At 37.8% G+C, this 123,121-nt stretch overlaps 4 protein-coding genes and 1 long non-coding RNA gene across 5 annotated transcripts; 4 read left to right on the top strand and 1 right to left on the bottom strand.

The window, feature by feature from the left end:
- Nucleotides 1-25,205: 25,205 nt before the first annotated feature.
- LOC149241150 (putative mitochondrial adenine nucleotide transporter BTL1) lies at nucleotides 25,206-26,680 on the bottom strand. The gene is made up of 3 exons (XM_089367449.1): nucleotides 26,352-26,680; nucleotides 25,929-26,166; nucleotides 25,206-25,776 (listed from the first exon to the last, which is right to left on the bottom strand). Exons 1-3 carry the CDS (start codon nucleotides 26,676-26,678, stop codon nucleotides 25,526-25,528), a joined length of 816 nt encoding a protein of 271 aa, XP_089223575.1. The 5' UTR covers nucleotides 26,679-26,680; the 3' UTR covers nucleotides 25,206-25,525.
- Nucleotides 26,681-31,992: 5,312 nt separating this feature from the next.
- On the top strand, nucleotides 31,993-35,220 carry LOC149241151 (small ribosomal subunit protein eS6-like). Its single transcript, XM_089367450.1, has 6 exons — nucleotides 31,993-32,068; nucleotides 33,472-33,877; nucleotides 33,998-34,104; nucleotides 34,213-34,331; nucleotides 34,428-34,583; nucleotides 34,744-35,220. The coding sequence occupies exons 3-6, from the start codon at nucleotides 34,025-34,027 to the stop codon at nucleotides 34,980-34,982; spliced, it is 594 nt and encodes a 197-aa protein (XP_089223576.1). The 5' UTR covers nucleotides 31,993-32,068; nucleotides 33,472-33,877; nucleotides 33,998-34,024; the 3' UTR covers nucleotides 34,983-35,220.
- Nucleotides 35,221-35,265: 45 nt separating this feature from the next.
- LOC149241152 (small ribosomal subunit protein eS6-like) lies at nucleotides 35,266-112,139 on the top strand. The gene is made up of 8 exons (XM_089370452.1): nucleotides 35,266-35,278; nucleotides 36,939-37,006; nucleotides 37,097-37,294; nucleotides 37,419-37,502; nucleotides 37,623-37,709; nucleotides 37,806-37,956; nucleotides 107,845-108,000; nucleotides 111,794-112,139. The coding sequence occupies exons 1-8, from the start codon at nucleotides 35,266-35,268 to the stop codon at nucleotides 112,030-112,032; spliced, it is 996 nt and encodes a 331-aa protein (XP_089226578.1). The 3' UTR covers nucleotides 112,033-112,139.
- LOC149241153 (uncharacterized) lies at nucleotides 58,650-60,132 on the top strand. Its single transcript, XM_089367451.1, has one exon. The coding sequence runs from the start codon at nucleotides 59,002-59,004 to the stop codon at nucleotides 59,935-59,937; it is 936 nt and encodes a 311-aa protein (XP_089223577.1). The 5' UTR covers nucleotides 58,650-59,001; the 3' UTR covers nucleotides 59,938-60,132.
- Nucleotides 110,478-110,886, top strand: LOC149241154 (uncharacterized). The gene is made up of 2 exons (XR_016246551.1): nucleotides 110,478-110,585; nucleotides 110,688-110,886. It is a non-coding gene; the product is annotated as an uncharacterized LOC149241154 (long non-coding RNA).
- Nucleotides 112,140-123,121: the final 10,982 nt, after the last annotated feature.

Genomic DNA, 123,121 nt, shown 5'->3' on the forward strand with positions numbered 1-123,121 from the left:
TTTTTTCAGATTAGTTGAGCTGTGTATTTATAACAATCAAGTGGTGGTGGATGGATTTGATCCCGCGCCAAAGGATCATCATCATGAGGACCAGGCAGTTGAGATTTAATTCAAGGCAGCAACAGCAGTTCCTGAGTCGTTTCAGAGGTCTCTACTGCTTTGCTATCTAGTCTTCTCTGCATTGCTTCTGCTGGCTTGTGCCATCGCTGGTGTATCATCCTACGTTGGTCAGTTTTTTCACCAATTCACTTGTCTTTACATAACAAGATAAGCAATCGATCCAGAGTATGCTTTGAATGTCCAATAGACTGTATTTTGCAGGCATGGCACTTGCATTTCTCCTTTGCCCATTTGCATATATTGTCCCTCTGTGACCTATTCATAATAACAGAATATCATATTTTTCTTTACGGCCACTGAAAACCATGGAGACCGTGCAAGATTTATGAGGCTAAGAATTCTCAAAACAAAATTGCATTTATAGTGACCTTGATGTACTTTATCTCAAAAAGAATGTCTCAACCTGCAATATGTCTCAACAACCTGCCATGTCTCAACCTGCAATATGTCTGAAATTGATCAACCTGGGAGCCGCATAGATCGTTATGTCTCTCAATTAAGTTTTGTTCTGTCATGTAAAGCAGCTGGTTTAGTTAATTTACAAGCCCGTCTTGCAATGTTTTAGCAGCGTCTGAAGGAGCAGGAGATATTCAACACAAAGAGTATGCAACAATTTTAATGTTGAAGCAGGTGATGTAGTCAGGGGGTAAATGAGTACACTTGTTTATAGTCATACATGAGTTCAAACTTCAAACTGTTATAAGAAAAGTTTCTGATTTTGCTTTTACAGGCCCACTTCTGTGAATGTTAAAGAGGTAGCAGGTTCTTGCCGGCAATTAACAGCTTCAGCAAGCCAGCCACCCACTTTTCACCTTAGGTTTGACTGATTCTTCCTACCTAAGGTCTTGTGCGTGTTGATATATAAAAAGAAACAAATATTTATATAGTCCACCCCCTGGTTTTTCATATTGTGCCTTCTTTCAAGGATACATCCCCAGAGTTACACAGAGTTTTTTTTTTTTTCACTGGTTTAACGAAGATGTTGTGTCCCGATCGCAATCATAATCGCCATGATTCACCCCTTTTAATTGACGTTCAGCCTTTTGAACCATCAGAATAACTATCGTAAGCCTTTCGGCCTAAAACACCCCGCGCAAGCCAAATATTTCATTACACAGAGTATATGAGAAAAAACAGTCAAAAGGCTAAGGGGCAGACTTCAAGCAATATTACACCCGCATCTAAACTGTATCGAGTCTGTAGCTTAAATCGCAAACGGCGATTCGCAACTCCCGGTGGTCCTTTATATGTCAGGCCCATGACACCGTTGATGGCAGACGACCGATCCACCATTGGACGCGATATTTATATTAAGCCATTTGTGATGTCGCATCGGGTCCGCAACGTTCATCGCAATCGGTGCTTGGGTGTGGCAAGGCTTCATAACATATGCGATTGTGACGGATGCTATAATAGATTAACTTATATTGCAATGTGCAGCGGGTCCGCGTGGATATGCATCGTAGTCGGGAGTTGCCCTTGGCGGAGGTCCGATGCAATATCGCTATCGGCGATCGCAATGGACCGCTTGACATATTGTAGCGCCCGCTTTCGAAGTGCCGATGCGATTATCGCTATCGGTGATCGCAAGTCGCACAGGGTCAAGGCTTGACGTTAACGTAGACCCTTCATAGTGATGCGATGTGCCGGACCCAATACAACTCAACACTCCCATGTATAGAGTTTCAAGTCCGCAATCGGCCTCCGATAGTGTATTTTCCCTAGAGCCAAGTCTTCCGCCTCCGTTAGTGTTTAGCCTATGTATATGGGCTTTCTGTCTGCCGATAGTGTTAAAGCATGCATACATGGGTTTTACGGGCCCGATAGCTCCCGATAATATACATGTACCCATTGCTCCTCTGATGGCTCTGTCCGCTTCCTTATAGCTCTGCTTGTTCCTCTGTTGCTCCAATGGCTATCTGTGTCCTCTGTTGGCTCTGTTTGCTCCTATACTTTGGCATATATGGTCCCCGAACGCTGTTTAAATGCATGCATATATATATATATATATATATATATATATATATATATCTGAGTTCTGCTCCTATTGGCTCCGTCTGCTCCTCGAATATTGCCATATTGACATCAATGACAATCTGTGTCCAACAATCTCCCCCTTTTTTATTGATGGTAATATTCTTCTCCTCTCCCCCTTTGACACCAATGTCAAAGGAATGCATACGGACTCCCCCTGTCAAACTGCTCCCCCTGTCCTGCTACATCTTTATGAATGAACTTGAGTGATGATAAAGAGATAACCCCCATCTTTTGACGCAGACGTTCGAATGCTTCTCGAGGAAGAGGTTTTGTGAAAATATCAGCTATCTGCTCCTTAGTACTAATATATTCTAGGACGATGTTTTGTTCAGCTACTTGCTCACGGAGGAAATGATACTTGATTGGTATGTGTTTGGTTCTTGAGTGCATCACTATATTTTCGCTGAGACTGATAGCACTTGTGTTGTCACAATAGATGGTAATTGGTTGATTTGTACATATGTCGACATCTTTTAGAGCTTCCTTCATCCATAGTATCTGAGTACAACAGTGCGCTGCAGCAATATACTCGGCTTCGGCTGTGGATAATGATATGGATGATTGTTTTTTGTTGAGCCAGGACACTAAACAGTTTCCTAGGAAGAACGCATTTCCACTAGTACTTTTCCGATCATCTATACTTCCAGCCCAATCAACATCAGTGTATGCAGTTACAATCAGTGTTGAGCTCTTTGGGTACCAAAGATCGAAATCAGAAGTTCCTTTTAGATATCTGAGAATTCTTTTTACAGTTAATAAATGGGATTGTTTGGGAGCAGATTGAAATCTTCCCACTATTCCTACTGCCTGCATTATTTCTGGTCTTGTAGCTGTTAAGTATAGAAGGGCTCCAATCATTGACCTGTAATGAATTGCATCTACTAGAGGGGAGTCATCATCTTTGCTCAATTTTCAATTTGTGGTCATAGGTGTGCCCATGGGTGCATAGTCCTCCATTCCATATATTTTGAGCATGTCTTTCAGATATTTGGTTTGAGATATACACAATCCTGCTCTGGTTTGAGATACTTGAAGTCCAAGGAAGTGAGACAGCTCTCCTATCATTGACATCTCAAACTCTTTTGACATGTTTTGAGACAATTCATGGCTCATTTCATCATTATTACTAGCAAAAATCAGATCATCAACATAAACAAGAGTAACTAGTAACTTACCTTCATCTGTCTTTATGTATAGATTACTTCCAGCCACTCCTTTTTTGAAGCCTTGTTGTTGTAGATAGTGATCCAGTCTTGCATACCAAGCTCTAGGAGCTTGTTTCAACCCATATAAAGCTTTTTTCAACTTACAGACTAAGTTCTTTCCTTCTGTTAGATCAAACCCTTCTGGCTGCTCCATGTAGACTTCTTCTTTGAGTTCCCCATTTAGAAATGCTGATTTCACATCCATTTGATAGATTTTGAATCCTTTTGAGCAAGCAAAAGACAAGAACATCCTGATAGCTTCCATACGAGCTATTGGTGCAAATGTCTCTTCAAAGTCAATTCCTTCAATTTGTGAATAGCCTTTGCAGACAAGCCTTGCCTTGTTTCTGATAACCTGTCCTTCCTCATTCATTATATTTTTGAACACCCATTTGGTTCCTATTATGTTTTTGTCCTTTGGACGAGGTACCAGCTCCCATGTCTTGTTCTTCTCAATTTGGGACATTTCTTCTTCCATGGCTTTTACCCAATGAGGATCCTTGCTTCTGCAAATGTTTCTGGTTCTGTCATAGATAGAAGAGAAATAACATTTCTCTTTGGTGTAATGGTCACCCTTCTTCGGGTTTGCATCCCTTCATCTCTATTGCCAATAATTTGCTCTTCTGGATGATATTTCTAGATAAACTTCATCTTTGAAGGGGTATGAGGTGGTTCTTTTTCCTCTTCTTCTTCCTCATCTATTTCTTCTTCTTCAGGTTCTTCTTCTTTAGGTCCTTCTTCTTCAATGAGAAGATCATCTTCATATTCTTCAATTTCTTTTTCTGGAAGTCCTTCATCAACCTTTACATCATTGCTTTCCACTATTTTCTTCAGTTGAAAATTGTAGCACTTGTAAGCCTTCCTCCGTGTAGAGTATCCAAGAAATATCCCTCCATCAACCCGAGAATCAAACTTTCCTGGTGAGCCATCATTGATTTTTATGAAGCACTTGCTTCCAAAGATCTTGAAGTACTTTACTGAAGCTGGTCTTCCTTTCCATAACTCATAAGGTGTTTTTTCACAGTTTGGTCTCAATTGAGTTCGATTTAATGTATAGACAGCGGTCCCTACTGCTTCTCTCTAGAATTTCGATTGCAAGTCTGTTGCTAGTAACATTGTTCTTGCCATTTCTTGGATTGTTTGGTTTCTTCTTTCAACTACCTCAGTTTGTTGAGGTGTCCTGGCAGCAGAGAATTCCCTTTTAATTCCATGAATATTACAGAACTTACTAAACTCGTTTGATGTGAATTCTCCCCTTCTGTCTGTTCTGAGGCACTTAATTTTTGAATCTTTTTCATTTTCGACAAGGGCTTTTAGATTCTTAAAACATTCAAAAGTTTCATATTTATACTTTATAAAATATATCCACATCATTCTAGTATAGTCATCAACAAATAACACCAAGTACCTTTCTCCTTGGAGTGCCTGATTTATAGTTGGTCCACATAGATCAGCATGGATGATCTCCAAGTGCTTTGATGTAGAGAGCTCCTTTGTCTTGTGATTGGTTCTGGTTTGCTTTCCATGTTGACATGGACCACATACTCCTTGATTTGAATTGAACAGCCTTGGGGTGTCTCGTACAGCTCTAATCTTGCTGATATTGACCAGATTTTCGAAGCTTGTATGTCCAAGTCGCTTGTGCCATAGCCAACTTTCATCTATCTGACTTAGGTAGCATTTATTTTCCTGAATCTTGTTCAGAATGTAAATGGTGTCTGGTGTTCTAACCCCTTTCGCCACAAGTTCCTCTGAGGAAGAGTTCCTTATTTCACAGTCTTTGGTGCTGAAGACAACCTTATGTCCTTGATCACAGATTTGGCTGACACTCAGGAGATTGTGTTTGAGCCCATCTACTAGCAGAGCATCTTGAGCTTTTCCTTTTCCGTTGATCAGAGTAACAGTTCCTTTTCCCAGAATTCTGGCAGATCCACTTCCAAAAGGCACATTTCCTTCCTTTTTGCTCAATGAGACAAACTTCCTTTTGTCTCCTGTCATGTGTCTGGAACACCCGCTATCCACAAACCAATGATTTCCATTATTTTGAGCATATAGAGCCAGGCCGCATTTGTCCATGTTGGAATTCTTACTACTCGTCTTTCTTCCTTTGAGTGGGCAGTTTTGTTCATAGTGTCCATTATTGTAGCAGAATGAGAAAATCAGATCGAATTTGGTCAAGGGATCAAATGAATTGAAGGTTTTGATTTGTCCCTGCCTTTTGGGGGCATATGAATTGATTATTCGGTCCTTTAGCTTAGGCGTTTCACTTCTACGGGCCATGCAATGTCTAGCTTGATGACCAAAGTTTTTACAATGAAAACAGTGTCCAAGAAAGATGGTTTTGTACCTGTTGAAGTAGCCACGGTTTGAGTCGATTTTCTTCCTAGGAATTACTCCTGCCTCATTCTCTGGATTTGAGATGGGCCCTTGGTGGAGTACAGGTTTGTATTTGCTGTAGTATCCATGATTCGACTCCACATTCGCCTTTGGAGTAATTCTCTCTTTATTCTTCGGATTTGGGATGGGCTTTTGATAACATACTTTTTCTTCTTTTGGATTGCAGGAAAGTGAATCGACATAGCTTTTCGCACTATTCTTAGTGCTTGAGGATTCTCCTTTGAAACCTATTCCAGACTTGTCATGTTGGGGATTTTGACTTTTTAGAATAGTCTCAAGTATTTGAGAGCTTTTACAACCCTTTTTAATTTGCTCCAACTCCTTCCTCAGAGACACTATTTCGGCCTCACGTTCTTCACAAGTCTCTTCTTTTTCTTTTAGCTTTGCTTCCAGGAGATCTTCTCTCCTTCTTCTTTCCTCGTTTTCCACCTTGAGAGAGATGATTTTATTCCGTAGTTTTTAATTTTCTTCAATGGCACTAATTAACGGTTCATCTACATTTCCTTCCAGCCCTGAGTCATCATCATTTGTGAATGCCATGAATAATGTTTCTTGGCTTTCATCATGGTCACTTTCCTCATCTGATTTCTTTTTGATGACCATAAACTCATCCTCATCAGACTCATCTTTCTTAGAGAAGAAGTTCTTCTTATTGAACCCTTTCTTTTTGTGTGCCATTCTTTTAGAATTTCCTTCATCATCATTATCATGTTTATGAGGACATTTTGCTGCATAATGACCTATTTTTCCACACTTAAAACAGATAAGATGGTACTTGCCTTTAAGCTTAGATCCTTTTTTCATCTTTCGTACAAATTGAGCCAATTCGGATTCCACATCGGACTCATCACTACAGTCATTCCTTTCTTTCCCCTTCTTTAACTTTGAAGCCTTGAATGCTGCATCTTTGGAGCTTGGGCCACCTTTCCTCATCTCATAGGCAGTGAGGATTCCATGGAGTTCATCCATCTTGAGGGTATCTAGATCCTTTGCTTCTTCTGTGGCGCTTATTTTGGAGTCAAATCTGTTTGGAAGAGATCTTAATACTTTTTGAACAATGGTACTTTCTTCAATTTTTTCGTCCAATCCTTTAAGCGAGTTGACCACTTCAGCTACTCGGAGGAGGGATGCTGCAATATCTTCTTTATCTTCCATCCTCAGGCTTTCAAATTGTCTTCTATGAGTTTGAAGCTTTGCCTTCTTGACTTTTGAGTCTCCATCGTATAAGCCAACTAGCTTGTCCCACATTTCTTTGGCAGAGTCACATTTCATGACTTTTGTGAACTCAGAATCAGTGATTCCACTAGTGATGGAGTTTAAGGCCTTTGCATTTGCAATGTAGGCTTTTCTCTCGTCTTGATCCGTTGGAAGAGTGGTAGGCATATGATACTCATTTTGAATAAAATGCCAGACTTCAGGTCTAAGGGACATTAAGCAGTAGGTCATTCTCTTTTTTCAGAAACCAAAGTTAGTGCCATCGAACAAAGGAGGTCTTCTTGATGCTTCGTGATTTCTCATCATGGCTGCGGATCCTTCTTCAAGCTGTTAGGCTAGTATGAAGAAGCCTGCTCTGATACCAATTGTTGGAAATACTGAGAGGAAGGGGGGGGGGGTGAATCAGTATTTCTTTTTAATTGTTCTAGTTTATATATATAACACATAAATCGACAGCTGGAATTAATGCTTTTATTAACACAAAACAGGTCAATGAAGTAAATACAATATAAGTATATATCTGGTTGTGATTAGTTGCCAACTCCAACTTGGACTTCAGTGAGGCTCCAACCTCCAGAGCACCAACTCTGTTTTGCAATGGTTCTGCACTTAGGAGCACCAACCCCTAAGGATGTCAGTCTTGTTCAATTTTGAGTCTCCAACCTCTTGGGCTCCAACCCAAACCTAGTATAAACAGGTATGTTGTTGATCTCTGTTCTGCTGAGGTTCTCCTTCACTCCTACTCTCCTGCCTCTGCTGCTTCTGCTGCCTCTCACTTTGGTTATTTTCCACCACACCTACCACAGTTCTTTGTTTTTCCTGTTTTATTCATTCCCCATGCCTCTGTCCATTCATTTCCGCTTACATCGCCTCTTAGGCTTCCTCCTCGTCGCTGTGGTTTCCTCTGCACTATGTGAGTTCACTGAATCTTTGGGGACACGTAGATTCATTTGACAGGTCCAAACAATCCATGGAGAACACATCTTCCCGGTTTACCGTAACAGTGCTCCTTTTGGCAATGATTGCAGGCATACACAAAGTGTTGGTTTTTTTTTTTCTAAATCTTCTGGGTTTAACAGAGATGTTGTGTCTCGATTGCAATCATAATCGCCATGATTCACCCCTTTTAACTGACGTTCAGCCTTCTAAACCATCGGAACAACGATCGTAAGCCTTTCGGCCTAAAACACCCTGCGAAAGCCAAATATTTCATTACACAGAGTATATGAGAAAAACTTGTCAAAAGACTAAGGAGCGGACTTCAAGCAATATTACACCCGCATCTAAACTGTATCGGGTCCGCAGCTTAAATCGCAATCGGCGATTTGCGACTCCTGGTGGTCCTTTATATGTCAGGCCCATGACACCGCCGATGGCCGACGACCGATCCACCACTGGACGTGATATTATATTAAGCCAAGTTGTGATGTCGCATCGGGTCCGCAGCGTTCATCGCAATCGGCGCTTGGGTGTGGCAAGGCTTCATAACATATGCGATTGTCATGGATGCTATAATAGATTAACTTATATTGCAATGTGTGGCGGGTCCGCGTGGATATGCATCGCAGTCGGGAGTTGCCCTTAGCAGAGGTCCGATGCAATATCGCTATCGACGATCGCAATGGACCGCTTGACATATTGTAGTGCCCGCTTCCGAAATGCCGATGCGATTATCGCTATCGGCGATCGCAAGTCGCACAGGGTCAAGGCTCGACGTTAATGTAGACCCCTCATAGTGATGCGATGTGTCGGACTCGATACAACTCAACACTCCCATGTATAGAGTTTCAAGTGCGCAATCCGCCTCCGATAGTGTATTTGTCCTAGAGCCAAGTCTTCCACCTCCGTTAGTGTTTAGCCTATGTATATGGGCTTTCTATTCGCCGATAATGTTAAAGCATGCATACATGGGTTTTACGGGCCCGATAGCTCCCGATAATATACATGCACCCATTGCTCCTCTGATGGCTCTTTCCGCTTCCTTATAGCTCTACTTGTTCCTCTGTTGCTCCGATGGATGTCTGCGTCCTCTGTTGGCTCTGTTTGCTCCTGTTGTTTGGCATATATGGTCCCCGAACGCTATTTAAATGCATGCTATATATATATATATATATATATATATATATATATATATATATATATATATATATATATATATCTGAGTTCTGCTCCTCTTGGCTCCGTCTGCTCCTCGAATATTGCCATATTGACATCAATGACAATCTGTGTCCAACAGGTTATTTTTCAAAATTTATTTCTTTATCATAGTATTTTTTATGATTAATTTTTTTTATATATTTTATGAATTTTGTTATAGTTTTTTTTTCATGTAGAAAGAACTCGTAATTTTTATTTATTTAAAGTAAATTTAAATTACTTTCCAAATACACATTATCTATATGTTCTTGATAGTATAGATGTTTCTTTCATGTTGCTATCTATGTTTCCCATTAAAGGGATGGCACATTCACACAAAATATTAAGTTCTATCAAAAAGGGAGGGGAGAGTCTCTCACACATAAACAAGTTATAACCTGAGCTGCTGGAAAGTAAAAAGTGAAGTAAACAAATATTGTTATGTGAAGTTAAGTAAGGTAAACAATTATTGTTATGTGAAGTTAAGTAAGGTAAAATAAGTATTGTTATGTGAAATTTTATTGTCATTAGTTTAGTGGGTTTTAAAAATTTAAGTTATTTCTCAATTTGTGGCATATTTTTTATTTTCTCTTTATTGTTCCAATTTTATTTGATTTTCCAATAAAACAAGAACTTTATTATGTTTAAAAATTGATGAGTTAATTATATTTTTTATAAAAAATATTATATTTGTTCTTAAATTCATATGTTATAAAAAATTGTTGATTACTCAATAATTATTATATTAGTTCATAAATTCATATCTTATAAAAATTTGTTGATTATTTAATAATTATTATATAAAATAAAAAAATTAACAAATAAGTAATTTTAAATATATAAAAAATAAATAAAAAAATATTTATTTATTTATTAAATTAAAGTTAAAAAATTCTTATTCTTTTAATTTGATATGTGTTATTTTACATATAATTATTAAAATATATTTACATGCATTAACAAAATAAAATTATTTTCTCTATTTTCCAAAAAATAAAAATGAAAGAGCACGTTATATTAAAAGATAAAGGCATTGAGTTCATAAATTGGCCAGATTGGATGTTTTATATATAATTTTAATGCTAGTTGTTTTTATATATGGTTGGGTAGAAGAGGTCTTTCTTCTTGTCCATTCATGTTTTTATAGATTGTTTTAATTTTAATGTTATATAAAATATTTGTAATTTAATGGTGTAATTTTCGAATTATTTTTAGGGTTATTTTGGATGGTTAAAGTGAGGTGATTTTTGTGTTTATTTAAATCAATTTTTGCAAGTAACATGTATGTTTCTTTTAGGGTGACTTACTTTAATAAGTAGTTGTTTTATATAAATGAAGCAAAGTTTGATTTTTAAACCATTTTGATAGAATAAATATTCCTTAGTGATAAAATATTAGAAAAAAAATGATTTTGGGAGAATGAATTCATGTTATGTTGATCAAAACATTTCAAACCAAAAAATAAGATCTTTGAGTTTTTGCATTTCTTTCAAAATCAATAGCTAGTAAAATCATGGAACAATATAATTGATATTCCAAGTAATAGGAAATCTTAATTCTTCAATAAATCCAAAATGAAAGGGTCTTCGGATGCATTCTCTAATGTTATTTGATTACTCTCACTTAAATTTATGCTTTATATGTTGATTTGGATGTGAACAAGAATTAATCAAGCATCTTCTCACGATATAATAATATATGAGTCACCTCATTAAAAGGTTTACAATATCAATGTATTTCTATGAGTTGGGAGAATTTTAATTTTATCTTCTTGGGTCAAAGCATGGAGTTGGGTTACACTTTTTGGCGAAATGAGGGTGCATTTTACTGAAAACGGTGCTCGATCGAGCTATTGAGGAGCTTAAAAATTGCTTGGTCGAGTGTTTAAACAAACTCTCAATTGAGTCATTTTCTAATCCGATTTAACAGCTCGATCGAGTGTTATTTCTAATTTAAATACCCTAGTCATGACCTGCGCAAGTCATTTTTCCCAGACCTCAAGAGGAAAAGGAATTCGATGGAAGATGTCTAAGCTCGACCAAGATGGACGAACTCAATCCAGCTACCCATCAACCCCGTCAATGGCCCAAAGGCTCAAGCCATATGATTCACCATTAATACCATTAATACCATTAATAAAAGCTGGTAAGGGCGATGTCTAGTCAACTTTTTAATGGCTCGATCGAGCCTTTGAGCTCGATCACGTCATTGGTTAACTACATATGTTGTTTGTTCGAGGGTTACATTAACGCTTGATCAAAAATTTTGAATTTTGAATTTAAGTGCTCAATCGAGCTCTTGAAGTCCTAAAAATTACAGTTTCAACACCTCTTCTTGATATTTCTTTGCAACCCCATTTTGTACCCTATCGGATTTAGGGCAAAAATTGTCCTTAAGTGGAAAAGTTGATCACATTGGATTCGTGAAAGGGTCCTCTATCCAATGGCATATAAATTTGACACTTTCGAATTCATATCATATTTTTCATCTAATTTATTTTAAACATAACACTTGAATTTTTTTTGGACAATTTCAAATGGGCTAAATAAAAAATCAATAACATAAAATATACACACAGTTTTTTTTTTCAATACCACTATTTTTGTTTACGAGTTCTTTTCAAAAGGGTACTCTTGGTTTTTCAATTTATTTAAAGAGTTGAAAAAAATCTTACGTGAACGCATGTGTCTCCAAAATGCAATTGAAATATTACTTCGCCAGCTTAAAAAAATAATAAAAAATATAATTTTGCATATAAAAATAAATTTTTGTTATGAAAAACTTAGTTCTCTTTGTGTAGATCATATATATCTATATCTATATCTATATCTATATATATATATATATATATATATATATATATATATATATCTATATCTATATATATATATATATATATATATATATATATATATATATTAAAAATTACACTTTTGAGACTAATTTATGCTACGTGAACACATGCAGACCTCTTAAGTTTTGTGAAAATTTGCAAAGACATATATTGCATTTAATATAAATTTGAGAGATTATATGACGCTAATTTTTTTTGCAAAAAATATCATTAGGACAACAACATAATTCTCCACATATTGTTTTTTTACTCCAAATAAAAATTCATATTTCTTATATGAATTTTGAGGGGTGAAATTCAATAAAAGAGGAAAAACTTGAAATTTCATCGCCACATTTGGGCCAAAAGTGTAACTCACCTTCATGCTTTCACCCTCTTATGTTCTTGTCAAGGAAAAACTTATGGAGAAACCCAACAAGAAAATTTCCACATTTGGAGATAACATCTCTAATAAAGCTATCATCATAGATGAACAAATTTAACTTGGAGGATTCAAATTGAGCACTTCCTAGCACAAAAAACAAGCCAAATGCCCAAAAAAAATAATAACAACCAATTAAACTAGTCCATTGGGTTTTTTTTCCAATGAAAATGTCACAAGGTCCCCCTCCTCATAATATTTGAATGGAGAGTGACTTAAATCACATACCATAATAATGGTTGGAAACATTGACATTTTATTCAGATTTGAACCTATGAGCTATGGCTTCCTTATTAATATCACACCTTGTGTTGATGGTTGAACTGATTGGGCTAACCATTAGTGTTATTTTATCGACTTATACTATCAACAAAATTCTATGGTGACCTCATTAGTTGTTATTACACTCTAGAATATTGTGTGTCTATTTGTGTCTTTCTAGGTGTCTTCTAGGGTAAAGAAGAAGGAATTTTATAGTCCTTGGTGAGATATGTTTCTTTCTCCTTTCTTACAAGGTACGCCATTTGTAACACATTGAACTTATTTCTAGTTCATGACACTCTATATACTTCTTTGTTAGTTATCAAAAAAATTGACCATAAAAAAAGCCAATGATCGCCATAAAGTTGCATCGTGTCAGTAAACAACTATAAAGGTGATTTTGTAGTGATAGAATGATCACCATAAAGTTGCATCATATAAGTAAACTACATTGAAAATGGTGATATTGTGGTAATAGAAAGATTAATAAAAAAGGAAAAATATTAATTAGAAAAAGGAAATAAAAAGAGTGAAGAAAATAAGAAATATTTAGTAGAAATTTTTTGGGAAATTTTTCATTTAATTCAATTCAATTTGAAGTATAGCTCCAATGACAAGTGTGTTTTTATAAAGGAATTTGAGTGTGATGAGGGTTTAAAAAAAATTGAGGGTTCTATTCCTCTTTCATAGGGTTTTTATTTTCTATTTCATCAATTTTTTGCAGGATTTTTTGGCCAGCTTACAATATGAGAAGTTTCAAGGTTTTGATGAAGAGTGTCATGGAGGGTGGGTTGGTAACCTCTCCTTTATGAATGCAGTAATAGGTAAATCAAATCAGGTTGCAGACAGACTGGATAGACCTAGGGGAAGTTGTAAAATGGAAGAAATTCCTATTTTGGGGGTGCAATGGCAAGTCAAATTGCGTGGTAAATGCTTACCTAAAGCAACCCAAAACCCTAAATTTGTAATTCCTCCAAAGTGTTTGGAAGAACAAGGAAGAATAATGAAAAATCATGCTTTTATTTCTAAGTTTGTTGGAGGTTGGCATACTAAAAGAGAGTTAGAGTGATGGATACAACATAAATGGAAACCTAAAGGCGAGATTGATTTGAGATTATGATGAAAGGGTTTTTACTATAATTTTCTTCATCCTAGAAGACAAGAATAGGGTTTTTAAAGGTGACCCTTATTTTTTCAATTATGTGGGTTTATATATGTGGCATTGGAAAGAATGCTTCAATCTGAATAGATAGGAGTTTTTTGCGGCATGCGTTTGGGTGAGACTCTACTTGTTGCCAGTGGATGTTTGGATCCCAAAAGTTTTGGAGGGTATTGGGAATGCATTAGGTAAATTCATCAAAGTATCAGAGGTCACAAAGTGAGATATAAAAATGTATTATGCACCTCTCTATGTATATATGAATATTTATCAACCCTTGTCAGAGTCAATAAATCTTAAATATCAAGGGGAAATTTAGACACAAACTCTAGATTATGAACATGTCCCATTTCATTGTCGACATCATCATGAGCATGATCATTCATTTAGATATTTCTCGTTACAGACGAAAGAATAGGAGGTTTCTGGGTTGGTGCCAAATGAGGGTTTTACTAAAGTTGTCTCTCGAAGACAGACTAACAGAGGTAAGATTACTCAACCAATGAAGAATTATGAGGAAAAGAATACTTTTTTTCACTTTAGAAGAGATGGAAGAATAAATGAAGCTACTAGATAATTTATTAATTCTAGAGAGGCCTATGGTTCTTTTAGTAGAGAAAAAAATGCAAAAATGGAAAATGCCAGAACGGAAGTCGAAGAGACAGTGCAAAGTTCTTTTTTATCTTCCAGGGATCTGGTGTAGCTGCTACAACACCCTCCAAAATTTTGGCTTACACTCAAATTTCAGAGCCTTCCTTCGTCTTTTCATTTGTTGTTGTAAACACTAGAGATCATTTCATGAGCTTTCTCGAAGTTTTTTGGTCCCTTTTACATGTTGGATTAAATGTCGTCTTTTTGCGTGATTGGTTGTCATACAATGTTTGCAAGCCTTTTATAACAGTTTCGAAGGTCGTTATTTGTGTATTTTAGTTATCCGAACCATGTAAATATATGTCACATCCATACACAAAGTATTGTGCAGTGTCGCACAAGTGTCACCACATTGTCTTAAAGCCTATCTTAAGTGTCGCACTTGTCGTATCTTGTTATCAGGCAGTCACACATACATAAATTATTTGTTTTTGAGTTCCAATGATATATTCTGTCGTTTCTTCAAAGTATGCTAAGTTTGTGATCACATTTAAGCTTCATCACAAGTCCATCTCCCATCCCGCACTTAGGCATTTTCGAAAACTCTTCCCAACCAGGAAACTTAGCTTCACCGAGTCCCAACTAAACTGCGCACTGCGTAGTCTTAGCCTCTAGGCTGTGAACCTGCTGCTTGGAACTATAGGGTGCACAGTCCTTGTCCTTCAGGGTTTCTTCTCTACGCAATTCCCGAGTCCAACTCTTGATCTTGACCTCTAGAATTGTGCAGTTATGTCTCCCAATCAGCCTTTAACTGCACACTTCACATCTTCAACCCTCAAGCCTTTTCCTTATCTTATGGAGTTGCATAATGCATAAAATCCCAAACTCCCTTGGCCTCCAAAACTGTGCAGATGCTTCCATTAGTGCCCTTTCCCTCAATCAGATACCACTGCCTCCAGAAACTTCACATTTCTGTCTTTCAAGCCTCCTTGAGCTGCACATTCCACAGTGTCAAAGCCCAAGCTCTCCCCCTATCTATTGGAACTACATAATGCGCAGTTACTGGGCCCTTTTCCCCAATCTGTGACTTGTCCCGGGCTTAGTTCATGGATAAGAATGAATCATCCTAGAATAGGGGGTTTTCGGATTGATGTCGTCTCGTCATGAGTGAATTGCAGGAATAGGTACGCTATCAAGTCATGGCGAGATGATGAAGAAGGAGAAGAAGGAGGTAAGCATGCCTAAAGACTCTCTTGCAATTGCAATCACAAGTGGATCAATCAAGAAGAAGCAAAGGGACACTAGTTTGAAACTACCATCCAAGACTAAAGATCATTAAAGACTCTGCATCATCAAGCCATGTAGAGGTGAAGAGAAACCATATCCAAGAAGACATTGAACACTCAGCAACAATAGTGACTTGACATTACCACATCACCAAGTAGTCCATGTCAGTAATGTCATGTCATATCATGTCATGAGTGGTCATATGTCACATCACTATTGCAGACCATGTATATTATATTCAAATGTATTGTGAAGTGGAAGTCCAAAGGACACACATGAATATGAAGAGTCATGTAAGTTGAAAAGTCATAGGAAGTCGAACATTCATGAGGGTAGTCAAATATTCGTAAGGGGTAAGCATCACCCCTTGGTTATAGATACCCCATCATTGTATGAGCAAAGGACTTTTCACCTTGGCTCCTCCCGCAAGGCATCAGAGAGATGAACTAGTTCTTTGAGGAGAAAGGAGTGGCTCCAGTGTCCCACTACTAAGGTTAGTGATGTACATTGTAAACATGTGTCTTGGAACTTTTTCTTAATAACAAAAGCCTTTTCAGGCTAACACATTCTTCATGCATAGACCATGGATGTTTGTCAGACTATTCTATGGATGTTTGTATTTCATGTTTGCTTTCACATGTACTAAGATAGTTGAACTATTTCAGTTATTTTAGTGCTTATCTTATTGAGAATGTGTTGTAATGGTTGCTATTGTTGTCCCATCCTTGTGGACTATTACTTGGGATACTAGACATATTTATCCTTGTTTGTTGGTTGTGATGACCATCACATCTATTGTGGACTATTCTACTGGCTGTTAGACAGACCCTTTGGTTCATGTGTTTCTCTTCCTAGGTGGTGCTATTACCTCTCACTTAGAGGCTTGCTTTTCTAACCGCTTTGTAGTAGAATAATCTTGAAACAGTTGAAACTGCACACTCACTGGGCGCACCTCCCTTGATTTTCAAAGACACCATTGCATCACTCTCTTGTGCTAATAGCTAGAACCAAGGCAAATATTTAAGGATTTGGAAACCGGGCCTTTATACCGGATGGGAATCCTACACCAAATGGTGTGAGGTCTGATTGGGACTTCATATCAGGGAGATCCCATGAATGTTGGCGGGTCTAGCACCGTCAACAATTTTGTCGCTAGAAGGAGGGCAACAAGTATTTTATGTCCGATAAACCCACCGACCCCATCATTCCATCTTCTGGTCAAGACAAAAACGTTCATTCCACCTCCCCTACTCATGCTTCTGAAGTTGGTGACTCTTCTTAGTCTCGACCTAAACATGAAATTCCATACATTCAAATTCGGGCCATCTGCCCCATCACACATCAATTTGCAAAATCTTTTGGATTAATTATGGGAGTAATCAGTCTTCCATATTCTCCAAAGAAGAACATGACCACCTTGACAAGGATCATAGTCGTGTCTGTTGAAGATGCGGTTCTTTCCACTCTTGAGGAATTAGTAGACTCTGTGGACAAGGAAGAATAGCCTCTACTCTTTCACAGTGGTAACGAAGGCAACATTCTACTTCCAGGTGCAAATTTTAGCGGGATGGGCAGAGAGGAAGAAGAAGAGGAAGAGAAGCCATCAGAATCTGATAAAGAGGAGGAGGACAATGAAGAAGAAGACATGGTAGGCCAAAATATGGATTGGATGACTCAGGGCCCACTCGCACTTTCAGATGTCCTGCATAAGATGCCAAGGCATTAAGAGAAGATTTTAACAAAATATGACTCTGATAAGATGGTAAAGGCTGAAGACCATATGGACAACTCTTACCTACATTGCAAACACTTGAGGTTCGTTATGATGATGTTGCATGTAGAATTTTTCCATGTACCTTTGATGGTAGAGCATTTGTATGGTATCACATCCTTCCTCTAAATTCCATCCAGAATTGGAGGGGGTTCAAGAAGATCTTCCCTGAAAAATTTGCTGATGACAAGACCCCGCCATCTTATTGAAGGAGCTTCGTAATCTCAATATGGAGCAAAAGGAAAAAGTGAAAGATTTAAACCAGAGGTTCAATCACATATTGAAAAAATTTATGGAAAATACAAAACCTCATGATTCCATCACCATAGATTACTACACTTCTTCCTTGCCAACAAGTATTGCACACTTTGTGAAGTGAACCATGAAACAGACATTGATAGAAAATCACGAAGAGGAAATCGCTATCAAGAAGGACGTGCGTGCTATTGGAGTCATCTCAGATGATGAACCAACAAAAGACTCCAAAGAAATGGGTAAGAGGTCTCAGGCCTCTGTGAGTAGGGCTAAAGAGAAAGAACCAAATGATCTTGAAAGCCTGACTTGTCTCATCAAGTCCTTGTCCACTGAAATGGCTAAACTCAAATAGAGGACAAGCAAGACCACTGTGAGAAGCAAGACTCCCAAGTTTAACCAGTTAAGAAGGAATGCACCTTCCAGTAGTGGCACAAACCAACCGACAAAGTCTGGCCAGAGTTCCAATGCTATCTTGAATATTAAGAAGATGGGAACAGATCAATATTGCATGTTTCATCAAGAGCATCATTCAGAAAATACATGCCCACAATGGAACAAGGTCATGAGAATGATGGTTGCGCAACTTGTTGATTCAATCATGGATGAAGAGCATACTGAGCTTGATGAAGAAAAGGAAGAAGCTACTACAGCTGATGAGGCTCCAAGTGTTGGGCATGCAGTGAACATGTTTAATTGTATCCTCACAGCCCAAAAGAGTACTGTCGATAAGCAACCTCCATGTGGCGGTTCAGCCCTAAAGAAGAACAACCAATAAAACCTAAGAAGCTAAGGGCCGACCACCAAAATTGAGTTGTAGAAGCAGAAATTCAAAGAAAATATGTTAAGAAAAATCAACCCACCGACTAACTCAACACAAAACTCTCTAAGAAAGTCCAAGAAAGTAGTCTCAACGAAAATTGTTTCTGACAGCAGTAAGGACAGAACCATCACTTCAGAAACCGCAAGACAAGTTCCATCCGAAACAACTTGGTCAGTATTCTCGCTATGGATTATAACATCGTTGATGATATGAAGAAGGTTTGTGTGAACATTGCGATGTTCGAACTAACAAAGATCACAAGCCAACGAGACATCCTTCTACGGGCACTTGGGAGAACCTCTACAAGTAATGCTACATCTTCGGACAAGGGATATTGTAAGTCTCCTAATACTCTTTCATATGTACTCAATGCACTTATGATGGATGTGAACACACTCTACCTGCCATTCTTGTTAACTTTTGAAATATTCAATTTCAATGTACACAATTTCTTAGTTGATTATAGTGCATCGATGAACATCATGCCATTATCTGTTGCCAAGAAAATTAATGATAAATGGGAAAGGATAGATGCACAGATTATTAAGCTAGAAATGACTCATGCCCAAGCAATTGGTGAACTTAGAGATGTCGTCATCCTCTTATCATCTGACGAATGAGTCCACTAATGTATCAACATAGTGATTGTGGACATTCCGGAAGCATACAGAGCGTTGTTGAGTAGAAACTAGTCTAGCAAGATACAAGGGTACTTTTCCATAGACTGGTCAAACTTATGGCTTCCGTATAGGGGCAGAAACAATCAGATCCAGGTAGAATCAAAGAGATCTATGAAACACACACTCACTCCTTTGAAAGGGCATAATGAACCAATGGCTTTCGCAGAATTAATTTTCGGAAATTACTTTCTTGAAACTCAACTAGGGTGTTATCTTGCACAACCATCACCAGTTCCACCAGATACACAGTTGTATCTCCTTCCTTGTCCAACTGGTGCTAACGAACTCTATACAATTAGTAGTAGTAGTAGTAGTAGTAATGCAATTCACATTCCTTGTACATATGATGTTTGGACTATGTATTTTGATGGTTCCAAAATGCAGGAGGGCTCTATAGTTGGTTAGATTTTAATAGACCCGCTGCAGAGAAATCATTTGATCTCTAGCCGCTTGGAATTTGAGTGCACGAATAACATTGCAGAGTATGAAGCACTCATCTTAGGCTTGCAAAAATCCATTGACCTCAATGTTTCCATCCTGAAAGTGGTAGGTGACTCATAAATTGTGGTGCAACAAGTACGTAACACCATACATTGTGTGTCAACTCATCTTAAAAGTTATCAACAAGAGGTATGGCATCTTATCTCACATCTCCAAGATTTTAGTATTATTTTTGTTCCAAGAATGCGTAATGCAGCTGCGGATGCATTAAAAAATGTTGCTTCTAGCATGTCACCATTGAGGGATGATTTTTCTATCGAAATTATTTATAAGCCTTCCATCCCAGATAATATCACTAATTTATGCGTTTTTATGATGACCAACAAATAATGTAATTTATGGCGAACGCTAACGTCTTCAAAGATGCAGTGATCGATGAGGATGAGCACGAAAAGGCCCTGCAGGATGCAACCAATGCAAGTAAAGGAAACCTCATCCCCAAGGGTGTGGTATCATTGGAAAAGTTGTATTATTTGCAGAACCGCTCCCGGAGACCCATCAATGCCAAGACCCACAATTCCTCTCTGTCGCATGAACATATCAACTTGGGAACTAATAACTATCTAAAATATGTTAATCTTGGTACTTGTTGCACACCATAAGAGCAACAATCCTTCATCCGATTATTTAAGTAGTATCATGATGTCTTCATGTGGATATACGATGAACTCAAGATATATGACACACAAATCATCTAGCATGTAATACCAATCAAGGAAGGGGCCAAGCCATTCCAACAGAAGTTCAGGAAAGTATATCCAATGCTTGAACCTCTCAAATAGAAAGAGTTGAGAAAATTGCTGGATGTTCGGATCATAGATAGAGTATGACGCTTGACGAGGGTTTCAAACTTGGTTCATGTGAGGAAGAAGTCTAGGGAGATCCACCTGTGTGTAGATTTATGGAATCTCAATTGTGCCTAGGACAATGAAAACTACCTCGTTCCATCAACATTGGTGTAACATTACAACATGCTATGGACATCACCTTCCACGAGCTTATTGGATAGAGCTTAGTGGTCTATCTTGATGATATAATAGTACTTTCCAAACAGAGGTCAGACCACCTACACCACTTGAAGAATATTTTTGAGCGATGTCTCAAGTATGGGATATCCTTGAATCCTAAGAAAAGTATCTTTGTAGTGTCTAAGGGTTTCAGTGTAATATCTTGGGACACATCATTGCTACAAGTGGGATAAAGGTAGACCCGAACAGGGTCAGGACAATGACTCAGATTCCCTTCCAATTGAAAAAGAAATCCATGTGTTGAAAATAGCAACAAGAAATGTTAAAAATAACATCTAGAAATTCCAATTTAATTTGTCCTTGAATTAAATTGTGAATTAAAATAGAATTATATTCTCATAGAAACTTGTAGATAATTAATTAAGTTTAATTAACTTAGGAATTTCTAGTTGGAAGTCTTTTGGAAGTCATGTAAGTGTTCTCCCTAAATTTTAGGGGTCCAATATGAGTTTAAATTGAGTTGTAATTAGATAGCTCAGTTTCCTGAGTTATGGTCAATTAAATTAGTTCTAACTATTTGTGGAACTAATATAGGACTAATAGTTAGCCGGTGCACTGGTGCATCCACAAGTATTACTCTAGTTACACGAAGATTCTCTCATCGAAAACTCATGCTGTCAGTTCTGAGGAAGACCCAGTTGAGACTAGAGTGCAGTCACAGTGTATTATCAGCTATATGATTTACTGAGTTGTAAATATCATGCATCTTCAACCTCAAGGGGCCCTCAAGAGTCTTCCATTAACATATTAAATCCATGTAAAAAATAAATTTAAAAATAATATTACAACAATAGAGCGGATCTTGTTAGACGTGTTTTGTAACAAGATCGACGGTCCCCAGTGTTTGTAACTCAGAAGTTGTAACGCAGGGTGTAAAATTTGCAGTCCATCCACAGACAATACATACACATAATAATAAACAGAACCCATTGAAGTGCTATTTATAGCACCAGAAAACCAAGTCAATTTCAATTATAATATACTATTTTTGTATTAAAATAATCATATTCAGTTTGTCCGTGACCGACCTCAAGGGGCCCTCAAGAGTCTTCCATTAATATATGAAATCCATGTAAAAAATAAATTTAAAAATAATATTATAACAATAGAGCGGATCTTGTTACACGTGTTTTGTAACAAGATCGACGGTCCCTAGTGTTTGTAACTCAGAAGTTGTAACGCAGGGGGTAAAATTTGCAGTTCATCCACAGACAATACATACACATAATAATAAACAGAACCAATTGAAGTGCTATTCATTACTCTATTGAAGAAGTGTATCTTCGTTTGTAGTATAAATAGTAGCCCTACCTGGACACGTATTGTAAAATCTCCCCTACGGAATAAGTGCACCCGGCGAGCTTCTGAAGCTTCCAATCCGATCGAATAATAGATTTGATGATCAACAGGTCCGATACCATGTAGAAATTTTGAATAATATGACACTTATTCACAGAGATTATCCTGATTATACACTATTGCGGAATACATGCATAATACATAACCTCCTCTATGTTGATCATCAATTTAGCAGTATTAAAAACAATGAAACATCAATCACATGCACACATTAACACAATATGTAACCCGGGGAAAGCTTACAGCTGAAAACCCCCAACTATCTGTATATAATAATGATTGAGAACATGTAACAATACATAGTACAATACTCCTCACAAGTACTCAGTACTGTCTCCACCTGTTACACACAAACTAGCTCAGATCTGATGCCTCAAATCTCCTCCACTATTTGCCTGCCTCCATTGCGCAATCATGCATGAGAATAATGATGAATGGATGAACCAAACTCGTTTTTACCTTGGCTGATCCAAAATCATGTGAGCACAAGCTACAATTGCCTTGGTATTGGCCCACACTGCGCAGTCCTCATTGGCATAACTCAATCCATGCATGTGCAAAATCTCATGCACAACTGATAGTCACAACTCACCCTTTCACTTACCTATAATACCTGTCTCTGTTGAACTATCCATGCACTGAGTTAACTGATGTATTCTTTAGTTTCTTTATGAGTTAATAATTAGTTAATTAATTAATAACTAATTCACACAACTCATCACTAGTGTATTCTTTAGTTAGACTGAATACCACTAGTTTAACTGAACACAACTCCATCAACTCCTCAATCAACTCCACAGAATTCACATGAATGAGTTCTAACTGAAGTCCTCCATGCAATAGCTCAACTAACACATAATAAAAGTGTATTTCCTTCTGTCAGTTGCATGTGCCACATCCGTAGCTCGAACTGAAGTGCTCCAAGAGAATAAGATAATGTTAAAGTCCAAATATTACTAAGGGCTAATAATATTTGACTGTTTCTATTTTTAGCTTGGCAGTCTAAAAATAGACTCTGATCACACCGCTGTGAACCAAAAATAGAAGTCCATCTATTTTTCCCAACATGACCAATCATCCATAAACAACATCCTGCAACTCATAGACCATGATCCATATGTCTAAAAATAGACTTTGTGCCAAAAATACCCTGCGGGTTCACTTAGTGAAGGCGACTTCTTTTCACTAAGCTCCATCATCTTGTTGCATTTTCAACAAGAAGAGATAGATGAATGCCTTATAAGTAAGCCTCTTCGAGGGGGAAACCTCCTTTACATTACACAAATGAACAATTCTTAAATGATACAAATGACATGACCTTCTTTTTATATATAGGAGTCTAAGGGGTCATAATATAATTAGAGCCGACATAACAATAATAATGTAAGGGCACAATAATAACAATAGTGGGCTTCTATGGGGAATGATAATAACAATATGGGGACTACATGGGTACAACAATATAATAAGTGGGTTTTACTAATAACAATAAGGGGTTACACTAGTAGTATAGGGGCCTAACATACCCCAATTATTTTTTATCGCAAGCTTGAAGGGGATAGCATGTGCTTGCACTATAAGTTCATCCTTCAGACGAATCTGACCTAGTAAGTTTAATGAGCCCTAGGAAGGAGAAGCTCGCATTCGTCATGGTGACGAATTCAATGTCGTTCAATAGTTTAACGAGTCCGACAAAGGTGTAACTCAGTATCTTTTTCATGTTTAGAGAGTTTGAAAAATACATGTAAAGAATACTCCACATGGTCCCTTTTCGTACATTTTTGTCTCAAAAGTCTCAAAAGGTAGAAAACAATACTTGAGAGAACTACTTGATCATTTTACTCAAGGAGTACCTTTTTCGTAAATAGTGCCCCCAAACTCAAAAAGGGGGTAAATGTATACTGGGCACATAATGTTTCACATCCGTTAACGAGTTCGAAACGACAAGGGATCAGCCATCTTTTCACTTTTAAAGGGTCGAAAAAGAGATAAAAGCGAAACCCCCATTTTATTCTCTTCAATGAGTCAAAAAGAGAAAAATACTCAGCGATATTTTCATATGAGTTTAACGAGTCGAAAAAAGAGCTGAAATATGACTCATCGCCATCGTTGAACGTCTGTCACCTATCGCTGCACAAGCAAGGCAAAGTGTATTATCGATTCCTTGAGGAAAAATAGGTGAAAAATATTTACAAAACTTGATATTTTCATGAAAAAATGAATAAATAGGGGAAACATGAATATAGTTTTACCATTTTACCTTTTTACCTTTGCAGTGAAGACTTTTACCCACTTTTACCCTCGTTTTTCCAGAGCAGATTGCGGGAGATCCGGAAGGCCAATTGATGAGTCATCAGTTCCAGGTAAAATCTGAAGCCCTGAGCTCCATTTTCATGCTATTCATTAATGCTTTTAACCATTATTTTGGATTTTTAGGGAGGTTTTTGAGAATGTTTTTCGTCCTCAGTCAGTGTGATTTCCGGGCACGGGATCGTGCTAGTCGAGGGTTATTTGCACGTCCATCTATGCCGACCGGTGCGATTGTTTCTAAAACCGACGCGCTGATGTCATGGATAGGGAAATTTTTTTTTCTCAAGAACTGACTGTTGAAATCCATCCCCCTTTTTGCCCACCTGTCATCCTTGGACATCGTACGATCCTTGGACACCGTACGATTAGATGTTAGACAATTACAAAGACTTGAACCGTCGATCCTTGTGATGCTCTTTGTTTCCCTCGCTGCGAAGGAAAGAATCGTTCAGGTAAGGGTGGGTGCGGGGTTAACACCGTTTCGCCTCCATTAATCCTGACATATTTACAGTCGAAAATGGTCCATTTCAGGTTTAACGAGCAAGCCCAGGATGGCTACTCAAGATGTCGAGATGAAGGACTCAACAGCCGCGGTCTCCAATTCTTCTGTGCCATCGCCTCCTCTGGTTCTCACGCGTAAGTTCTATGAGATTTTGCCATTGCAGGTAGTGCCTGTTTTGCCCGTGTTTGTGTTGAAATTGAGGCATATTTGTGGGTGTTGCAGGTCTGAAGATTACTGGGCTTCTAGTGCCCCCGGCACACGAGAGTTAGCACACCAGCCGCTGACACAATATGCACATGTTCATTGTTAACACCACTAAAATCCATCCAGCCACCGCAGATTCTTTCAATGGATATTCATGGCCAATGCAAGATAAGAACTCTGGCATACATCCCTTAGCATAGTTTGATCAGAATCTCCCTTTCAGCAAAACTTGAATTTCCTCTTCCCAGGTGTATCCCTAATGAAAAGGTCTAACAAAAAAGCATGATCTTAAAAACTATGAAATCAGAACCTAGCACATTTCTCATCGAGCTTCAATGGGTCTTGGATCAAAACTATGCTGCACGTCACCATAGGGTCGAACCAAAAAAAAGGTACTGATATATTCTGCAATCTATATGTGACTCCCTTCGATTAGGAGAACATCTTTCCATGCTTCATAAAACATCCAAGAAAGGCCAGATGCCGGCACAACTTTGAGGCAACTTGCACTCCAACCCCTGTAAAGTCCTTTCAATCCTTCCTCCTCAATGATTGTTTTAATAATGTTAATCATGTTTGTTGGCTGCTTGCCTTTTAGCATGCCAACCATGAGTCTTTTGCGAGCTACTTCCAGTGGAAAGCTTAATGCACTGGATGTAAGCCCTGCCCATATAGAAACAAGAAGTCAGGACTAAGTGGTTTACAATAAATTAATGAACTTCATAATAATAACTGAGGAAATCTTATGTGGATTAATAATTAACTACTTTGTTTTATTCCGTTTAAAGTAGGCATAAGCTAGAAAGCGAACCCACCTCCAAAGGCTCCAATAAGAAGTGCTTCTACCCGGTCCAAAGACTTCTTGTTGCATGATCTGCAATATGCTCTCTTTGTTGACTCATATACAAAATAATAAGATGTACTGTAGGGAACCATACCAATTATAGTGGGTACAAGGCCTGCATATAAAGCTCCTGGACCTTCTTCCTGTGATATTTTCCTTAGAGCGTGCCTGATGCTATGATACACTCCAGGATGCACAGTGAAACGGTCCTGATTTGCAAGATAAGAAAGAAATTACCTTTACTGAGTTGACTCACAGATTGCCAAAGAAATTCCTGCTTGAGTATGCAATATATCTAGAAATGTGACTTGGATCCTTAGTAGAATATCTATTTCAAGCACCTTTCTAGAAAGTTGTATAAAAACATTACTAGTTACAGAAGCAAAAAAACTACCTTCAAGACCTCCAAAGGATAGCAAGACAATGTGCCAGCGACACCTGCAACAACACCATTTATAGCAACTGGGGAAATCCAGGATACTGGCAAATCTAGAGTCCGCCCAACAATTTGAACTCGGGGACATCCATTCTTCTCCCAGTGGTCTTGGACAGATGTTAAAAATCGTTTTGTAGATTCAAATGTGCAAAGCTCAATTGCTTGGGTAGGAACTATCCGAAGTAGATTAATGCCATTGCCAGCCCACAGCCCTTTCCAGCCTTGTTCTTTCATCACCTCTTTAAAACTCCCAACAATGTTCTTTGAACCAACACCTACAATCATCCTTGTCCTGGAGGAGACATTTGCAAAATACATTGGATTACTTTTCCATCAAGCATAATGGCTTAAGCCAGCAGCATAAAAAACATAACTAAAACCAAGTTCATATGATACTGAAATTTCCAGTTCATACTTCAGAGACAAGACAATAGATTTCTCTAGCTCATCTATCTCTTCTTCAGATAATGAAACATGCATACCTCTGAATTATTCAGTAAGAAACAACCAAATGGTTTAGAAAGGTAATTCAGAGATAAGTAATTGAACACATAAGACAAAATTTGAAAGACCTAATTGGCTGTATTTATAAAAACAAAAAAAGCTATTGCACATCCATGTTGTATTCCATAAGAAAGGTGGTACTTATATAACCCTTAGAATTCTTCGAGGGGACAGCTAAGCTTTCAGTCCTGCAAATGATGAATACACTAAAAAAATCCTCACTTAGTATCGTCCCTGGACCCAGTCCTCCTCTATCCATTAAAGAACCCCAACACTTGAGAATTTAATTATTCTCATTTTCTTTGTCTAATGTTAAGGTCAGATTGGGCTTTATCAGGCCAGTGAAAGTAGGGTCACAATCAGGGTTTTCAGGGTTTTATTCTCTTTAAGTGACATGTTAGGGTTTTATTCTCTTAAGTAACATGTTTGCAACTTTGCCCCTTGTGGGCCAATGCACCTCCACAAAGAGGGCATTCAAATAACAGAAGCCATCATGTGTTCCACCTTTTGATAGGTGGTAGATACTCAGCAGATTAAAGTCTGAAAGAAGAATTATAAAGTCATTCTCTTACATTTGAGTGTAGTACCCTTTTGAAACATAACACTCCTGAAAAATCAATATAAAAGCATTTCTCTAGACAGAATGCATCAAGAATTCAGAGGACATAAGCATCTAGTTCTTCAGCATGATTGATTATTTTCTTGTGAATGGGTTGAATGTTCGCAGACATAATCATTTAACTGAAAGAGGAGGAAATATTTATGTGGAGGTGTTAAAAATCGTTTTGTAGATTCAAATGTGCAAAGCTCAATTGCTTGGGTAGGAACTATCCGAAGTAGATTAATGCCATTGCCAGCCCACAGCCCTTTCCAGCCTTGTTCTTTCATCACCTCTTTAAAACTCCCAACAATGTTATTTGAACCAACACCTGCAATCATCCTTGTCCTGGAGGAGACATTTGCAAAATACATTGGATTCCTTTTCCATCAAGCATAATGGCTTAAGCCAGCAGCATAAAAAACATAACTGAAACCAAGTTCATATGATACTGAAATTTCCAGTTCATACTTCAGAGACAGGACAATAACTTTCTCTAGCTCATCTATCTCTTCTTCAGATAATGAAACATGCATACCTCTGAATTATTCGGTAAGAAACAACCAGATGGTTTAGAAAGGTAATTCAGAGATAAGTAATTGAACACATAAGACAAATTTTGAAAGACCTAATTGGCTGTATTTATAAAAAGAAAAAAAGCTATTGCACATCCATGTTGTATTCCATGAGAAAGGTGGTACTTATATAACCCTTATAATTCTTCGAGGGGACAGCTGAGCTTTCAGTCCTGCAAATGATGAATACACTAAAAAAATCCTCACTTAGTATTGTCCCTGGACCCAGTCCTCCTCTATCCATTAAAGAACCCCAACACTTGAGAATTTAATTATTCTCATTTTCTTTGTCTAATGTTAAGGTCAGATTGGGCTTTATCGCCAGTGAAAGTAGGGTCACAATCAGGGTTTTCAGGGTTTTAACTCTTTATGTGACATGTTAGGGTTTTATTCTCTTAAGTAACATGTTTGCAACTTTGCCCCTTGTGGGCCAATGCACCTCCACAAAGAGGGCATTCAAATAACAGAAGCCATCATGTGTTCCACCTTTTGATAGGTGGTAGATACTCAGCAGATTAAAGTCTGAAAGAAGAATTGTAAAGTCATTCTCTTACATTTGAGTGTAGTACCCTTTTGAAGCATAACACTCCCGAAAAATCAATATAAAAGCATTTCTCTAGACAGAGTGCATCAAGAATTCGGAGGACATAAGCATCTAGTTCTTCAGCATGATTGATTATTTTCTTGTGAATGGGTTGAATGTTCGCAGACATAATCATTTAACTGAAAGAGGAGGAAATATTTATGTGGAGATGTTAAAAATCGTTTTGTAGATTCAAATGTGCAAAGCTCAATTGCTTGCGTAGGAACTATCCGAAGTAGATTAATGCCATTGCCAGCCCACAGCCCTTTCCAGCCTTGTTCTTTCATCACCTCTTTAAAACTCCCAACAATGTTCTTTGAACCAACACCTACAATCATCCTTGTCCTGGAGGAGACATTTGCAAAATACATTGGATTCCTTTTCCATCAAGCATAATGGCTTAAGCCAGCAGCATAAAAAACATAACTGAAACCAAGTTCATATGATACTGAAATTTCCAGTTCATACTTCAGAGACAGGACAATAGCTTTCTCTAGCTCATCTATCTCTTCTTCAGATAATGAAACATGCATACCTCTGAATTATTCGGTAAGAAACAACCAGATGGTTTAGAAAGGTAATTCAGAGATAAGTAATTGAACACATAAGACAAATTTTGAAAGACCTAATTGGCTGTATTTATAAAAAGAAAAAAAGCTATTGCACATCCATGTTGTATTCCATAAGAAAGGTGGTACTTAAAAAACCCTTAGAATTCTTCGAGGGAACAGCTGAGCTTTCAGTCCTGCAAATGATGAATACACTAAAAAAATCCTCACTTAGTATTGTCCCTGGACCCAGTCCTCCTCTATCCATTAAAGAACCCCAACACTTGAGAATTTAATTATTCTCATTTTCTTTGTCTAATGTTAAGGTTAGATTGGGCTTTATCAGGCCAGTGAAAGTAGGGTCACAATCAGGGTTTTCAGGGTTTTATTCTCTTTAAGTGACATGCTAGGGTTTTATTCTCTTAAGTAACATGTTTACAACTTTGCCCCTTGTGGGCCAATGCACCTCCACAAAGAGGGCATTCAAATAACATAAGCCATCATGTGTTCCACCTTTTGATAGGTGGTAGATACTCAACAGATTAAAGTCTGAAAGAAGAATTGTAAAGTCATTCTCTTACATTTGAGTGTAGTACCCTTTTGAAGCATAACACTCCTGAAAAATCAATATAAAATAATTTCTCTAGATAGAATGCATCAAGAATTCGGAGGACATAAGCATCTAGTTCTTCAGCATGATTGATTATTTTCTTGTGAATGGGTTGAATGTTCGCATACATAATCATTTAACTGAAAGAGGAGGAAATATTTATGTGGAGCCAAATCTCATCACAGGGATATGTCACTATAGTAAGGATAAAGTATCCTATTAAACACCCACTTAGACCAATTTGGCCTGTTGGACATGTGTTAAACCCCTTTGTTGATGGATGGAAACCAATTCCAGGTAGTAAAACACCATCCCTCACACATAGACACAGAAAAACTTTATACCTCCTGGGATTTATAATCTGGGATGTTTACATGGCAGCATCCTGTCCCAACCACTAAGCCAACTAGTCAAACAAAAGATTCAGAGACAAACTCCAGTAATATAGCAAGTGTCAGTGGGATTGAATATCAAGGTTGAGAATCTGTAGAAAAGCCCACAAAAGAATAGGCTGAATAGATTGGCAATCGATCCTACACAGGCATATTCAAAACACACTGAACAACCCTAATCAACTGAACAAAGGCACTAAAGCAGGATACTGCGCTCTCGAATAATATATATGTTCCAGAACTGACTCGAGTAGCAAAAACTGATTGCTTTCACTAGTCAGCCAACTTAACCATTCTGCATCCTGGGGAGACGCAAAGCCTATGGGATTTCATACCAATCGGAATGAATAAGAGACAAAAGGCTTTATAAATTTCAGGAAGCCCAAGACCTAAAAAACAGTAAGAACATGAAGAAAAAAAATGTCTGGAACCGAACCCTCCTCCCATTGCCCATTACTAAGCAGTAACTTCCAGTAGGATCTTGGACTTTATAGAGTAAGCACCATGCTGTCTGCATAATGCAACTTGAAATTTCCAATAAAAAGATTAAAAACATTTCATCTTGTCTCTGAATAAAATGAAGAATGAATGAAGAAAAGTTACTGGATAGTTTCCAAAGGACCCACTGCAGTTTTAGCCATGGCCCCGGACAAAGCTCCACTGGTAAACTCTCTAAATGATCTGCCTTTAAATAATGTCTGCATGCATATCAAGATTAATAGGTGAGAGAAATTGGGATTCCCATATCAATATAAAGAGATAGTGCAGTCGGAGGGTCAGCATTTTCTTCAAGTAAAATTTACTGCGGTGGGTTTAGTATGAAATTCTCTCTACTCGGTTCAGTAAATAATACTTAAATCATTGGGATTGAAATTTGAAATTGAGGATCTCCAATGTTCTACTCTGGATTCTGTACCAAGGGTAGAAAATCATACTTACTTGGAATGCTTTGCGCAGATCAGGAGCCTGAAAATTTTCTTTGCTGGGTAGTTTGTCTAACTTTGCCTCCATACTTTTCATAATTAAGGGATCCATGGTGCTCAGAGCCAACAGCTCTATGACTTGAAGTTATGGGATTTTCACACCCCACCTCAAGTATGGACTGTTAATCTCAGAAACCCAAATGCCATAGAGGAGACCCACAATACCCATTGCCCGCCTGCATGGTGCCAATAATCCTTTTTAGGTTTCAGAACAAATCCATGAAAATAGTTTGTTGGATCAATTTTGATTATGGAGAACGATGCTATATAGTGGTTAGCCCACCTGTACATAATACTTTCGGTAATTACGCCGTAAGGCGTTTCCCTCTGAAATCCATCCCCCTTTTGCCTACCTGTCATCCTTGGACACCGTACGATTAGATGTTAGACGATTACAAAGACTTGAACCGTCGATCCTTGTGATGCTCTGTGTTTCCCTCGCTGCGAAGGAAAGAATCGTTCACGTAAGGGTGGGTGCGGGGTTAACACCGTTTCGCCTCCATTAATCCCGACATATTTACAGTCGAAAATGGTCCATTTTAGGTTTAACGAGCAAGCCCAGGATGGCTACTCAAGATGTCGAGATGAAGGACTCAACAGCCGCGGTCTCCAATTCTTCTACGCCATCGCCTCCTTCGGTTCTCACGCGTAAGTTCTATGAGATTTTGCCATTGCAGGTAGTGCCTGTTTTGCCCGTGTTTGTGTTGAAATTGAGGCATATTTGTGGGTGTTGCAGATCTCAAGATTACTGGGCTTCTAGTGCCCCCCGACACACGAGAGTTAGCATTGATAATCTACTCTCGAAAATCAGCGACAAGGCACAGATTTTGGGCTTCATCACACCCATCGCCATCGCTGGGAGCTAAGGCTGCTTATAGCATGGTGATTACTTCATGCCTTCAATGATTCCGGGCTGTAAATGGTGATTTGGTGATTATTCTTTGGATTTGGTGTGTCTTTTGCAATTGTTGTAAATGGTGATTTGGTGATTCTGCTTTGGATTTGGTGTGTCTTTTGCAATTGTTTTTTTAAGGTTTCAGGCATGGGGATCTAGGTGGGTGTTGGTTATTTAGCGATTTTCCTTATGGGTTTCTATTATTGTGAATGTTTGGCCAGGTTTCATATTGATTGCCTCGTGATTTTCTACGTTTCTATGAACTTTTAGTGCTTATGTGTTGATTTTCATGGGTTTTTGCCTTGCAGATACCTGCTATCTTGTTTTCTCAATGGTGTTTTTGGTTGATTTTCTATCTGGGTGCTTCTGTTTCATGGCTTCCATGGAATTTATGCCTAACGGTGAAATACCCACATAACATGCCTATTGGGAGCTGATCTCACGTGTCCTGTTGCCGGTTTTGTGCCTTGGATTTCTGTCTCATCTACACGCTCTGTTTTTTGTGTCTATGATCTGTGCTTCAGGGGTTTTCCAGAGCTGATCTTTATTGCTGTAAATATCTGAGCGAGAACCTATGGATCAGAGTTGTAGAAATCAAATCAGACCCATGTGTAGATAGTACTATACTGCTGCCTCAGAGAGCAGGGAAAAACCATTGCAAGAAATCCTATAGAGATTTTGATAAAATCCCAAGACCAGCTTATTTGACCCTTGAAGCAAATGACTTTTCCCCCACAGAGATTCCGAAGCGGTTCTTCTATGATATCCCGATCCAATTTTGTTCCTGGACATTTTCTTGTTTTTCTAGCATCACTTTAGGTGTTTTAGGCATAGATTTGCATCTGGGTTTCGGTCACAAGACATCAATCAGATCCATATAGGATTAGAATGTCTTCACTGGTTTGTTTTCCATGGATCTCTGGCAATGAGCTCTCTTAAGATGTTTTTTCTTTTGTGAAGAAGCTCAGGGATCAAATTGACTCCATATTTATTACGCATCCGCATTCTCACCATGGCCTAAGGTCTAGACTGGCTGCTGACAGATTTGAGATCTTATGCATGTATGGTCTTAAGCACAGTTCTAGACCAGATTAAATTGTCCAGTATTTTGCAGGCTGTTGCATGGCTATATTTTGGGTGTCTATTAGCTTGGTTCTGTTGTTTTCTCTCTTTTGATATTGGCATAATAAATTTTGCTTTGCTGGGTTTCTGAATTTGGAAAAATTATATAGGCTGTGAAACCAGTTCAGTTTATTTGAGATGGAGGTTCCCGAATGGTTTTCTGAGGCCACCAAACCCGGTAATACCTCAGCTCATGATTCTGAGACTTAACTTCTTTCCTTTCCTCCATCTTTCAAGCAGTAACCCTGTCATGATTTTTCTGCTACAGCAGCGGGGAGGTTTGCTTATTATTTTTGTCTTCACCATCAGAAATGCGGGGCTATCGCAGTCTGGAGGTGATTGGGAGCTGATCTCACGTGTCCTGTTGCAGGTTTTGTGCCTTGGCTTTCTGTTTCATCTACATGCTCTGATTTTTGTGTCTATGATCTGTGCTTCAGGGGGTTTTCCAGAGCTGATCTTTATTGCTGTAAATATCTGAGCGAGAACCTATGGATCAGAGTTGTAGAAATCATATCAGATTCATGCCTACCCATGCCAGTAAAGCAAGTGTGAGCTTATGCTTTTTTTGATGCCCCATTGGGTTGTAATAGAGCTAGTTATTTGAAGTGAACTAGACTCGTGCATTTTATGATAAGAGGCTTGCACAGGAGGTTAATGGTGATGCCCTTGGAGAGGTATGGGTTGACTTATCATTTTGTTATTATTGTGATTAATATATCTTTATCCTTCTGTAACTGTCTCATGTTTGGGAAAGTTTGTAACTAGTTGTAATATGTTGTTCCGTCACCTTCCAGGAGTTCAAGGGATATGTCTTCAAAATTATGGGAGGATGTGATAAGCAGGGTTTTCCCATGAAACAAGGAGTTCTTACTCTAGGTCATGTACGCCTGTTATTGCACAGAGGTAAAATATTAATCTTCAGAATTTTATTCTTGTATGATATGTTATCGTATAGTTTCATACCAGCAATTTAGTAGATTATTCGGATCAATATTTATTATCTTTCTCTGGGCACCCCCTGCTTTAGTGGGTATGGAAGGCGTAATGGTGAGAGGAGACAAAAGTTTGTTAGGGGATGCATTGTTAGCCCTGATATTTCTGTCTTGAACCTAGTCATTGTTAAGAAGGGTAACTACCGAATCTGTTTATTTCATTGATGTGGATATGTTGCAATTCTTGATCCCCTATATTACTTGCATGAATTTGTGGACCTTCTATTTGTAGGAGAAAATGATCTTCTGGGTCTGACGGACACTGAAAAACCAAGGATGCAGGGACCTAAAAGGGCATCCAAAATCAGAAAATTGTTCAATCTTTCCAAAGAGGATGATGTTAGGAAATATGTCAACACATACCGTCGAACTTTTCAGTCTAAATCAGGTCTACAATCGTACCTTATGTTAGCGTTAATTTCTCCTAATTTGATTTGTTTTGTACAATTTTTTTTTTGGAACATCACCTATATTGAATAAGTGCATCTTAATAGCAGTAAGTATGATGTCATCTAAGAATTCATTTTCTCTTATTTTTCTATTTTCAGGTAAGACACGAAGCAAAGCTCCAAAGATTCAGAGGCTGGTAACACCATTGACTCTGCAAAGGAAGCATGCTAGAATTGCAGAAAAGAAAAAGAGAATTGCTAAGGCCAAGAGCGAGGCTGCTGAATATCAAAAGCTCCTTGCTTCAAGGTTGAAGGACCAGCGTGATTGCAGGAGTGAGAGTTTGGCAAAAAAGAGAGCATCCCGTGTTTCAGCTGGATCAAAACCATCAGTTGCTTAGTATTATGTGCTTTTATCTATTTATGTGAGGTGAACTCCCTTGCTTTGCATGGCATTGTACTGAGTGCAATTTTAAAATCGGCAAGCAATGATTTTCTTATTGAGTATTGTTTGAGAATATATAGTCTTGGTATACTTTGATGAAGGCTCAGACTGCAAGATTTTGAATATATGTTAGAAACTGTAATTCAAAAGCATTTTTTGCAGCTTTGGACAAAAGAAAAGTACTTTTTATTTTTATTTTTAAATTCAAGTGTTTTTATTTAATGATTCTAGTTCTTGCTATGGCTGGAACAGGTAGGGTTATATATCTTGTATCTTTTCCTTGATGTTACTTTTGGATTGCAGCCCTTATGATATGTATGGTGCACACCCCCTGCCTTTATGCTCCTCAAAATACATCATGATAATTATTTTCTATAGTTTGGCATTGTGTGATGTTTTTATTATAAATTGAGTCCAGCACAAGCTATATTGGTAATTTGGCCAAGTTGATTATTTTTGGTACCCTTTGATCTGAGGTGAAACTCAGGTAGTGGTAATGTTCCCCAAAATATTTTCTTATATACCTGGTTTAACTGCAGAAAGCAAGGAGTACTTAATAACAATACATCTTGGCTTGTACTTTGAAAGCACAACTCTGAACTTAAAACACAATTTATGTTTTTTTAATGTATTTGTGAAATTTATTCGCTATTGTTGCAACACTTGCCCATATTATACTCTTCAATGGAAGGTGAGCTTTCTTGTAACCTTTTATTTGTTTTCCCACACATTATATATTTCTTCCTCCCAATTGAACTATCCATTTTCCCATAAAATCCCTATGAATAGGGGCAACAAAATGAATTTCGTACTCACCAGAAAACCATGCTACTTCCAGAGATCAATAAAAATTTCTAAAACTGAAAGAAAATGAGCTTATGTTGTTTCCTTTTTCGTTTATGAACAAAACTGATATTGGAAGAGATCCAGTTATCTTGCCTTACAAGAGTACATAAAGTAAATCAGTACATCAAAACCTTTCCCATGCCTACCCATGCCAGTAAAGCAAGTGTAAGCTTATGCTTTTTTTGATGCCCCATTGGGTTGTAATAGAGCTGGTTATTTGAAGTGAACTAGGCTCGTGCTGAAATTTATTTGCTATTGTTGTGAAAACAACAACCAGGTTACAATGTTGTTGCGGAATTTATTATTGGGTACTTATTGCCTGGAAAACCAATTGCCAATATCCTTTTCAAGACTTATGGAAGAATTAGTATAGTACATGCTCTTTCTTTTCTTGTAGACTTAAAGCTTGGGCACTACATGAAGATTCCTCCACGTTGCATGTATGTTGCTTAGGTGTGGCTCTTATAGTTTTCAGTTTTCACTTCTTCTATAGTGTTCAATCTTATAAAATAATTTATAAACCATAAGTATCATTTTTTCATGGGGTTCAGTTTTTTATTAATTATATTTGAGTCCAGGGGCTAACTTGTGGATGTACACAGCTTGTGGGCACAATAGTTGCAGGTACAATCAATCTCTGCATTACATGGTGGATGCTGACAAGTATAGAGAATATTTGTGATGTGGACTCTTTGCCTCCTGACAACCCTTGGACATGTCTAAAGGACAGAGTAGCCTTCAATGCATCAGTCACATGGGGCTAATTCAAAATTTTGATTAGGTTTTATGTAATACAAGAGGTTGCATTAGTAAGTTTTGAAGTTACAATAGTAGTGATTAAAATCAATTTGCAATTATAATATTACTGATTATAATGGCTAACAAAAAGTTGATAAAAGAAGCCCACAAAACCCCAAAGAATCCTTATTCAATCTCCATCCCAATTATGGTATTCATATACATGAAATACATTTTTACTTAGCTTTGTTATGTTGTTTTCTCTTTTTTGATATTGGCATAATAAATTTTGCTTTGCTGGGTTTCTGAATTTGGCAAAATTATATAGGTTGTGCAACCAGTTCAGTTTATTTGAGATGCAGGTTCCGGGATGGTTCTCTAAGGTCACCAAGCCCGGTAATACCTCAGCTCATGATTCTGAGACTTAACTTCTTTCCTTTCCTCCATCTTTCAAGCAGTAACCCTGTCATGATTTTCCTGTTGCAGCAACGGGGAGGTTTGATTATTATTTTTGTCTTGACCATCAGAAATGCAGGTCTATCGCAGTCTGGAGGTGATTGGGAACTGATCTCACGTGTCCTGTTGCAGGTTTTGTGCCTTGGCTTTCTGTTTCATCTACACGCTCTGATTTTTGCGTCTATGATCTGTGCTTCAGGGGGTTTTCCAGAGCTGATCTTTATTGCTGTAAATATCTGAGAGAGAACCTATGGATCAGAGTTGTAGAAATCAGATCAGACCCATGCCTACCCATGCCAGTGAAGCAAGTGTGAGCTTATGCTTTTTTTGATGCCCCATTGGGTTGTAATAGAGCTGGTTATTTGAAGTGAACAAGACTCGTGCATTTTATGATAAGAGGCTTGCACAGGAGGTTAATGGTGTTGCCCTTGGAGAGGTATGGGTTGCTTTATCATTTTGTTATTATTGTGATTAATATATCTTTATCCTTCTGTAACTGTCTCATGTTTGGGAAAGTTTGTAACTAGTTGTAATATGTTGTGCCGTCACCTTCCAGGAGTTCAAGGGATATGTATTCAAAATTATGGGAGGATGTGATGAGCAGGGTTTTCCCATGAAACAAGGAGTTCTTACTCCAGGTCGTGTACGCCTGTTATTGCACAGAGGTAAAATATTAATCTTCAGAATTTTATTCTTGTATGATATGTTATCGTATAGTTTCATACTAGCAATTTAGTAGATTATTCAAATCAATATTTATTCTCTTTCTCCGGGCACCCCCTTTTTTAGTGGGTATGGAAGGCGTAATGGTGAGAGGAGACGAAAGTCTGTTAGGGGATGCATTGTTAGCCCTGATCTTTTTGTCTGGAACCTGGTCATTGTTAAGAAGGGTAACTACTGAATCTGTTTATTTCATTGATGTGGATATGTTGCAATTCTTGATCCCCTATATTGCTTGCATGAATTTGTGGACCTTCTGTCTATAGGAGAAAATGATCTTCCAGGTCTGACGGACACTGAAAAACCAAGGATGCTGGGACCTAAAAGGGCATCCAAAATTAGAAAATTCTTCAATTTTTCCAAAGAGGATGATGTTAGGAAATATGTCAACACATACCGTCGAACTTTTCAATCTAAATCAGGTCTACAATCGTACCTTATGTTAGCGTTAATTTCTCCTAATTTGATTTGTTTTGTACAATTTTTTTCTTTTGGGAACATCACCTATATTGAATAAGTGCATCTTAATAGCAGTAAGTATGATGTCATCTAAGAATTCATTTTCTCTTATTTTTCTATTTTCAGGTAAGACACGGAGAAAAAATCCAAAGATTCAGAGGCTTGTAACACCATTGACTCTGCAAAGGAAGCGTGCTAGAATTGCAGAAAAGAAAAAAAGAATTGTTAAGGCCAAGAGCGAGGCAGCTGAATATCAAAAGCTCCTTGCTTCAAGGTTGAAGGTGCAGCATGATCGCAGGAGTGAGAGTTTGGCAAAAAAGAGAGCATCCCGTGTTTCAACTGGATCAAAACCATCAGTTGCTTAGTATTATGTGCTTTTATCTATTTATGTGAGGTGAACTCCCTTGCTTTGCATGGCGTTGTACTGAGTGCAATTTTAAAATCGGCAAGCAATGATTTTCTTATTGAGTATTGTTTGAGAATATATAGTCTTGGTATATTTTGATGAAGGCTCAGATTGCAGGATTTTGAATATATGTTAGCAACTGTAATTCAAAAGCATTTTTTGCAGCTTTGGACAAAAGCAAAGTACTTTTTATTTTTATTTTTAAATTCAAGTGTTTTTATTTAATGATTCGAGTTCTTGCTATGGCTGGAACAGGTAGGGTTATATATCTTGTATCTTTTCCTTGATGTTACTTTTGGATTGCAACCCTTATGATATGTATGGTGCACCCCCCTACCTTTATGCTCCTCAAAATACATCATGATAATTATTTTCTATACTTTGGCATTGTGTGATGTTTTTATTATAAATTGAGTCCAGCACAAGCTATATTGGTAATTTGGCCAAGTTGATTATTTTTGGTACCCTTTGATCTGAGGTGAAACTCAGGTAGTGGTAATGTTCCCCAAAATCTTTTCTTATATACCTGGTTTAACTGCAGAAAGCAACGAGTACTTAATAACCATACATCTTGGCTTGTACTTTGAAAGCACAACTCTGAACTTAAAACACAATTTATGTTTTTTTAATGTATTTGTGAAATTTATTTGCTATTGTTGCAACACTTGCCCATATTATACTCTTCAATGGAAGGTGAGCTTTCTCGTAACCTTTTATTTGTTTTCCCACACGTTATATATTTCTTCCTCCCAATTGAACTATCCATTTCCCCAGAAAATCCCTATGAATAGGGGCAACAAAATGAATTTTGTACTCACCAGAAAACCATGATTGAAGGTCTATATTCATACCATATCGTAACATACATAGAACTTAAAGTCAACTTACACTTTTGATATATTGAAGGGTCAGAGTGAGTTGAGATTGATGGTGAATATTCATATTAGGTTGTAGCTTGCAGAGTTTTTAACCATAAGTTACATTCCAGTGAATCTAACAATGAATATCAATAATGGTGATTGAATTTTTAAATGGGTGGAGTTAATAGAATTATAACAAGTGGGTTCCGCCCAATATTCCCACTATCTATTATTAGGTCATTTTAATGGTGGTAATTAATAGAATTTGTACTTACATTTACATTAATGGTTTAAAGTACATCATTTTAATTGTGGTAATTAATAGAATTTATTATTAATGGTTTAAAGTACATGTTATCACTGGGAATTTTACCGTGCTGTGTAAAGGAAAATCCCAAGGTAACATTGAATTAGTTTTTAGATTGGAAGTGGACCTTTCCAGCTTAGAGAGAGTTATCTCTCATAACTCAGTCACCCTGTGTCACCTCAATAACTCGTTATTTAATCAGTATAATGGCTAGATATTATGTACGATAAGATTTAAAATGTTGTAAGACAGTGAAATATCCATTGGGCATGGAGTTATGATAATTAGCAAGAAATCTAATGGATCCATTTAAAATGTTGTAGGACAGACTGAAATATCCATTAGGCATGGAGTCATGATAATTAACCCGAAATCTGATGGATCCTCCATTACTTGGGTATGGATATTAAGGGTTAAAATCTTGTAGGACAGAGTGAAATATCCATTGAGCATGGAGTCATGATAATTAGCAACAAATATGATAGATCCTCCATTACCTGGCTATAGATATTAAAAGCAGGATAGATGAAACTTTCTTAGATTATCGGTGTAGTTGAAAGTTGAATGGAGATGATAGTCCACTACAGTAGAGCATCCAACGAGGATGAGTTCTAAAGTAGCTTTAGATGGAAATGAAAGTATTTGATTGTAAGAAAATAAAGCATCAATGAGAAATTCTAAAATATTTGCTTTCCAAAAATGAAAGTATTTGATTGTAAGAAAATAAGACATCAATGATAAATTTCAAAATATTTACTTTCAATAAAAGATTGAAGATTACATATAAAATAAAATCACCTAGAAAGAAAAAAATTCAACATAAAGAAACAGATAGGAAAGTAGCATCTCAAGAATCTTTGGACCATAAAATCAAGAATTTTTGGTCCAATCAGATTCAATTAATCTCAAATTTACACAGTAATTTTTTCTCTCTGAAACCGAACCCTTTGTCCTTTTTTCATCTGTTTTATAGAGATATTACATATGTTTTTTCCTCTGTTTTATAGAGATATTACGTATGTTTCAGATCCAAAATCTGTGGAAAAATATTAACTACGAAATATTCAACACAAAATTGTACACTGCTTCCTTTCTATTTTTTGAGGGGCAATGTACACTCTGAGTATCCACTTGTGATATTAAAACAATGAGCTCTGAGGTCAATATAATGCTCAGACTTACTGAGAAACAAGAGCTGGAGATATTCAATAGAAAAAGATAGAGATGGGAGTTTCAATGGACAATCTGCTTCAAACAATTTCAGCTCACGGAATTAGGAATCGATTTCAATTATTATGCCTATATATAATTCATTCTCTGATGAAGGATTCGTGGTAGAAGGACCTTGAAAAAAACCTCGTTCCTCAGATTTTGGCAAAGATGATTAGATTTCAGAAATGACAAATCAAACACCTGTAACCATCACTGTTGTTAGATTTATCCCCAGCAAAATCTAACACTGAAAATTCAAATTCACCAAAGAGTATTTCAGAGGAAAATCATTGTGATAATTGAGTAATATGGAGAACAACTACAGATCCGTGCTACCAGCATTTCTCCAGGGAAAATAACCTTGCAAATTGAAACCCAACGACACCCTCTATGAAGAAACCAGAAATACCAGGAACCCTTGTCTTCTCGTCAGATCTACCAAAAGATTCATATAACCTAAGTAATTTCAATACTCTTCCACAAGAATCCTCAGCAAACATATCAGTCTTCAACAGTCCAAAGGTGAGAAATCTCTTCAGAGATGACTTTTTGCTTTGGCTCACTGTTTCCAGTAATCCATCTTTCACAATCTTAGAAATGAACTGTGTATGCAAATAGCCACGCTTACAAAGATAGAATTAGATAGAAATGAGGGTGATGAATATGCAATATAAAACCAATCAATAAGATGCTCATTGCTATCATTGTTACAGTCACGCATAAGTCAATGTCATGCAATCAGTGTTACTCTTACAGCATCAACAAATCGTCAAGGATTTGTCACACAAGGTTTCTGTCCTGTGTCAAGGTCTTTAGCTATTAGTGCTATTGGTGAAGCTTCAGACCTAGGATCACAACTTGAAGATAAGAAACTGGTAGAGCCTCCTAATCTGAAGATAAATATCACAGATACCCAAAGAAAAGCTCGGTCTTCTCAAGTAATGGTGCTTCTAAGTTTGCCACTGAGGCATGACAACACAAAATTGTACATTGCTTCCTTTCTATTTTTCTGAGGGGCAATGTACTCTGAGTAGCCACTTGTGATATTAAAACAGTGAGCTCTGAGGTCAATATAACGCTCAGACTTATTGAGAAACAAGAGCTGGATATATTCAATAGACAAAGATGGAGATGGGAGTTTCAATGGACAATCTGCTTCAAACAATTTCAACTCACGGAATTAGAAATCGATTTCAATTATTATGCCTCTATATAATTCATTCTCTGATGAAGGATTCGTGGTAGAAGGACCTTGAAAAAAACCTCGTTCCTCAGATTTTGGCAAAGATGATTTAGATTTCAGAAATGACAAATCGTTGTTAAATTTATCACCAGCAAAATCTAACATTGAAAATTCAAATTCACCAAAGAGTATTTCAGAGGAAAATCATCGTGATAATTGAGTAATATGGAGAACAACTACAGATCCGTGCTACCAGCGTTTTTCCAGGGAAAATAATCTTCCAAATTGAAACCCAACAACACCCTTTATGAAGAAACCAAAAATACCAGAAACCTTTGTCTTCTCGTCAGATCTACCAAAAGATTCATATAACCGTAAATAATTTCAATACTCTTCCACAAGAACCCTCAACAAACATATCAGAGCACATGTCATTGATGAGGGCCGAAGATTTCAAAAAGGGGTTCTGGACAGCGGCTAGCACATGTGTCCTAGGAAATTTGTAGATGTAATTAACTTGAGAAGTTTGATCCGCAGACATAATTCATATGAGAAGTTTGATCCACCTACAAAAGAAGAGAGATAGTGAAACACAACATGACATAGCCTTATAAATTGTAAACCCAACAAGCCATCGAAACCCTAGTAAAAAATAAAACAAAAACTTTTCAAAACAATCGTCAATTTTCCAGAAATCCTTCAACCGCATGGAAGAATCGTGCATTTGATATGCATTTTCACCCTCACGCACACTGTGTTTTTGTATTTTCATTAATAAAACATAATATAATTATGGGTTTGGGTTTAGAAATTGTCAAAAATAAAGAGTTCAGGTTACCAAGATGAAAAATAAGAGTCAACCTTAACAAATATCCCTGGACTCCTGAGCTGAATAAACTCCAATGACAATACCTATCTTGTGTCTTAATTAGCAAGGCCCAGAATTATGTGCAATATAAATTCTCTTACCTGAATAAGGAGGAGAAAAATAGAATTCCAAATAAGAGACTAATTATTTTAATTAACTAAATAATAATAAAAAGTAAATTAAATCACCTTTATTTTACTAGATTATTTACAATGATTTTAAAACATACTTTCAGTGTTACAACTATTAATTTTTTATGAATATATGTGATTTAGAAATAAACAAATTCAAATTAAAACTCATTTACTATGATTTTAAAGCATACTTTCAGTGTTAAGCAACCATTAAAATTTTATGAATAAATTTGACTTCACAAATAAATAAATTCAAATTATGAGTAGAATTTTTTTGGGATAAGTTATGAGATGCAGAAGATTCCCAACCATGGGTATGATACAAGAGAGACTAATTATTTTTATTAATTAAATAATAAAAAAATTAAAATTATTATGATTTTAAAGCATACTTTCAGTGTTAAGCAACCATTAAAATTTTATGAATAAATTTGACTTCACAAATAAATAAATTCAAATTATGAGTAGAATTTTTTTTGGGATAAGTTATGAGATGCAGAAGATTCCCAACCACGGGTATGATACAAGAGAGACTAATTATTTTTATTAATTAAATAATAAAAAAAATTAAAATTATGATTTAGTTCTAATAATCATCTTCATCTTATTGGAGAGAGACTAATTATTTTTATTAATTAAATAATAAAACAAATTAAAATTATGATTTAGTTCTAATAATCATCTTTATCTTATTAGATTGTTTGCTATGATTTTAAAGCATACTTTCAGTCTTATACAACCATTAATTAGTTGTTATGAATAAAAGTGACTTTAGAAATAAATAAATTCAAATTGAAACTAAATTACTATGATTTTAAAGTAAATTCAAATTAACTCACATGTACAATTTATAGTGTTCTTCCTACCTCTCCTCTCCTTTGGTTGTAGCTTTCCCATTGAGCAACTTGGTAGCTTCATAGTCATGAACAATGATTTATACGCAATAGTAATTCAATAATTAATAAAAAATAGTGTGAGGCACCCTAAATCAATTTCATTTCTGCTACATCTCTACATTTCATTTAGATTTGCCCATTCCCATGTCCTAATTGTTCCTCAATTTATGCCTTACGGCGTTTCCTTTGCAACATTTGGTGCAAATGCTAGTAATAAACAGAACCAATTGAAGTGCTATTCATTACTCTATTGAAGAAGCGTATCTTCGTTTGTAGTATAACTAGCAATTGTCCCAAAAGGTACAATGAGAGGCTGATAGGATTACTAAAAGGAGGAAACCTCTATAGATAGGCAACGAAACTATTGAACATGGTAATTGAAAAGCGGCGAATTACATTTGCAAATATTAAAACAAATCACTTACATTGGTGGTTCACATTATAACTAAAACATTAAGTAATTGTAAGATGCTTTTCATAAGATGCGAAATAATGGACAAAAAGCCAATCCGGGAAAAAAGCATCTCATCCTTCTTGACATTGCAAGAACGCTAGTAGCTTCATTAAATAGTTGAGGCAAGATACAAATAACAGAATTACCTCTCCTCCTCCATGCCTAAAAATTGCTTCCTTTGCATGTTCCAGAATTTAACTTTGTCAGATATGGATTGTCATTTAACCATTGCTTCCTCTGCTCTGTTTCTTTGGCACAAAGCAAAAATGATACATGCTACCCACGGGAAGTGAATGAGGAAAACTCTGCCTTTAACAAAGTCAAGAAAGTGAATGGAAGTAAAGATCATACAGCTTCAGCTGTTGATGGTTGTCAAGATCAGGCATGGACAATGGATAAGTTGATGGATGGTACTGGGCTTGAAGGTTCCATAAACCACTATCTGAACTGTACAAATGAAAAATCTTATGAGAAGGGTGGAATTAGGTGGTGTAGAGCTGATCAAAGGGAGCTTGCAAAATTGTGATCTGGCACGGGAGTGCACCTTTTAAAAGCAGTGACAAATTTAAAGAGATGGACATGTCTAAATCCAAAGATGCAGTTTTTTCAACTTCTGTTAGCAGGTTTAAATCTCCATATCAAGAAGAGAAGGGCTTGAACTCCTTGTTACTTTATGGCCATTCACCCTCAAGTTCAGAAGCCACCGAATCAGAAGTTGCCCATAAATCATCCTCCACTGATTACCGAGAGAGAATCATTAGGTGATTTTGGTTGCCCCATGATGTCTCATAAAATACTATTTTTCAAAGGTGTGTAAAATATACTTGATAAGCAGGGGCATTTTTGTCTTTGTAATTCTTGTTCTTTGCAAAAGCTAATATGTATATTTACAAAAAATCTCTTTCACAGAACGTGAACAAAAGTCCATGATAAATTGGCAAACTATATTGGCACATCCATTCAATGTCCACTTTTTTAAATATTCTGGGTTGCCATACAATTTTCAGTTCCTTTTGAGTCTTAGAGAGTTTATAAACATGCAATACATGGAGAACCCTGCATTAAAGATATAGTGATAACCATAACATGAAGGTGTCATTGACAAAGGCTTCTTGCTAATAAATCTGGGTATTGGTAATTTATTCTTATTTTCTTGGTGGCTCAAGCTAGTCATTATTGTTTGGCAGATACAATCGCAGGTTAACCAGCTCCGATGGAGAAACAGAATATCTGGAAGCTGATTATACCAGGAAGTCAGACTTATTGGATGCTCTTCGACATTCACAGACTCGGGCTAGAGAAGCTGAGAAAACATCATATAACAGTTTTCTGAATTAAATTTCATTAATTCATTTAGAAATTGATTATACAGATATTTCATGTCTGCAGAATATCTTCCTAAAAACATATAGAACACATAAGAAGACTCTATTAAATCTATGAGAAAAATGGATTGTCAACATGATGAGGAAGAAATGGCATTGTTTTCTAAAAACTGTATGCATATTTGTTGCACGGACAAGATTCATTTGTGATTTCAGAAATGGAATTATTTACATGCCGAACATGCAAGAGATGGTTGTAGAACTATTTCAAGCCAAATGTTTAGCCATAAAATACCAAAGTTCATATATGTATACTACAAGGAAAAGAGAATGCCCAACCAATTTACTGATTACATTCACAGTCATACAAAACTCTGTAATTCCATGATTTTCATAAATAGATCTTGACAGAACGAGAACAAAACAACAGAGTTTGGTCCAGAGCTAAAATGCTCAACTTCCGTAATAATATGAAGATCCTGAAGTCGACAGGGACAAGTCACTCTAGACATGGAGATGTGTTTGGAAAGATATAACTAAACATATATACAATGAAAGTATTTGTTGGCTTCTAAACATATGTACAATAAAAGCATTCTATTATGTAGAGATGTGTTTGAGCATGTGCAGCTAATCATATATGCATGATGGGCCATGGCATCGGCAACACCAGTGAGTGTTTATTGTGGTGCCATATTGTGCGAGTTGTTCCTGCAATTGATGGCGCATTTGCCTGTGTGCGTCCCTTTCATGAATGTGAATTGTCATCTTAAGTATTTGCCTTATTTTTTTTAACAACTTGATGGCTGGGCGCAAATGGTAAAGTGGCATTGATTGTTGTGGCAGGATCCTTGTCTGCATATCTTGAAGCGTAAGTTCTTGTCGCTGAATTTCTTCGCAACACTCGTACAACCTTCGTAGGTAGCATGTATTCATACCTGTTGTCGTCCAAAAAGGAAACATTGTAAGTGACAATGAATATGTTTGACGATTTTGTTTGAATATTCGAAATAAATTAACGATTCCAAACGTTTATAAAATCATATGAAACTAAATGTAATAGCAAGCAAGTATATGTGAAACTTTGTTATGTAGTGAGTGGTGTTTACCATGTGGGTAATTCTGGATGAAAGGTTGTACGATTGGTTAAAGTGTATTATTCTCAATAGATTTTGATGCAAGGAATGATTCCTCTTGCTGTCTACACTTAAGATATGGATTCTTGTGCATCTATGCAATGCGGTAGAATGGGAATGCTGGATTGATGTGTATGTCTGCCAGAGACCGCACTCTTGAAATTGCAGTGAATGTTAGCCCTTGCCGTTCTCTAGTGCCGATGTCCACTGTTGCTTTGTCTAATGTCATCCCTTGTGACTTGTGGATCGTTAAAGCCCATGCCATTTGAAGTGGTATCTGACGGCGTGCACCCCTTGTGATGGGAGGAATGGGTACATATGTTGGGTGTGAAATGTACCACGGTGTTCCTTTGTATTGTTGGAAGTCAACAACCACAAAGGATGGTAATGCTGGGGGCTTTGAGTCAATTGAATAAATTACTGAGATGACCTTCCCAAGTGTGCCATTGACAAGGCCTGCATGTACCCATAAGTTGCTGGTGAGAATAACTTTTTGTTCGTTGCATAAGAGCACCTTTGCAGGCAGGTACTCATCTTCTGTTGTAGTAGGATTTTTTTGCCTTTGCTGTTCCGCAGAGCAAAGTGCTACTGGGATGTTCAAATTTTTGAGCATTTTCTTATTATGCAAGACAACTGTGTTGTTTGTTGCAAATAAGTGCATGGAATCGTTGAATGTGCATTTCTCTTCATCTGTAAGAGATGAACTTGTTCTTGACATTAGGTTATGCCAATCTTCAAGTGTAGATATTCCATTCCTAAGATTTGCAAGTATTTGCCGGAAAGCAATCTGGGACGGGCTAGCTCCTTGTTGACGGAAAACGGTTGAAAGTGTTATGAATATGTCGAAGCTGTGCCAAAGTGCAGTGCCACGTGATGTAACAACGTATAAAGGAATGTCTTTTACAGGTGGTAATTGGCCTAGATCTCCGACAAGGATAATTGAGCGATTACCAAATGGTGCATTTCGATGAAGAGGGAATGCCTCTCTTAGACGATCGTCAATGCGAGAAAGCATTTTTGGACCAATGAAGCTCATCTCGTCGATGAGGATGTATTCTACATGACGGAGTTGGTCTTGCAGGTGTAGGAGCGGCTGGCCTTCGAGAGGATGCATTGCCTGGATAGGGATACGAAGGGCAGAGTGAATTGTGAGGGCATTTATGTTGAAAGCTGCAACGCCGGTTGGTGCAAGTAACAGTAAAGGGTTTTTATTGGCTGGCGAGTTTTTGGCAAATGCTTGGTACAGACATTTAATCAAATAGGATTTTCCTGTGCCAGCTGTTCCTTGTACGATTTTTTTGCATGTGGATTTTGGCGAAGCGGTTTTGAAGTGTGAAAAAACAGCGGTGAAAGCCATGCTTTGGGTAGGGGATAATGTATGATCATGGGGAAGGTTGGAAAATGGATGATGTTGGTTTTGAATGGTTGAGCGGTGGAATTCAATGAAATTGATGGCAATTTCTTGCAGGGGGGGAGGGACAGTATTTTGTTCCCAAGTGTGGTTGACATCGAAGTCGCGGTAGCCAATCATGTCGAGGTCATAAATTGCAATATTGTAACCTGGGTGTAGTTGAGAGAGAATTTTCCATTCATTCATTTGCATGGAATCAAGGGGGGTGTGTGGGGTAGATTGATCTTTAGAAGGTGGGCTTTGTGGGTTTTCGGGTTCTCGATGGACATGCCATGTTGTATATGCACCCTTTTTTTGTTCCCAATGTGCAATAATTTCTGCATCAGTTGAGCCGATATCATCAGGGAGTGTTCGGAAGGGGAAATACAAGAGTAATTCACTCCAGCAGAAGGTGGCATAAGAAGGATTAGTAGAGGAAGGAATGACATTGTAATGGGGCAAGACATGTACAATCGTTGCGGTGGATAAGTGTTTCCAGTGGTTTCTTCTTCGCTGGGCAGAGTATGACCACGAGCGAGCAGCTTCAAGGAGGGGCAGTGGTTCTAGTGAGGCTGGCCTGTCCATATATGCAACGATAAAGTTTGGTGTCGGACCAGGATTTTCAGTATCTTGCGAAACACGTTTGAAAACAGACCTGCTGACATTCAAAGAATGGAATGTATGGCTGCAAAGAGAGAGAGGTAGTTTTTGTAACATGTGGCATATTTCTTGTGCACCAATGTCTCTATCTACAATGGTTTCTGTAAGGAGTTTTCTGATGACACCATTGGTAGGTGCTTCCGGAAGGGCACTTTGTGATAGCCGCAACAGCATTTGGCGGTAGCTCTCAGATCTTGTCTCCGCTTTTGTTGCATACTTTGAAATATATTTTAACACAGCATGGCGAGAAAGGACTGGTTGGCAATCAACATTTGCTCTCCAAATAGAGAGTAGGTCGGCGTTGTGAATATTCAATCTTTCGTCATTGCGAGCAGGGACATAGGTTTTATGACCCTTACCATCAATGAAAAGTGAAGACGTGGACTTCAACTCCCACGGCACTCCATAGCGGCAGCTGGACACATTGTCTTTCTTACGAAGACAAGAAGATTCATGGCACTTTGTATGACGTTGAACGCAGTTGACGAGCTCTGTGTAGTCTTCAAACTGATTGGACGCGAATATTGTTGCTGTGTCAAAGAGACACGGGTTATGAACTGTTGACTGGTGAAGCGAAATAGGTCGTTGTTTTGCTTGACGTGGATTCCAAGCAGTTACGTAGCGGTCAAAATAGTTTTGTGCATTAGCAACTTCTAATGCATTGTCCCAATCAAGTGTGTCCATGTTTGGTGCATTTTGTAGCCAGAGGAAGCCATGAATGTGTGTGGATCCTCTATGTTGCCATTCGTATCTGAATATAACATGAAGGGTACATTTAGTTAATACATGTTTATGCAATGTATAAAATTGTTGTAGAGGGAAATGGATATTGAACAATACCTGCACCAGTAGTCGGTTGCATGGAGGCCTTTTTGAAGGATTTCTTGAAGGAAAATTGTAAATCTACAATGCATATACTGGGCTGTTAGGTGTGGGTTTTTAATTATGTTTTGGATTTTCCATTGGAAGGGGTTGACTGAATTGGAAAGAACATTGGTGGGCATGATTGTGTGCAAGTCCTGCCATTTAGTATCACCGTTGTTGGCAAGTTGTTCTCAATGTACTTTTTCACGAAAACACTGGCTGTTGCTTGGCTATGGTGGCGCATTAGAATGTTATAAAGGTAGTAGCGGAATCTTGGGTGTTGGCCAAAGCGGTTGTCAAGGTAGTGCATCAAGTGCAAAGCATATTCATGCATTTCAACTTTTGTAAGTCTGGGTTGCATGATCATTGCGATGCCTGTAGGGAATAGTGTGGGGAATGCCATGGAAAGGAGGCCGATGGTGTTGTATTCATTTAAAGCAGTTAAAGATATTGGAGGCCAATCGATAGAGCTTGTTGAATTTGAATGGGTCAAGTGCAAATAGTTATAAATGTGGTCACGCTCAGTACATGAATTTGGGAGGACTGGAACGAAAGAAGAGGGTTGGATTTCTAATGCAGGTACCATGACATCAGGATTATAAGTGGAGTCAGTAGTGGTTTGATGGGGTTCGAAAGAGGAGGTAGTTACACTGTGGAGAAGAGAAGAAATGTCTGTAGGGAGTTCTGGCAGCGTAGAAATTGCAGATGAATTCAGTTGAACATCACGGTAGTAAGTGTCATATTTTATTTTGTATTCAAGGGCTGCAAGGACACGTGATTTGCAAACATAGAATTCGTAAGCCTTTTCAGATGGATTTTTCCTTTTCACAATGAGGATGTCTAGGTCAGAGAGCATCCGGGGTAAGTATTTGGCAATAGTGGTGATGTCCTGGGGGAAGCTGATTGTATGGCCACTATATTTGTATTGACCACCACGGGAATGAGTGACTTGTAGAATGGGGTTGACACGTGCGATGAGCATTTCTTGAACTTGTGTTAGTTGGTGAAGGACGTTGGGTTGTTCTCCAGGGTCCATGTTGTTTAATGCAAAAAAACGATTGGTAGATTTAGATGATGCACAACGAAAACAAGAGAGTCTACCATGGAAGAGCTTTGTTTTCATTCTTGGGTATGCTTCCCTGCATATTGTGCAAACATGTAAGGTCGAAAGTCCATCAATCCTTTCTCGGAAGCAACGGTGTTCTTCGTTTAGGGGAGGGTTATATTGGATATGATGAATGTGTGGTGGGTTGGGTTGTATAGGTGGGAGAGCATTTGAGGTGGGAAGGGATGCAGAGTGAGTTGTAGGGTTGTTGTGGTGTTCATAAAGTAGTCGACGACGTGCATTTATTTGGTCCTTTTGTTGTGCATAAAGAATACGTCGCCTCTTGTTCTTGGCCTCAATTTGATTGTTTGGTGGCATATCTAAACAAGTACAAGTAACAGTTGTTAGTTTTCATAAACAAGTAGTGCATGTTTGGTATCTCAATTTTTTGGGTGCACATCTATTGTGAAATTAAAACATTATATTTTGAACGTAGATTTAATTTTTTTTTTTTTTCAACATCGGTGAAGGTAGGTAGATTAGGTAGAAGGGAAAACATGCAAATAGGAATGCTATGAAATCATATGTTATTTCAGCATCTATCTTTGGGAGGCGAGAAAGAAGAGTAAAAATATTCCGTTCCTTTTTTTTTCAAGTTTTTTTGTTTGAAATGTTTGTGCGAAAAAATGAATAGCTTAGCAAGCAAGGGATCAATAAATAGCATGTAGACAATGAACGAGAAACATATGTAGTGACCCTTTACAAATTTTGATATAGTATACCCTTTACAAATGTTGATATCTATATTATGGAAAATGTAAATGACAAACATACATATGTTGGAATGACTGGAAGAGAGTATATGCACTGGAAATTACAGGTTGCATCATAATAAAATGGGTGTGTAATTTACAACAAGATGAGACAATTAGGTATGTGGAAATGTTTGTTTATGTACAAACAGGCGTGGTAGATGAAGCCCTAAGAAAAAGGTCAAAGGCGGCGAACAATAGGTTGTTTTGAAGCGGACAATGATTGAATGTCAGTGAGTGCTTCCTTGCATGCAGAGGCATATTGAATTTCTTCTGAATTGATCAGTATTGGTTGCAATCGTTGAACACCGTTGAAGTAATTTGTTTTAATGGAAAGTGATAGCTGGAAGCGGTGCCCTGAAATCTGGCCACAAATTTCCTGTAGATCAGTTGGTTCGATAGAAAGTAGGAATAGGTATTTTGCCGTGACGCCCATGAGCTCGTTCCCTACATCATTGAAAACTGTGACGTTTTGTAGATTCCCTGTGTGGTCATGTAGCTCAATTTTAAGTTTGTAACGGTAGTCACATTCTGGGAAGTCACCGTTACATTTTGTACAGTGCCAAAGATTGTTAGAGTGCTCCATAACCTTCTTCATGCATTGTTTTCCATTGAAATCTAATGGACATGCTAGAAAGTAGAAGTCGTCCATATGAAGAGCATTTTAATTGTTGCTCGAACGGAAAACCAGATTGCTTTATCAGAGGGCTGCATGCCAACAATTTCATGAATCGTCTTTCGCGGTAGGGCACGTTTCGAAGCAACACCATAGTTTCTACTCAAAGATGGAGAAGAAGAGCTATAACCGGTTTCACGGAACCATGCATGTAGTTGGTGAGTTTCGTCAACTTGTGGATTTACTGTGAGAGTGCTCGTTGGTATCGTCCCTATTGTGGTGCCATTAAATTCAGACACGCGACCTCCTTTGATTGCAAGAATTGGTGGGTTGTCGAAAGAGTAGAATTCAGAAAGATGCTGTCCTATATAGTCACAGTGGTCTCCCCATAATGTTACATCAATGCTAAAACCTGACTTGTCCTTTAGTATGAGTGTTTTCCTTAATGTTTCACTTCCATCTTTTCATCGAATTGTTGATGCAGGTGACGTGGAGGTAACAACACCAATGACATCCACATTTGTATTTGGAGTTGCACTTTTTACTTCAGCAATAGTCTTGAAGTGAAAGCTTTGGTAAGGAAACGTTGGATCATCTGTGGGACATGGATTGATAGTGGAAGCAGCAAACAAGTAAATCTCCCATTTGTTCTTGAGGTGGTTGTAGTTTGGATTTTCCTCTCTCACTGTGCCATTTGAGACAATGTATAGTTGCCCAACCTGAATTAGATTGTAAAGAGATTCGGCCAATTCAGCAAATGCAGAAAGGTGGATCTCTTCCTTATCACGGTTGATAAGGTCAAATCCGAAAACTTTTCCTGAGCCTCGCACATTGTTGTACGCCTTCAATGATGTCTTTGCAGATGCCCTACCTTGGATTGACCAATATTTTCGGTAAGGGTTGAGTGCCGTGAATGGAATTGTTGTAGTTGCTGCTGTAGTTGGTGGAGTAACTACAGAGGGCAAGGTATCGTCAGCTGATGAAGAACTAAATTGGGTTGAACCCACCTGTGCATGTTGTAACGTCGATGTGTCCGTGATTAACGTTGCTGAGCGCTTGACAACTTCAAGCTCAACGACTCGGATGGAACTTATGTAAACAAGTAAGAATTGGATTAATGAAGATTCTGTTTGCCTTCTTTCCATGCAAAAAAACATATAGGCGGGAAAAAAGTAAAAGAGGGTGATTTCAAATGGTGGGCCTTACGAGGAGTTTTGGAGCACTGTGCAAGCTGCTTTTTTGAGCAGAATCAATGAGCCAATTTGGATGTCTCCAGAGACAACCTGTGGGCCATATGCGGATGGTAGCAAAGTCTTATGTTGATGTGTTCCATCAGATAGAGTAACGTGGAAGTGCAAGGATGTTGTTTTCAATGAGGTAACAAAACCGACATCGATTATTTGAAGTAGTGGTTGAATCTCGGTGCAACCATTCAACAATAGAGGAGTGGCATTCGTTGTCAAGGTTGTCTCCATAATAGAATAGGAGGTTTCTTTTTCCCGTGATAGGAGTACCTGCAATTCATCAGTTTCACAACAACACAAAATTCTAGTCAAAGGAGATGTGACATGAATGCAGAATCTAATCTAACAAGGCTAACTGTTGATGGGTAAACAATTTTAAGGGCACAACCTACACGGGGGGCGAGAATAGCCTCTCATATTAGCCACCCAAGGTAGTCCACATTAATAAAATGCTTGTTATTTGATTCAGGGACAAGCTACATATTGTTCAAATTCGGAAGCACCTCAAGTGGCTGCTTATAGTCTTACAGTACCGTCAAAACATCAATGAAATAGGAAAATTTCCCAGCCAATCCTAATACTGATCCTACACATTAAGAGATGTGGGTCAATCGAGGCATTCGCCATGTATTTCGATCACTTACTGGACTCCTTATGGCTTTTTAATAATATACGATATATTAACTATTCTGTGAACAAGACACATTTTTTTTTTTTTTGGCTTTAATATGCTATATTCGGGTGTACTCTTTGTGCTTATGCAATTCTGCACATTATAGGGAGGTTGAATAGCAACCATTGCATATAGAGAACACGCTATTCAGAGACCATGTATAGCTCCTCCCTCTTGTCAGAAACAGGACCCTGGAAACAGCGGCCAGACCATAACAACAAACAGTTTCCATCAGTCACACAACAATGGCCAGATTGCAGACTATCATGGGCAGTTTCTATTTATTTGCAGCCTGACCAACCCATCTAAATGCAACGATCTGGAAAAGAGGAGTAAATGAATTCCCATTTTCTTTTTGTACAAAGTTAAAAAGAGGCAAATGGAGTATGATGTGAAAGACGAAGGGCTTCTGATGAACTCGCCTCCTACCTATCCTTAGGTGTGGACAATGGAAATTTGCTCTAAGAATGTGTGCTCACACCATGTTTTGTCTACTAGTATTGTTAGTATGCCAGTTTCTTATGCACCACACATGCAGAATTTAGAGGTGAATGACATGTGTTGAAGAAAAATAGGGAGGAGCCTCAGCCCAATAAATACATAGATCATGAGAACGTGCCCCTACTACGGATTGTGTTCTCCTTGGAAACCAGCAGATGTTGATGTTGGAGACATGTTCACCACAGAGGAAAGTAGGGGTGAATGCTTAACAATTGTGCTGACACAACAGGTGTTAAGTGAGGATGATAAAAAAACCATAAGCAGCAAGTGCTGAACTCCCCATGCACAATGAGACAATGGGTGCATAGCAAACAGTTTGTATACCTTGAAGTGCACACCTTATGCTATGGAAAAATTGTAAGAGCATATGTTTTGTATCACAACAATTATCTTTCAACCAGGAAGGGTATTCTCCAGTCAATGAGTCTATGCTTCCACAAAGTGGTGCATGAAGGCACTATGATAGCTCCAAAATCACAGCTTAAATATGATGCCATAACAGTCTCTTCTGTAGATTAATTTTTTCTAAGAACAATATATGAAGGTTTCAGCTTCTCCGTGCAGGATGTTTTGGTAATGTTGAAGCTATTGAGTTAAGTATAGACTCGAAAGGATGGCTGAAGAACATTCTGGGGATGTTATCCTCTAGGATATCAGTTGAAGCTGTGAAAATAAAAAAGCGAAAATAAAAAATGTATCAGAAAGGATTATGAATATATATCTTACTCATGCTTGTAGGCTTACCACTCATGCATCTAATGTTTACGCAAGAAGACACCATTCAAGAACTAATGTAGTAGGCAAGAGAATTGAAATCAATGAAACTCGAAGTTCATGTGTTGATATTGAAACTACTTAAAATCGTTTCAACTTAAACCCTGCACTGTAAGGGGGAAAGTTGGAAGAAAAATCTCTTGTTTATCCATTTACAAATGCTGTCTGCCATATGTGTTTGCGTTGCGACTCCTGCAACTGCAACCATAGCCCAATGGTTTTGATTTGGAGACTTTTAGGCAATTTTCTCTCCTCATTATGCCGAATCAGAGTGGTTTCTAAATGAGCTCCTACTTATGTTGGAGACGATGGAGACAGGCCAGTCAACCATTCTAGCACCCATTTGTGTCCTGGAAAAACAGAGAAATATGCCTCTAAACAAAATAGGGAGCAGGCTGCAGGTAATGTTCAAAAACATTTAAGCAGCTAGTACAGACCTCCCAAGCCATGGTGAGAAGATATCAGTGCCTAAAAAACTTTCTTGGACAACAAACACCCTAAGCTGTTAAGCTACGGTGGATTCTTTTCTTGGACAACAAACACCCTAAGCTATTAAGCTACGGTGAATTGGTAACATGTTAGAAGTAATTTTGGAAATTGGGTTATAACACTAAAAATAATATATTTTAAATATATCAAAAGTAATATTTAATAGTTTACAAGTAAGTAATATTTCACCTTATATGGAAGAATACAATCTCCACTTTCCGATTAGAATCTATAGAAAAGAACAAACCCCGTTATGGGCAGAAAAGTAATGACTGTATTGAGTGAATAAAAGGGAATCCAATATATGTTAACTTCTCTGAAGAAGATGGAGAAACGTTGTAGAAAGTTTGGGTAAAAAACCCTGACTACCAGGGATGGCCTGTCGACAATTACAAAGAACAACATGCAAAAAAGGGCAAGAATTTTGTGGCAGGTCAATGAATCTATGCTTCCACGAAGTGGTGTGGGAAGTCATCTACCTGCTCTTTTTTACCTCCATATGATGGACTCGCACCTGTTTGTTTTACCTCCATAATTCTTGGACGAAGTTGGAAGCGGGATCAAAATATATTAGGATGTACTTGCGTCTTGTGCAGCGAAAATTTGACACACAAAACGGAACTTGAGTAAAGGTTTGTTAAATAGCTTTATAGTCAAAATTGGGGTTTAGACGGTGAATAAATAAAATTTGACACAGGAAACGAAACTTGAGTAAAGGTTTGTTAAATATGATGCCATAACAGAAAAACCTGAACAAAATAGGGAGCAGGTTGCAGGTAATGTTCAAAAACATTTAAGCAGCTAGTACAGACCTCCCAAGCCATGGTGAGAACATGTCGTTGCCAAATAAAGATGGAAGTAAAAGTTCTAGAATGGCTGCAGGCATATACACTGGCAAAAAGAACAAACCCCGTTATGGGCAGAAAAGTAATGACGGTATTGAGTGAATAAAAGGGAATCCAATATATGTTAACTGCTCTGAAGAAGATGGAGAAACGTTGTAGAAAGTTTGGGTAAAAAACCCTGACTACCAGGGATGGCCTGTCGACAATTACAAAGAACAACATGCAAAAAAGGGCAAGACTTTTGTGGCAGGTCAATGAATCTATGCTTCCACGAAGTGGTGCATGAAGTCACTATGGTAGCTCCCAAATCATAGCTTTAATATGATGCCATAACAGAAAAACCTGAACAAAATAGGGAGTAGGCTGCAGGTAATGTTCAAAAACATTTAAGCAGCTAGTACAGACCTCCCAAGCCATGGTGAGAACATGTCATTGCCTAATAAAGATGGAAGTAAAAATTCTAGAATGGCTGCAGGCATATACACTGGCAATCAAGGCAGCATGGGTATTATTTTGTTGGTCCTAGTGAGACATATCCTTTCAAGTTAGAGAAATATCGCCAACCATTTTCGACACTGGAACTAAAGACTACTCCACATCAAACAACTGACCATAACCGTTGAATGTTGAGTATAAGCAGCGACAATCAGAGAATGCAGAAGATGACAGCTATGAGAAATCATTTAGTTTCTGTACAAAGTTTCTATGCCTCTAACTTCCACTTCATTCGATTCCAGCCAAACGATAGTGGGCATCTATTAAAGAGGACTGAGAGAGCTTAAAAATTAAAGAGGACTGAGAGAGACGATGACCTGATCTGGAAGAAATGATGTCCTGCAGATGTTCTCTTCTGGTTCGATTTCCAGCTCCATTACCCGCTCGTGAACAGTGCTATACTGTGTGAGATTGATCCAAGACTGCCGGTAGTTTGATCCAAGAAGGCTCCCGGTCATGGAACCACAGAAACCGCAGAACAGTTGATCGTGCATCAGAACAGCAGTGCACAGCAAAACAGGGACCGCAACAGAATGCGCCATTACTACCCTACTCTGGAGTGCCAGGCTTTGTGTGACGGTTACCTACATTCTCGCAAGGAAAGGGCGGCTGCTGGCAGGAAAAACGGGCAGACGTGCGATCCTGGTTTGAGTTTTCTATTTGAATGTTTAGATTTATGGCCATCAACACAAATATAGGCACATTGCTTATGGCGGGCCGGCCATCAGCAGAAATATAGCTCTAACCCAGCCCTTCCGATGCTGGGTAAACTGCTGGGTAAGCATCACATCGCTGGGTGAAAAATGCAAGGGTAATTGATCAGTCTACAACCCGGATATCAAGCACAATCACCTGGCGGTGTGCCATTAGGCCACACAACTGTGGGCAGCAAGGGACATCATTTATGGTGGAGCATAAGGCCACGTGTCAGCACGGGAGACAAAGGAACGACGAAAGTCTGTTCCAAAGGAAGGCATATTGGCCTAAATAGTAGCCCTAACTGGACACGTATTGTAAAATCTCCCTCGCGGAATAAGCGCACCCAGCGAGCTTCTGAAGCTTCCGAGCCGATCGATTGAATTCCCGTTGAATCAGCAGATCCAATTTCTTGATCATCCTGTATAAAGATCCCGAATTGGTACGATATGGCCGGTGTTGAGGTAAATCAGTGAAGCTCTGCATGTTGGCATTGCCATTTTATGTTCACTATCAAATTTGTTTTCATCATTCTGATTGATTGTTCTGTATCAAGATCTATGGATCCAAACTTCTGTTGCATAGATCGAAGGCTTTAGCGAGTATGGGGTAATCCCGTGATGGATTGTTTGTTTGTGCAGGTTGCAGGTTGTTTGTTTGTTTTTATGTCGCACCTCCCCAAGAAGTAGAGAATGCTCCAGAAACAGGGGAAGGGGTAGCCCTAGTTTTGAACACGGTATTGTTCAAACCAGCCGAAGAAACCACTGAACAAACCCAGCGGAGAGCTCTGTTTCGGAGGGTTTGTATGTCATAGTCAGTCGAAGAAAGAGCTGAACCAACTCAGCGGAAAGCTTTGTTTCGGAGGGTTTGTATGTCACACGGTCAGCCCTGTACGCTGATTATTGACAATGGAAGTACAAATAACTTGGTGGCCAGAGAGATGGTGGAAAAGTTGGGGTTGAAGCGGTTGAAACACCCCACCCCTTACAGAGTTTCATGGCTGCAAGAAGGCCATCAGTTGCTGGTAGATGAGCAATGCGAAGTGGCGTTTCATACCGACGAATATAAGGATAAGGTCATTTGTGACATAATGTCGATGGATGTATGTGACATACTGCTAGGCAGGCCATGGCAGTTTGACAGGGATGTGGTATATTGCGGAAAGAAAAATTATTACAAGGTTTACAAAGATGGGATCAAGCATAAGCTTGTGGCCATCAAAGATGAAGAGACAACAGGGACAAGTGAAACAAGATCACCGTTTCTGAAACAAGTTGATAGCCCCAAAGAGAAGGTTATCGATATCAAAACCACAACCGAAAAAGCCATGGAAGAAGAAGTTCCTGTCTCCAGTCCCGCTGAGGAGGTTCCCGTGGCCGCGAAACCAGTCGATGAAATCCCCGCCACAGTCGAGAAATCTGCAGAGGAATCGACTGTAACGCTGCCTGCATCGGAGCCTGAAGCAGAATCGGGCCCGGTGGAATCCGTGCAAGTGAAAAAACCCAAGGAGGAATCTGCCCCGGCCGCCAAAGAAGCCGAGCTAGCTAAGGAAGAGACTGTCGCTCAGCCTCCCGCCAAGGCTGCGGCTGTTGAAAAAAAGGCTGAAGAATCATTGGATAAGGAAGAAGCTCCCGCCGCCATTGAAACGGCAGCAGAAGAAAAGGCTGAAGAATCATTGGTCAAGGAAGAAGCACCTGCTGAAATTCCAGAGGAAAAAACTGCAACGGTTGAAGAGAGTGCTGTTAAGCCTGCTGAAGCAGCTCCTGCTGAAGAGAAGGCCGAGGTTGAGGGTAAGGCTAAAGAATAGGTTAATGGGTGTGGAAAGGCGAATAAATATATCTATGGATCATATGAGGGTGGGTGTTTGTGTAGGAAACTTATATGATTATAGTATTATGGGCGATATTCGGTTTAGTTCATGATGTATTTAGTGGGTTCGATCTAGTTTAGTTCTTGATCCCTTCTGCTATTAATTCAGAAGGCTCAAAGATATGGTTGGTCATCGCTCATGTATTCATAGTTAAGTTTGTACAACGATTTCAACATATGGGTATTAGGAGTTGGAACTGCGAAGGATTGGAAGAATACTTTATAAAACATTTTGAAACATATTGGATTCGTTGTTATTCGTATATCAGTTGTTGCCACTATCCATAGTTTTTACAAATCCTCGTACTACTATTTTAGTTGAATTTGATGTGTTTTATAACATATTTTATCATTTTTGTAGTTTTATATTCCAGGTATCAATTTTCTTGAATTCACAGTTTACCTAGTTATGCATTTTAATGGCATGCTAATCAACTTCATTTCCTATGATCCTTCATTTCTGAAAATCAGTAAATCTTTTGGGAAATATCAATAGTAATTCATTTACATTAATTCGCTTCCTTTGCAGATTTGATGACATATGTCACAAGGGCATGCTATGGTTTTACCCTCTGCTTACTCCTTGTAAAGTTGCCTTTCATCCTTGAGAAAGGCTTCTTCAGTTAAAATTGTGCAAGGTTGTCACAAAAGTCTACAGGAGAACACATTTACACTGTTATTTTTTTTTAATTCTAAAGAGTATTTGTATTATATAATTTGGTGTCTGGCTTGCCGCAAGTACATCAGGAAATTTCATAGATATCTCTTCAAAAATTTCAATGTCCTTCTCCTAATCAAGAATATTTCATACCTTAGGTGAGGAGGGTGATTCTGTACTAGAAAACAATGAATTTGTTTGTAAAGACTTTACATAATTTCCCAGCAATTTACAAAATTTGCAATACATATGACTACTAAATTATGATAATATCCTTGATAACAGTGGACCTACTATTGTTTTCAAGTGAATTGTTCAGATCTGATCTTTTAACAAAAAATGAGGTGATGGCACTGGCTGTGTCATTGAGCGGAGAGACAGGTTGTTGAGATGGTCTTTGATGGCCTCTATTTCTCTCCTTAAGGCGTCCATCTCGTCCTCTTGACGACCTGATCTCATTTTCAAGTTGTTAACATCACCCATCTCATTTGAAATCGTTGCACATTGATCTTTAATTTCTAGATTGAGAATCAAAAGATCAACTTGGAGGGCATCCATCCTCTGGGCCAACTAGGCTATCGTGACTCTGCAACCGCATCCTTTCTTCATGTTAAGGGGTTTCAGCTGTTTGTATTTTCCTGTATTCAAATCACTGCTTCTGATGTTGTTACTATAAGAATCCACAGGCATGTTCTTATGTTTATGCACAGGGGCCAGGATGTGCAACAAGAGCACACATTATCACTGTTAGACTACCTTAACCAACAAATTTATTCTTAATTTTTATAGGTATCAGTCTAAGAAATTGTAATTTTTTTTGCGTACAATGGAGGATGTAATATCAAAGATTTTTCCTTGTATTTGATTTGAAGACTTCAATTCTTTTGGAACAAGGATGTATGTACACAAAATATTCAAACACCGAATGAACTGAAAATATCCTTGATGACAGTGGACCTACTATTGTTTTCAAGTGAATTGTTCAGATCTGATCCTTTAACAGAAAATGAGGTGATGGCACTGGCTCTGTCACTGAGCGGAGAGACAGGTTGTTGATATGGTCTTTGATGGCCTCTATTTCTCTCCTTAAGGTGTCCATCTCGTCCTCTTGACGACCTGATCTCATTTTCAAGTTGTTAACATCACCCATCTCATTTGAAATCGTTGCACATTGATCTTTAATTTCTAGATTGAGAATCAAAAGATCAACTTGGAGGGCATCCATCCTCTGGGCCAACTAGGCTATCGTGACTCTGCAACTGCATCCTTTCTTCATGTTAAGGGGTTTCAGCTGTTTGTATTTTGCTGTATTCAAATCACTGCTTCTGATGTTGTTACTATAAGAATCCACAGGCATGTTCTTATGTTTATGCACAGGGGCCAGGATGTGCAACAAGAGCACACATTATCACTGTTAGACTACCTTAACCAACGAATTTATTCTTAATTTTTATAGGTACCAGTCTAAGAAATTGTAATTTTTTTTTGCGTACAATGGAGGATGTAATATCAAAGATTTTTCCTTGTATTTGATTTGAAGATTTCAATTCTTTTGGAACAAGGATGTATGTACACAAAATATTCAAACATCGAATGAACTGAAAATAATACATGGAGGCATTTCATAAGAGCATTTGGAATGTGCTGTAGTTTAATGTATAACTGTGTTAAGATATGTTTTTCTATGAACTAAAACTACTTTGGAATTTCAAATTTTACCTGCCCTGATATCATACACAGATGAATGGCATTCGTTGAAATTATATTGAAAATCCATTGTATGATGTTTAATGGGTTTTATAAATTTATTTATGTAGAAACTATAAAATATCTTCAAATCTTAAAATTACAGATCTTAGCTAGTGCAAACTATTGGAGGAGTGGCAAAAATCTATGGTTTGTCGTGGGAAGAGTCCTTCGTAATGCGATCCTGCCATTGCAAACACGAAGTAAGATCTAGTCACCTCAGGCTTATCTTCATTGGGTGCTTCTGCTTATACTCCATCTGCGCCTTTGAGTGGAGGGAACATCCGAAACAATGATATTAAAATCATTTGACGAGAGATCAAGACCCCAACCATCAACCCAAGAAATCTAACTAGACAAATTGATAGAAGAAAATTAAACTAAAGGGGATTAAATATCTATTGCATGGAACTAAAACTAGCATTTGCATCAGATGTTGCAAAGGAAACGCCATAAGGCATAAATGTAAATGGTCATTGAAAAGAAGATAAAGCATAGATTTATCCCATGAGTTAACTATGAGCTTCCCCTGGCACTAAAAGTTGTAGGGAGGACAATGGCAGGGTGTACTGATCCACTACAGTGGAAATGGACCGCTCAGAGACTGCCAAATGACTATAGCCTCGATGCTTTTCTAAGCTTGAGTTACGATGCATTGGGTAAGGAGAATATTCATTTGCAATTACGCTTTCTATACATGGCTGCAACATTTGCAGAACACCAAATTATTCATGCCAACCATGTGATTCCATTGTGGGTGGGAGAAGGGTTGCTGGCAAGAAAAGATCGCCATCAACTTAGCTACAACCCATCCGCAGTGGGAGGGGTTTATCTCAACCTTTTGGCAGATCGTTGTTTGATTGAACCCATCGTGAGAAACATTGATGGGTATGTAGTCTTCTGCAGGATACACAACCTCTTGCGCGATTTGGGAATCCGTGTTGCCGAGGTCGAAGAAACTTTCTTTTGCCGTGTGGGTTAGGATTTGAGCACGTTGAATGAAAATTAATGTTCCAGATGCAGTCGGATTTTGTTGAGTAGTAACGAACTGAGATCGCTCCCTGAGTCAATGAGAGTTCCAGAACTATGTTCATTGTTAATAGATGGTAACAAATGTTTAAAAAAAATTCCAAAAAGGGTTATTGGGAGTATGGTCTCTCTTTTGGTTCTGGATTTGAGTGGGACATCAGTGCAGTCATTACCAGAGAGTGTGGGGTGTTTGATTGAACCCATCGTGAGAAACATTGATGGGTGCGTAGTCTTCTGCAGGATACACAACCTCTTGCGCGATTTGGGAATCCGTGTTGCCGAGGCCGAAGAAACTTTCTTTTGCCGTGTGGGTTAGGATTTGAGCATGTTGAATGAAAATGAATGTTCCGGATGCAGTCGGATTATGTTGAGTAGTAACGAACTGAGTTCGCTCCCTAAGTCAATGAGAGTTCCAGAGCTATGTTCATTGTTAATAGATGGTAACAAATGTTTAACAAAAATTCCAAAAAGGGTTATTGGGAGTATGGTCTCTCTTAAGGTTCTAGATTTGAGTGGGACGTCAGTGCAGTCATTACCAGAGAGTGTGGGGTGTTTGAAACAGCTAAGATGCCTCTTTTTATCAGGTATGCCCATCAACTTTCTACCTGCATCTCTTACAAATCTTGGAAACCTAGAGATCCTTGATCTGAGCCGCTCTAGAATCATGGAATTACCGTCCGGCCTTCATAATTTGAAATCTTTAAGGCATCTAGCCATGGATAAATTTGGTAATTTGCAGTGTCTACCTTGCAGCATCTCAAGGCTCACCTCTTTGCAAGGTTTGATAATGTATGGATGCACCAATCTATGGGAAAAAGGTGAGCCCAAGAAATGGAAAAATGTGGCCAGCATTATCAATCTGGCCAACTTAAAGCAACTCACCAAGCTCCATTTAACAAACAATGGGGGCGTTACTAGGGAAGGCACATTAGGGAATATGATTGAAATGAACACCCTCATGTTAGAGCTCACAAAGGTGAGATCTCTGCCGAGTGACATGAATAATATGTCAAAGTTGAGAAAACTGTATATGGAGTGTCGTGACTTGGTTAGAATGGAACTAGTCTTATATTATACAAGTGTAATATGTTGGAAGAACTTTCACATCTGCATAAGCTCAACAATCTGCAGCGATTAGAAATAATTGAATGCTCTAAATTAAAGAAGTTTCCTCAGCTCAACAATCTGCAGCGATTAGAAATAATTGAATGCTCTAGATTAAAGAAGTTTCCTCAGGAATTCGGTGACAAGGAGGCATTTTCTTTATTGAAGATATTTTCAATTGCTGGGTTGCATGAATTATAAGAGTTGCCAATCGTAAAGGAAGGAGCAATGCCAGTACTTGAAATATTCATCATAGTAAAATGCTCAGCATTGAAGGTATTTCCAAAGAGTTATTTCGATTTGAAAACACTTCAAATAATAAAAATCTATGGTTGAAATTCCCTGAAAATGGAATATTTAAGAGAACTTAGGGAATCCAATAAAATGATAGAGGTGAAGACTATGTCTGTAGAAGACACCAGAGACTCAAGAAATACGTACTCTCAATTAATGACGGAAATGAAAAGTTGGCTCTACAGAGAATTTTGGAGCAATAATGATGTGTTCCTTTTCTTAAGAAGTCTTTATACGCTTGCATGAGTTAACTGTGAGAATTCTGTATATGGTGAGTTCTAGGAAGCATAGTCCATTAAAATTGACCAATATAGACCAATCAATACTCAAAATACATAATACTCATAAGAAAAACATATATTCCTCTATTATGTATATTTATTTACTATGTGGTTTTGAGTGCCGTTGTTGGAAAATATAATCATTAAATTAAAAGATATATTCATCTATTATGTATATTTATTTACTATGTGGTTTTTTGAAAGACTTTCATCTCATTTTGTTACAATTTCCTTGTAAACTTTAAAATCAACCTATCAATCCAATACATGGTTGGTGTATATATTATTTGTTAGTATGTGAAAGATATATATGTCTTAGCATAACAATCCAATTTGTACTAGTTTACTTTTAAGGTCTGAATTGTGATGGCTAAAAATGTTTAAAAAGCTGATATGTAGTGAACAGTGGTTTGAGAACTTTGAATCCAACAATATTAGCTACATTCAACAAAATTTACAAGCAGAATTTCATGTCATTTTGTTACAATTTCCCTGTACACTTTAGAATCAACTCCTCTGCCAGGAGCAATGGAAAATCCAACATGTAAATATCACCATGCGAATCCTAATCTTGGGATTGCCAGGTCTAGCAGCAAAATTCTGCTCTGTGAGCAGAAGAGGAGTGCTTCCAAATTTGATGTCTAGTCACTCAATTTCAAAAACCTTTTCTGGGGCAAGTGACATAGAGATAATCCTTAAGGGAAACGTTTTTTTAGGTATACATCCAAGATTTTATTTGGATAAATTTTCATTCTAGGGGTGATGCATCTTCATTTCAAGATGGAGATGGATTGACAACAATGTGCCTTTCAGGATGTGAAAGGTCTGTACGACCTGAATGCTGCACAAACTCTGCAGGCGACAAGAATGTGCCATGGCACACACAAACTATACTAACCTCATCTCTACTATAGCTGTACAAGAATCCACTGATTTTTTTCCCATTTGGGCATGGTCCACTAGTTGAAAAACAGGCCATTTTGGGCAATGAGGATTGAGTTAGAGGCCTTTTATCTTCAGAAATATTTGGATTACCTATTTTTTCTATTGTAGCATTTGAAGTAGATACTTGTTGGGAGGACCTAGTGAAAGACGAGGCTTCTGTGAGTTGTCTTTCATGTGTGGTTGTTGTCGTTGAAGTTGCCAGTGCAGATTGAGCTGTAACATAAGGTGCCTTTTCAAGAGCAGCATCAGTGGATTTAGGAGGCTCTAGTTGACTAGAAGCACTCAATTCTGATGAACCCACAGTTTGTTCCTGCATATTGGTCAGAGAAGAAACCCTATTCAAAGGTTTTGACACAAAAGATGTGATTGACTCTTAGTATTGTTGCTACTTGTCCCTGTGAACATAAAAGGATATTTGGTCAGCCTAAATGCTGATTAAAATCAAACTAAATATTTCCTCCAACTATATGAATCAAATTAGTAACCCAAAGTAATTCATAGAATATGAACAGTGACAATTTACTTGCCAAAAATGTATGTTACTTCAAAAAGGTGTCACTGTTTTAGTGGCTAAATGAAAACAATATAAAGTGTATCTCCCAGTTTTTGGAACGTGTCATATTCCACTGGACATCCAAATCAGGGTTCAATACCAGTGAACAAATCTTTGAATGGGGTTCTAGCACCATGCCAAATGGATCCAAAATGAAAAGAAGAGCAAATGTAGCATTTCTGAGAATTAAACAACCCTTCGTACTAGGAACAAGGCCATCAGATTCAAAGCAGGATAATCTAAGAACTTGCAGTAGCATTTTTTCTCTAGAGCAGTGCTTCCCTACATCTTAACTACGTTGTGCATGCAATAATATGCAAGTGTGTTCCATAAAGAAAAACATACTATAAATGAGACTCCTAAGCAATGCCATACAAGGTTTCATTCATCAAGTAGTCATATTCCACTGGACATCCAAATCAGGTTTAAATACCAGTAAACAAATCTTTAAATGGGGTTCTAGCACCATGCCAAATGGATCCAAAACGAAAATAAGAGAAAGGATTGAGTTGGAGGCATTTTATCTTAAGAAATATTTGGATTACCTATTTTGTCTGTTGTAGCATTTGAAGTAGATACTTGTTGGGAGGACTTGGTGAAAGACGAGGCTTCTGTGAGTTGTCTTTCATGTGTGGTTGTTGTCGTTGAAGTTGCCAGTGCAGATTGAGCTGTAACAGAAGGTGCCTTTTTAAGAGCAGCATCAGTGGATTTAGGAGGCTCTAGTTGACTAGAAGCACTCAATTCTAATGAACCCACAGTTTGTTCCTGCATATTGCTCAGAGAAGAAACCCTATTCAAAGGTTTTGATGCAGAAGATGTGATTGACTCTTAGTATCGTTGCTACTTGTCCCTGTGAAAATAAAAGGATATCTGGTCAACCCAAATGTTGATTAAAATCAAACTAAATGTTGCCTCCAACTATATCAATCAAATTAGTAACCCAAACTAATTCATAGAATATGAACAGTGACAATTTACTTTCTAGATGTGTATGTTACTTCAAAAGGGTGCCACTGTTTTAGTGGCTAAATGCAAACAATATAAAGTGTATCTCCCAGTTTTTGGAACGTGTCATATTCCACTAGACAACCAAATTAGGGTTCAATACCAGTAAACAAATCTTTGAATGGGGTTCTAGCACCATGCCAAATGGACCCAAAATGAAAAGAAGAGCAAATGTAGCATTTCTGAGAATTAAACAACCCTTCGTACTAGGAACAAGGCCATGAGATTCAAAGTAGGATAATGTAAGCACTTGCAACAACATTTTTTCTCTAGAGGTGCTTCCCTACATCTTAACTACGTCTCTGAGCCTGTTGTGCATGCAATAATATGCAAGTGTGTTCCAGAAATAAAAGCATACTATAAATGAGACTCCTAAGCAATGTCATACAAGGTTTCATTCATCATGTAGTCATATTCCATTGGACATCCAAATCAGGGTTCAATACCAGTAAACAGATCTTTGAATGGGGTTCTAGCACCATGCCAAATGGATCCAAAACAATGTCATACAAGGTTTCATTCATCAAGTAGTCATATTCCACTGGACATCCAAATCAGGGTTCAATACCAGTAAACAAATCTTTGAATGGGGTTCTAGCACCATGCCAAATGGATCAAAAACGAAAAGAAGAGCAAATGTAGCATATAGATCACAGAATTTTCCAGCTCCTGAACCCTCAGTTCAAACTTTAACAGCAAGTCCATCTGCAGTGCAAAGCTTATTTGTAGGAGTTCCACCTTGTGATTTAATACAAGAAGTTTGCCAACAATAAAGCAGTTGGATTTCTTCGCAGACCACCAGTCCAGGTTCTTAGCGTTTTAGGTGTTCAATATGCTACTTATGATTTCTTGAAAGTGCACTACCTAATTTATCCAGATTGAAGGCGTTGCTATAATTAAGGGTTGATTTCTGCCAAATAAGCAGCTTTTCCTTCTATGTAGACCACGGTGGTAGTTATCCAGGCTGTACATGTTTTCAAAAATGAAGAAATGAAGAATATACTTCATTTTTGCAGCATATATGGTTGCATGTCTATCATACTCGGTAAGTTCACATCATATAGAAACCATGGCACTCACTAGAGCAGTGTAGAAATGAGCAACAACACAAGTTCATTTTGACAAATCAACTGATCTGTCATACAAAGGCCGCAGAGATGGATAAAGAATGTGTCAACAAAAGATAAATGTGGCACAGATTTGTATCCTTTCCAAATTCTACTCTGACAAAACACCACGTCATGCCAAACAAATGTAAAGTTACTCCTTGCAGTTGGAACAATGATAAAGCGAATATATAAATATATAATAAAAACTGCATACTATTACTTGAACAGTAGATATACATACAACAACTAGCAAACTGTAAAAGTTTTCCAAGGACAAAAACTATCCTCTATCAAAGGGATAGTATCTGGGAACACAACGAAGTGACAAAAAAATTCATTAGAACCACATGCTTTACTACAATCCCGAAATAAATTACTAGAATCCTGAACTAACATAAAATAGATAGTTAGTCTAGAAAAAGACATGACATAGATAAAAATCAATTTTCAATACCACTGGAAGATGCCCCTGAAGCATGGGAAGATTGCATAGGACCTGTCATCGGTGGGGCTTGTGAGTCTGCAACCCAACTCAACGGTGTTCCAGAGACAAGTATTTGAAAAAGAGGAAATGGGAGAGTAACCACAGGTTGGAAAACAACGCAGCTACTCCCTTTTGAGTTTTTGGTGTGTTTACATGGATGTCAATGTGTAATGTGGCACAGATTTGTATCCTTTCCAAATTATACTCTGACAAATCACCACGTCATTCCAAACAAATGTAAAGTTACTCCTCGCAGTTGGAACAATGATAAAGCGAATATATAAATATATAATAAAAACTGCATACTATTACTTGAACAGTAGATATACATACAACAACTAGCAAACTGTAAAGGTTTTCCAAGGACAAAAACAATCCTCTATCAAAGGGATAGTATCTGGGAACACAACGGAGTGACAAAAAAATTCATTAGAACCACATGCTTTACTACAATCCTGAGATAAATTACTAGAATCCTGAACTAACATAACATAGATAGTTAGTCTAGAAAAAGACATGACATAGATAAAAAATCAATTTTCAATACCACTGGAAGATGCCCCTGAAGCATGGGAAGATTGCATATGACCTGTCATCGGTGGGGCTTGTGAGTCTGCAACCCAACTCGGCGGTGTTCTAGAGACAAGTATTTGAAAAAGAGGAAATGGGCGAGTAGCCACAGGTTGGAAAACAACGCAGCTACCCCCTTTTGAGTTTTTGGTGTGTTTACATGGATGTCAATGTGTGTTTTTATGTGATTGAGGAGGATACTAGATCTTGATCATCACCTGCTGCAAACAACCCTAAAAATATGGTGAAGCAAAGTTGTCAATATGGTCAATGGAATTTTTAATATCAGCGTTCTCTGTCACATGGTAACTGGTATTGTAGGCTTATTTCGCACTCTGCTTTGGACATTCTTTTCTGTCTACTATATTTTTTCCTGGCTTAGGTTAGCCATTTCTCTTTGCTCTGATTTTTTTTTTTTTTGAGGGTTTGCTCTGTTCTTCTCTGCCATTTCTCTTCCTTTATCCAAATTAATTCTATGCATCTCAAATTAAATTTGAATCTCATATAGGACCTTTTCCTTCATTATTCATCTTTGCCATTTCTTTCACGAGAAGAATATACTTCATTTTTGCAGCATAGATGGTTGCAAGTCTATCATACTCGGTAAGTTCACATCATATAGCAACCATGGCACTCACTACAACAGTGTAGAAATGAGCAACAACACAAGTTCATTTTAACAAATCAACTGATCTGTCATACAAAGGCCGCAGAGATGGAAAAAGAATTTGTCAACAAAAGATAATGTGGCACAGATTTGTATCCTTTCCAAATTATACTCTGAAAAATCACCACGTCAAGCCAAACAAATGTTAAGTTACTGCCCGCAGTTGGAACAATGATAAAGCAAATATATAAATATATAATAAAAACTGCATACTATTACTTGAACAGTAGATATACATACAACAGCTAGCAAACTGTAAAAGTTTTCCAAGGACAAAAACTATCCTCTATCAAAGGGATAGTATTTGGGAACAGAACGAAGTAACAAAAAAATTCATTAGAACCACATGCTTTACTACAATCCTGAAATAAATTACTAGAATCCTGAACTAAAGAATACAGTGTCACAATTTTTCTTGCATACTGTAATGCTCTCAGATAGTTAGCCTAGAAAACGACATAACATAGATAAAAATCAATTTTCAATACCTCTGGAAGATGCCCCAGCATGGGAAGATTTCATAGGACCTGTCATCGGCGGGGCTTGTGAGTCTGCAACCCAACTCGGAGGTGTTCCAGAGACAGGTATTTGAAAAAGAGGAAATGGGCGAGTTTCCACAGGTTGGAAAACAACGCAGCTACTCCCTTTTGAGTTTTTGGTGTGTTTTTATGCAATAGAGGAGGATACTAGATCTTGATCATCACCTGCTGCAAACAACTCTAAAAGTATGGTGAAGCAAAGTTGTCCATATGGTCAATGGAATCTTTAATTCTTTAATATCAGCATTCTCCGTCACATGGTAACTGGTATTGTAGGCTTATTTTGCGCTCTACTTTGGACATTCTTTTCTGTCATCATGTCGTTTTATGAGAAATCAAAATTTGGTACAAATTGACGAAATATGTAGCCTGGATCATGGTCTGCAGAGGAACCAGAATGACCGCATCCCACTGGCTGTGTTGTATGCTGAGCATCACTAGACTCTACAGCGTGATGATCTGAAATTTGTAAGTGGTTGGGTCCGAAGACGTGGTGAGAATGTGTGTGCCTAAAATAAACATAGTATTATGTTTAAGCCCTCAGGGAAAAATCATAATCAAATGAAAAGAAAATAGCACTCATTCCTAGGAGGTCAGCCCTCTTAGTATTGCTCTAGGATGACTGTGCGTAGCCATGGAATTTCATCATGATTTCTTTAAACAGTGAAACTTCTTTAGAACCACTATGTCTATTTAGAGCTAGGTAACTAGTTCTTACCATATAAAGGCCACAGGAAGTCTATTTTTTCCAATGAGTTGAATTGCCTCAATTGAAAATTCCTCCAAGAAGACGCGGAGGAGGTAATATGATCACAGCATGGTCCTCTACGACGGAATGGAAACTGAGTGGGGCTTATTCCTCTCTACATATTGGGTCTCCAAATATAGGTTTACTTCTGGGTAATTATTGTGAAAGGGCAATGTCTAGTGGTTCTACGACTGTTGTCATGAATATCAGTGTAATATCTGTAGTAGCAGTGGCCATGCAATCATCGTTCATTGTAGGGAGTAAAAAAATAATATATGCAGTTTTCATTGTACTCAAGAGAGTTTTCAAGGTGACCACCTCTTTGAGGAGCAAATTGAAACATCTCCAATCGAAGTATTTGTAAAACATGGATGGAAACTCCCTCAAATCCTTGGAAGGGAAATCATATTGCGTCCTGATATAATAGATTGAGCACTTAAAAAAGATAAAATTCTCTTCAGTCTCTGCCTTCCATAAGGGTCAAAAGCTTACATACCCATTCCTCACAAGAAATGTGATGGACAGTCTTTGCTTTCTGCTTTTGAGAACATGCCCTGACGTTGAGGATCATCGAGATGAACTATATGGCTAGCATGAATTTGAAGGATCTTCTCGAAGTGTGAAGTCAACATAAGACCAAGAAGCCTAAAATGGGCAACCTAAAAATTAGAATGGAGCTTTTTAGATATCATTCCTGATAATGACATCTTCGGGGGGTGAAGAGAATGGGGAGGTTGAAGATGAGAGAATATGCAACCACATTTAGTTCCCCTGCCTCTTTCGAACGGATGTGAGATATTCCAATCGCGATTAATCAGAGTAGTTGCGATTAAGAGTACAAAGGGATTATCGTCACTGTTATAGATAACATTCTATCCAAAAATACGAAAAGAGGGAGAAGATAGTAGACAATGTTTCTGAATATTATGTTCATTGGTCAATGGGAATTTCTAATTGCAAATGTCTATTCTTAAAGGGGAGGGGTGAAGGAAGGCATGGTTATGTCAGCTCACTGTTGAGGTCAGCTGGTGAACTTGTTCACGTCAATCAGGTAGAGATCAAACCTCTCATTTTTTTAGGATAGTGTTCCTCCATCATCTGGTCCACCAAATGAGGGAATTTCTTTTGAGACTTGAGTTGGTCTTCGAGAAACCACTTGGTAGTTCAATGGAGTTGTCCTTGTCTTCAAATCTAGTGTATTTATTGCTTGTTGTTCTTGGTTCATTCTCCCTGACTTGTAGAATGGTGTCTTTCTCGAAAGGTTGATACATCTAACATTGATGGTTCAAAACAATTAGTTTATCCACACTGAACAAAATGGAAGAATGACTATGTATTGTGATAGATCCAATTTGAAGGCACTTTTACCACTTTGCTTCAGAATTTGAAATAGTCCATATTAGTTTGTTTTCAATTTAAAATTCTATCCCTTCATCCATTCTTTTCCTTTCGCTTAATATTGTGGTTGACTCGTTGCTTATCAAGAGATTCCTTATACTTCTGAGTCTTCTGCAATGCCCAATTCCACCCATCGATGCATTTTGTTGATATGCTTGATGAAATTTTCAGCTTGTCATTGAGTAATGTTCTTTTGTTGTTTCTACCATCTAGCCAAAGTACTTTCTACTCTGGAATCTCATGCATGCCTCAAAGCTGAAAGGACAATTTATTAGTGGAGTGATGGATCAGTCTATTCTATGCTAAAAATATAATAATTGATCATCTTCTATCGTCAAATGTTGATGGCCGTACATTCTTAGCCATCACACTACAGTCGTATAAGGTCCTATTGGCCACTTATATTTTTTCATGTGTTGGAATTTAGAAGATGAAGGCTGTGCCCCTTTTCAAATTGGTGTTTATTAATGGCCGTAATGCATTTCCAAAGATGTCATAGAATTTTGTTGTTTCTGTCATATTCAGTGGGTGTTAGTAGTTTGAAATTCACTCAAACATGCTTGAAAAATAGGTGTGCAGTTTGCTGCCTTAGTATGGTCTTCGTACATTGCCAAAGTGTGGTTTTTTTTCTTCCAGGCATTTGGCCCCATGATATAGTGTTATTGACATGGGATTAGATACATGTCTACTAATATAATAGCTCTTTTTGTAATTGCCTCCTTTTAAACTTGATTAGAAATTTTTAACATTACCATGAAATGACTCACTATGTTTGAGAGTGTTTCCAACCTCATCAGACTTCATATGGAGAAAATAGAATTTCATAACCCATTCAAAATTTAGCAGACTTAACAGTTTTCGGGATTTCAGGATCAACGGGATTGTGGCATTTCATTAGATTATATCATGTATGAGGATAGGTGATTGGCATTTAATCAAGAGCACCAAGCCCTATATGTATCCCAGTGTTTGGTGTTGATTGTTGAACCCCTTTGCCATGGCCTTAGCAAAAGTGTACCCTTCACTCAAGTCAAAATCATTGATCACGCACGTTAAGCTTTCTCTACCATATTATAAGGCTTGGATTAAGACGTTTGATCAAAATTGGGCAGTGTTGACTAATATCCCTAGAGAATTGAACTAGAGGCAAAAACTAGACAAGAGGAGAGGAATCTAGATTCTAGATGGTTGATTCTTAAATAATTAATCATTGATGTACAATGGATGCCATATTTATCTTGATTTATGTACAAATATGCATGTTTTCATATCTTCTACAACTAATTTGGCATTTTGGATGTTTTTTTAATATAAATGCAAATATATAATATATATACACACACACACACACAAGACGCTTCGCTTCTGACGATTTTTGGAAAATAACACTTCCGACGCTTTGCTTCTAAAAAACAGACCCGCTTCATCCCTGATTTGAGCAACATTGCTCAAGGGCAAACCATTAACCTGATGCACTTCCTTTGGCTAAGCTACTGCTATGACATGGGCATATTTTGGTCAAAATCACACAGACCTTCACCTTGCCCAATCTGCTTCCTTCCATTGGAGAAGTTGAGGCCTGGTGCATGGTTCAACATACATCCATTGTTCAACATCAAAATCTGCTAATGCAATTTAATATAATACATTTAAAAAATACATGATATATTGTAGACTAGGATGAGTACGTTAGGATTAGAAAGCAAATGTATCAGGTACCCATCATAACCAGATCCTCCTTTAGTTGAAATTGCACTTTACCCTAGTTGCCCTGTCCCCTATAGAGTGAAAGAGCAGCCTCCTTGTCCATAATTTGAGGCACATTTGGTAATTTGATTTTAGTACTACTGCTGCTGTTTCTTTCTGTGATTGCCCTATTCTGAAACTGTCAATCACACTTACTTCCACAGGGTTGCTTGAACATTATTAGTAGTGTCCGGACTCGTGCCATCATCTCATACTTCAAGTCATTTTTATGTCATGTATAATCGCTTTTCAGGTGAGGAGCCTTAGCAAATTTAGAGATTCCTGATTATGATCATGTCTGGTGGGTAAATAATTGCAAATAATGACTATTTTGTGTCTTATGCGCTAATACCCTCATTCTGCCAACCAAAGTTTTCACGGTGTGCACTCTCAAAAGTTCTGCTTGTTTTTGCATAAGTTAGCAGATTGATTGCTCTGCTTGAGACAGTAACTGTTAAGATTGAGCCTATATTTCAGAAGTTAATTTTTATCAAATTAAGTTACAGTTTTTGTTCCCAATTTTGATGGGAGGCTTTTCACACGGCGTATATTTATATCACTTATTTTCTTATGTCAACTCGTGATGGATAGTAGGTTGAATCTATGGATTGTCAAGTCTGTGGCTAGCTCTGGCTAGTGGAGCTTAAGATGCATGCCGTTTTACTGTAGACTGTTTAAAGCTTTGTAGTTATTTGATTTTTAAGGTGTACCTCTTTGCATCCAATGTACAATGCTGCAGGTTTTCAGTTTTGTTTAATTTGTTTGCTTTGCTTTGATGCAAGTAAATTGTAATTTATAATTAGATCACTCACGACTTTAAAAATTTGCCAAAAATCACCAGTTCAAATTGAACATCCTTAAATTTGTTACATCCAGAGTACTTGGAGCACTGACTTATCATATGTATGCAGCTTATGGAGGATTTTCTTTGTTAACCTAGGTTTTAATTTAGGATGTCTTGAAGCATGCAACATAAGTGGTTCTGAGCACTTCTATAATCTTCATTTACAGTCAAAATGGCAAACAGAAGTTGGCAAGTGTTGCAAGAGTCAAATTCTTTTTATTATTTCTTTTGTGAGATTCTGGCATTGTATTGTTTTTATTTTTATCTAATAGCCATTTTATTCTAATTCATTGGTGCTCATTTTTCATGGGCCTTAGATGTTACCAAGAATATAGATGTCCTACTACTGTTAATGAAGTCTTCATGCCTTCACAAAACTTTGTGCATTTACGGAACTTCCTGGTAATCCATATCCCAAAGCTCCCATAATTGCCCTAATGGAGTATACATGGCAAACATCCAAAAGGAATCCCTTGAGCAAACAAATATAAAAGGATAAGTCAAAGTTTTCCAGGCTTGAGTAAGAGACAAGCCCAGAGTTCTCTAATTGCCAGACCGAGTACCACTCTGAGGAAAGCCAAAATTGCCAAAAAAACACCTTCAAAATCCAAAGTTGAGAATGCAAAACAGCCCACAGAAGCAGACTAACAAAAATCAAAAGGATGTGATACCCAAACTCCCATCTACAAGCCTAAACATAAAGATATGATAGGTCACTAGGTTAGACTTAGGAATATACAGTATTAAATAATTGTTTTTCTGGCTGATGTGTTCTAACTTTTTCTCCATGATAATGCAGAACAAATTATAAGGAACCACGAGGTTCCTATAATGTGGTCACCAAATAGAATTGCAGGTTTTAACTTTTATGGCACTGCTGGAGTTTGCACAGCAATAAAGAGTGAGAGAGATTTGTTTTCATGTGGCATACCAGATTCTGACAGTGTACTAAATCCCCATGGATATGTACTACCTTTCAATGAAGGTTATATAAAGGCAATATCTTTGAGTGTACCAGATGCCCCTGTGTACTTTCCACAAGCTTTCAGTTTTCATACGTACCCAGCACATACATTGAAGCAGGGACTTATTAGTCAAAGGAATTGGGACTACATGGTGCCACCAGGAAGCAGTCTTCAGAATGTACCTTTTAAACTGCAACCTCAAGGGAATGCCCCGGAACTGCAACTACCTTTCAAACTGCATCCTCAAGGGAATACCCAGGAACTTCAACTCCAAGATTTTCAGTACTTCGTTGTGATTGATTTTGAGGCAACTTGTGACGTGGGTACACGTCTTAGTCCACAAGAGATAGTGTTTTTTTATTTATCTCATATCTGGTTCTTATTTGTGGCGATTTCCTTTCCATTTATGCAGATTATGAACAATGGAAAAGAGGGGTCGTGCCCTCCATTTCCGTCCACTTCTTTTCATGATCATTCCAAGATGGAGAAAAAGGAATGTTTTGATAATTGCGAGATCCATTACCATTTTGTCTCAAACGATCTTCAGACATTCTCAATGTAAGAGAATACTTATCGTTATACTTGAAGAAGTGTATTGAATGACCACTGACCCAAGACCGACGAGGATATGACAAAGATGAAATGTAGGTGTTATATATAATGTGCTAAAAGGGAACTACCGAAGATGAAATATAAGTGTTATATATAATATGCTAAAAGGGAACTACCGTTGTTAAATCGCTTTCATTATATAGAATATATGTTTATCCAACTCGATTTGCAGTTTTCTAAATCGTCAACATTTAAAATTTCATCCTTTTGTGCTTATCGCTTCAAATCCTGATTTTAGCTTGGAATTCATCCATGGTTCTCAGCTAAGACCAATCAAATCATCAAGGAAATTAATCCTGTAATCTTACTATAATAGAGATCAAATTTTGTTACTTTTACGAGGTGCCCTAAAGATTTGTTGCAAACGCTGGTCATAATAGGGCTCGCATAGTGTTGGTATTCTAGCCTTTTGAATTCTTATTGTACATCGTAGATGTATTTCATGTCAAATATAATAAATCTTAGAAGCCACTAACTACTGACAGACATTCATTTTGAAGTAATAATGTTACTGTTATGAAATATCTTCTTAAAGTTGCTCCAGAATTTTGTGTCATGCGTACTTTTTGCAATAAACAGTTGGGAAATCCCATGAAGATGAGACAACTCAGGTAGCAAGATGCGTGCTTGGAAACAAAAGAAATAAATTTAAAACGCGGTTGGGAGAGCTCAAGAAACTATGTTATCACAAATAGGTTAATACCCATACTATAAAAGGAGACTGAAATTAAATGCAGGGTGCACACCGAATATTAAATGATAGTATCATGTTTAGATCATCTTCTGTATTTTTGCATTTTTTGAACAGATTCAAATGGACATGAAGTTTGTCGGGGTAAAAACCCAAAAAAGTGGCCCAAAATCTAGTGATAAGGAGGGGAAGCAATGCAGGTAATTTCCACCTGCAACTTGATTCCATATTTTTACAAGTTCTTAACATAAATGGTAATTTTTTATTAAATGGCTGTTCATAAGTCAACATCTCTTTCTACCTGTTGTAGAGCTTCTTTAACTTTAATTGACCTGTTATTATAGTTAGAAGGTTATTTGTCAAATTTCATATCATAGCTATTTTAGTCTTGTCACAACCTATTGCTTATTTCCCATTTCATATCTATGATATCTTTGTCTTATTGCCACCTTATTATATGTAATGGTTTTTTCTTCAACGAAAATGGGCACAAAGGTTCTTTAGCCAAAATTTAAGTTTCTTTCACATGCCACGCCCTCATTATTTGAGTATCCTCATCCTACAACACCTCCAAAAACAACTTCTACAGTAAAAATGCCAACTGTTGTTTTGTATCTATTAGCAAAGGCTAAAGTGAGAACAAAGAAAGAAACAAATCAGAAAATTGCTATGGATGAGGGAAAGATTTTTGGTGAAGAAGGACCAATGAAAGGCCCAAAATCTAGTGATAAGGAGGGGGAAGCAATGCAGGTAATTTCCACCTACAACTTGATTCCGTACTTTTACAAGTTCTTAACGTAAATAGGATATTTTTATTAAATGGAAGTTCATAAGTCAACATCTATTTCTAGATTTTGTAGAGCTCCTTTTCCATTCATTGAACTGTTATAGTTAGAAGTTTATTTGTCAAATTTAATATCATAGCTATTTCAGTCTTGTTGCCAATTATTGGTTATTTCCCATTTCATATCTATCATATCTTTGTCTTATTGTCACCTTCTTATATGTAATGGTTTTTTCTTCAGCGAAAATCAACCCCCAAAATCTAGGATCTAGTAAATTACAAATGTTGTCGAATTGACTCGTCCCGACATAACCTATGAGATATATTTGAACCAAACCCTACCCAGAGGTGGGTTCCACCGTTATACCGATGAGCGACTAAAAACGAAATGAAATAACGCAGGAAATTCTTCCCTGAGGAACAGTAAACTGGTTGAGAAGTACCTGGATTAAACGAGAAATGAATCTCGCACACAGGAATCAACTGAATTGATACCTGGTGTGGACCAAAAAAAATCTGGTCAGAATTGAACCTCAAGTAAACAAACAAATTGGGAAGGTGAATAGAGAAACCCTTACCTGTACGAGAGACTGTAGTGAAGAACCCTCTGGGCAGGGGCTGCAACCTACTTGCTTTCTTTTACATAATTTAAAGATATGGACACTGACTAGATAATCACTCTCTCCAACCACTCAGGAGCATATAAAAAGTTACTATCCGTCTTTATTATGTAGGTTAAGTGTGCCTCATTCATTTTTAGCCTAGTGTAGTGGTCTTCCTGTAAGGGAAAATAAGGGCTAACAGGGGCCTTCTATCTTTACCTTTAAACACAGGATTGACCTTTCAGTACCTATACAACAGACCTTTTACCAGCCAGATTTGGAATCTATTGTTGAAATGCATCTAGCCCTAGCTATGGATCAGAGAAAAGTATTTTGTAATTGAACTAATAAGCAATAACCTTTCCTTCTAGTTAGCTATAACAAAGTCAAGATTAAAATCCACGGACTTTTTTCAAGTTTTTAGAAACAAGAATCTGCATTCAAGAATCACTCACCTCAAGGAAATGTAGAGTTCATTAGACTATATTCCGGCTTCGATGTTAGGCAGATTTCCTTCCTCTTAACAAACCAGGTTTTGTAGTCTGGCTAAATATGTGCACAGTAGTGGTGTTTGTCTTTGGGACCACCATTGTTGTGCTGTCTAAGTTTGATCTCATGGAGATGCTTCGGTTGATTCAGAAATACAGAATCACCTATTTGCCTCTTATGCCTCCCATCCTGTTGGCTATGAACAAAGTCGATATTGCAAAGAAATATGATTTGAGTTCTTTGCACACTGTTATATGTGGTGGAGCTCCCCTGAGCAAAGAGTCTACAAAGGAGTTTATTTCTTGGTTCCCTGGAGTCACAATAAGACAAGTAAAGTTGTTTTCTTCTTTTCTTCCATGCTGGTCTACTTACTATAGAAATACAAATACTAGAACACTAACTTTGCTTTCTTTTACATAATTTAAAGATATGGACACTGACTAGATAATCACTCTCTCCAACCACTCAGAAGAGTATAGAAAGTTACTATCCGTCTTTATTAGGTAGGTTAAGTGTGCCTTGTTCATTTTTAGCCTAGTGCAGTGGTCTTCCTGTAAGGGAAAATGAGGGCTAACAGGTGCCTTCTATCTTTCCCTTCAAACACAGGAGACCTTTCAGTACCTATACAACAGAGATTTTACCAGCCAGATTTGGAATCTATTGTTGAAATGCATCTGGCCCTAGCTATGGATCAGAGAAAAGTATTTTGGAATTGAACTAATAAGCAATAACTTTTCCTTCTAGTTAGCTATAACAAAGTCAAGATTAAAATCCACGGACTTTTTTCAAGTTTTTAGAAACAAGAATCTGCATTCAAGAATCACTCACCTCAAGGAAAAGTAGAGTTCAGTAGACTATATTCTGGCCTCAATGTTAGGCAGATTTCCTTCCTCTTAACAAACCAGGTTGTGTAGTCTGGCTAAATCTGTGCACAGTAGTGGTGTTTGTCTTTGGGACCAAATTGCTATAGCTTGGGTGACTAGGCATCTGGGATTAAAAAATAGCTAGTCACAAACTTGAAGCCTACTGAGCAGATGATTGTATGGGTAGGATCAGCCTTTTCTTGGCCTGCACAGAGGTTGGACTGATAGCTTTTTCCCACCCATATGATACTCTACAGCCCAGGGGCACGTGTACGAAACATAGAAAGCATTTAGAGGTAATTTGAAGTATATCTTGGATGGTGGATCGCAGATATTAGCAACATCACACCTATGGGGCCTTTTTAGCCAGCGTGTATATGCCTAGCCATGCTTACACACAAGCATCTAACAAGTACAGGGGCTTGCTTTGAGCATTGAATATCTCTGACTAATCATCAACAACTAAGACAGTTTCTGCCATTTTTTTGCTTGCTACCAAGGTATTAGAGCCATGACCTTACAACTATCTCGGTAAGCTTACACCTAGGCTATGCTTTTTCTCAAGTAAGGTTGCATGATATTTTACAATGCTATGGGCTAACGGAAACAATAGGAATGGGGGCATCCAAGAAGAAAGTAGACACTATGGAACGACTGGCTTGTGTCTCCAAATACTGAAGCAAAGATAGTTGATCCTGCTTCAGGAGCTCCTCTGCCCCCAAACCAGTAAGGAGAACTGTGGCTTCGTGGTCCATATGTCATGAAAGGTATGTTCGCTTTCTGAAACTTTCTTTTGTTCATAATAAAGATATTGAACAAGTGACAACCTTAAATACAATGCATAGTTCAAAACCTGCTCTAGAGAGGAAGTATTTCATTGAAGTTTTATACCAACAAACAAAATTTTAAGATGGTGGAATAGAGTTATGCAAGTGGAAAGAATTTCAATCCAATTCTCTGGAGGTTCTCAATTAGTTGTGGTGGAGAAAGACCTTGAACTTGACTTCTTCGCTTAACCCTGAGAAAATTACATCTGTTGGAAAAGGAAACTTCTGGTAGATGAGGATTGTGGATATGTATCGTTGCCTTAAATAAACAGATATTTTAAAGGTCAGATTTAAAGATTTAAAAAATCTGTTTTACTCTATTGCAGGTTATTTCAGCAATCCGGAAGTGACTAGTTCAACTCTGGATTCGGATGGTTGGCTACGAACAGGTGACCTCTGTTACTTATCTAATGTTAAGAATTGTACTTATCAGCGGTCCAATGCATTCACAGGCTTAGGGATCATTTCACTGCCTTTGTTGAACAGGGAATGATAATTTTGTATTAGGAGAAACATATAAAGAGCACTGCTCATTGAAGTTTTTTTCAAGCTTTTGTCTACATTATTGAATGTATTAGAACTAACTTCAGAAGATGGAGGAACCAAAATACCTTTCTGTAGCTGATTGCTTTTTACTATAAAGGAAATTTGAGTTTCATCAACATTGAGTTCATTAGAGCTGTTCTGAGACTCAGCAACGGATGTGTAGCAGATTATATTCCTTTCTGATGATTGGTTTGGTTTATTATTTGACATTTCCTCCATGATATATTTGTCCTTTCCCATTGAAATATTTAACAAATCCCCATATTTATGTTCTTCTTTAGTTTTTGTTGAATAGGGTCATCATGAGTTTCTTCTATCTTCATTTTTGCAGTTAGCATTTTTGTATAGGGAGTGTGCCTATAAATATTGGTACACATTTAAGAATATTTCTATAATTCTGGTTGGTTACAACATTTAGAAAAAGTGAATAGATATGTTGATATTTAGGTCATTAACATAATGCACACACTATATGGATAATGGATTTCCGCACTTTATGCCTTACGACGTTTCCTTTACAACATCTGTTGCAAATGCTAGTTAAGTTTGTACAACGATTTCAACATATGGGTATTAGGGGTTGTGTAACTTTGTATCTTTCTAATTTATCTGAAACGATATGTTGTGCCGCAGTAATAATTACAATGGGATGTCTATTTAGTGCAAAAAAAAAAAAAGCGTTCGATTTTCCACCGTTTTGATCAAATAGATGTAAAGACCATAGGAATATTGAACAATAAATATTTTAAGTTTACATGATTATAGATTTTATTTTTACTTTTATGAAATGATTTTTCGATTTATTTTATGGTCAAGAAATATAAATATACGGTGTGAGTTGGTTTAATGGTGAAGAATACTTGTTTTTTTAGAGCATGTGTTTTTTCTTAAAAGATCACAGGTTCAAAACTTGAGTGGTAGAGTATGTATGTCTTTTTAGACTTAGCAAACAAGGGAGTTTCATTCACTAATTTGGTGTTTGGCTCTGTAGTAAGCTTAAAATTAAATAATAATAATAATAAAATATATTCCTTTTTCTTTCTCATTGATTATTTATATTTATATTTTTTATTTTAAATTATATAATTAATGATTATGATGATTAATTTGGATTATATGGTTTATAGGATTTTAAGAAAGTAAGAGATTAATAGGAATTTTTTAACATTTAATATTCATGTTAAAATTGTTTTAAGAAGGTAAGAGATTAATAGAAATTTTTAACATTTAATTATTTTACTCGTCGTCATTACTGCGGAAGCCTGATCTTTACTTTTGTGTGTTATTTGAAGTCGAATCCTAAATGTAAATTGTGGAGTTCATATTTTTCTTTACGTCCACTGAAAAGCATGGAGACCATGTAAGATTTATGAGACTAAGAATTCTCAAAACAGAATTGCATTTATAGTCTTGATATACTTTATCTCAAAAAGAATGTTTCAACCAGCAATATGTCACAACAACCTGCCATGTCTCAATCTGCAATATGTCTCAACAACCTAGCATTTATATTGCCAGGACCTGTTGGCCCTGGTCATAACCCACCAGACCTTTATCAGAACAATTTTTCTTCCAAAATGCCCATTGCATCTTACTGTTCCCAAATGTGTTTTTCATCCACAGAACCTAATTACCATGATCAAATGCTTCGTAACGCTGATTAATGAATAGTTTTCTCTGCTCTGTGGCAATGGATCTCCCCATTTAATTCCCACTTCAATTTTTCATGTGAAAACTATCGCGAACGAGGAGAACAGAGATGGTAATGGGCCCTTGGGGTCACATTAATCTTCGCCCTCAGAGAGATTTGCAGCAGGCTTAGGGATTAGGGCTTTTTGTTTTTTCAGATTAGTTGAGCTGTGTATTTATAACAATCAAGTGGTGGTGGATGGATTTGATCCCGCACCAAAGGATCATCATCATGAGGACCAGGCAGCTGAGATTTAATTCAAGGCAGCAGCAGCAGTTCCTGAGCCGTTTCAGAGTTCTCTACTGCTTTGCTATACTAGTCTTCTCTGTAGACTGTATTTTGCAGGCATGGCACTTGCATTTCTCCTTTGCCCATTTGCATATATTGTCCCTCTGTGACCTATTCATAATAACAGAATATCATATTTTTCTTTATGGCCACTGAAAACCATGGAGACCATGTAAGTTTATGAGGCTAAGAATTCTCAAAACAGAATTGCATTTATAGTCTTGATGTACTTTATCTCAAAAAGAATGTCTCAACCTGCAATATGTCTCAACAACCTGCCATGTCTCAACCTGCAATATGTCTGAAATTGATCAAGCTGGGAACCGCATAGATTGTTATGTCTCTCAATTAAGTTTTGTTCTCTCACGTAAAGCAGCTGGTTTAGTTAACTTACAAGCCCGTCTTGCAATGTTTTAGCAGCATCTGAAGGAGCAGGAGATATTCAAAACAAAGAGTATGCAGCAATTTTAATGTTGAAGAGGGTGATGCAGTCAGTGGGTAACTGCTATTTTGAGGGGCATTTCATTCTTTTGGTAATTTTACTCGAAGGTGCAGGAGTTGGGTAAAGATGAAATCAAGTGTATTTGTGCAAATGGTAATGCACTTGAGCATATATACTTTGATGGCTTTACATAACAAGATAATCAATCGATCCAGAGTATGCTTTGAAAGTCCAATAGATTGTATTTTGCAGGCATGGCACTTGCATTTCTCCTTTGCCCATTTGCATATATTGTCCCTCTGTGACCTATTCATAATAACAGAATTTTTGTGTGCATTTTGTTAACTTTGTAGTTGACATTTTTATTTCATTCTTCAGGAAATGAAGCTTCTCACTGAAATTGATCAACCTGGGAGCCGCATAGATCGTTATGTCTCTCAATTAAGTTTTGTTCTGTCATGTAAAGTAGCTGGTTTAGTTAACTTACAAGCCCGTCTTGCAATGCTTTAGCAGCATCTGAAGGAGCAAGAGATATTCAACACAAAGAGAATGCAGCAATTTTAATGTTGAAGCGGGTGATGCAGTCAGTGGGTAACTTCTATTTTGAGGGGCATTTGATTCTTTTGGTAATTTTACTCGAAGGTGCAGGAGTTGGGTACAGATGAAATCAAGTGTATTTGTGCAAATGGTAATGCACTTGAGCATATATACTTTGATGGAATTATCTGATACAGACCCTTTTGTTGTTAAGTTATAAATTATTTATATATGATCATCCTCCATAACAATATGCCCCTAACTCTTCAAAGTTGTAATACTTACATCATCGAGCAGTAATATTTATTATCCGAAGAGAGTTTTTTGTAATTTAATGGCTTAATCTACTCGTCGTCATTACTACCGAAGCCTGATATTTACTTTTGTGTGTTATTTGAAGTCGGATCCTAAATGTAAATTGTGCAGTTCATATTTTTCTTTATGTCCATTGAAAAGCATGGAGACCATGTAAGATTTATGAGACTAAGAATTCCCAAAACAGAATTGCATTTATAGTCTTGATGTACTTTATCTCAAAAAGAATGTCTCAACCTGCAATATGTCTCAACAACCTGCCATGTCTCAATCTGCAATATGTCTCAACAACCTAGCATTTATATTGCCAGGACCTGTTGGCTCTGGTCAGAACCCACTAGACCTTTATCAGAACAAATTTTCTTCCAAAATGCCCATTGCATCTTGCTATTCCCAAATGTGTTTTTCATCCACAGAACCTAATTACCATGATCAAATGCTTCGTAACGCTGATTAATGAATAGTTTTCTCTGCTCTATGGCAATGGATCTCCCCATTTAATTCCCACTTCAATTTTTCATGTGAAAACTCTCGCGAAGGAGGAGCACAGAGATGGTAAGGGGCCCTTGGGGCACATTAATCTTCGCCCTCAGAGAGATTTGCAGTAGGCTTAGGGATTAGGACTTTTTGTTTTTTTTGATTAGTTGAGCTGTGTATTTATAACAATCAAGTGGTGGTGGATGGATTTGATCCCGCGCCAAAAGATCCTCATCATGAGGACCAGGCAGCTGAGATTTAATTCAAGGCAGTAACAGCAGGTCCTGAGCCGTTTCAGAGTTCTCTACTGCTTTGCTATACTAGTCTTCTTTGTAGACTGTATTTTGCAGGCATGGCACTTGCATTTCTCCTTTGCCCATTTGCATACATTGTCTCTCTGTGACCTGTTCATAATAACAGAATATCATATTTTTCTTTACAACCACTGAAAACCATGTAAGATTTATGAGGCTAAGAATTCTCAAAACAGAATTGCATTTATAGTCTTGATGTACTTTATCTCAAAAAGAATGTCTCAACCTACAATATGTCTCAATAACCTGCCATGTCTCAACCTGCAATATTTCTGAAATTGATCAAGCTGGGAGCCGCATAGATCGTTATGTCTCTCAATTAAGTTTTGTTCTCTCACGTAAAGCAGCTGGTTGAGTTAACTTACAAGCCCGTCTTGCAATGTTTTAGCAGCATCTGAAGGAGCAGGAGATATTCAACACAAAGAGTATGCAACAATTTTAATGTTGAAGCGGGTGATGCAGTCAGTGGGTAACTGCTATTTTGAGGGGCATTTCATTCTTTTGGTAATTTTACTCGAAGGTGCAGGAGTTGGGTACAGATGAAATCAAGTGTATTTGTGCAAATGGTAATGCACTTGAGCATATATACTTTGATGGCTTTACATAACAAGATAATCAATCGATCCAGAGTATCCTTTGGATGTCCAATAGACAGTATTTTGCAGGCATGGCACTTGCATTTCTCCTTGCCCATTTGCATATATTGTCCCTCTGTGACCTATTCATATTAACAGAATTTTTGTGTGCATTTTGTTAACTTTGTAGTTGACATTTTTATTTCATTCTTCAGGAAATGAAGCTTCTCACTGAAATTGATCAACCTGGGAGCCGCATAGATCATTATGTCTCTCAATTACATTTTGTTCTGTCACGTAAAGCAGCTGGTTTAGTTAACTTACAAGCCCGTCTTGCAATGCTTTAGCAACATCTGAAGGAGCAGGAGATATTCAACACAAAGAGTATGCAACAATTTTAATGTTGAAGCGGGTGATGCAGTCAGTGGGTAACTGCTATTTTGAGGGGCATTTCATTCTTTTGGTAATTTTACTCGAAGGTGCAGGAGTTGGGTACAGATGAAATCAAGTGTATTTGTGCAAATGGTAATGCACTTGAGCATATATACTTTGATGGAATTATCTGATACATACCCTTTTGTTGTTAAGTTATAAATTATTTATATATGATCATCCTCCATAACAATATGCCCCTAACTCTTCAAAGTTGTAATACTTTCATCATCGAGCAGTAATATTTATTGTCCAGAGAGTGTTTTTTGTAATTTAATGGCTTAATCTACTCGTCGTCATTACTGCCGAAGCCTGATATTTACTTTTGTGTGTTATTTGAAGTCGGATCCTAAATGTAAATTGTGCAGTTCATATTTTTCTTTATGTCCACTGAAAAGCATGGAGACCATGTAAGATTTATGAGACTAAGAATTCCCAAAACAGAATTGCATTTATAGTCTTGATGTACTTTATCTCAAAAAGAATGTCTCAACTTGCAATATGTCTCAACAACCTGCCATGTCTCAATCTGCAATATGTATCAACAACCTAGCATTTATATTGCCAGGACCTGTTGGCTGTGGTCAGAAACCACCAGACCTTTATCAGAACAATTTTTCTTCCAAAATGCCCATTGCATCTAACTGTTCCCAAATGTGTTTTTCATCCACATAACCTAATTACCATGATCAAATGCTTCGTAACGCTGATTAATGAATAGTTTTCTCTGCTCTGTGGCAATGGATCTCCCCATTTAATTCCCACTTCAATTTTTCATGTGAAAACTCTCGCGAAGGAGGAGAACAGAGATGGTAATGGGCCCTTGGGGTCACATTAATCTTCGCCCTCAGAGAGATTTGCAGCAGGCTTAGGGATTAGGGTTTTTTTTTTCAGATTAGTTGAGCTGTGTATTTATAACAATCAAGTGATGGTGGATGGATTTGATCCCGTGCCAAAAGACCATCATCATGAGGACCAGGCAACTGAGATTTAATTCAAGACAGCAGCAGCAGGTCCTGAGCCATTTCAGAGTTCTCTACTGCTTTGCTATACTAGTCTTCTCTGTAGACTGTATTTTGCAGGCATGGCAGTTGCATTTCTCCTTTGCCCATTTGCATATATTGTCTCTCTGTGACCTGTTCATAATAACAGAATATCATATTTTTCTTTACGGCCACTGAAAACCATGGAGACCATGTAAGATTTATGAGGCTAAGAATTCTCAAAACAGAATTGCATTTATAGTCTTGATGTACTTTATCTCAAAAAGAATGTCTCAACCTGCAATATGTCTCAACAACTTGCCATGTCTCAACCTGCAATATGTCTCAACAGCCTGCCATGTCTCAACCTGCAATATTTCTGAAATTGATCAAGCTGGGAGCCGCATAGATCGTTATGTCTCTCAATTAAGTTTTGTTCTCTCACATAAAGCAGCTGGTTTAGTTAACTTACAAGCCCATCTTGCAATGTTTTAGCAGCATCTGAAGGAGCAGGAGATATTCAACACAAACAGTATGCAACAATTTTAATTTTGAAGCGGGTGATGCAGTCAGTGGGTAACTGCTATTTTGAGGGGAATTTCATTCTTTTGGTAATTTTACTCGAAGGTGCAGGAGTTGGGTACAGATGAAATCAAGTGTATTTTTGCAAATGGTAATGCACTTGAGCATATATACTTTGATGGCTTTACATGACAAGATAATCAATCGATCCAGAGTATGCTTTGGATGTCCAATAGACTGTATTTTGCAGGCATGGCACTTGCATTTCTCCTTTACCCATTTGCATATATTGTCCCTCTCGGACCTATTCATAATAACATAATTTTTGTGTGCATTTTGTTTACTTTGTAGTTGACATTTTTATTTCATTCTTCAGGAAATGGAGCTTCTCACTGAAATTGATCAACCTGGGAGCCGCATAGATCGTTATGTCTCTCAATTAAGTTTTGTTCTATCACATAAAGCAGCTGGTTTAGTTAACTTACAAGCCCGTCTTGCAATGTTTTAGCAGCATCTGAAGGAGCAGGAGATATTCAACACAAAGAGTATGCAGCAATTTTAATGTTGAAGCGGGTGATGCAGTCAGTGGGTAGCTGCTATTTTGAGGGGCATTTCATTATTTTGGTAATTTTACTCGAAGATGCAGGAGTTGGGTACAGATGAAATCAAGTGTATTTGTGCAAATGGTAATGCACTTGAGCATATATACATTGATGGAATTATCTGATACAGACCCTTTTGTTGTTAAGTTATAAATTATTTATATATGATCATCCTCCATAACAATATGCCCCTCTTGAAAGTTGTAATACTTTCATCATTGAGCAGTAATATTTATTATCCGGAGACAGTTTTTTGTAATTTAATGGCATAATCTACTCGTCGTCATTATTGTCGAAGCCTGATCTTTACTTTTGTGTGTTATTTGAAGTCGGATCCTAAATGTAAATTGTGCAGTTCATATTTTTCTTTACGTCCACTGAAAAGCATGGAGACCATGTAAGATTTATGAGACTAAGAATTGTCAAAACAGAATTGCATTTATAGTCTTGATGTACTTTATCTCAAAAATAATGTTTCAACCTGCAATATGTCTCAACGACCTGCCATGTCTCAATCTGCAATATGTCTCAACAACCTAGCATTTATATTGTCAGGCCATGTTGGCCATGGTCAGAACCCACCAGACCTTTATCAGAACAATTTTTCTTCCAAAATGCCCATTGCATCTTACTGTTCCCAAATGTGTTTTTCATCCACAGAACCTAATTACCATGATCAAATGCTTCGTAACACTGATTAATGAATAGTTTTCTCTGCTCTGTGGCATTGGATCTCCCCATTTAATTCCCACTTCAATTTTTCATGTGAAAACACTCATGAAGGAGGAGAACAGAGATGGTAATGGGCCCTTGGGGTCACATTAATCTTCGCTCTTAGAGAGATTTGCAGTAGGCTTAGGGATTAGGGCTTTTTGTTTTTTCAGATTAGTTGAGCTGTGTATTTATAACAATCAGGTGGTGGTGGATGGATTTGATCCCGCGCCAAAGGATCATCATCATGAGGACCAGGCAACTGTGATTTAATTCAAGGCAGCAGCAGCAGTTCTTGAGCTATTTCAGAGTTCTCTACTGCTTGGCTATACTAGTCTTCTCTGTAGACTGTATTTTGCAGGCATGGCACTTGCATTTCTCCTTTGCCCATTTGCATATATTGTCCATTTGTGACCTATTCATAATAACAGAATATCATATTTTTCTTTACGACCACTGAAAACCATGGAGACTGTGCAAGATTTATGAGGCTAAGAATTCTCAAAATAGAATTGCATTTATAGTCTTGATGTACTTTATCTCAAAAAGAATGTCTCAACCTGCAATATGTCTCAACAACCTCGCATGTCTCAACCTGCAATATGTCTGAAATTGATCAACCTGGGAGCCACATAGATCGTTATGTCTCTCAATTAAGTTTTGTTCTGTCATGTAAAGGAGCTGGTTTAGTTAATTTACAAGCCCATCTTGCAATGTTTTAGCAGCATCTGAAGGAGCAGGAGATATTCAACACAAAGAGTATGCAACAATTTTAATGTTGAAGCGGGTGATGCAGTCAGTGGGTAACTTCTATTTTGAGGGGCATTTTATTCTTTTGGTAATTTTACTCGAAGGTGCAGGAGTTGGGTACAGATGAAATCAAGTGTATTTGTGCAAATGGTAATGCACTTGAGTATATATACTTTTATGGAATTATCTGATACAGACCCTTTTGTTGTTAAGTTATAAATTATTTATATATGATCATCCTCCATAACAATATGCCCCTAACTCTTCAAAGTTGTAATACTTTCATCATCGAGCAGTAATATTTATTATCCGGAGAGAGTTTTTTGTAATTTAATGGCTTAATCTACTCGTCGTCATTACTCCCGAAGCCTGATCTTTACTTTTGTGTGTTATTTGAAGTCGGATCCTAAATGTAAATTGTGCACTTCATATTTTTCTTTACGTCCACTGAAAAGCATGGAGACCATGTAAGATTTATGAGACTAAGAATTCCAAAAACAGAATTGCATTTATAGTCTTGATGTACTTTATCTCAAAAAGAATGTCTCAACCTGCAATATGTCTCAACAAACTGGCATGTCTCAATCTGCAATATGTCTCAACAACCTAGCATTTATATTGCCAGGACTTATTGGCCCTGGTCAGAACCCACCAGACCTTTATCAGAACAATTTTTCTTCCAAAATGCCCATTTCATCTTACTGTTCCCAAATGTGTTTTTCATCCACAGAACCTAATTACCATGATCAAATGCTTCGTAACGCTGATTAATGAATAGTTTTCTCTGCTCTATGGCAATGGATCTCCCCATTTAATTCCCACTTCAATTTTTCATGTGAAAACTCTTGCGAAGGAGGAGAACAGAGATGGTAATGGGGCCTTCGGGTCACATTAATCTTCACCCTCAGAGAGATTTGCAGCAGGCTTAGGGATTAAGGCTTTTTGTTTTTTTCAGATTAGTTGCGCTGTGTATTTATAACAATCAAGTGGTGGTGGATGGATTTGATCCCGCACCAAAGGATCATCATCATGAGGGCCAGGCAGCTGAGATTTAATTCAAGGCAGCAGCAGCAGTTCCTGAGCCGTTTCAGAGTTCTCTACTGCTTTGCTATACTAGTCTTCTCTGCATTGCTTCTGCTGGCTTGTGTCATCGCTGGTGTATCATCCTACGTTGGTCAGTTTTTTCACCAATTAACTTGTCTTTACATAACAAGAAAATCAATTGATCTAGAGTATGCTTTGAATGTCCAATAGACTGTATTTTGCAGGCATGGCACTTGCATTTCTCCTTTGCGCATTTGCATATATTGTCCCTCTGTGACCTATTCATAATAACAGAATATCATATTTTTCTTTACGGCCACTGAAAACCATGGAGACCGTGCAAGATTTATGAGGCTAAGAATTCTCAAAACAGAATTGCATTTATAGTCTTGATGTACTTTATCTCAAAAAGAATGTCTCAACCTGGAATATGTCTCAACAACCTGGCATGTCTCAACCTACAATATGTCTGAAATTGATCAACTTGGGAGCCGCATAGATCGTTATGTCTCTCAATTAAGTTTTTTTCTGTCATGTAAAGCAGCTGGTTTAGTTAATTTACAAGCCCGTCTTGCAATGTTTTAGCAGCATCTGAAGGAGCAGGGGATATTCAACACAAAGAGTATGCAGCAATTTTAATGTTGAAGCGGGTGATCTAGTCAGTGGGTAAATGAGTACACTTGTTTGTAGTCATACATGAGTTCAAACTTCAAACTGTTGTAAGAAAAGTTTCTGATTTTGCTTTTATAGGCCCACTTCTGTGAATGTTAAAGAGGCAGCAGGTTCTTTCCAGCAATCAACAGCTTCAGCAAGCCAGCCACCCACTTTTCACCTCAGGTTTGACTGATTCTTCCTACCTAAGGTCTTGTGCGTGTTGATATATAAAAAGAAACAAATATGTATATAGTCCACCCCCTGATTTTTCATAGTGTGCCTTCTTTCAAGGATACATCCCCAGAGTTACACAGAGTTTTTTTTTCATTGGTTTAACGGAGATGTTGGGTCCCGATCGCAATCATAATCGCCATGATTCACAATCATAATCGCCATGATTCACCCCTTTTAACTAACGTTTAGCCTTCTGAACCATCAGAACAGCTATCGTAAGCCTTTCGGCCTAAAACACCCCGCGCAAGCCAAATATTTCATTACACAGAGTATATGAGAAAAACCAGTCAAAAGACTAAGGGGCGGACTTCAAGCAATATTACATCGCATCTAAACTGTATCGGGTCTGCAGCTTAAATCACAATCAGCGATTCGCAACTCCCGGCGGTCCTTTATACGTCAGGCACATGACACCGCCGATGGCAGATAACCGATCCACCATTAGACGCGATATTATATTAAGCCAAGTTGTGATGTCGCATCGGGTCCGCAACGTTCATCGCAATCGGCGCTTGGGTGTGGCAAGGCTTCATAACATATGCGATTGTGACGAATGATATAATAGATTAACTTATATTGCAATGTGCGGTGGGTCCGCGTGGATATGCATTGCAATCGGGAGTTGCCCCTGGCGGAGGTCCGATGCGATATCGCTATCGGCGATCGCAATGAACCGCTTGACATATTGTAGTGCCCGCTTCCGAAGTGTCGATGCGATTATCACTATCGGCGATCGCAAGTCGCACAGGTTCAAGGCTCGACGTTAACGTATACCCCTCATAGTGATGCGATGTGCTGGACCCGATACAACTCAACACTCCCATGTATAGAGTTTCAAGTTCGCAATCCGCCTCCGATAGTGTATTTTCCCTAGAGCCAAGTCTTCCACCTCCGTTAGTGTTTAGCCTATGTATATGGGATTTCTGTCTGCCAATAGTGTTAAAGCATGCATACATGGGTTTTACGGGTCCGATAGCTCCCGATAATATACATGCACCCATTGCTCCTCTGATGGCTCTTTCCGCTTCCTTATAGCTCTGCTTGTTCCTTTGTTGCTCCGATGGCTATCTGTGTCCTCTGTTGGCTCTGTTTGCTCCTATACTTTGGCATGTATGGTCCCCGAACGTTGTTTAAATGCATGCATATATATATATATATATATATATATATATATATATATATATATATATATATATATATATATATATATATATATATATCTGAGTTCTGCTCCTCTTGGCTCCGTCTGCTCCTCGAATATTGCCATATTGACATCAATGACAATCTGTGTCCAACAATCTCCCCCTTTTTTATTGATGGCAATATTCTTCTGCTCTCCCCCTTTGACATCAATGGCAAAGGAATGCATACGGACTCCCCCTGTCAAACTGCTCCCCTTGTCCTGCTACATCTTTATGAATGAACTTGAGTGATGATAAAGAGATAACCCCATCTTTTGACGCAAATGTTCGAATGCTTCTCGAAGAAGAGGTTTTGTGAAAATATCAGCTATCTTCTTCTTAGTACTGATATATTCCAGGATGATGTTTTGTTCAACTACTTGCTCACGGAGGAAATGATACTTGATTGGTATGTGTTTGGTTCTTGAGTGCATCAAAGGATTTTTGCTGAGACTGATAGCACTTGTGTTGTCACAATAGATGGTAATTGGTTGATCTGTACATATGTCGACATCTTTTAGAGCTTCCTTCATCCATAGTATCTGAGTACAACAGTCTGCTGCAGCAATATACTCGGCTTCGGCTGTGGATAATGATATGGATGATTGTTTTTTGTTGAGCCAGGATACTAAACAGTCTCCTAGGAAGAACGCATTTCCACTAGTACTTTTCCAATCATCTATACTTCCAGCGCAATCAGCATCGGTGTATGCAGTTACAATCAGTGTTGAGCTCTTTGGGTATCAAAGATCGAAATCAGAAGTTCCTTTCAGATATCTGAGAATTCTTTTTACAGCTAATAAATGGGATTGTTTGGGAGCAGATTGAAATCTTCCCACCATTCCTACTGCCTGCATTATGTCTGGTCTTGTAGCTGTTAAGTATAGAAGGGCTCCAATCATTGACCTGTAATGAGTTGCATCTACTAGAGGGGAGTCATCATCTTTGCTCAATTTTCAATTTGTGGTCATAGGTGTGCCCATGGGTGCACAGTCCTCCATTCCATATTTTTTGCGCATGTCTTTCAGATATTTGGTTTGAGATATACATAATCCTGCTCTGGTTTGAGATACTTGAAGTCCAAGGAAGTGAGACAGCTCTCCTATCATTGACATCTCAAACTCTTTGACATGTTTTGAGAAAATTCATGGCTCATTTCATCATTATTACTAGCAAAAATCAGATCATCACCATAAACAAGAGTAAATAGTAACTTACCTTCATCTGTCTTTATGTATAGATTACTTCCAGCCACTCACTTTTTGAAGCCTTGTTGTTGTAGATAGTGATCCAGTCTTGCATATTTTTCTTTACGGCCACTGAAAACCATGGAGACCATGTAAGATTTATGAGGCTAAGAATTCTCAAAACAGAATTGCATTTATAGTCTTGATGTACTTTATCTCAAAAAGAATGTCTCAACCTGCAATATGTCTCAACAACCTGCCATGTCTCAACCTGCAATATGTCTGAAATTGATCAAGCTGGGAGCCGCATAGATCGTTATGTCTCTCAATTAAGTTTTGTTCTCTCACGTAAAGCAACAGGTTTAGTTAACTTACAAGCCCATCTTGCAATGTTTTAGCAGCATCTGAAGGAGCATGAGATATTCAACACAAAGAGTATGCAACAATTTTAATGTTGAAGCGGTGATGCAGTCAGTGGGTAACTGCTATTTTGAGGGGCATTTCATTCTTTTGGTAATTTTACTCGAAGGTGCAAGAGTTGGGTACAGATGAAATCAAGTGTATTTGTGCAAATGGTAATGCACTTGAGCATATATACTTTGATGGCTTTACATAACAAGATAATCAATCGATCCAGAGTATGCTTTGAATGTCCAATAGACTTTATTTTGCAGGCATGGCACTTGCATTTCTCCTTTGCCCATTTGCATATATTGTCCCCTTGTAACCTATTCATAATAACATAATTTTTGTGTGCATTTTGTTAACTTTGTAGTTGACATTTTTATTTCATTCTTCAGGAAATGAAGCTTCTCATTGAAATTGATCAACCTGGGAGCCACATAGATCGTTATGTCTCTCAATTAAGTTTTGTTCTGTCACGTAAAGCAGCTGGTTTAGTTAACTTACAAGCCCTTTTGAAATGCTTTAGCAGTGTCTGAAGGAGCAGGAGATATTCAACACAAAGAGTATGCAACGATTTTAATGTTGACGCGGGTGATGCAGTCAGTGCGTAAATGCTATTTTGAGGGGCATTTCATTCTTTTGGTAATTTTACTCGAAGGTGCAAGAGTTGGGTACAGATGAAATCAAGTGTATTTGTGCAAATGGGTAATGCACTTGAGCATATATACTTTGATGGAATTATCTGATACAGACCATTTTGTTGTTAAGTTATAAATTATTTATATATGATCATCCTCCATAACAATATGCCCCTAACTCTTCAAAGTCTTAATACTTTCATTATCTAGCAGTAATATTTATTATCCGGTGATAGTTTTTTGTAATTTAATGGCTTAATCTACTCGTCGTCATTACTGCCGAAGCCTGATATATACTTTTGTGTGTTATTTGAGGTCGGATCCTAAATGTAAATTGTGCAGTTCATATTTTTCTTTATGTCCACTGAAAAGCATGGAGACCATGTAAGATTTATGAGACTAAGAATTCCCAAAACAGAATTGCATTTATAGTCTTGATGTACTTTATCTCAAAAAGAATGTCTCAACCTGCAATATGTCTCAACAACCTGCCATGTCTCAATCTGCAATATGTCTCAACAACCTAGCATTTATATTGCCAGGACTTGTTGGCCCTGGTCAGAACCCACCAGACCTTTATCAGAACCATTTTTCTTCCAAAATTTCCATTGCATCTTACTGTTCCCAAATGTGTTTTTCATCCACAGAACCTAATTACCATGATCAAATGCTTCGTAACGCTGATTAATGAATAGTTTTCTCTGCTCTGTGGCAATGGATCTCCCCATTTAATTCCCACTTCAATTTTTCATGTGAAAACTCTCGCGAAGGAGGAGAACAGAGATGGTAATGGGCCCATGGGGTCACATTAATCTTCGCCCTCAGAGAGATTTGCAGCAGGCTTAGGGATTAGGGCTTTTTGTTTTTTCAGATTAGTTGAGCTATGTATTTATAACAATCAAGTGGTGGTGGATGGATTTGATCCCGTGCCAAAAGATCATCATCATGAGGACCAGGTAGCTGAGATTTAATTCAAGGCAACAGCAGCAGGTCCTGAGCCATTTCAGAGTTCTCTACTGCTTTTCCATACTAGTCTTCTCTGTAGACTGTATTTTGCAGGCATGGCACTTGCATTTCTCCTTTGCCCATTTGCATATATTGTCTCTCTGTGACCTGTTCATAATAACAGAATATCATATTTTTCTTTACGGCCACTGAAAACCATGGAGACCATGTAAGATTTATGAGGCTAAGAATTCTCAAAACAGAATTGCATTTATATTCTTGATGTACTTTATCTCAAAAAGAATGTCTCAACCTGCAATATGTCTCAACAACCTGCCATGTCTCAACCTGCAATATGTCTGAAATTGATCATGCTAGGAGCCGGATAGATCGTTATGTCTCTCAATTAAGTTTTGTTCTCTCACGTAAAGCAACTAGTTTAGTTAACTTACAAGCTCGTCTTGCAATGTTTTAGCAACATCTGAAGGAGCAGGAGATATTCAACACAAAGGGTATGCAGCAATTTTAATTTTGAAGCGGGTGATGCAGTCAGTGGGTAACTGCTATTTTGAGGGCATTTGATTCTTTTGGTAATTTTAATCGAAGGTGCAGGAGTTGGGTACAGATGAAATCAAGTGTATTTGTGCAAATGGTAATGTACTTGAGCATATATACTTTGATGGCTTTACATAACAAGATAATCAATCGATCCAGAGTATGCTTTGAATGTCCAATAGACTGTATTTTGCAGGCATGGCACTTGAATTTCTCCTTTGCCCATTTGCATATATTGTCCCTCTGTGACCTATTCATAATAACAGAATTTTTGTGTGCATTTTGTTAACTTTGTAGTTGACATTTTTATTTCATTCTTCAGGAAATGAAGCTTCTCACTGAAATTGATCAACCTTGGAGCCGCATAGATCGTTATGTCTCTCAATTAAGTTTTGTTCTGTCACGTAAAGCAGCTGGTTTAGTTAACTTACAAGCCCGTCTTGCAATGCTTTAGCAACATCTGAAGGAGCAGGAGATATTCAACACAAAGAGTATGCAGCAATTTTAATGTTGAAGCGGGTGATGCAGTCAGTGGGTAACTGCTATTTTGAGGGGCATTTCATTCTTTTGGTAATTTTACTCGAAGGTGCAGGAGTTGGATACAGATGAAATCAAGTGTATTTGTGCAAATGGTAATGCACATGAGCATATATACTTTGATGGAATTATCTGATACAGACCCTTTTGTTGTTAGGTTATAAATTATTTATATATGATCATCCTCCATAACAATATGCCCCTAACTCTTCAAAGTTGTAATACTTTCATCATCGAGCAGTAATATTTATTATTCGGAGAGAGTTTTTTGTAATTTAATGGCTTAATCTACTCGTCGTCATTACTGCCGAAGCCTGATCTTTACTTTTGTGTGTTATTTGAAGTCGGATCCTAAATGTAAATTGTGCACTTCATATTTTTCTTTACGTCCACTGAAAAGCATGGAGACCATGTAAGATTTATGAGACTAATAATTCCCAAAACAGAATTGCATTTATAGTCTTAATGTACTTTATCTCAAAAAGAATGTCTCAACCTGCAATATGTCTCAACAAACTGCCATGTCTCAATCTGCAATATGTCTCAACAACCTAGCATTTATATTGCCAGGACCTGTTGGCCCTGGTCAGAACCCACCAGACCTTTATCAGAACGTTTTTTCTTCCAATATGCCCATTGCATCTTACTGTTCCCAAATGTGTTTTTCATCCACAGAACCTAATTACCATGATCAAATGCTTAGGAGCAGAACCTAATTAATCTTCGCCCTCAGAGAGATTTGCAGCAGGCTTAGGGATTAGGGCTTTTTGTTTTTTCAGATTAGTTGAGCTGTGTATTTATAACAATCAAGTGGTGGTGGATGGATTTGATCCCGCGCCAAAGGATCATCATCATGAGGACCAGGCAGCTGAGATTTAATTCAAGGCAACAACAACAGTTCCTGAGTCGTTTCAGAGTTCTCTATTGCTTTGCTATCTAGTCTTCTCTGCATTGCTTCTGTTGGCTTGTGCCATCGCTAGTGTATCGTCCTACGTTGGTCAGGTTTTTCACCAATTCACTTGTCTTTACATAACAAGATAATCAATCGATCCAGAGTATTCTTTGAATGTCCAATAGACTATATTTTGCAGGCATGGCACTTGCATTTCTCCTTTGCCCATTTGCATATATTGTCCCTCTGTGACCTATTCATAATAACAGAATATCATATTTTTCTTTACGGCCACTAAAAACCATGGAGACCCTGCAAGATTTATGAGGCTAAGAATTCTCAAAACAGAATTGCATTTATAGTCTTGATGTACTTTATCTCAAAAAGAATGTCTCAACCTGCAATATGTCTCAACAACCTGGCATGTCTCAACCTGCAATATGTCTGAAATTGATCAACCTGGGAGCCGCATAGATCGTTATGTGTCTCAATTAAGTTTTGTTCTGTCATGTAAAGTAGCTGGTTTAGTTAATTTACAAGCCCGTCTTGCAATGTTTTAGCAGCATCTGAAGGAGCAGGAGATATTCAACACAAAGAGTATGCAGCAATTTTAATGTTGAAGCGTGTGATGCAGTCAGTGGGTAAATGAGTACACTCGTTTATAGTCATACATGAGTTCAAACTTCAAACTGTTATAAGAAAAGTTTCTGATTTTGCTTTTACAGGCCCACTTCTGTGAATGTTAAAGAGGTAGTAGGTTCTTGCCGACAATCAACAACTTCAGCAAGCCCGCCACCCACTTTTCACCTCAGGTTTGACTGATTCTTCCTACCTAAGCTCTTGTGCGTGTTGATATATAAAAAGAAACAAATATGTATATAGTCCACCCCCTGGTTTTTCATATTGTGCCTTCTTTCAAGGATACATCCCCAGAGTTACACAAATTTTTTTGTTTCACTGGTTTAACGAAGATGTTGTGTCCCGATCGCAATCATAATCGCCATGATTCACCCCTCTTAACTGATGTTCAACCTTCTAAGCCATCAGAATAGCTATCGTAAACCTTTCGGCCTAAAACACCCTGTGCAAGCCAAATATTTCATTACACAGAGTATATGAGAAAAACCAGTCAAAAGGCTAAGGGGCGGACTTCAAGCAATATTACACCCGCATCTAAACTGTATCCGGTCTGCAGCTTAAATCACAATCGGCGATTCGCAACTCCCGGCGGTCCTTTATATGTCAGGCCCATGACACCGTCGATGACAGACGATCGATCCACCATTGGACGCGATATTATATTAAGCCAAGTTGTGATGTCGCATCGGGTCCGCAATGTTCATCGCAATCGGCGCTTGGGTGTGGCAAGGCTTCATAACATATGCAATTGTGACGGATGCTATAATAGATTAACTTATATTGCAATGTGCGGCGGGTCCGCGTGGATATGCATCGCAGTCGGGAGTTGCCCCTGGCGGAGGTCCGAAGCGATATCACTATCGGCGATCGCAATGGACTGCATGACATATTGTAGCACCCGCTTCCGAAGTGCCGATGCGATTATCGCTATCGGTGATCGCAAGTCGCACAAGGTCAAGGCTTGACGTTAACGTAGACCCTTCATAGTGATGCGATGCGCCGACCCGATAAAACTCAACACTCCCATGTATAGAGTTTCAAGTCTGCAATCCGCCTCTGATAGTGTATTTTCCCTAGAGCCAAGTCTTCCGCCTCCGTTAGTGTTTATCCTATGTATATGGGCTTTTTGTCTGCCTATAGTGTTAAAGCATGCATACATGGGTTTTACGGGCCCGATAGCTCCCGATAATATACATGTACCCATTGCTCCTTTGATGGCTCTGTCCGCTTCCTTATAGCTCTGCTTGTTCCTCTGTTGCTCCAATGGCTATATGTGTCCTCTGTTGGCTCTGTTTGCTCCTATACTTTGGCATATATGGTCCCCGAATGCTGTTTAAATGCATGCATGCATGTATATATATATATATATATATATATATATATATATATGAGTTCTGCTCCTCTTCGCTCCGTCTGCTCCTCGAATATTGCCATATTGACATCAATGACAATCTGTGTCCAACAATCTCCCCCTTTTTTATTGATGGTAATATTCTTCTCCTCTCCCCCTTTGACACCAATGGCAAAGGAATGCATACGGACTCCCCCTGTCAAACTGCTCCCCCTGTCCTACTACATCTTTATGAATGAACTCGATTCCTTTTCCATCAAGCATAATGGCTTAATCTAGCAGCATAAAAAACATAACTGAAACCAAGTTCATATGATACTGAAATTTCCAGTTCATACTTCAGAGACAGGACAATAGCTTTCTCTAGCTCATCTATCTCTTCTTCAGATAATGAAACATGCATACCTCTGAATTATTCGGTAAGAAACAACCAGATGGTTTAGAAAGGTAATTCAGAGATAAGTAATTGAACACATAAGACAAATTTTGAAAGACCTAATTGGCTGTATTTATAAAAAGAAAAAATCTATTGCACATCCATGTTGTATTCCATAAGAAAGGTGGTACTTATATAACCCTTAGAATTCTTCGAGGGGACAGCTGAGCTTTCAGTCCTGCAAATGATGAATACACTAAAAAAATCCTCACTTAGTATCGTCCCTGGACCCAGTCCTCCTCTATCCATTAAAGAACCCCAACACTTGAGAATTTAATTATTCTCATTTTCTTTGTCTAATGTTAAGGTCAGATTGGGCTTTATCAGGCCAGTGAAAGTAGGGTCACAATTAGGGTTTTCAGGGTTTTAACTCTTTATGTGACATGTTAGGGTTTTATTCTCTTAAGTAACATGTTTGCAACTTTGCCCCTTGTGGGCCAATGCACCTCCACAAAGAGGGAATTCAAATAACAGAAGCCATCATGTGTTCCACCTTTTGATAGGTGGTAGATACTCAGCAGATTAAAGTCTGAAAGAAGAATTGTAAAGTCATTCTTTTACATTTGAGTGTAGTACCCTTTTGAAGCATAACACTCCTGAAAAATCAATATAAAAGCATTTCTCTAGACAGAATGCATCAAGAATTCGGAGGACATAAGCATCTAGTTCTTCAGCATGATTGATTATTTTCTTGTGAATGGGTTGAATGTTCGCAGACATAATCATTTAACTGAAAGAGGAGGAAATATTTATGTGGAGATGTTAAAAATCGTTTCATAGATTCAAATGTGCAAAGCTCAATTGCTTGGGTAGGAACTATCCGAAGTAGATTAATGTCATTGCCAGCCCACAACCCTTTCTAGCCTTGTTCTTTCATCACCTCTTTAAAACTCCCAACAATGTTCTTTGAACCAACACCTACAATCATCCTTGTCCTGGAGGAGCCATTTGCAAAATACATTGGATTCCTTTTCCATCAAGCATAATGGCTTAAGCCAGCAGCATAAAAAACATAACTGAAACCAAGTTCATATGATACTGAAATTTCCAGTTCATACTTCAGAGACAGGACAATAGCTTTCTATAGCTCATCTATCTCCTCTTCAGATAATGAAACATGCATACCTCTGAATTATTCGGTAAGAAACAACCAGATGGTTTAGAAAGGTAATTCAGAGATAAGTAATTGAACACATAAGACAAATTTTGAAAGACCTAATTGGCTATATTTATAAAAATAAAAAAAGCTATTGCACATCCATGTTGTATTCCATAAGAAAGGTGGTACTTAAAAAACCCTTAGAATTCTTCGAGGGGACAGCTGAGCTTTCAGTCCTGCAAATGATGAATACACTAAAAAAATCCTCACTTAGTATCGTCCCTGGACCCAGTCCTCCTCTATCCATTAAAGAACCCCAACACTTGAGAATTTAATTATTCTCATTTTCTTTGTCTAATGTTAAGGTCAGATTGGGCTTTATCAGGCCAGTGAAAATAGGGTCACAATCAGGGTTTTCAGGGTTTTATTCTCTTTAAGTGACATGTTAGGGTTTTATTCTCTTAATTAACATGTTTGCAACTTTGCCCCTTGTGGGCCAATGCACCTCCAAAAAGAGGGCATTTAAATAACATAAGCTATCATGTGTTCCACCTTTTGATAGGTGGTAGATACTCAACAGATTAAAGTCTGAAAGAAGAATTGTAAAGTCATTCTCTTACATTTGAGTGTAGTACCCTTTTGAAGCGTAACACTCCTGAAAAATCAATATAAAAGCATTTCTCTAGACAGAATGCATCAAGAATTCGGAGGACATAAGCATCTAGTTCTTCAGCATGATTGATCATTTTCTTGTGAATGGGTTGAATGTTCGCAGACATAATCATTTAACTGAAAGAGGAGGAAATATTTATGTGGAGCCAAATCTCATCACAGGGATATGTCACTATAGTAAGGATAAAGTATCCTATTAAACATCCACTTAGACCAATTTGGCCTGTTAGACATGTGTTAAACCCCTTTGTTGATGGATGGAAACCAATTCCAGGTAGTCAAACACCGTCCCTCACACATAGACACAGAAAAACTTTATACCTGCTGGGATTTATAATCTGGGATGTTTACATGGCAGCATCCTGTCCCAACCACTAAGCCAACTAGTCAAACAAAAGATTCAGAGACAAACTCCAGTAACATAGCAAGTGTCAGTGAGATTGAATATCAAGGTTGAGAATCTATAGAAAAGCCCACAAAAGAATAGGCTGAATAGATTGGCAATCGATCCTACACAGGCATATTCAAAACACACTGAAGAACCCTAATCAAATGAACAAAGGCACTAAAGTAGGATACTGCGCTCTCGAATAATATATATGTTCCAGAACTGACTCGAGTAGCAGAAACTGATTGCTTTCACTAGTCAACCAACTTAACCATTCTGCATCCTGGGGAGACGCAAAGCCTATGGGCTTTCATACCAATCGGAATGAATAAGAGACAAAAGGCTTTATAAATTTCAGGAAGCCCAAGACCTAAAAAACAATAAGAACAGGAAGAAAAAAAATCTTTGGAACCGATACCTCCTCCCATGACCCCCAACCCCCAAATGGATACTAAGAATAATAGATATTGAAAAAAAAAAAGAAAAGAGTTTTTCTTTCCATTTTGCCCATTACTAAGCAGTAACTTCCAGTAGGATCTTGGACTTTATAGAGTAAGCACCATGTTGTCTGCATAATGCAACTTGAAATTTCCAATAAAAGATTAAAAACATTTCATCTTGTCTCTGAATAAAACGAAGAATGAATGAAGAAAAGTTACTGGATAGTTTCCAAAGGACCCACTGCAGTTTTAGCCATGGCCCTGGACAAAGCTCCATTGGTAAACTCTCTAAATGATCTGCCTTTGAATAAAGTCTGCATGCATATCAAGATTAATAGGTGAGAGAATTTGGGATTCCCATATCAATATAAAGAGACAGAGCAGTCGGAGGGTTATCATTTTCTTCAAGTAAAATTTACTGCGGTGGGTTTAGTATGAAATTCTCTCTACTCGGTTCAGTAAATAATACTTAAATCATTGGGATTGAAATTTGAAATTGAGGATCTCCAATGTTCTACTCTGGAGTCTGTACCAAGGGTAGAAAAGCATACTTACTTGAATGCTTTGCGCAGATCAGGAGCCTGAAAATTTTCTTTGCTGGGTAGTTTGTCTAACTTTGCCTCCATACTTTTCATAATTAAGGGATCCATGGTGCTCAGAGCCAACAGCTCTATGACTTGAAGTTATGGGATTTTCACACCCCACCTCAAGTATGGACTGTTAATCTCAGAAACCCAAATGCCATAGAGGAGACCCACAATACCCATTGCCCGCCTGCATGGTGCCAATAATCCTTTTTAGGTTTCAGAACAAATCCATGAAAATAGTTTGTTGGATCAATTTCGATTATGGAGAACGATGCTATATAGCGGTTAGCCCACCTGTACATAATACTTTCGGTAATTACGCCGTAAGGCGTTTCCCTCTTAAATCCATCCCCCTTTTGCCTACCTGTCATCCTTGGACACCGTACGATTAGATGTTAGATGATTACAAAGACTTGAACCGTCGATCCTTGTGATGCTCTGTGTTTCCCTCGCTGCGAAGGAAAAAAACGTTCACGTAAGGGTGGGTGTGGGGTTAACACTGTTTCGCCTCCATTAATCTCGACATATTTACAGTCGAAAATGGTCCATTTCAGGTTTAACGAGCAAGCCAGGATGGCTACTCAAGATGTCGAGATGAAGGACTCAACAGCCGCGGTCTCCAATTGTTCTACGCCATCGCCTCCTCCGGTTCTCACACGTAAGTTCTATGAGATTTTGCCATTGCAGGTAATGCCTGTTTTTCCCATGTTTGTGTTGAAATTGAGGCATATTTGTGGGTGTTGCAGATCTGAAGATTACTGGGCTTCTAGTGCCCCCCGGTACACGAGAGTTAGCATTGCTAATCTACTCTCGAAAATCAGCGACAAGGCACAGATTTTGGGCTTCATCACACCCATCGCCATCGCTGGGAGCTAAGGCTGCTTATAGCATGGTGATTACTTCATGCCTTCAATGATTCCGGGCTGTAAATGGTGATTTGGTGATTCTGCTTTGGATTTGGTGTGTCTTTTGCAATTGTTGTAAATGGTGATTTGGTGATTCTGCTTTGGATTTGGTGTGTCTTTTGCAATTGTTTTTTTAAGGTTTCAGCCCTGGGGATCTAGGTGGGTGTTGGTTATTTAGCGATTTTCCTTATGGGTTTCTGTTATCGTGAATGTTTGGCCAGGTTTCATATTGATTGCCTCGTGATTTTCTACGTTTCTATGAACTTTTAGTGCTTATGTGTTGATTTTCATGGGTTGTTGCCTTGCATATGCCTGCTATCTTGTTTGCTCAGTGGTGTTTTTGGTTGATTTTCTATCTGGGTGCTTCTGTTTCATGGCTACCATGGAATTTATGCCTAACGGTGAAATACCCACATAACATGCCTATTGGGAGCTGATCTCACGTGTCCTGTTGCCGGTTTTGTGCCTTGGCTTTCTGTCTCATCTACACGCTCTGTTTTTTGTGTCTATGATCTGTGCTTCAGGGGGTTTTCTAGAGCTGATCTTTATTTCTGTAAATATCTGAGCGAGAACCTATGGATCAGAGTTGTAGAAATCAAATCAGACCCATGTGTAGATAGTACTATACTGCTGCCTCAAAGAGCAGGGAAAACCAATTGCAAGGAATCCTATAGAGATTTTGATAAAATCCCAAGACCAGCTTATTTCACCCTTGAAGCAAATGACTTTTCCCCCACAGAGATTCTGAAGCGGTTCTTCTGTGATATCCCCATCCAATTTTGTTCCTGGACGTTTTCTTGTTTTTCTAGCATCACTTTAGGTGTTTTAGGCGTAGATTTGCATCTGGGTTTCGGTCACAAGACATCAATCAGATCCATATAGGATTAGAATGTCTTCACTGGTTTGTTTTCCATGGATCTCTGGCAATGAGCTCTCTTAAGATGTTTTTTCTTTTGTGAAGAAGCTCAGGGATCAAATTGACTCCATATTTATTACGCATCCGCATTCTCACCATGGCCTAAGGTCTAGACTGGCTGCTGACAGATTTGAGATCTTATGCATGTATGGTCTTAAGCACAGTTCTAGACCAGATTAAATTGTCCAGTATTTTCCAGGCTGTTGCATGGCTATATTTTGGGTGTCTATTAGCTTTGTTCTGTTGTTTTCTCTTTTTTGATATTGGCATAATAAATTTTGCTTTGCTGGGTTTCTGAATTTGGCAAAATTATATAGGCTGTGAAACCAGTTCAGTTTATTTGAGATGCAGGTTCCCGGATGGTTTTCTGAGGCCACCAAGCCTGGTAATACCTCAGCTCATGATTCTAAGGCTTAACTTCTTTCCTTTCCTCCATCTTTCAAGCAGTAACCCTATCATGATTTTTCTGTTACAGCAGCGGGGAGGTTTGCTTATTATTTTTGTCTTCACCATTAGAAATGCGGGGCTATCGTAGTCTGGAGGTGATTGGGAGCTGATCTCACGTGTCCTGTTGCAGGTTTTGTGCCTTGGCTTTCTGTTTCATCTACACGCTCTGATTTTTGTGTCTATGATGTATGATTCAGGGGGTTTTCCAGTGCTGATCTTTATTGCTGTAAATATCTGAGCGAGAACCTATGGATCAGAGTTGTAGAAATCAGATCAAATTCATGCCTACCCATGGCAGTAAAGCAAGTGTGAGCTTATGCTTTTTTTGATGCCCCATTGGGTTGTAATAGAGCTAGTTATTTGAAGTGAACTAGACTCGTGCATTTTATGATAAGAGGCTTGCACAGGAGGTTAATGGTGATGCCCTTGGAGAGGTATGGGTTGACTTATCATTTTGTTATTACTGTGATTAATATATCTTTATCCTTCTGTAACTGTCTCATGTTTGGGAAAGTTTGTAACTAGTTGTAATATGTTGTGCCGTCACCTTCCAGGAGTTCAAGGGATATGTCTTCAAAATTATGGGAGGATGTGATAAGCAGGGTTTCCCATGAAACAAGGAGTTCTTACACCAGGTCATGTACGCCTGTTATTGCACAGAGGTAAAATATTAATCTTCAGAATTTTATTCTTGTATGATATGTTATCGTATAGTTTCATACCAGCAATTTAGTAGATTATTCGGATCAATATTTATTATCTTTCTCCGGGCACCCCCTGTGAGAGGAGACAAAAGTTTGTTAGGGGATGCATTGTTAGCCCTAATCTTTCTGTCTTGAACCTGGTCATTGTTAAGAAGGGTAACTACTGAATCTGTTTATTTCATTGATGTGGATATGTTGCAATTCTTGATCCCCTATATTACTTGCATGAATTTGTGGACCTTCTGTTTGTAGGAGAAAATGATCTTCCGGGTCTGACGGACACTGAAAAACCAAGGATGCAGGGACCTAAAAGGGCATCCAAAATCAGAAAATTGTTCAATCTTTCCAAAGAGGATGATGTTAGGAAATATGTCAACACATACCGTCGAACTTTTCAGTCTAAATCAGGTCTACAATCGTACCTTATGTTAGCGTTAATTTCTCCTAATTTGATTTGTTTTGTACAATTTTTTTTTTTGGAACATCACCTATATTGAATAAGTGAATCTTAATAGCAGTAAGTATGATGTCATCTAAGAATTCATTTTCTCTTATTTTTCTATTTTCAGGTAAGACATGAAGCAAAGCTCCAAAGATTCAGAGGCTGGTAACACCATTGACTCTACAAAGGAAGCGTGCTAGAATTGCAGAAAAGAAAAAGAGAATTGCTAAGGCCAAGAGCGAGGCTGCTGAATATCAAAAGCTCCTTGCTTCAAGGTTGAAGGAGCAGCGTGATTGCAGGAGTGAGAGTTTGGCAAAAAAGAGAGCATCCCGTGTTTCAACTGGATCAAAACCATCAGTTGCTTAGTATTATGTGCTTTTATCTATTTATGTGAGGTGAACTCCCTTGCTTTGCATGGCATTGTACTGAGTGCAATTTTAAAATCGGCAAGCAATGATTTGCTTATTGAGTATTGTTTGGGAATATATAGTCTTGGTATACTTTGATGAAGGCTCAGACTGCAGGATTTTGAATATATGTTAGCAACTGTAAAATCAAAAGCATTTTTTACAGCTTTGGACAAAAGAAAAGTACTTTTTATTTTTATTTTTAAATTCAAGTGTTTTTATTTTAATGATTCTAGTTCTTGCTATGGCTGGAACAGGTAGGGTTATATATCTTGTATCTTTTCCTTGATGTTACTTTTGGATTGCAGCCCTTATGATATGTATGGTGCACACCCGCTGCCTTTATGCTCCTCAAAATACATCATGATAATTATTTTCTATCGTTTGGCAATGTGTGATTTTTTTATTATAAATTGAGTCCAGCACAAGCTATATTGGTAATTTGGCCAAGTTGATTATTTTTGGTACCCTTTGATCTGAGGTGAAACTCAGGTAGTGGTAATGTTCCCCAAAATCTTTTCTTATATACCTGGTTTAACTGCAGAAAGCAAGGAGTACTTAATAACAATACATCTTGGCTTGTACTTTGAAAGCACAACTCTGAACTTAAAACACAATTTATGTTTTTTTAATGTATTTGTGAAATTTATTTGCTATTGTTGCAACACTTGCCCATATTATACTCTTCAATGGAAGGTGAGCTTTCTCGTAACCTTTTATTTGTTTTCCCACACATTATATATTTCTTCCTCCCAATTGAACTATCCATTTCCCCATAAAATCCCTATGAATAGGGGCAACAAAATGAATTTTGTACTCACCAGAAAACCATGCTACTTCCAGAGATCAATAAAATTTTCTAAAACTGAAAGAAAATGAGCTTATGTTGTTTCCTTTTTCGTTTCTGAACAAAACTGATATTGGAAGAGATGCAGTTATCTTGCCTTACAAGAGTACATAAAAGGAAATCAGTACATCAAAACCTTTCCCATGCCTACCCATGCCAGTAAAGCAAGTGTAAGCTTATGCTTTTTTTGATGCCCCATTGGGTTGTAATAGAGCTGGTTATTTGAAGTGAACTAGGCTCGTGCTGAAATTTATTTGCTATTGTTGTGAAAACAACAACCAGGTTACAATGTTGTTGCGGAATTTATTATTGGGTACTTATTGCCTGGAAAACCAATTGCCAATATCCTTTTCAAGACTTATGGAAGGATTAGTATAGTACATGCTCTTTCTTTTCTTGTAGACTTGAAGCTTGGGCACTACATGAAGATTCCTCCACGTTGCATGTATGTTGCTTAGGTGTGGCTCTTATAGTTTTCAGTTTTCACTTCTTCTCTAGTGTTCAATCTTATAAAATAATTTATAAACCATAAGTATCATTTTTTCATGGGGTTCAGTTTTTTATTAATTATATTTGAGTCCAGGGGCTAACTTGTGGATGTGCACAGCTTGTGGGCACAATAGTTGCAGGTACAATCAATCTCATGCATTACATGGTGGATGCTGACAAGTATAGAGAATATTTGTGATGTGGACTCTTTGCCTCCTGACAACCCTTGGACATGTCTAAAGGACAAAGTAGCCTTCAATGCATCAGTCACATGGGGTTAATTCAAAATTTTGATTAGGTTTTATGTAATACAAGAGGTTGCATTAGTAAGTTTTGAAGTTACAATAGTAGTGATTAAAATCAATTTGCAATTATAATATTACTGATTATAATGGCTAACAAAAAGTTGATAAAAAGAAGCCCACAAAACCCCAAAGAATCCTTATTCAATCTCCATCCCAATTATGGTATTCATATACATGAAATACATTTTTACTTAGCTTTGTTCTGTTGTTTTCTCTTTTTTGATATTGGCATAATAAATTTTGCTTTGCTGGGTTTCTGAATTTGGCAAAATTATATAGGCTGTGCAACCAGTTCAGTTTATTTGAGATGCAGGTTCCCGGATGGTTCTCTAAGGTCACCAAGCCCGGTAATACCTCAGCTCATGATTCTGAGACTTAACTTCTTTCCTTTCCTCCATCTTTCAAGCAGTAACCCTGTCATGATTTTTCTGTTGCAGCAGCAGGGAGGTTTGCTTATTATTTTGTCTTGACCATCAGAAATGCGGGTCTATCGCAGTCTGGAGGTGATTGGGAGCTGATCTCACGTGTCCTGTTGCAGGTTTTTTGCCTTGGCTTTCTGTTTCATCTACACACTCTGATTTTTGTGTCTATGATCTGTGCTTCAGGGGGTTTTCCAGAGCTGATCTTTATTGCTGTAAATATCTGAGAGAGAACCTATGGATCAGAGTTGTAGAAATCAGATCAGACCCATGCCTACCCATGCCAGTAAAGCAAGTGTGAGCTTATGCTTTTTTTGATGCCCCATTGGGTTGTAATAGAGCTGGTTATTTGAAGTGAACTAGACTCGTGCATTTTATGATAAGAGGCTTGCACAGGAGGTTAATGGTGTTGCCCTTGGAGAGGTATGGGTTGCTTTATCATTTTGTTATTATTGTGATTAATATATCTTTATCCTTTTGTAACTGTCTCATGTTTGGGAAAGTTTGTAACTAGTTGTAATATGTTGTGCCGTCACCTTCCAGGAGTTCAAGGGATATGTCTTCAAAATTATGGGAGGATGTGATAAGCAGGGTTTTCCCATGAAACAAGGAGTTCTTACTCCAGGTCGTGTACGCCTGTTATTGCACAGAGGTAAAATATTAATCTTCAGAATTTTATTCTTGTATGATATGTTATCGTATAGTTTCATACCAACAATTTAGTAGATTATTCAAATCAATATTTATTCTCTTTCTCCGGGCACCCCCTCCTTTAGTGGGTATGTAAGGCGTAATGGTGAGGAGGAGACGAAAGTCTGTTAGGGGATGCATTGTTAGCCCTGATCTTTTTGTCTGGAACCTGGTCATTGTTAAGAAGGGTAACTACTGAATCCGTTTATTTCATTAATGTGGATATGTTGCAATTCTTGATCCCCTATGTTGCTTGCATGAATTTTTGGACCTTCTGTCTATAGGAGAAAATGATCTTCGGGTCTGACGGACACTGAAAAACCAAGGATGCTGGGACCTAAAAGGGCATCCAAAATCAGAAAATTGTTCAATCTTTCCAAAGAGGATGATGTTAGGAAATATGTCAACACATACCGTCGAACTTTTCAATCTAAATCAGGTCTACAATCGTACCTTATGTTAGCGTTAATTTCTCCTAATTTGATTTGTTTTGTATAATTTTTTTCTTTTGGGAACATCACCTATATTGAATAAGTGCATCTTAATAGCAGTAAGTATGATGTCATCTAAGAATTCATTTCTTCTTATTTTTCTATTTTCAGGTAAGACACGGAGCAAAGCTCCAAAGATTCAGAGGCTTGTAACACCATTGACTCTGCAAAGGAAGCGTGCTAGAATTGCAGAAAAGAAAAAAAGAATTGCTAAGGCCAAGAGCGAGGCAGCTGAATATCAAAAGCTCCTTGCTTCAAGGTTGAAGGAGCAACATGATCGCAGGAGTGAGAGTTTGGCAAAAAAGAGAGCATCCCGTGTTTCAACTGGATCAAAACCATTAGTTGCTTAGTATTATGTGCTTTTATCTATTTATGTGAGGTGAACTCCCTTGCTTTGCATGGCGTTGTACTGAGTGCAATTTTAAAATCGGCAAGCAATGATTTGCTTATTGAGTATTGTTTGAGAATATATCTTGGTATATTTTGATGAAGGCTCAGATTGCAGGATTTTGAATATATGTTAGCAACTGTAATTCAAAAGCATTTTTTGCAGCTTTGGACAAAAGCAAATTACTTTTTATTTTTATTTTTAAATTCAAGTGTTTTTATTTAATGATTCGAGTTCTTGCTATGGCTGGAACAGGTAGGGTTATATATCTTGTATCTTTTCCTTGATGTTACTTTTGGATTGCGGCCCTTATGATATGTATGGTGCACCCCCCTACCTTTATGCTCCTCAAAATACATCATGATAATTATTTTCTATACTTTGGCGTTGTGTGATGTTTTTATTATAAATTGAGTCCAGCACAAGCTATATTGGTAATTTGGCCAAGTTGATTATTTTTGGTACCCTTTGATCTGAGGTGAAACTCAGGTAGTGGTAATGTTCCCCAAAATCTTTTCTTATATACCTGGTTTAACTGCAGAAAGCAACGAGTACTTAATAACCATACATCTTGGCTTTTACTTTGAAAGCACAGCTCTGAACTTAAAACACAATTTATGTTTTTTTAATGTATTTGTGAAATTTATTTGCTATTGTTGCAACACTTGCCCATATTATACTCTTAAATGGAAGGTGAACTTTCTCGTAACCTTTTATTTGTTTTCCCACACGTGATATATTTCTTCCTCCCAATTGAACTATCCATTTCCCCAGAAAATCCCTATGAATAGGGGCAACAAAATGAATTTTGTACTCACCAGAAAACCATGATTGAAGGTCTATATCCATACCATATCGTAACATACATAGAACTTAAAGTCAACTTACACTTTTGATATATTGAAGGGTCAGAGGGAGTTGAGATTGATGGTGAATATTCATATTAGGTTGTAACTTGCAGAGTTTTTAACCATAAGTTACATTCCAGTGAATCTAACAATGAATATCAATAATGGTGATTGAATTTTTAAATGGGTGGAGTTAATAGAATTATAACAAGTGGGTTCCGCCCAATATTCCCACTATCTATTATTAGGTCATTTTAATGGTGGTAATTAATAGAATTTGTACTTACATTTACATTAATGGTTTAAAGTACATCATTTTAATTGTGGTAATTAATAGAATTTATTATTAATGGTTTAAAGTACATGTTATCACTGGGAATTTTACCGCGTTGTGTAAAGGAAAATCCCGAGGTAACATTGAATTAGTTTTTAGATTGGAAGTGGACCTTTCCAGCTTAGAGAGAGTTATCTCTCATAACTCAGTCACCCTGTGTCACCTCAATAACTCGTTATTGAATCAGTATAATGGCTAGATATTATGTACGATAAGATTTAAAATGTTGTAAGACAGTGAAATATCCATTGGGCATGGAGTTATGATAATTAGCAAGAAATCTGATGGATCCATTTAAAATGTTGTAGGACAGACTGAAATATCCATTAGGCATGGAGTCATGATAATTAGCCCGAAATCTCATGGATCCTCCATTACCTGGGTATGGATATTAAGGGTTAAAATGTTGTAGGACAGAGTGAAATATCCATTGAGCATGGAGTCATGATAATTAGCAACAAATCTGATAGATCCTCCATTACCTGGCTATAGATATTAAAAGCAGGATAGATGAAACTTTCATAGATTATCGGTGTAGTTGAAAGTTGAATGGAGATGATAGTCCACTACAGTAGAGCATCCAACGAGGATGATTTCTAAAGTAGCTTTAGAAGGAAATGAAAGTATTTGATTGTAAGAAAATAAAGCATCAATGGGAAATTCTAAAATATTTGCTTTCCAAAAATGAAAGTATTTGATTGTAAGAAAATAAGACATCAATGATAAATTTCAAAATATTTACTTTCAATAAAAGATTGAAGATTACATAAAAATAAAATCACCTAGAAAGAAAAAAATTCAACATAAAGAAACAGATAGGAAAGTAGCATCTCAAGAATCTTTGGACCATAAAATCAAGAATTTTTGGTCCAATCAGATTCAATTAATCTCAAATTTACACAGTATTTTTTTCTCTCTGAAACCGAACCCTTTGTCCTTTTTTCATCTGTTTTATAGAGATATTACATATGTTTTTTCCTCTGTTTTATAGAGATATTACGTATGTTTCAGATCCAAAATCTGTGGAAAAATATTAACTACGAAATATTCAACACAAAATTGTACACTGCTTCCTTTCTATTTTCTAAGGGGCAATGTACACTCTGAGTATCCACTTGTGATATTATAACAATGAGCTCTGAGGTCAATATAATGCTCAGACTTATTGAGAAACAAGAGCTGGAGATATTCAATAGAAATAGATAGAGATGGGAGTTTCAATGGACAATCTGCTTCAAACAATTTCAGCTCACGGAGTTAGGAATCGATTTCAATTATTATGCCTCTATATAATTCATTCTCTGATGAAGGATTCGTGGTAGAAGGACCTTGAAAAAAACCTCATTCCTCAGATTTTGGCAAAGATGATTAGATTTCATAAATGACAAATCAAACACCTGTAACCATCACTGTTGTTAGATTTATCCCCAGCAAAATCTAACACTGAAAATTCAAATTCACCAAAGAATATTTCAGAGGAAAATCATTGTGATAATTGAGTAATATGGAGAACAACTACAGATCCGTGCTACCAACATTTTTCCAGGGAAAATAACCTTGCAAATTGAAACCCAACGACACCCTCTATGAAGAAACCAGAAATACCAGGAACCCTTGTCTTCTCGTCAGATCTATCAAAAGATTCATATAACCGTAAGTAATTTCAATACTCTTCCACAAGAATCCTCAGCAAACATATCAGTCTTCAACAGTCCAAAGGTGAGAAATCTCTTCAGAGATGACTTATTGCTTTGGCTCACTGTTTCCAGTAATCCATCTTTCACAATCTTAGAAATGAACTGTGTATGCAAATAGCCATGCTTACAAAGATAGAATTAGATAGAAATGAGGGTGATGAATATGCAATATACAACCAATCAATAGGATGCTCATTTCTATCATTGTTACAGTCACACATAAGTCAATGTCATGCAATCAGTGTTACTCTTACAACATCAACAAATCGTCAAGGATCTGTCACACAAGGTTTCTGTCCTGTGTCAAGGTCTTTAGCTATTAGTGCTATTGGTGAAGCTTCAGACCTAGGATCACAACTTGAAGATAATAAACTGGTAGAGCCTCCTAATCTGAAGATAAATATCACAGATACCCAAAGAAAAGCTCGGTCTTCTCAAGTAATGGTGCTTCTAAGTTTGCCACTGAGGCATGACAACACAAAATTGTACATTGCTTCCTTTCTATTTTCTGAGGGGCAATGTACTCTGAGTAGCCACTTGTGATATTAAAACAGTGAGCTCTGAGGTCAATATAATGCTCAGACTTATTGAGAAACAAGAGCTGGATATATTCAATAGACAAAGATGGAGATGGGAGTTTCAATGGACAATCTGCTTCAAACAATTTCAACTCACGGAATCAGGAATCGATTTCAATTATTATGCCTCTATATAATTCATTCTCTGATGCAGGATTCATGGTAGAAGGAACTTGAAAAAAAACCTCGTTCCTCAGATTTTGGCAAAGATGATTTAGATTTCAGAAATGACAAATCGTTGTTAGATTTATCACCAGCAAAATCTAACACTGAAAATTCAAATTCACCAAAGAGTATTTCAGAGGAAAATCATCTTGATAATTGAGTAATATGGAGAACAACTACAGATCCGTGCTACCAACCTTTTTCCAGGGAAAATAATCTTCCAAATTGAAACCCAACAACACCCTTTATGAAGAAACCAAAAATACCAGAAACCCTTGTCTTCTCGTCAGATCTACCAAAAGATTCATATAACCGTAAGTAATTTCAATACTCTTCCACAAGAACCCTCAACAAACATATCAGAGCATGTGTCATTGATGAGGGCCGAAGATTTCAGAAAGGGGTTCTGGACAGCGGCTAGCACATGTGTCCTAGGAAATTTGTAGATGTAATTAACTTGAGAAGTTTGATTCGCAGACATAATTCATATGAGAAGTTTGATCCACCTACAAAAGAAGAGAGACAGTGAAACAAAACATGACATAGCCTTATAAATTGTAAACCCAACAAGCCATCGAAACCCTAGTCAAAAATAAAACAAAAACTTTTCAAAACAATCGTCAACTTTCCAGAAATCCTTCAACAACATGGAAGAATCGTGCATTTGATATGCATTTTCACCCTCACGCACACTGTGTTTTTGTATTTTCATTAATAAAACATAATATAATTATGGGTTTGGGTTTAGAAATTGTCAAAAATAAAGAGTTCAGGTTACCAAGATGAAAAATAAGAGTCAACCTTAACAAATATCCCTGGACTCCTGAGCTGAATAAACTCCAATGACAATACCTATCTTGTGTCTTAATTAGCAAGGCCCAGAATTATGTGCAATATAAATTCTCTTACCTGAATAAGGAGGAGAAAAATAGAATTCCAAATAAGAGACTAATTATTTTAATTAACTAAATAATAATAAAAAGTAAATTAAATCACCTTTATTTTACTAGATTATTTACAATGATTTTAAAACATACTTTCAATGTTACAACTATTAATTTTTTATGAATATATGTGATTTAGAAATAAACAAATTCAAATTAAAAACTCATTTATTATGATTTTAAAGCATACTTTCAGTGTTAAGCAACCATTAAAATTTTATGAATAAATTTGACTTCACAAATAAATAAATTCAAATTATGAGTAGAATTTTTTTTGGGATAAGTTATGAGATGCAGAAGATTCCCAACCACGGGTATGATACAAGAGAGACTAATTATTTTTATTAATTAAATAATAACAAAAATTAAAATTATTATGATTTTAAAGCATACTTTCAGTGTTAAGCAACCATTAAAATTTTATGAATAAATTTGACTTCACAAATAAATAAATTCAAATTATAAGTAGAATTTTTTTGGGATAAGTTATGAGATGCAGAGGATTCCCAACCACGGGTATGATACAAGAGAGACTAATTATTTTTATTAATTAAATAATAAAAAAAATTAAAATTGTGATTTAGCTCTAATAATCATTTTCATCTTATTGGAGAGAGACTAATTATTTTTATCAATTAAATAATAAAACAAATTAAAATTATGATTTAGTTCTAATAATCATCTTTATCTTATTAGATTCTTTGCTATGATTTTAAAGCATACTTTCACTCTTACACAACCATTAATTAATTGTTATGAATAAAAGTGACTTTAGAAATAAATAAATTCAAATTGAAACTAAATTACTATGATTTTAAAGTAAATTCAAATTAACTCACATGTACAATTTATAGTGTTCTTCCTACCTCTCCTCTCCTTTCGCTGTAGCTTTCCCATTGAGCAACTTGGTAGCTTCATAGTCATGAACAACGATTTATACGCAATATTAATTCAATAATTAATAAAAAATAGTTTGAGGCACCCTAAATCAATTTCATTTCTACTACATCTCTACATTTCATTTAGATTTGCCCATTCCATGTCCTAATTGTTCCTCAATTTATGCCTTACGGTGTTTCCTTTGCAACATTTGGTGAAAATGCTAGTAATAAACAGAACCAATTGAAGTGCTATTCATTACTCTATTGAAGAAGCGTATCTTTGTTTGTAGTATAAATAGTAGCCCTACCTGGACACGTATTGTAAAATCTCCCCGCGGAATAAGCGCACCCGACGAGCTTCTGAAGCTTCCGAGCCGATCGATTGAATTCCCGTTTGAATCAGCAGATCCAATTTCTTCATCATCCTGTATAAAGATCCCGAATTGGTACGATATGGCCGGTGTTGAGGTAAATCAGTGAAGCTCTGCATGTTGGCATTGCCATTTGATGTTCACTATCAAATTTGTTTTCATCATTCTGATTGATTGTTCTGTATCAAGATCTATGGATCCAAACTTCTGTTGCATAGATCGATGGCTTTAGCGAGTATGGGGTAATCCCGTGATGGATTGTTTGTTTGTGCAGGTTGCAGGTTGTAGGTTGTTTGCTTGTTTTTATGTCGCACCTCCCCAAGAAGCAGAGAATGCTCCAGAAACAGGGGAAGGGGCAGCCCTAGTTTTGAACACAGTATTGTTCAAACCAGCCGAAGAAACCGTTGAACAAACCCAATGGAGAGCTCTGTTTCGAAGGGTTTGTATGTCATAGTCAGTCGAAGATAGAGCTGAACCAACTCAGCGGAAAGCTTTGTTTCAGAGGGTTTGTATGTCACATGGTCAGCCCTGTACACTGATTAGTGGCAGTGGAAGTACAAATAACTTGGTGGCCAGAGAGATGGTGGAAAAGTTGGGGTTGAAGCAGTTGAAACACCCCACCCCTTACAGAGTTTCATGGCTGCAAGAAGGCCATCAATTGCTGGTAGATGAGCAATACGAAGTGGAGTTTCATACTGACGAATATAAGGATAAGGTCATTTGTGACATAATGTCGATGGATGTATGTGACATACTGCTAGGCAGGCCATGGCAGTTTGACAGGGATGTGGTATATTGCGGAAAGAAAAATTATTACAAGGTTTACAAAGATGGGATCAAGCATAAGCTTGTGGCCATCAAAGATGAAGAGACAGCAGGGACAAGTGAAACAAGATCACCGTTTCTGAAACAAGTTGACAGCCCCAAAGTGTCACACCCTCATAAACATATACATAAAATAATAAAAAAAAATTTAAAAGGCATAAATGGTAACTCTAATACTCCATATAAATCTATCCCTTGCGCATTATTGCATGTTAATTTATATGCTATGTTAACCTATGCCTTACTGCATGTTAGTTTATATGCCGTGTGGATTTTATATGCTGCATGGTGGATGGAATTATGGTTGGTCGTATGATATTGTTTTTAACTCTAAACTCACCAACCCCTCAGTACATGGCTTATATTTAATTGGCGCGGAGATTTTTGGTCCGGCCGCAGTCTCTGCCGGCACCGAGTCATCAGTTGCCTTTATGGTTTTGGTCCTCACTTTGGCAGGTGGCATGGCATCCCTGCCAAGCCATGTGACACCTCGGGCTCTGTCTTCTCGACCTCCCCGCTCCAAATTCCCGCGCTGCATCAACGGGTGAGATTTATTCCTTAGATCGAATGGCTGGAATAAGCCCAAGGGTATTAAGTTAATACTTAAACCCACAGGAGCAAGCCCGGGGTTCATTTGCTCCACAAGGCCGACTCCACTCTGGTTCTCCGACACCAGTTCGAATCCTCTTAGCCTTCCGAATGCTGCGGTATGCTCATCGGAAACTTGCTCAGGTAATGTATTACCACTGCTTGCATGTTCATTCGCTACCATTTTTGTTATTCGCACTCCGAGTTAAGTTTGTTTGTCCATTTTAGAAGTTTATAATAATCTTTTTCCCCTTTGCTGGTAGTGCATGCAGGTGGATCCGCTCGAGCCCCTTGACAGCGTAACCTAAACGTCTCGGCTCCCTCGGCAATTTACAGGTAGGGGTTACCTTCTGTTTTATTTTTCCTCCTGGGTGCGAGAGCTCTAAGGCTCCTTCGACCCTAATATATCCATATTTGTGATTGTTGCAGTCTGTCCTCCTGATGCTGGTTTTCTCTTGTTTTCGTGCTGATGAGGTGTTTCCCGAGGGAATCCTCACAGCTTATGTGGATTTTAATTGTCTGGCTTAAAGCCAAGTCTGGTTCTGGTGAGATATGATACACGGCGGAACTTATGTGTTCAATTTTTATTTGACTGTGAATTAATTTGGATATTTCTACCCATTTCGGGGTCTTCGGGCACTGATGCCTCTGTATTTGATTTAATGGCAACTATACATTAACTGGCCGTAATGCCAAACTTGTTGGTTAGCAGGACCAGTCTATACATTTTGTGCTTTCAGTTGTATATATAAATGTTTACATTTTCAGGGTTATATTATCTGAGTTCTTTCCTAATTTGCATTCGAAGATTGTTATTCTCTCTGAGCCCCTTCTGGGTTGCTTGCATTTTGAACATTATTAACATGGTTCTCTGTTATCATTGTTTTCTAATGGTTATCCGCCTCCAGCTATGGTTCAGCTGTCCGTCTCGGTGACGGCAAGATTCTTCAAGTTTCCTTATATTTTGTTAATAGTTTTCGAAGTAAATAGAACCATTGCCTCCGTGTAATTTTATCATTGAATCGTTCGGTTATATGATGTTCTCGGCTCGGTTTATACATTAGCGCCATATTTCTTTCCCTTTCTTGCAGAGGTTGGAATTACAACTCATGTAGGGGTTACTTGGAAGTATGTACAGGTTCTTTGTTTTTAATATGGGTTACTACTCGGAGAAAAATTCCTCACAGGTGCGCTCACAGCTGCGGTTGTGCATTCTCTGAGTTGTTTAAACCTAGTATGAACACTGTTTGATGTCTCGTTTTTATTAATCTATATTTGTTGATTCCTCTGTTGGCTGTAAGCTTCGAACATTACTGTTAACGGCATTGGTTGTATTTGATTACCGTATAGTTCCACCATCTCATGCGAGTGCAGAGCTTGTTTTCTTTTCCTGAAACGATATGTTAAATTTCCGGTTTTCGACAGTCTCTTGAATTTAAAATAGGTTCATCTCTTTTCTGTCGATGTTTAAGATAAGATTTATGGCCGGCATCTCTTGCACAGGCTTAAAATGTCTCTGATGTCTTTTCGATACATTACTAGCTGGTTAAGTTCTATGGCATTCTGGCTACTTGTCTCGTTATATGCATTTCTTTTACTAGAGACCGCCTCTGTCTCTTGTTTATTTCTTACTATGTCTATTGTATAATGGTCTATTATTTAAGTTAAACTACCACCTGTTTAACTAAATTATCATCATGATAGTCTGGCATTTAAGTTAAACTACCACCTTTTAACTATATTAACTTCATGACAGTAAATAAAAAAATGAAACACACAGTTATCCTTTGACTACTATAAGTCCACTGTGCATTCAACATTCATTATTCATTTAAATTCTCTGCAGTATGAATTCGTACCTGGTTCGCCAATGTCATGAATAGGTACATTAGTAAATTCACCTGCATTCCAAATCTGCTCTTCCACCCAACCATGAGATCCATCTATAAGACTGGATTCTCCCCCTGAGCCATCTTGCAGGCCTTCAGCCCTCAACAAGATGTGTGCACCTTGTGCCTGGTTATCTGGTCCTCACCAGACTTAACCAGTTTCTTGTAATTTCTGTTTTTCTTTCTCTTTTCTCTCTGGAAAAGGATATTTCTGTCTGTCCCAACAGCACAGAACTTCCTCCCTACTACCAGGACTTTTCCTGTTTGGGAGGGTAGTTTTAATCAGTTATTACAACTGACTTCCTTCTTTGAAATCCTCCTTTAAGGGGCTGCCAGCATTTCAAGAAAAATATTTAAATTTCTCAATAAAGTAGTATATCAGAGTTTTGTTTTTTTTTAAATAAAACAACAACTACCACACTATCTTTTACCATAGTAAAATTCCACATTTACATCTTCTGGGGTCATTACATCTCCCCCTCCTGTGATTGGACATCGTCCCGATGTCTGTTTCCCCTAAACAAGTTCGGGTAAGCTTCTTTAAGGAGTTCCTCATCCTCCCAAGTGGCCTCATCAGGCCCATAGTGCTGCCACTGCACTTTAGCTTGGGAAATAACCCGCTTCCGCAGCCGCACTTCTCTCCGGTCGAGAATGTTCAGTGGTTCGACCAGAACCTCGCCTTCCGGCTCGACCTGCAACCAACAACAGGTCTAGTTATTTCCTTGTTTGAGGTCAAAGCTTAGCTAGAACAACCAGATTAATTCTTACCCGAACATCTTGCCATTGGATCACATGTTTAGGATCGTAGACGTATTTTTTTAGTACAGAAACGTGAAAACATTGTGGATCTTAATATGACTTGGCAGGGCGAGTTGATAAGTTACTGGCCCCACTCTTGCCAAGATTTGAAAAGGTCCAAAATAGTGAGGGGCAAGTTTGGCACACCCACTCCACTGCAAGGTACTCCTTCTGGCTTGAATTCTTACAAAAACATGGTCTCCGACCTGAAATTCCTTGAACCTTCTCTTCCGGTCTGCAAAACTTTTTTGTCTGTCCTGGGCAGCCTTTAAGTTGGTACGCACCTTTTTCACCATGTCTTCCATTTCCTTGAGCATTTCTGGGCCAAATCTTAATCTATCCTCAGATCCACCCCAACTTGAGGGTGTGCGGCACTTCCGCCCATACAGGACCTCAAAGGGACTCAGCTGTGTTGACGTGTGGTACCCATTATTATACGCGAATTCAACCAGGTGGAGATATTCCTCCCATTGGGTCGGTTTCAGCATTACACATGCTCTCAACATGTCCTCCACCACCTGGTTCACTCGTTCCTGTTGGCCATCGGTCCTGGGGATGATAGGCTATGCTAAAGTTCAGCTGTGTTCCCAGTTCAGCAAACAATGTTCTCCAAAAAGTTGATGTGAACTTGACATCATGATCAGATATTATTACCTTCGGAAGTCCATGCAATTTGAACACATTTTGCATGAAAATATTAGCAATTTGCACAGCCTTATACGTGGACTGTACAGGTATGAAGTGTGCTACCTTACTCAGCTTATCTACCACCACCATAAAGGAATCATTATTTTCTTTGTCCGAGCCAACCCGTTATAAAATCCATGGAAATAGTTTCCCATTTCCATTCCGGAATGGGTAAGGGTTGTAGCAGGCCCTGCTGGATGCAAATGCTCCGCCTTAATCTGTTGACATTCCAGGCATCGCGCCAGATATTCAGCTACAATCTTCTTCATTCCTTGCCAACAGTATTCCTTCCAAAGTGCGGTAACCATTTTTTGGTATCCTGGGTGCCCCGATGTAGTGGCTGATGTGAAATTCATCCAGAATCATTTTCTAAGACTATCTTCATTAGGTACATACAACCTTTTATTAAAATACAGCATTCCGGCATCATCTAATTTCATATCCCT

The sequence above is a fragment of the Pinus tabuliformis genome, chromosome 8 (genome assembly GCF_031772625.1).
Source record: "Pinus tabuliformis cultivar Carrire ecotype Pingquan chromosome 8, CPIR1, whole genome shotgun sequence".
Classification (NCBI taxonomy): Eukaryota; Viridiplantae; Streptophyta; class Pinopsida; order Pinales; family Pinaceae; genus Pinus; species Pinus tabuliformis.

What these genes read in the sequence shown, in the direction of transcription:
- LOC149241150 (XM_089367449.1), bottom strand. Translation starts at nt 26,678, where the DNA reads ATGATTGTAGGTGTTGGTTCAAAGAACATTGTTGGGAGTTTTAAAGAG. An exon ending in ATCCTTTGGAGGTCTTGAAG is followed by an intron (nt 26,167 to 26,351) that starts GTAGTTTTTTTG and finishes CTTGCAAATCAG; the next exon opens with GACCGTTTCACTGTGCATCC. An exon ending in TCTTATTGGAGCCTTTGGAG is followed by an intron (nt 25,777 to 25,928) that starts GTGGGTTCGCTT and finishes CTATATGGGCAG; the next exon opens with GGCTTACATCCAGTGCATTA.
- LOC149241151 (XM_089367450.1), top strand. Translation starts at nt 34,025, where the DNA reads ATGGGAGGATGTGATAAGCAGGGTTTTCCCATGAAACAAGGAGTTCTT. An exon ending in CCTAGTCATTGTTAAGAAGG is followed by an intron (nt 34,332 to 34,427) that starts GTAACTACCGAA and finishes TTCTATTTGTAG; the next exon opens with GAGAAAATGATCTTCTGGGT. An exon ending in AACTTTTCAGTCTAAATCAG is followed by an intron (nt 34,584 to 34,743) that starts GTCTACAATCGT and finishes TTCTATTTTCAG; the next exon opens with GTAAGACACGAAGCAAAGCT.
- LOC149241152 (XM_089370452.1), top strand. An exon ending in ATGGTGTTGCCCTTGGAGAG is followed by an intron (nt 37,503 to 37,622) that starts GTATGGGTTGCT and finishes GTCACCTTCCAG; the next exon opens with GAGTTCAAGGGATATGTATT. An exon ending in AACTTTTCAGTCTAAATCAG is followed by an intron (nt 108,001 to 111,793) that starts GTCTACAATCGT and finishes TTCTATTTTCAG; the next exon opens with GTAAGACACGGAGCAAAGCT.
- LOC149241153 (XM_089367451.1), top strand. Translation starts at nt 59,002, where the DNA reads ATGTCACACGGTCAGCCCTGTACGCTGATTATTGACAATGGAAGTACA.